Source organism: Dermacentor silvarum, chromosome 5, assembly GCF_013339745.2.
Source record: "Dermacentor silvarum isolate Dsil-2018 chromosome 5, BIME_Dsil_1.4, whole genome shotgun sequence".
In the NCBI taxonomy this organism is placed as follows: domain Eukaryota; kingdom Metazoa; phylum Arthropoda; class Arachnida; order Ixodida; family Ixodidae; genus Dermacentor; species Dermacentor silvarum.
Genome location: NC_051158.1, coordinates 185,733,929 through 185,878,107, shown reverse-complemented (window position 1 = coordinate 185,878,107; position 144,179 = coordinate 185,733,929). Strand labels below are relative to the sequence as shown.

The window sequence follows — 144,179 nt, the reverse complement described above, 5'->3', positions numbered from 1 at the left end:
CGTCGTCCTGGAGAGGCGTTAGAGCATCTGGTCGCATTTTGCATCAACTTGTATCAGGAGTCCCAGGATTCTGAGGGTTTTGCAGGGCTTTATAGCCTGTCTCTCTAGGATGACCTGTCTGCTATCTTCATTCTTGGTGCAATGCCTCCTAACCACAAGAAGCTGTCACTTCCGAGGCCAGCAGACAAGTACGCTCGCATTTGTATATTTGTTTACCGTGCCCGCTGCCAATTGCAGGGTGTCTTGCAGGCCCCCGAGTGAGTTCGTACTCAACCATAGGGTCACATAATCTGCGTATAGTGCATGCCGTAGGAGCGCGATGTTAAAGAGAAGCGGGGACAGAACTGAACCTTGGGGACTGTCTCTGTTTCCGAATGTTTTGGGGTCAAATGCTACATGCCTGATCTTGAGTATGGCTGTGCGGTGAGATAGAAAATCAATGACGTAATTGCAAGTTCTCTCGCGCAGTCTGTGTTGTTGAGATTCCGAAGGATCGCCTCGGGTGCCACGTTGTCAAATGCCCCCTTCAGGTCTAGCGCGAAAATAGCCCGTGGTGTGTAGCGTGTGGCAGGGGCGATAATCTCCTTCTTCAATTGAATTAGCACGTCCTGGGTCACAAGATGTCGTATAAAGCCAAACATGGTGTCTGTCATTTGCTCGGTTTCATCCAGGTGTTGTTGGAGGCGTTTGAGTACTATCCTTTCCATGACCATGCCTATGCATGATGTGAGGGATATCGGCCGCAGGTTGTCAATGTTCAGGGACTTGCCCGGTTTGGCGATAAAGCGCACTTCGGCTGTTTTTCAATCTTGTGATAGCTTGCGTGGTGTCCAAAGTCATTGAAGTGGTCTAGAAGCATCTCTAGGGCCTGATCTTCGAGGTTAGCTAAGGGTTTGTAAGTAACCTGGTCGGGCCCGGGGGCACTGCTTCGCCGGCTTTTTTCATCAATGGAACAACGACGTAACACAGAATAAAAAAAAACAAGTGCTGTGTGACACTGTCATATTCCATCATGCAATCAATTGTACGCTCACTTTTAACTTGGCAGCTGCTAAAAAAAACGTAAGCGAGTAAATCAACAAGCCGTAGTTGAATATTTACTCGCGTGCTCGGTGATTAAAAGAAGTGACTTGTTGATCTACACAGCTGTATTCCGCGATAATAGAAATATCTCTATAAGAGTATGTAATATACAGGGACTATGGACTACAGGGACTACAGGGACTATAGTGGACTATGAGCACGTCCACAGGCAGTCACATTTTTAAGTTTTGCGGAATTTAAAAAAATCGCCTGTGGCAGGTAGCATAATTCTCATCGTTAAGCTGGTTTATTCGATGGGGTGTACTTCAGTAGCACAAAAAATCGAAACACATATTTAACTAACAAAAATTGACTAATGAATTTCTTACTTAATTACTTTACGACAGATATTGCAAATCACGAGTTATAGCCAATGAGTTTGCAAGACGCATCCACTCGAAATGAATTTCCAGGATGACGCCAGTTTTGAGATCATCATCATCATCAACATCAGCCTATTTTATGTCCACTGCAGGACGAAGGCCTCTCCCTGCGATCTCCGATTACCCCTGTCTTGCGCTAGCGTATTCCAACTTGCGCCTGCAAATTTCCTAACTTCATCATCCCATCTGGTTTTCTGCCGACCTCGACTGCGCTTCCCTTCTCTTGGTATCCATTCTGTAACCCTAATAGTCCACCGGTTATCCATCCTACGCATTACATGGCCTGCCCAGCTCCATTTCTTCCGCTTAATGTCAACTAGAATATCGGCTATCCCCGTTTGTTCTCTGATCCACACCGCTCTCTTCCTGTCTCTTAACGTTAGTCCTAAGATTTTTCGTTCAATCGCTCTTTGGGCGGTCCTTAACTTGTTCTCGAGCTTCTTTGTTAACCTCCAAGTTTCTGCCCCATATGTTAGCACCGGTAGAATGCAATGATTGCACACTTTTCTTTTCAACGACAGTGGTAAGCTCCCAGTCAGGATTTGACAATGCCTGCCGTATGCACTCCAACCCAATTTTATTCTTCTGTAAATTTCTTTCTCGTGATCAGGGTCCCCTGTGAGTAATTGACCTAGATAAACGTACTCCTTTACAGACTCTAGAGGCTGACTGGCGATCCTGAATTGTTGTTGCCTTGCCAGGCTATTGACAATTATCTTTGTCTTCTGCATATTAATCTTCAACCCCACGTACTTTCTCGGTTAAGGTCCTCAATCATTTGCTGTAATTCGTCTCCATTGTTGCTGAATAGGACAATGTCATCAGCAAATCGGAGGTTGCTGGGATATTCACCGTTGATCCTCACTCCTAAGCTTTCCCAGTCTAAGAGCTTGAATACTTCTTCTAGGCATGCAGTGAATAGCATTGGAGATATTGTGTCTCCTTGTCTGACCCCTTTCTTGATAGGTAACTTTCCACTTTTCTTGTGGAGAACCAGGGTAGCTGTGGAATCCTTGTAGATGTTTGCTAAGATATTCCCGTATGCCTCTTGTACTCCTTGATTACGCAATGCCTCTATGACTGCTGGTATCTCTACTGAATCAAATGCCTTTTCATAATCTATGAAAGCCATGTAGAGAGGTTGATTGTACTCCGCAGATTTCTCGATTACCTGATTGATGACATGGATATGATCCATCGTAGAATATCTTTTCCTGAAGCCAGCCTGTTCTCTTGATTGGCTGAAGTCAAGTGTTGCCCTGATTCTATTAGAAATTATCTTGGTGAATATTTTATACAGTACTGAAAGCAAGCTAATGGGTCTATAATTCTTCAATTCTTTACCGTCTCCCTTCTTATGGATTAGTATAATGTTGGCGTTCTTCCAGCTCTCTGGTACACTTGAAGTAGTGAGACATTGCGTATAAAGGGTCGCAAACATTTCAGTTATGATATCTCCTCCATCCTTGATTAAATCGACTGTTATTCCCTCTTCTCCAGCAGCTTTTCTCTTGGACATGTCTTTCACGGCCCTTCTAACTTCATCGCTAGTTATAGAAGGAGCCTCTGTATCCGGTTCATCACTATTTCGAATGAAAGTAGTTTGGCTGTTTTGGGTACTGTATAGGTCAGTATAGAATTCTTCCGCTGCTTTTACTATGTCATCGAAATTGCTGATGATATTACCATGCTTATCTTTCAGTGCATACATCTTGCCTTGTCCTATGCCAAGCAGTTTTGAGATATTATTTCCCAAAGTGTGGGACGAAATACATGGGCGTTCCCGTTACTTTCGTGCTTCAATGTATAAAACAACATTTTGGTAAACAAGTAAGTGGAACAACAGTGCATTTTTACGGTGAGTTTGATGGCGCATGTCTCCAAACTGGCGTCATTCTGGAAATTCATCCCAAGTGCATACGCCTGACAAGCTCACCGGCTCCAATTCGTAAATCGCAATATGTGTCGCAAAGTAATTAACTAAGAAGTTCATTAGTCAATTTTTGTTAATTAGTTCAATATGGGTTTCGATATCTCGTGTTACTAATGTCCGCGTCATTGAATAACCCAGCTCAATGATAAGAATTATGCTACCTGCCACAGACGATTTCTAAAAAATCTCTAAAACTTAAAAATGAACACCGCAGCGTAGCACGCTGCGGCGCTTCCGCGTGCTACGCTGCTGCTGCGACAAATCATCGGCTTTCATCGGGAAATTATCGACAAATCATCGGCTGCGAGAAATCATTGGCTTGAAAACGCGTGTGCGTTCGCGTGCAAGCGCGGTCTTGCAAGCTTTCGCTAGCATATCTAGAAATAATGTGCGATCGCGCCCCACACAACCCACATAGCGATGTATGTTGTTACAATAGTATGCGGTAGCAATGATTTAAAAAAAAGAAAGGAAAACGAAAAAAAAAAGGCGCAGGTAAGATCACTGCATAGTGTTCGAAAGGTGGGTCACCGCGCCAACGCAACACATGTAGTCGTAGAACAGAGTGTGACAGCGCAAGAGTCGCGTTTTCGCCGTGACGCGGAAGCTTGAACCCACGTCGACAAAAATATGCGAGTGTCGTCTGCTGTTGACGAGAGTTGCCGACTTGGAACATCTTTGCCCCGCCTCTCGGTTGCCAGCTCTCAACAGACGTCGTGTCCCCAAATCGGAGTGCGGATGCCGGCACATGCGAACCACTCGAACTAACTAATCAGAAAATTACCTAATAAGAAAACAAACGTAATAACAAAATCCTGGCTCGTACCAAAATTTTGCTGGTCGCCAGCACAAAAACGCTGCGACCGCCATGGAGGAAGGAAACCCCAGGAGAGGCCCTGGCCAGCACGAACGTATTGGAGAAGGTGTGGTGGAAGTCACGTGCTGTTTTTCGCAAAGGAGCACTGGGACGGGTATCCCAAATGTCAACGTTGCCATGGCAACCGCGCTCCTGAAGCTTTCGCTGCTGCTCTCGGTCTCTTAAAAGTGAGATGAGATTTTTCCGTCGGTGTCTTTCTCTCAGCACCGTTTGTTCGCGAGAAAAGCTGACTTTGGAGTGTGGTGTGTAAGCTTGAAAGTTGTGTTTTGGGTCTGTGAGTGTGAGTGTCGGCCAGCAACAGATACACGCAAGTAATCACGGCGCGGGTCTTTGACGTCTTCTTCGACGTGCTACGGAAAAACACAGGAGCCCGTCTGCTTCACTAAAACTGCTACAGAAGTTTTGTAGGCTCTGTTTTGACGCGCGTCAGGAGCACACACTTCCGGCCGCTCGTAACAATGCAAGTTCAAAGTTCGCGTCCATATGCTCCGACGAGCTGCAGAACCCCTGATTGGAGGCTCAAAGAGAGGTGGCACACCAACATGGCTGCACTTCCGGCTTCAAAAAAGTGACGTCAGGGCCTCTCCTGTTTTCATGGAGGAAGGAAACAAAACAGGAGAGGCCCTGACGTCACTTTTTTGAAGCCGGAAGTGCAGCCATGTTGGTGTGCCACCTCTCTTTGAGCCTCCAATCAGGGGTTCTGCAGCTCGTCGGAGCATATGGACGCGAACTTTGAACTTGCATTGTTACGAGCGGCCGGAAGTGTGTGCTCCTGACGCGCGTCAAAACAGAGCCTACAAAACTTCTGTAGCAGTTTTAGTGAAGCAGACGGGCTCCTGTGTTTTTCCGTAGCACGTCGAAGAAGACGTCAAAGACCCGCGCCGTGATTACTTGCGTGTATCTGTTGCTGGCCGACACTCACACTCACAGACCCAAAACACAACTTTCAAGCTTACACACCACACTCCAAAGTCAGCTTTTCTCGCGAACAAACGGTGCTGCGAGAATGACACCGACGGAAAAATCTCATCTCACTTTTAAGAGACCGAGAGCAGCAGCGAAAGCTTCAGGAGCGCGGTTGCCATGGCAACGTTGACATTTGGGATACCCGTCCCAGTGCTCCTTTGCGAAAAACAGCACGTGACTTCCACCACACCTTCTCCAATACGTTCGTGCTGGCCAGGGCCTCTCCTGGGGTTTCCTTCCTCCATGCCTGTTTTGTTTCCTTCCTCCATGGCGACCGCGCTGTTGCATGTTGCCAGTCGCTGGTTATCTGTTTTTCCAGCCAGAGGGCGCATGCGTACGGCAGCGTTCGCGCGGTCCCAGAGTGAATCGAATTTTGTGCCCGGTTGCTCCAACCGCCACTGAACCGTCCGCGTGAGGTGCGGCGATGGGCGGCTGGAGCGTGTACACGCCATTGGTCAGGTGCTCCGCAGCCGCTGGGGATTGAGGGCCATTGACGGAGTCATTATGGAGGTAGCGGCCGAATACTGCACCAGGGAGCCCTGTTCTGGTGAGGTTAGTGGGCCTTCCTAATTTGGTGGCACCTTGACTAGTATAGCCCCACTAGCTCTCGGCGATATATGTATATATTTTTTGCCGGCGTCAGGCGCTAGTCCATGCCTGAAAATGTAGTGGACTGGAGGAGGATTCGGACTTACAACTGCAGCTTACTATACAAAAAAAAAAAAAAAAAAAAGCCGAGCAGAACATTACATGTCTAGGTATACAGCACCATCATCCTCCTACTTAACTGAAGGATGACCCCCTAAATAAATGGTCATGGAAATATCATGCGGCACAAACGTCATGAACTGTCCGTACTCTACATCCGTTATTACCGCACAAATTAATGCGCAAATTACGCGTTCAAGACTACAAGAAGATTCGCGCTTATTTATAAGTACTTCCACGCACTAAATGCAACTCCAATGCTGCCGTCTTCTAGATACACGTGCGAGACACGCACAGCCTCATACATACCCTTACATAATACGTCGAAGAGAAAAGATATCTGTAGAGTACACCATTACTAAAAGCGATCGGCGCAGCCCGTTTCTAGGGCGCGGTACCCTTTACGTGTGTGCGTGCAGGAACAACCATCCGGCGATTTCTAAAATCAGCTGAAGTAGACTCCAGAATAACCAGTATCTAACCTGATACAGCGTTACTTTCAGAACTCGCGAAATCTCAAAAAAAAAGTCCTAGTTTAACGGAAGCTCACGTGAACTACCTCCATATCTCTGGGGAAAAAAACACTGACGTTATCTTTTCTCGAGCGTTCAGCTGTCACGTTTTCCTGAAAACAAACATCAAGATAACTCGAAAATTTATCTGCCTCTACCACGATCAGACCAACACTGTCCTCTGCCTAACAGAACGTTCCTAAAACTCAAAGTTCTTCCAAAGTATCCTGAGAGAAATGAATAATGACAAAGGCAACGGTTGTCATACCATTTACTGTCTTCTGCATTACTTCTGATTTCGTTCAAGACGCTGATGACGTGACATTCATTTTTGGTACCAATCGTTGCGGACGACGCCCGGCTTCCTGCCTCATGGCGTACGTAATGCTTTCGCATTAAAAATATCACAGTTTCGCCCTAAGGGCGAAGCAATGAATGCGATAGCAACACGTACAGCAATGTCATACGAAGTAAGGTCAGCGGCTTTTATTTATTTATTTATTTCAGTACTCTCAGGGCCAGAGGCATTACAGAGAGGAGGGGCATATAAAATCGGCGGCAGTTTCCTTAAATTTGTTGACGTCGGTGATGGCAGCGATGAAGGCAGGGAGATGGTTCCAGTCATTTCCAGTTCGAGGAATAAATGAATTTATGCAAAGCCTAGTTCGGCATTGCGGTATTCCTACCTTGAAGTTGTGGTCAAGGCGTGAAGATATATAAGATGGAGGGAGGAGTAGCTTATCTTTGAGAATAGGGTTGGTATAATAAATTCTGTGGAAAAGACATAAGCGAAAATATTTACGGCGCAGAGAAAGAATGGGAAGACCAAGTGCAGATTTCATTGCAGATACGCTTGCTGTTCGGGAATAATTTGAAACAATAAAGCGGGCGGCGCGATTTTAAACAGACTCTAAAGTGTTAATTAAAGTTATCTGATTAGGATCCCAAATGGAGCAATCATATTCTAGTTTAGGTCTTATTAATGTCCTATACAGATGAAGCTTAACGGTGCTATTAGAGGCTGTGAAATGGCACCGTAAGAATCCGAGCGTGCGGTTAGCCTGGTTGCATATGTAGTTCACGTGCATTTTCCAGGACAGATTGTGTGTTAAGTGAATACCAAGATATTTGTACGATGAGATAGGTGATAGGAGAGAGTTATTGAGAAGATAGCGAGGGCTGTATTCAGGAGGACGGCTGGAAATACGCAGATGTTTGCACTTAGTGGTGTTAAGCGTCAGGAGCCATTCGCTGCACCATGAAGAAATTGCGTCCAAGTCTGATTGCAAACATGCTTCATCAGAGGGATTAGTAATTGAACGTAAAGCACACAGTCATCTGCGAAAAGATTTATATGGGAGATAACGTTGTTAGGAAGATCATTAATATAAATTAAAAACAGGAGAGGACCTAACACAGAACCTTGAGGTACTCCAGAGGTTACGGAAACAAGAGGTGAGTCATAATCATTAACTGAAACATATTGACTACGGTTGGAAAGAAAACATTTAATCCAGCCTAATACTTGATCGTTAATATTAAGAGCACCGAGTTTAATTAGCAATAGATCGTGAGAAACAGTGTCAAAGGCCTTAGCAAAGTCTAGAAAAATGCAATCCACAATAACGTTAGCATCCATAGCACGAAATAAATCATTAGTGAAAGAATGTGTCTCACACGAAAAATATTTTCGGAAGCCATGTTGACATGAATTGAAAAACTTGTTAGATTCAATGAAGGTAATAAGATGAGAATAAATAATGTGCTCAAGAAGTTTACAGGGAACGCTCGTTAATGAAGTGGGCCGATAGTTAAGTATTGAAGCGTTACTACCTGATTTATGCAATGGAACCACCTTCCCCACCTTCCAATCAAGAGGGATGGAACAACTCTCCAATGAATGTTCAAAGATTTCACGAAGAATCAATGATGAGCAGGTAGATGTACTTTTCAGGAACTTCGTTGTAATGCCGTCGATACCTGAACAAGATGAAATCTTCTGTCTTTCAATTAAACATGTTACGCCAACAGAATCAATGGTTATTGGATCGATGGGTAAAAAATCAGATGTACAAGGCTGAGAGAAAACATTCGGCAGGGTACACGAAAAACACGAGGCAAAAAAATCATTTAACACTTTGCAGCAGTCACTCTCGTGTATCGGAGTGTTGTGATCATCGCAAAGATCTACTGTATTCGGCTTATTCTCGCTGACCACATTCCAAAATTTTCTTGGATTATCTCCAAGAAGGAACGGGAGCGTGTGCTGGTAGAATTTTTTTTTTTTTACTTCAGATGAAATTTGTTTGTAATCCGTCTTAGCGGTGGCGTAAGCGTGCCAGCGTTCGGCCGTTTGGGTTGCCTTGGCCCGCCGGAATAGTCTTTTTTTTCTTGTTCAGCAGGCGCCGCAGGCGTGTGTTAAACCAGGGAGCATGAGAGTTAGATATAATACGTTTCTGAGGGATGAACTGATCAATTAAAAAATTGACTTTTTCTTTGAATAAGGTCCAATTTTCATCAACGCTGCGCGTGTGGACACTTGGAATAAACTGGGTGACAAAATCCATTAGTTCGCGGTTTATAGACTCAAAGTCAGCATTTTTATAGTCTCGGATAACTTTTGGTGTTTTGGTAGCGGCAACAGACGTGCGTAGTTCAAAATAAATGAGGAAATGATCACTCAAACCAGGTAAATATCTTAAGCAGGAAACAAGCTGGGGTGTAGTAGTGAGAAGGAGGTCAAGAATGTTAGCAGAATGCTGAGTAGACAAGTTGCTTAAAATTAAAATCCAGACAGAGGTTGATGAAGAGAGAGCACTCAGATGAGCAGTCAGATGAGGGAGGAGAGTCATGCCAGTTAATTGTTGGAAAATTAAAATCACCAAGAAGGAAGAGTGGGCATGAAGGGAACCGGACAATTAACTCATTTATTACGTCATGTAAATCTGAATTAAATGTGAAGGGTGAACTGGGCGGCCGATAGCACACACAAAAAATAAAATCACGATATCCCAGAGTGACACGCGTACACATGATTTCCAAATGAGTAGCAATATTTATAACACAACAACTCAAGCCGTCACGTACGGCGATCAACACTCCGCCACCCGAGCGCGAGATACGGTCACAGCGAAAAGATTTCAAAACTCTTTCACATTCAAGGATTTCATAATCTGCAATATCACTCGAGAGCCAAGTTTCGGTCAAGATAACAATGTCAGCTGAACACGAATCAATGGCTGAAGACAGGTCATCACATTTATTACGCACGCTGCGCACATTGGAGAAAAGGAAGGAAATTGGTTTAGCGACAGGACGAGCAGGTAGCTATAGCGATGAACTACTAGTGGCAAATGAAGCCTTCGGGATAATATTCGTCGAAGCCGAAACAAGAGATGTGCCTCTGATCTCGCTGGAACGCCTTTCGGCAATATCTACTTCACAAACACGATCGGTGGTGGAACAATAGACGTAGCACTTTTTCTTGATGTACAATCGGTTCAACCGCAAGAGATACTTCTCTCCCGAAGCCTTACCAAATTCAGCCAACTTTTTGCGGGACTGGCGTGTGGCGCGAGAGAAGTCTTCACTAAATGATACTTTGCCATTTTGGAACTTTGTACGTTGCGATATAATCTTGTCTCTTAATTTGGGAGAACCGAATTTAACAATAATAGGTCGACATTTCTCGGATACATACGAGCCCAGTCTGTGAGCACGATGAATACCTTCGTCGGGAAAAGATAGATCTAATTTGTCTCAAAAAATTTTTCGAACGTGTTCTTCAAACTCGGCCCAAGTTTCAGAGCTAGTGTCCGGGACACCGAAGAAAATCAGGTTATCTCGACGGGAGCGATCCTCGAGATCGTCTAGCGGTGAATTTAATGCACCTGACTCCATACGAACAGCCTCGGATATGGCATCATTAAATGCAGGAACACCTTCACTGTCCAGTGACAGTACCTGGGATTCGACAGCCTCAAGCCTGCTAGTAAGGTCACATACTTTCTGCTCTAGTTCAAGTTGGTTCGCCTTTAGCTGTGTTAAAGTATCCATCAACTCACTGTGACGGGCATCCGATTTTTCAGACAAGGCAGCAATAGCAGCTAGCACATCGGCATTTGAATTAGCATCGGTTGGTCCCGGATTTGACTCAATGTCGCCTGCTAACATCAAAAACATAACAGCATGTATGCAATCATATATTGTAGAAACTAACACTAGTGGGCAGGGGAAGAGCAGCGTACAAATGTTGCTGGTACGTTTAGCATGCAAGGAAGGACAGTCACCAACCTGTACAGCAAGGAAGCAGAACGGGTTGTCAAGCGTGCGCATGGTGGCCACTCTTCCTTGCCCACTGAAGAAGTCATTGGAAACGCAGGCTTTTATATGTTCGGTTGTCGCCGATGATGTGCCGGGGGCGCAAGGTGGCGTTGGTCGCAGTATTACGTTGGCGATAGCGTTGAAATCTTCGGTCCAGTTTGCTGCCACAGAGCACGGTGACGTTGCAGCGATGTCGGCATATCCCCGGACTGGTGCAGATAGCCACGTGCCAAGAAGAACGGGAATCTGTACAGCAAGGAAGCAGAACGGGTTGTCAAGCGTGCGCATGGTGGCCACTCTTCCTTGCCCACTCTATATGAATTGTAGTAAACATGAGCTGATTAAGTAAGCAGGTGTGCTGCGGCGTAAGTAGACCGACATGAAGAGAGACTCGATGACCACGAGAAGGCGCGTGTGAAAGGGTGGTGTTGAGAAGCGCTTCCCGTGGGCAGCGCGTGCGAAGGGACACACCTGGAGCGCTGCACTGCCGATCCGGGCAGCATTGCATGTGTAGCGTGCGTTGGAAAATGTGACCCGACTACTACCTGAATGAACAAGCGTGGTGTGATCGCGCACAACCAAACATGAATAGATCACACTGAATGACTGCAGACAACGACTGTCAAAACGCTGGCAGCAAGCACATACACCGCAGCGGGAGAAGGTACGCGCGGTCTATCGCTTCAACGGAAACTGAGCGGCGAATGCACAGCGCATAAAGGTCAGAGCCGTGTGGAGATAAGAGACGGTGCGGGCGAGCGACGAGCGCGGTTGTTGGCAGAGTAGAAGTGCCCTCCCCCCGCTCCCCCTGGCGCTGGCTTCCCGCTTCCTTGCTTGCGCGTGGGAGATTGAGTGCGTGCGCTCTCCGTGATAGCGCGCGTCCCCGCACGCTTCCGCTCGGGCATACGGCGCGAGGCGAAGATTTTATCTATACGGAACATCAGGGCGACGGCGACGGCAGAAATCCGGTTGAAGTGTCCATATAATTGCTATCGCAATAATAGAGTGTTTTAGCTGAGCGCTTGCTGTCCGCTCCGCCCAGACCGGCATATGCTAGCAAGTGCCACACAACCGCTTAGCGGGAACGCTATTGCGCTTGCGCACAACGCTCATACCGGCAGCGGAACGACGACCGCATCCCTCGCTCCGCTACAAAGCCGTCTGAGCGGAGCGTGACAGCGTGTCTACTTCAGCCGCTATTCTGGACATTCCGCCATTTTCTTCGAAGCGTGACGTACGCGCGACGCTTACAAAATGGCGCCAATAGCCCCGATTTGCTTTCGTAACGTGACGCAAATTTGACGTTTCGCCTAAGAAACTGTAATGTAGGCATTGAACATAGCGTGGTTGATAAAGCAAAACAGTTTTCCCCCCAGTAAAAATAAAGCAGCTAGCTCAACGCGTACGATTATTCCATCAAAATCGTTTCTCGTTTCCGTCGTCTGCATGCGCGCAGGCTGTCGTCTGCTTGATTATCTAGGATGCGTGTCCTCGGGAAACGGAATGAGTCATCGTATATTGGCGCCCACGCGCTTGCTTTCTACCTTGAGACAACATACGCGACCTGCCAGTGATGATCAGCGCACGCTCTAGGCCGCGTTATCGCTATCTCGGGATCCGCAAGTGACTCAGCCCGACTCGTCTGGCTGAGAAGCCGCCGAATATCATCGATAGCGTTGCGCGTGTCACAGGTATCCGCTTGAGCGACGCAAACGCCGGCACTGCCATCTCTTGTGCACTTCGCTGCTTACTCGCACCGCGAGAGGAAACTTCAAGGCGCCGTCTTGCGTACATTTCTTTTTGCAAATTAAGAAGTCACCGTTGTGATAGCCTTTGATGACGCGAAAAGTCATTAATATTTATTACAATACAAACGCAATAGTGAAAAGTGCGAAATGTCGCAGAAAGTTTGCTAGTTTCAACCAATATTATTTCAAATAAACGTGTTTTCAATAAAAATGATGGTGCAAAGCACAAATGCCAACACCACCCGAGAGCGATGCAAATGCTATAAACACGCGTTGTGAACAAAAGATTTTTATGGCCCGAAATGACAGGGAAAATGCGGCGATACGCTTGCCTCTCCACTGCCATTGCATATGGCCGCTCATTACCATAATTCGCGCGGCTCGTCGCACCACAAATTATGGCGGAAAATCTCTGCAATGGCGGCCCAGCGCAACGTCACGCAACGTGAAATTGACGTTTACGAAACGGCCCTTCCTGTGACGCTCCTCATGGGATATTCCTTCAGCCAATGAACAAGCTGACATGCCGTCTATCTTCGAACGCCACCACATATTCGCGAAATTGCAGATGCATTGCACGAGCTTCTGCATGCTACCATCCACTTTCTTTTTAAAGCACTAAAGTCGAAATATAGGCGCCAAGGACCACAAAAAGTATTAGTCGATAAAACTTGCAGCTCCACGTCACGCTTCGTCATTCTGACGAAAACGCAAAATTGCATTTTGCAAACTTCCGTTTCCCGGCACAAATTTCGAAACATGTGACCTCTGGACAGCCAATGAGACAGCCAAGATGGCGGATAATGGCGGCCGTGCAGCCGCCATGCGTGTCCAGAATAGAGCCCTTGGCCTCTTCATCGTTTTGTAGCTGAGATGATAGCGCGTCGCTCGCGTCTCGGCAAGACACGCTTATCAAATGCGCAATCTACGCAGTTCCCTGCAGTATCTCAGAGCGTGAAATCTGAGCGGAGCGGAACGTAAGCGGCGTTCTGCTAAAACTGTCTAATAACTACTGCAGACGACAACAGTCCGTCTGCACGGCACAGAGTAAACAGCTTTCCCGTTTTCACTGCGATTTGTGCAGCGCCGGTGCGCGGCTTCCGGTCATGCTCAGAGATGCTGCAGATAATTCTTACGCCGCGAAGAGGGTCAGCGTGTTTAGTGCTCCAGTGCACACGATACAGTGAGACCGCTGCTCCGGTCTAATCAGCGAGAATCACTTGCTTAAGCCGTGGTGGGAACACGCCTTTACCGATACGGATGGCACAAGAGATGAAGCAAGTGGTATACCGGCGTTGTTTCTGCCAGGTTGGCTTCTCTGTGCTGAGTAGAATGACATATCACTTGTCACGCCGTGACGATTCTCGGCCAACGGCGGTGCGGGTGGCGCGAGGAAAAGGGAGGCTCTGCGTATACAGGACATTATACACGGAAGCCCATGCCCAGAGTCCACTCAAGTTCGCCTAAGAGATTTCATATTTTAGGTGTGATTTATGGTAACTGAAAAAAATACTAATCACGATAAGTACGCCAGAGATTGTTGATTCCCCTGTCAATCTGCATGAAATCGACAGATTTAACACATGAAATCTTTTCTATAATCGCAAAGGGACATTCGCATCACTTATGCTAAAACACTGCGTTGGATCTCATGTAAAGCTTTCATTGCTGTTGTACTTCCTCTATAATAATTAATTAATAATGTAGTAGTAGGGCTAGTAGTAGCAGTAGTAGTAGTTTGTAATTATCGTGGTCATCTTCGTTTTTACACGCTCGTGGAAATGGTCAGTGGTTGTTGCTCAGCGAAAACGAGACAAGAGTTGACATGGATGAAGTAAATGAAACTAAACGGACGCAAGTTTGAAATGGAGACACTGGAACACCTAAATCAATAAATAGCTATGACTACTTTTCTTTTTGTTGATCGGCTCCTATGGTGTCGCGGCTTCTTTTACAGATGATTGGCAGAAAAGCAATCCAGTTGAGGGAGTGCAACGCTTTAGCGCTACAAATGTTTATGCAACTTCAATTCTCAGCAGATGGAACACGAAATTAGAGGGTGGCAGCACAGGTTGTAGAAGTTACATTAATATGACGCTCCAACGACCGCTCACTCTTACCGTTAATAGTATCAAATGTGTTTTATAAACGCGAGAAGTGAATTCGCCGTCACATTTGGCTCGCAGATCAGGGAATTTATTCCTTTGCATCAGGTTTCCGAGAACGCAAGCACCTCTTGTCTCGGTTGTAGGACTTGCACATATATTTAAGCAAACATGAAAAATGCCACAAATACGTGCATCTACTGCAAATCACCGCAAAATGCTTGCAGATGTGTGGCGCTGTTTTGTGCCTTCAGAAATGATTTCATATTGCGGATGGGTAGCTCGCAGCAAACGGAACGATTGTGTCCGATAATGTTACATAAACAAAACGTTGTTTACAAAACAAACAGACTGTTTTGCATCCTTACTGTTTCTGGCGTTAATATAGGTGTCTCTTCTACTACTGGAAGCAGGGCTAAGTACAGATTGATGAACAGTGTGTGGTAGCTGATTGAATATGAATTTATTTGGATTTGACATAGCTTTGACTCTTAGGCCATAAGCTAAGGTGAAATTAGCCATACCACTTCAACACTTTGTGCTGTATTGTAATGGTTTAGTATGCATTTTGTTAAAAAAAAAGAAAACTCGGAAAGCGGCAGTGCAACATGGTCACCAATATTAGCCAAACCCATATTAAGTACCTAATCATGCTGTGAATTTCCCTGGCTGTGAGACGGCTAAGAAAACACAGAAACCACGAGAAACAATTGCTTGACTTGTTTGCTCAGCGTAAAAGATCGGTAGTTTTCGCTGACTGATACTCACGACCCGAATCTGAACAGGGGAGAATGGGGGATGCTGTAGCCAAAGGTACGGAATAATCTTGATCAAGGGTTTGTGAATGTTCATTAGAACGTAAACATACACGTGCCTGTAGTTTGTTGTTAAAAAAAAAGCGACCATAATAGCTGGGTTTCAACCCACGAGCTCATGCAAAGCAGCGGACCATTATAGCCACTGAGCCAACGCGATGAGTTTCCCGAGCTTAAACTCGGCTTCATAACGGTTTCACCAATTATTAGTTAAGATACAGGGGCGCCGCATAAAGTGCCGCGTGCATAATCAAGGAAATGACTTCGGACGTCTTCTTTTTAATGCGAGCTTGCGAAAAGAACGGAACTATTCCGGGTTGTTTAAACTAATGCGCCTTACTTGAAGCCCTGCCGTGAAGCAGGTGTTTGAACGTTACATATGATTTTCTGCATTTACTCCCGTCGCTTACCAAGCGCTCAGAAAAGTTGTTCGGCTGAAATGTACCAAATTTGCTCTTCAGAGCCGCTAATTTACTTTGTTCACAGGAACCTCCTTGAGAAAACTGACGTCAATCCGATCATTTGTTGACGTGATTTTACTCTTTGCGGCGTCGTTTCGCCAAGGTCACCGCCAAGGGCACAGCCAAGGGCACAGCCAAAATAGCCACCTAAGGCTTTCACCTTAAAAAGCGCAAGACAAAGCACGTAACTGAATCGTCACCGAGTCAAATCAGCGCGTACAGCGCGTCGTAATTGCAGCCTCCGCGATCAACTTCAGAAACATTTTCAGAGCTAATTGCGGAGGCCATGCTCCGCTGTGCTGAGTACGGTGAACGCCACCTAGGTGGCGTTGGTAGTGCTTCTTGATGCCAGCGTCCCTTCGAATGCTGGCATCGAGGCGTCGTAGTGCTGAGAACACCGAAGCGTTCACTGTCGGTGCGCGTTAGTGTCATAATGCAGTACTTCTCTTTTCTGCTCGTAGGCGGCGGCACCGCCCCGAGCAAGAGCGCGGGTACACGGAGGAGTGTTAGATATATAATGCGCGTCTGTGTAGCTCTCTGCAAATGCGTTTGTGGCGCAATGGGTTAAACGCTCGGCGATATATCGTCGCGGACCGAGAGGTCGTGGGTTCGATTCCCAAATTTCGCATGTTTGTGGAACTTTTTCTTCTGGTTTCTTTCTTTGTATTATGCAAATTTCTGTGGCAGTGAACATAACGCGACCAGGCACCTGCACGCGAATGGGCAAATGGACTCGTAAACTGAAGCCAACCGAGATTAAGGAAGTCAATCATGCGACTGCATATCCTGAAACATGCGCCCATCCCCACCATTTAGGAAGGTCACGTTATTCTTCGAGAATCAGCTTTCGAGAAGTGAAGGGACAAAAGAGCATTTTTGCTTTCACAAGACGCCCGGTGAAGCCCGATCGAGTTGGCCGAGATAGACGGAAGGGGGCCCCTCTTTCGAGATTGCAGAGAGACCCGCTTTCTCGAAGTGGGACTATCTAAACGCCTATGATTAGCAGAAAAGATTCTGATGCACAGTCGACTAGCTGGCCGCTCGTCTTATAAGCGCGGCGTTTATCATAACAGCCATTCCCGATTCGCGCTACGGCCATGCTCGACGGTGAAAGCTGTTGGCGTGGTCCTGTTTTCTTTTTTTTCCCTTTCATTGCTATTACGTGTGTTCTGTTTTCATCCAATACACCTCGTGCGTCATTGCACGCATTTCGAATCGTAAAGGTCCGTACGCCACGTTGTGTAAAAGCTGTGAACTAAAGGCGATGTCCAGCGTTCAGACCGCGAGCTTCCGTGGTCACCGGGTGAGATGTGTTCATATTTACCTGTGCGCGCGTGATACTGTGCTTGTTAATGTAGTTATTAAGGGAATGTTTAGAAGGTTACATGGCCGATAAAACTACCAGTCTTACTTCGTATAGCTGTGTACTACTTTGCTATTGTAATCGATGCGTCGTCTTTCAGGCGAACTTGAGACTTCTTTTTTTAGTGCATGCTGTTAATGTAGTGTCTGTCACGTTTATTGCCGCTTGTATTTTCCCTTTCCTCGTGTATTTCTATTTCCTAATCAATGTAAGGCCCCACGTGGTGGGCTTCGATGAATGCATCCCGGAGGAATGCATCCCGGCCACCTGTCGGCTTTAGAGAAACCTTTTCCGGTTGTGGGTATTTTGTTCATAAACTTGTGTCGTGTAAGCTGCTGCAATTAAACTCTTGAGCGTATTTCCTTTCGTCAACTCATGTGTCTAGTCCATCGTTAATTAGACATGGACCTATGGCAGGTCAGCAATCGAACCTTCCTTTAAACGCATGCGGGGTTTGTCGCCCCTGCCGGAAACTCAACAACCATATCTTCCCATATAAAAACCCCGCATGCTCCCATATGGAAGTATGGCAGATATTTATGTGGAGAAGTCCCTGTGTCCTTCGCACTCAGCACACGCTTCTACCCCATTTGATTTCTTCTGCGGTCGGGGGGCTCGTCGACCTACCGGGAAGCACAGAAGCCACGAAAGGGAGGGGGGGGGGGGGGGGCAAGTTCAAGGAAATCTTGGCTTTGAAATAGAAACAAGAGAACTCCGAAAACTTGAGTCGCAAATACAAATACGGAGGTGTTTGTTCTGTACGCGAAAGTGAAAGCGGTGGTTCACATATAGGCTTTTAGAGACATGCAAGAAAGTTCAACCACTTCAACGATCTGTTGCACGTGCTGAAAGAAAATGATTATCATTCGAAGGGACGCTGGCATCAAGAAGCACTACCAACGCCACCTAGGTGGCGTTCACCGTACTCAGCACAGCGGAGCATGGCCTCCGCAATTAGCTCTGAAAATGTTTCTGAAGTTGATCGCGGAGGCTGCAATTACGACGCGCTGTACGCGCTGATTTGACTCGGTGACGATTCAGTTACGTGCTTGGTCTTGCGCGTTGTATTAGTGTGTCAGTTACGTGCTTCGTCTTTCGCGTTGTGCTAGCGTGTGCAGCGTAGTGCAGCTTCCATATGCACGACGGTTGCTCATGGTCATCGACGTTGGTAGTCGTGATGGAGGAGACGTGCCACCAGGCGTCAGCGTGGGTGCATCAACGCCTAAGGGCGCTTTAGCCACAAAACACCAATAGACATTATATATCAATGTGCAATAAACATTACACTACTTCTGTGAAGACACGTTTCACTTTCGTGTTCTATACCGATTCCTATATAAGAGGGATCAACCACATTTTTTTTGTCAATTTCTGGCTTACGACCATATGGCCCGCAAAGTCAGAGCGAGTGAAATACAAAATACTTTAACTCTTGCGTAAACGTTAAAGGACACCTATAAAGCTGCTACGTGCGCATAATTTCCTTCTGGTGACATTGCTATCTTATCGGTATCTAGATAGGCATTTAATTTAATTGCCACATAATCTTGCAGGCGCTAAGCGCACTGGAATTATTGCCCCTTTTTTTCTGAGGTTAAGATTGATCTGGATATCATCTATATAACTGTCGTTAGATGAGATTAATATCAGAGTTGACACGTGCAGATGATTTATTTAGCTTTTTTTTCTTGCCCTGCGTTGTTCTTGCCCATATTGCCTTTCGCGTTTCGAAGAGTACTAATATAACATTTCTGACTTTTCTGCCCTAACTGAAGACCGTGGACCTCGAAACTCTAGAAGAAATACTGGCAAGCCTTAAAGCTTCATCGATGTTTTACTAAAATGTTTCTACGAACCAGCTTCGGTTTCATTTCCCATGAAGTCTCGGTCTCGAGACATCATTTCGCAGAGGTGGTCACGTGTGGCAGAACACAGATAAGAACGAACAGGTGGTCCTGGTCACCATTCCAGATTTTATTAAAATTTACTTTAGGCACAGGGTCTGGGCCCAAAACAATGATTCTGAACTTAGCTTTGTGAAAAAAAATTGTTCGCCTGAAAAGAAAAGCACAAATTTCGGCCGTCGAAAACACTTTTCCGCCAGTTTTGCGATTTCTCAATTTTGAGCGCGCATAGATAAACAATGGTACACTTCTCGATGACAATATGTTTTTACGCCACAAAGAACAAGTTAAATGCTACCCTATTAGTATTTTATTGCACTTGGCTACAGAAGGAACTTTGAGAAAATAATCACAAACATGGTAAACAGACCAAAATAACTGTTTTCAGGAATTTATGGCCCCAGCCTAATTAATGTGAGGATAATAAAACTCGGTGCACATGAATTTTTTAGTTTCCACATTCCTTAGAAATAATGTTTGTTGCTTTGTCAAGCACCGTTATATCTAAAAATAGCACTGAAACATAAGCGGTTTGCCAAAAACATCGAAATTTGAAAATAGTTCTCGAAAAAACAATATTTTTTTATTTTTTTGAAAATCACTCTGGTTGAAGTCAAGGACGTTGTCTACCACTGTGCGTAAAAAAAACGTTGCAGTAATTGAGTAGCGAACAAGTTACAATGTGTCAAATGTGACAACACTCAGCCTAGCGGCTGCAACACGGATTTCGTGCGTTCTGATTTGTTGAGCTACGCAAGAACTCATTCAACGTAATATTCATTGTTCACATATAACGCTGCCAACAAGCGATGTTGTCCTGTGTGGGTTACAACCTTCCTTAACCGCACAATTGCGCATGTTGTATGCCAATGTGGCCGAGCAAGAAGGCTGACGGTGCTGTTGCCATGGGGTTTTATTTTATTGCAATAGCAATTATATGGACACTTCAACCGAATTTCTGCCGTCGGTGTCGCCGTCGTCGTCGCCGTCGTCGTCGCCGTCGCCGTCGCCGTGAGGTTCTCTATAGATAAAATCTTCGCCGCGCGTCGTATGCCCGAGCGGAAGCGTGCGGGTACGCGCGCTATCACGGAGAGCGAACGCACTCAATCTCCACGCGCAAGCAAGGAAGCCAGCGCCGGAAAGAGCGGGGGGGGGGGGGGGGGCGCACTTCTACTCCTCCAACAACCGCGCTCGTCGCTCGTCCGCACCGTCTCTTATCTCCACACGGCTCTGACCTTTATGCGTTGTGCATTCGCCGCTCAGTTTCCGTTGCAGCGATAGACCGCACGTACCTTGGCCCGCAGCGGCGTATGCTTGCTGCCAGCGTTTTGACAGTCGTTGTCTGCAGTCATTCAGTGTGATCTATTCGTGTTTGTTTGTGCGCGCTCACACCACGCTTGTTCATTCAGTTGGTTATAGTCGGGTCACATTTTCCAACGCACGCTACACATGCAATGCTTCCCGGATCGGCAGTGCAGCGCTACAGGTGTGTCCCTTCGCACGCGCTACCCACGGGAAGCGCTTCTCATCAACACCACCGTTTCAAACGCGCCTTCTCGTGGTCGTCGAGCCTCTCTTCATGTCGGTCTACTTACGCCGCAGCACACCTGCTTACTTAATCAGCGCATGTTTACTACAATTCATATTGCTAACAAAGCCGCTCACCTTACTTCGTATGACATTGCTGTGTTGCTATCGCATTCATTGCTTCGCCCTTAGGGCGGAACTGTGACATTTTTTATTAATCCGGTCTTGCACCTGTTTAAGAACACGTGACATTCGATTGCACTGCCGAAGACTGTTCTTGCCACGAACAACTGCAGTTCGCAGTTATGGGTCTGGTTGCACTCCCACATATGCTACGACTGAATACCAGGCCTTGCAGGAAGCGCAACCCATTCTCTTGCGTCATCGATTGAAAGATTCAATGACAGCTTTTGGAGTGTAAATTAATGTAACCTTTGCTAGCGTAGGAGTTAAAATTTGCGCCATATCGGAAGCACAGTTGACGCAGATGAGGCGGGATTTCAAAGGTTTTGGAGCGTCGCCTGGTGCTTCACATATCCTCCGATTCCATCGCAGGCATTTTTCCCGTCTCCAGTCGCACAAAATAACCACTTGGCCGATGCATACCCTTTGTTTTTCAATTTATGAATTTTAAATTTGTTCTTGAATTGAGAATCAGTACCGTCACTGATAAGTAATATGAGCATACACTGCGATGTCTCTTCAAGCCATTCGCGCACCTTAGATAAGGCGTAACATGCATGGGCCAAGTCATCGCTTACGACAACAAAACTGTGCGCCCCTTTCTGGGTCGTGGCCACACATGTGAATATGGTGACTTGACTCCAGTGATGAGACTGAATTTCCTCTGGTAGTGTGACTGTCCAGTTCTCTGCAAAATCGAAATGCAGAAGACTTGCATTCAACATAGACTTTCCTTTACTGATTGCTTCTGGTTGAATGCGTCTGACGTAGTTGCGGTTTCTTCATTTCTTTAGGCAGGTCTGAAGGTGCTCCAAAAATGCACTCGGGGTAGGCTTTCTCCCAAGTTGCATGTAATATTTCTTCATCTTCAAGAATTCCAAGTTCGTTCAGTGTGAGAGCTCTGACCGTCGGACACGCTGAACACTCTCCAAGTTCGCACTTAAAGGAAAAGGTCGCGAAAGTCTTCCGTACTTTTCTTAATACAGGAGCTCTTTTCCCGCGCACATACGGCCAAGTTTATATTGGCATAATACACACAAACGCATACTTCCTGTGTCGGCGTGGGCGTGACACATTTCGGCCGTAAAGAGTAGAACTTAGTCCGACCGATTGCAGTTTCAGGGTGAGCTTCCTTAAATATGCGGTAAGTTTCACGTATAGAACGTGTCATTACACGTTTCGCAATAAATTCTTTCTTGCCATCCAGTATACCGTGAACCACGTCCTTCTTACTTGAACTTGGTTGGCTACAATTAAACTCATCTTCAGTGTAATAATAGTGCAATGCTGCTTAGAAATCTTTCTGGTTTACCCATAGGCGGAAAGTTTTCATTTTCCCGGGGGGGGGGGGGGGGGGGGCGACCAGCTTGCCTAAGCGGTCATATATATATATATATATATATATATATATATATATATATATATATAAGTACTATATAAATAAAATAAGTACTATATATATATATATATATATATATATATATATATATATATATATATATAGTACTTATTTTTTCTCTCTCTCTCCTGTCGAATCCCTTGACGCCTTCCCCGGGACAGGGTAGCCAACTGGAGATAATGTCTGGATAACCTCCCTGTCTTTCCTTTAACTTTCTCTCTCTCTCTCTCTCTCTCTCCATATATATATATATATATATATATATATATATATACTTCAATTTCATAACCTGAGTCCCCTCGTACCACAAAGAGACTCGCGTCTCTCGGATGAGCCATGCGAAAAGCCGATTAAGTTATTCACGTTAGGGAGATATGTGTGTTTTGTTCCTATAAGTCGCACAACTACACATAAGTGAAAACAGCCATGTAACGATTCGTGAAATTTTTAATATACAAAGACACAGTCAAGAAATATTTTACTGACTAAAGGTCAGTTGAAAAGATAAGACATAACATATATAAAACATACACAATATATAACAATTTCTGTACACAACTTATGACTACAATTATTACCATAAAACAACGTGACTCCATGACGCAATACTTTATTTACTTGTCAAAGCATGCCTTATGCCACTGGTTTCATTTATTTCCCGCGGCGGAATAAATAATTATAGAGTAATAAATTATCAGGCGCAGAAATACACAGTCATATTAACAAATAAATAAATAAGGCACAACGATATCTCAAAAGTGGGAAAGGGCACGAGAGGAAGTAGTAAGAGCGTGGATTGCGTTCTTGAGCAGCTAATACAGCATATGACAAATAAATATTAATAAGGAAAAAGCACAGCATAGACTGGGCAGCTTTAGAAATAGCGCAACGAAGCGTGTTTGCGTACCCAAAAGGCCTCACCCTACTTGCCCTCTCATGCACCCCGTTTTCGTTCCTGGAAATAACGTTTTGCTTTGTTTTCTTAGCCAAATGGTTAGCTTTAGCTTGTGAGTTGGCAACTTTACCTTTCCTATTAAAGACATCATTTCGTTGTCTGATGGGATGGTTTCACCTTGAGGGGAAAATGTGTTCATTCGGGCACTTGTTCTAGCAATGAAGTCGTCGGCAATTTTATTTAAATTGATTTTGCGGGAGAGTTCTTTGTGAGTGTGCAAAATGGCCAGATGGTTCAAACGGGCTTGTCCAGTCGTCGACCGCAGGTACGTTTTCAGGCGCAGAAGACAAGAAAAGGACCTCTCGGAAGTGCTTGGCGAGACCGGTATGGTCAACGCAATTTTTGTTAGGTTGGCCATTTCTGGCAAAAGGTTTCGCAGGTGTTCGCCCTTCTCCCCCGAACACATCTGCACGACGTCCTCGAATGTGTGCAATGGTGCCGACTTTTGTTGGCTTACGATGTCAATGAGCATGTCTCTGCAAAATCAGCCGTCCTCGTTCAAGGTCGTCACCGTAGAACTTTGTTATGTATGCTTCGTCTTGCTTTCCTGTGGCAAACTGCTCAATGTGTGACATATGCTGCCACATCTCAGGTGGATATCTGTCGCTTAACGAGGGCAGTACAGTGTCAAGTACTTCGTAGTACCTCTGGCGGTACATGTCCTCCGCAGATGTGAACACATGAGCTAAGGAACCTTCTTGATAGCGGTGTGGAGTTTTCTTTCGCCTAGCAGCTGGAACACACGGGTCTTCAACTCCTACTTTTCCTGCCTCTGCCAACACCTCCTCCCAAAACAAGGGAAAACTTTGCCTCAGTTCTGCGACGCTTGCAGTGACGGATTTCACTATTTTCTCCGCTTGGTGAAACCTGAGCGTTCTTTTTTGTAAGACGGTATTCAGTGCTTACATTCGTGAAAACACTTTTGTCAGAAGCGTCAATATGAAAAACGATTCAAACTTGAACAGCATCCTTAAAAATCCGATGGCTTTCGCACCGGCCTCAGTTCGCTCTTCGGATGCTGTTTCAGAGAAAAACGTTATGAGACTGCTATAATTTGAAAGAACTGATCGCAGTGATGAAGCCTTTAGCGTCCACCTTGTCGGGCAGAATTTTCGCACGTTCACATCCTCTTCTACCTGAATCTCTTGAAAAGAAGCAATGCGCTTTGGAGAGCCGGTCACGAAGTTTATCAGTTCAGTGACGGCGTAAAGAAAATCACGGCACATGTCTGCTTTCTGGCCGACATCATGCAAAACCAAATTCAGGATGTGCGCTAGGCAGTGTACATATAGCGCGCGAGGTTCCTGTTCTTGCATGAGAGCTTGTACTCCTCGGTGCTTTCCTCTCATGTTTGCCGCACCATCATAGCACTGCCCGCGGCGCTTTTCAATGGGCAGATTAAATCTACAAAGAATGTCTTTCAATATAGCAAAGAGGCTCGTCGCTGTGGTGTCCGTCGTGTTGAAAAACACACAGAACAGCTCCTCTACTTCCAGGCTTTCTGTGACCACCCGAAAACAAACTGAAATTTGTTCTTTGACAGAAACGTCTGCTGTCTCGTCCATAATGACAGCGTAGTGCTCTGCCGCACGAACTTCGTCTGTGAGTGAACGAAGGATGTCATGTGCCATGAGTTCCACCATCTCTGGTGAGAAATCCATTTGTATTTTGATCTTAAAAGACACGATCACAATGAAGGAATATCATTAGCCCGGAGTTCCAGCAGCTGCCTCAAATTACTCTCTGTGTCTTCATGGCCACGTATTGCTAAGCCTTGGGTCGACAGGTACAGTAGTGACGACATTGTTGCTAGGAGAGCCTGTCGGGCGTCGTCCATTTCTTTCGCCTTTCCCTTGGCGCAAGCATATGCCACATTCGCGCTGCATTTTGCAGCTATGACGGCATTACATGCCTCCTTATGAAAATTAGACCTCTCATTGGATTTTAATCTGTCAATTGCCTTTTTCCAGTTTGAGAAACCATTTTTCACAAATGCCAGGTAAGAATTCTTGTCTTGGGAAGTGTTAGGGAGCGGCAGTTTCATCTCTGATGCTGTGCAACAGGTCTCGCAAAACGCCTTGTCACTGTGGACATTGTAAGATAACCACTTGTAGGTACTTTTCCCGGTAGGCTGGAAGCGCCGCCCTTGTTTTTCTGTAGATGGTGCATCAGAAACCTCGCCGATGGATCGAATTTTGGAAGGACCGGCTTCTGCAGTGCACGCAGAGCTTGGTGTGCTAGTGTCATCAGAACTCGGTGGAGCTTCAGCGACTGAACTGGAAATGCTGGATGAGGGCCGGCATCCTCGCAGTCTTCACCTGGGGCTTTCCGTTTCCTGATCAGATATTTTTCCATTGCTTTTGAACAGTCTGCAAGGGAAATGAATAACATTCTGAATAGACGCTCGCATAAACATACAACGTTTGGTATAATATTCATATTCAGAGTTGGTCAAGCGCGTAGGAACCCTGCTCAATGTTTAAAAAGACAAAAGAATCTTTACCATTTCTGGAAGCATGAAGAATTATCCCGCGGTAAAAAACCCCAATTTTCACACACACAGAAAATAGGATTTGCCAAGTCTGAATGACGGCGCCGCCTATGGCAATGAGCTGTAAAAATTTTCGGCTACCCATAATATCATTTAGTGCGCGCTGCCATAAAGGTATGCGTCTTCTTGAAGTTAGAAATACATTTCTTCAGAATATGGGCCGACCAGCATGCGAATAATTTTATACCCTCACGTGGCAACGAATATGGGACGATCAACCTACATTTGTCTACAAGCTATACGCGAATATACATGGCATACGTACTATCACAATGAAAAGAAATGCGAACAGCGGAGCGCGTGGCCGAAGCATAACAAGCCTGAAGGTATAGGGCGCGCCGTCCAGTTATCACCATTGACAGGCGCGCACGTCCAGTTTGATCGTGCTGTGCGATGATGCACCCCCTATACTGCGATATTTTTGTTTGCGCTGTCCAATTGGCGGTGTCATCATTACTGCGCCGTCAAATTTTCTGTTTTTGAAATAAAAGAGAAGCAGAACACAAACAAAAATATCACAGTATAATCATCAGTCGCGAATAACCAGACGCTTGTGATCTCTGCAGCTACATTATTATTGCCATCAAACAAAAATATAAAGCAGATAAGACGTTTCATGTTTTTACATGAAACGTCTTATCTGCTTTATGCATAAGATGCAGGCGCTACATTTGTGAACTACATCCACACGTCATGTTATTTTAATTCTTTGAGCGCACTGCCGCACGACGGTGGCATAAGATAACACGCTCTATCTCCTGTTCCTAGTCCCCCAAAGTGCCACCGGGCCATGATTGCCCCGTTAGATCTCTCACAGGCGTGCAGACGGTGCAGTTACTTTGTTTACAGGGGCCGTGACACCGCGGTACATTAAACCGCAGTCGGCGCGTTTCTTTTACCGAGAGCCGCGAAAACGAATTGTTTCGATGAGCGATGCGCCAAGCGAATATGCAGCTTGCTTTTTCTTACGCCTGAGTGTCTACCCACTTTCGTTGCTGGCGCTCGCATGCGCGTTTTAACTTTCGTCATGACAATGTGTGCTGGCTTCACTGCGAAGGAGCTCGGGCTCTTAATTTGACACAGGAATGACTTTTCGGGCGCGGGAGCAGCATGAGGACGCATGAGGAAGTGTCACACGTTAAAGAACTACCACAAAGGTGCAGATCACGGCTGTTGTGAAAATAGAAATAAGTTGTGTGGCTGTTAGCATGTTTGTGAATACGTTGTGCAGCATGACCATACATATTGGAATACATTATTCAAACTAAAAAAAAAAAAAATTATGGGGTTTTACGTGCCAAAACCAGTTCTGATTATGAGGCACGCCGTAGTGGGGGACTCCGGAAATTTGGACCACCTGGGGTTCTTTAACGTGCACCTAAATCTAAGTACACGGGTGTTTTCGCATTTCGCCCCCATCGAAATGCGGCCGCCGTGGCCGGGATTCGATCCCGCGACCTCGTGCTCAGCAGCCCAACACCATAGCCACTGAGCAACCACGGCGGGTTATTCAAACTACATACAAAGCCATTTTGTCAATCTATTGCCACTTGAGCAAACTGTTGCTATTTTTAAAGGTTATTCTCTCAATTTCTTAAACTGGAATAATAGATCTGCCACTGGGAACCAATTTTGCGAGAACGAATAATCCTCAAAGGCCGATTCTCTACGCGATCAAGCATTCCGCGCCTACATGATCCTTACATAAACACAGTAGTTGTCTTACACAGTAATTGCCTTACACAATCAAAACCACGCACGTTCACTTTTCACTTGTTCCTGAAGGTTCCCTCACTGCCTCCTCGGCTCGTATTAGCGCCTGATAAGTTTTGCCAACAGAATACCTCGTACATGCCTTATTGTAGGAGCACTCTCTCTGTAAGACTGCCGTCCTGGTACAGAACGGCTCAGAACTATGCGATAGCTCCCACTTTTTCCTTTTATTAAAACTTCATCATCATCATCATCATCATCATCATCATCAGCCTATATTTATGTCCACTGCAAGACGAAGGCCTCTCCCTGCGATCTCCAATTACCCCTGTCTTGCGCTAGCGTATTCCAACTTGCGCCTGCGAATTTCCTAACCTCATCAACCCACCTGACTTTCTGCCGTCCTCGACTGCGCTTACCGCCACGCAATGTTCATAAATACGCACACCTCCATTAGAACGAGATCGAACAATTTGCCGAATCGGTCAGCGCCGACCACTTTTGGTCACTCTGGGTGGCTTAAGCGCGGGCACTTGCGCTCCTGCTGACGTGGTAGCCGACTTTGACGCCGCCAGATGCGCAAGGCTGCCATAAAGAACCATGTACGATCGCGCGCGTATAGTATTATAGTTAACGCAAGTCAAAGTATCATGACGATGTACTTCACATTGCTTTCGTGCTGACGACGCTTACTGCGACAGTGAACCTCTACTAAAGACGTCGAGTATTCGAAGGGGTATGCGGTAATAATGGAAGATTTCAATCACCTGTTCGGACCGATCAGGTCGCAGACGTCTGTTGTCAACTTGTCTGCATGGGCAGGCACTCGCTTAATTTCACAAGTGAGACGAGCGAGGCGCATCCAAAGGGCCTGGACACGATGGTACTACCTCGTTGAAAAACCAGCGAGCTTTTTAAAGTCCTCTACATTTCCAAAGTTGTGCGCATGAAAACCACAACGGACACAATGGCGCTTCGCTTGGTTCTCCTTTCTCGGATTCTCCACCTGCTCAAACGCGAAAGTGCCTCCTGCTAATGCTCACAAGACATCACTATAGACGGCGCAGTGGCAGCGCGCTAAGCTTAGGGTTCTTGCAAGGCTCAGAGGAGAAGGCAGCGGCGCATGCGCAGAGTACAAGTCTTGAACGTGCGGTCACTTTATCGATAAAGCGCGCGCTTTGAAAAAAATGTCACAGTTTCGCCCTAAGGGCGAAGCAATGAATGCGATAGCAACACAGCAATGTCATACGAAGTAAGGTGAGCGGCTTTGGTAGCAATATGAATTGTAGTAAACATAAGCTGATTAAGTAAGCAGGTGTGCTGCGGCGTAAGTAGACCGACATGAAGAGAGACTCGATGACCACGAGAAGGCGCGTGTGAAACGGTGGTGTTGATGAGAAGCGCTTCCCGTGGGCAGCGCGTGCGAAGGGACACACCTGTAGCGCTGCACTGCCGATCCGGGCAGCATTGCATGTGTAGCGTCCGTTGGAAAATGTGACCCGACTATTACTAACTGAATGAACAAGCGTGGTGTGAGCGCGCACAAACAAACGCGGATAGATCACACTGAATGACTGCAGACAACGACTGTCAAAACGCTGGCAGCAAGCATACACCGCAGCGGGCGAAGGTACGTGCGGTCTATCGCTTCAACGGAAACTGAGCGGCGAATGCACAGTGCATAAAGGTCAGAGCCGTGTGGAGATAAGAGACGGTGCGAGCGAGAGACGAGCGCGGTTGCTGGCAGAGTAAAAGTGCGCCCCCCCCCCCCCCCCCCCCGCTCCCTCCGGCGCTGGCTTCCTGCTCCCTTGCTTGCGAGTGCGTTCGCTCTCCGTGATAGCGCGCGTCCCCGCACGCTTGCGCCCGGGCATACGGCGCGCGGCGAAGATTTTATCTATAGGGAACCTCACGGCGACGGCGACGGCGCCGCCGACGGCAGACATCCGGTTGAAGTGTCCATATAATTGCTATCGCAATAAAAAAAAGGGGGGGGGGGGACAAGCGCGGCGCCTATCTGCTAGTTTGTAGTGACTGCGGCTGTCCGTGCGCCTGGGGAGTACTACATACGCGGGTCGCGCGCTTTATTTTGGCGGTAATCTGCGCGCGGTATCTTGAAAGCGATCCGCAGGCGGCTAATACCTTTGTACGCGTTGTGTTTTTGCCGCTCAGTTTCCGTTCAAGCGACAGACAGTACGAAGATCACTGCTTGCTGCTGCTGGTGCCGCACTTTCATACGCCAGCGTTTTGACGGTTAGTGTCAGAGGTCATCGAGTGTGCTGTGTTCATGTTTGCTTGGGCGCGCTGACAACATGCTTGATAATTCAGTTAGTAAGCAAACGTTTGCAAGCTTATACGGCCGATAAAACTACCATCCTTACTTCATATAGCTGTCTACTAATTTTCTATTGCAATCGATGCTTCGCCGTTTGGGCGACACTGCGCCTCTTTCTTTTTTTTCTTCTTTTTACGTTTAGTGCGAGCATAAGCGCGCTGCTGCGCATGGCGGCTATTGATTCTGATTGCGAGTGAATCCGGCTTAGCCTCACTTCGGTTACTGAGTAAATTATTTTTATTTATGACCGCTGCAGGCATGTGGGGATGTTTCCATCCCTAATAAATGTTGTAAATTATTAGGACAGTTTTTGGTTGGTTTTTTTCGTGAGTCGTTAGCATTGCCTACCGGAAACAGTAGCAATACTCAGACACACAACATTCATGTGCATTTCACACGCCGCTGATAAAAGACTCTGCTGAAGGGGCCACTGAAGACTGCAGGCTTTTCTTTATCATGGTCAAAAAAAAAAGCACGCAAAGCAATTTGAAGAGAGGTGAACATTCTTCTTCTTTTGGGGGTATTACGTGCCAAAACCAGTTCTGATTATGAGACACGCCGTAGTGGAGGGCTCCGGATTAATTTTGATCACCTGGGGTTGTTTAACGTGCAGTAAAACGCAAGCACACAGGCGTTTTTGCATTTTGCCTCCATCGAAATACGGCCGCCGCGGCCGGGATTCGATCCCGCGATCTCGTGTTCAGCAGCGCAACGCCTTAGCTGACTGAGCCACCGTGGCGGGTGAGAAGTGAACATCATCAGATCATATTTTACGTCCACTGCAGGACGAAGGCCTCTCCCTGCGATCTCCAACTATCCCTGTATTCCAAGCGTATTCCAACTTGCAGGCGCAAGTAGGAATACGCTAGCGCAAGGCAGGGGTAATTGGAGGTGAACATAGAGCAACGTATTCATTCTCCAGGCATAACCTATCCTTACAATTAGAAATAATTGTTACTTGGCTAAATCCTTCTCTTTAAAAAATGTAACAAACTTATTTCTGTGTATATACTTAAATATATTGTATGTGTGTGTATAGTTTTCACAGTCGAAATTAAAAAAAAAAAAACGTTGAAGTGAGAAAAAATGCTTATGAGGTAGCCGCCGCTGGCGCTTCTAATGCGCTTGTCGCCCTATGGTCAGGATTTGCAGAAATAAAGCGAAAGTGTGAATGTAAAGCCGTGCACGTCCGCGCTGATACAGTAAGCTTTCAGCCACAATAAACTTTTTAGTGAAACGTTGAGGCAACTCTAAAGAAACCGCAAATGATGTGGGCAACAGAACTCTGGTGATGACACTTTGGCGAGAAATGGGGGGCTCCGGATTTCCGGGGGAGGCTCGAGCCCCAGAACCCCCCACCCCCCCCCCCCCCCCTCCCCCGTAGTCGGCGCCTATGGGTTTACCCTTTTTCTTGTGTAAGGGTCAGACCACACACCATGATTTTCTTTTGTACTTTCTGGATTGACGGGCGTGTCGCTGCTGGAATAACATGCTGTATCTCTTTGATGTCAAGCGCCTTTGGCAGCAAAGTTAAAAGACGACAACGCTCACTGAACGACTCTGATGCTTCGAAGGTTTGCTTTAAGTTGTTCAGCCAGTCTGAACAGGTATTGCAGCTTTCTGTCGATGTCACAGGCTGGCTTTCTGTGCCATATGCTGCTGATAAACTGGACCTTTGGAACTCTTGAGACCATGCTCTTGAGACCAAACTGGAACTCTTGAGACCATGCTCAATTTCTCTTTGCTTTCACTTGGCACATGAGCTTCGATGTTTTCTTTTAATCAAATGTGGAGGTTTCAGTGGCGAAACTTCTGGACACCGCACATACCTGTCGAGTTCTTCAACGGCCGCTTGTTTTGGAACGAACACTTCCTGTGACTTAGATGCCTACTCAGACTCAGATGAAACGTCATTTCCAGATGTTTCAACCAGTGTCAATGGATCCTCATGTGTCAGCTTGTGCTCAGGAGCCGGGGAAGTTGAAGAATCCGCGGTAAGTGCCTTGAAGGGATTGACACAGTTCCCGCAGAGAAAATTCGTTTCTCGAACAGGAACACTGGTGTCAGCCAGGTGTTGCCTTATTTGAACAATGTCCAAGTCCTTTACGCTACTCCGCTGATACAAAATTTTCTTTTCGTGTCTCTGCAGATAGTCAGCATAAACTACGCGTTTCAGGCTATACTTTGCGGCTTCAGCCACCCCAGCGAAGGAAGAAACATTCGCCGTGCACTGGAGGCGTCCTCAGAAAAACTACCGGCAGACCTGATGTAATATACTGACAGCTTTCGCCTGCTGCGTTTCTTATACCATTCACTCTCCGAACTTCGGTGAATCACGCAATCGAAGCGGCACTGATGAAACGTGAGCTCCCGCCGCCGCAAGCGCCCACCGCTACGGATCGCCTGCTAAAGATTGCCAAGCGCCGGATCGGAAGACAAAGCTTGAGGCTGATTTCTTTTGTTTTCTTATTTTTATTTTTAAGGGCTTATTTATGAGTATGTTGCGTACAATTATTTTTTGCACGACCTGCATCCGACTTGCAGCACAATATCAGTGGCGCAGCCGCTAGGCTGAGTGTGGTCCACGCATTCTAACTTGTCCCGTGCTCAAATAATGCAACGTTTTTTTACGCACAATGGTAGACAACGTCCTTGACTTCAACCAGAGTGATTTTCAAAAAAATTTAAAATGTCGTTTTTCAAAAAATTATTTTCAAGTTTTCGATATCTTAAACACTTATGTTTAAGTACAATTTTTCAATGTAACGGTGCTTGACAAAGTAAGGAAAATTATTTCGAAAGAATTTGAAGACTTAAATGTTAACGTACATCGAGTTTCATTATCCTCACTGTTACAATTATAGAGCAATAAATTCCTGAATACAGGTATTTTGGTCCGTTTACCATGTTTTTGATTTTTTTCTCAATGTTCCTTCCGTAGCCAAGTGCAATAAAATACTCATAACGTAGCATTTTACTTGTTGTTTGTGGAGAAAAAATATTGTGATCGAGAAATGCACCATTGTTTCTCTATGCGCGCTCAAATTTCCGGCATCACAAAAGTTGCGGAAAAGCGTTTTCGACGGCAGAAATTTGTGCATTTTTTTCAGGCAAACAATTTTTTCACAAAATTAAGTTCATAATAATTGTTCTGGGCCCGAAACCTGCGCTAAGGGTAAGTTTCATCAAAAGCCTGTTCGTTCACCTGTTCACCATCACCTGTTCGTTCTTATCAACCCTGACGTTGATGCGCTCGCTGTGACGCTGCTGCAGCGGGCTGCAGTTTCATACGCCAAAAACACGATTTAATTATGAGGCTATGATTATTTCAGAAATAGCGTCATTCGGTGTAGCCGACTCCAAATTAATTTTGACCATTTGGGGTCTTTAACCGAGCACTTTTTCATTTCGCGCCCACCGCTATGTGCTGGAATTAAAACCACGGGTTCAGCAGCGCAACGTCACATCGACTGAGATACCGGGCGTCACGGCACCTGTGGGAAACAAAAGCGAAGCTTGTTTGCAGAATATGTATTATTAAGAGCCCAGTGATGGACGCCACTACTTTTTGAGAGTTTAGAGGTTTTTATCTAGCACAAAACGTTAGATGCAGAAAATGTCATCTCAATACTTGGAAACGAGCCATTTTGAAAAAAGAAAAAAAAAAAGCGGATGCCTTGTGTATGTCCGCGAAACATGTTCTACAAACGTTACTAAGACGTTTTCTATTGAGAAATGTTCCATAGGCATCCCGCGTCCGAACACAGTCCCGACACGTCTATACGGTCCGCTCAAAAAATATTGTTCATTTTTAAACGAACGACATCCCTCGGATCGCCAGTTTGTGAGCACAGGACGGTTCCGCGTACATCCGAAGGTGATCTGAGGGATCTGCACCACGGATGTCTTGGTGACGTACGTGTTGGACACAATCACAAGAGTGGCAATTGAAGCACCTTGGTACAGCGCCCTTTGCTCCTCCGAGCGGGAGCCTTTCAGGTTGCTGAGAAGTGATCGCACAAATTTGTATTTGACTCCATAAGTGAATGAGAAGTATGAGTACACTCATTTTTGGACAGAATACGGCTTCGGAAATCTTTTATTGCATTCAAAATAAATAAAGTTGTAGTGAAATGTGCGTGACGTCAACATTAACAAGCTGTCATCGTGGGCCCTCCGAGCTGGCCCTCTTTCACAAGTCGATTGGCAAAGGCCGAAATTTGCAACTCGGTGGCGCTAGGCGAAACACGGCATAGGAAGTAGATAACAACGGTGAGCAGCTAAGAATGGCGTAAATAAACTGTATTACCGACACCCATCGCAGCGTCACATTTTACAACACTATAAGCAAGAATGTAGGGCGTGAGACATTCGTGGTTTCAGAGCGAGATGGGACCAACAAATCTTGCCTTGAACCGAAGAACCCGTTCCGTCAATTCTTATTGTTGGTCTCGCCCAACAAACTCCAGGCCGAATGTGAACACAAGAAATATATACAACATACAGGAACAGACAAGAACAGTGCAGTGGTAGATAAGATGAACCTGAGCTGATCACTGAAGAACAGAATAGGAACTATGGCGTGGACAAGGCGCCACGTTGCAGTTTTTGTTTTCACGTCTATCCACGTTAGTTATCTGAAATTTTAATAGCGTCAGTCCGGATGGCAAAAAGGTTTTCAATCGCGCTGGTACATGCTCACATGAAAAATAGCTTCTACTCATACGGAAAACGAACGAACAGCATGCTATGTGCCAATTCCTTTGCTGTCGCAGCAGCGGTAAGATTTAACCACAGCGATGCATTCTCTTGTAATTGCGCTGTACACATGTAGCTTAATTGAGAGTGAAATCCACGGCAGTGTGATTTACAACATTCCTCAATTAACCGTCAGGGTTAAGCGACCTCCTTCTACTGTGCTGATATCGCTAAATGTACTTGTTAGACTCTGCAAATAACAAGCCGCTAATCTTGGCATCCGACCATGAAAAGACACCTAAGAGAAACATCAAGTCAGTTTGCACTTTCTTAAACGGCTTTGCCGGGAAGTTCCCCAAGTTATCTTTTTCGACTGAGCAGCGCACCGCAGGTACTCATGCTGGGATTTCGAATATGACGCTGTTTCCGCCTTCTCGCCGAACCGAAAAAGTGAGTAATGGAGAAAAAAAGTATCTTCGGTAAATAATTAGCGCAGGGCTTATCTAGAATTCGTTGTCGCCTCCCTGTGTGGCTTACCAAGCATGCACTTCACAAAGCCTTTGGCCCACTGGCTTTTCTCAACAAATGCGAGTTGGGCCGAACGGTCTCATTGTGAGAAAGACGCTATTACCTCACGTTAGCCAAATATTTAAAGCGGGGACTCTAAGTGCAAGTGCATATTTGGGGACGCACAACCGATGCTGCTGCCATATTGACGTCGTTATGATTAAAATCTGAAGGTTTGCTGCTGGGCTTGTTTCTTCATGGCATACAATAAAATTAAAAGAGCGGCAAAAAGAACCCAGACAAAACAAGCACTTGTGTTGTCATTTTTTCCCACGGCATAAAAAACAGAGATAATAAATAGGACACATGGAATATATGCTGAGAGGATATGGCTTACGCGGCTTCATTAACGCAATTGAAACATGGGCTCTAAAGTTAATTAAACTTCCGAAAATGCACCTCAGAAAGGCGGGAGAGTGCTTGCATGGGTGATTATATTTACATATAAAAAATCCATATCAACTGAAAAACGGTAGGTCCAGCTATTGATTTGATGCCTATTTTTTTCTACAGCACGTACCAAGGAACGATCATGTTGCCTTCATTTTCAGACATTTATAGTTTTACGAAAAGTGATACTGGCGAGTCCGGCGCCATGACACCATTGGTATGAGAGAAATGACTACGATGGTGGTTACCGAACAGCATATTGGTACTAAGTAACATACAATGAGGCGTTATGTTAGTCCATATAGTGATATTTTGGCCAATAAGCACTCAAATTTCACATGCATGCAAGAACAGTGGCCGTGCACTCATCACGCACGAAACACAAGAACATATGACGGTGGCAGACGCAGACAAATATTGCCGTATTTACAAAGAATAGACGCAAATGAACAACAAATAGTATTGTACGAAAAGCTATGCCGTGCCTTTCAGGCAGACCGGTAAGCATGCACACATAAACGAATGTGAGAGCACGTCACGCCGTCCAGAAAGTTCTGCCATTTTTAACAACAGAACGGCATTTGTATTCGCCGGTTCAGCAACTGCCGTGCATGGCTGATGTTCTAACAGATGGAATGCTTACCACTAAAGAATAATTGTATATATATATATATATATATATATATATATATATATATATATATATAGCAAGATCATGCTAGGGCAAGATCGAGTTCCCAAATAGTCAATACAGCTGCCCTTTTCACTTCACTCAACCGTGTATCCGAAGTATAAAAATTTAAGGGACATGAAACGTCTGCAAGCCCCAGGAAACCAAAAAAGTTCCAGGTTATGATTCCGGGAACTAGTGTTGTGAACATAATTCCGTCGAGCCACTTCGAGCCATCTTGCGGCTTTAGGAATAGAATAAGCTGTATCAAAAGCTCCCGAACCAAGTTGACAATGTTTACATTCTTATACAGCGGGGTTATTGCTGCTGGAATAGAATTTTATTTTATGGATTTGACTGAGGTGGCCGAACCTCGCACACTCGATTTGGCATACACGCGGAGCACGCTCACTCTTGTCTTTAGGCATTACGATATACGCCGGTCAAGTATGCAGCTGAAATCACGAACGACAGAAACGTCAACAAGACAAGAACGATGCCCTCGGTGCCTCCAACAGCTCTCGCTCGCGCGCTGCCTTTCCTGTGCACTGATGCCAGCCACGGCCACTCATTCTAATGCGCAAGCTTATCGAGAGGGTGTGCGACTTGCTTCTCTTGATGAGACGTTTTGTTGACACTTACCCGCGTCGATTCAACTGGTGTCACACTTGCATTCTGAGATTAAATTGAGCGGCTGCACATTTTAAATGGGTAAGCATTTCCATGCTTACCCAGCAAGAGAACTGTCCGTCCGTCCGTCCGCCCCGTAAGTCGACCACAACAGCGAGCGACTTGATCTTCGTACTGCCTGTCGCTTCAACGCGAACAAAGCGGCGGGAACACAACGCTCACCAAGGCACACGCCGCGCCTTTCGCAGATCGCTTTCAAGATATGGGCCCGCGCGTCTCTCTTCAACTCGAAGCGGCGAAAACACAGCGCGTGGAGCTATCAGCAGTCGACACTCTCTGTCCGCTTCGCAGATCACTTTCAAGATACGGTGGATCCGCCAAGTGGATCCGCCTTGCGAACTCCACGGCTACAATTTGTAAATTGCAATATGGGCCCTCAGGTAACTATTTTAAAACTGAATTAGTGATTTTTTGTTAATTATTCGATTGTGCATTTCAATTTCTTGTGCAAGTAATGTCCGCCTCTTCGAGTAGACCAGCTCATGAACTAGAATTGTGCTATCTGCCACAGGCAACCTTTAGGAATTTTTGAAAGTGATCGCTGAAACACCCTGTATATAAGACGAAAGGATCGGTGTCGCTTGTTTTGCCTCGCGCTGGCGTTTGGCTGGAACGGCTCGGGTGCTCTTTGCACTGGACCTAACGGGATCAAACGCCAATAAACCCCATATCAATATACATATAAAGAAACACTCATTGTGTCATCGGCATATCTGCCTGCGTGTTAAACTAAAGGCACTAGTCTATAAATTCTTCTTAAATCGACTGTTCCCCTGAGGGCCACATACGCCGCCTGGTATCCTTCGGTTCTAACGTTAAAGGCACAATCGAACAATAAGCAGAAATAACAAAACAAAAGGGGACTATGGTTGGATGATGCCGACCCCAGCGAGAATATTGCTTTGGGCGCTGTCTGAATTTATAGACGCAGGTGTGCTGCAAGCTTTGAGTCCTGGTTAACCTCCCCGCGTTTCATTAAATCATTTTCTCTCTCTTGATTTTGGTAATCTGCAAATGAAAGAACAGCTCTTTCTGTAGCCCCGTGTCTGCATCTATAAGAAAATATTGAAATAAAACGATTTTATTTCATTATCAACTACGCACTAATTTCACGGTGGTCCCAGCCTGAAGCGCTTTCTGTGATGGTTGCCTTGGAAGTTGGGACCACAGGAATTTAGAAGGTGCATCATTTATTTTCTCAGTCAGTCGACATCTTTCCTTAATGGGTGCGCTACCTTAAAGTCGTCAAATGGCAGGTGATTTCTAAAGGTTTCCATGTACTAGGATGCTTGGGTCACTTGCCGCGACGTGACGTGTTCTGGACAACAACATCTGAGCTAGTTGGTCACTGTCGCGCACAGCCGAAATTCGCAGATGGCAACATCTTGTTGCCCTATCGATTAAGCTGCACGCAGACACTAATGCATGCTTTTCCCGACCGCGTCATAGAGAGGTCGCCCTTTGTAGGCTTCTTCGCTTGATGTCGGAAAACATCGGCCGCCCTTTTGTAAAAGAAGACTGGAGTGGTTTGTACACTGTCGGAAGAGTGCATCGAGCGAAGCGCCCTCATCCGAGGCCGGTGATGACGGCGTCTATCCATTGGCGATACTGCGCCAGGTTCACGTAGACACCTGGCACTCCGGCCTGTCCGCAGCCGATGCCCCACGAGACGAGTCCGATGGCCTTCCACAGACCGTTGTACTCGCACACCAGTGGGCTGCCCCCGTCGCCCTGCAACGAAATCGCATGAGGTTTATTGCACTTGAAAGAAAGCGTTCACATTATCCATTGTAGCGAGCTATATTAGCTCGCTACAATCGTTGAAGCACGCAAAGATTACAAAAAACTTAGGCATCCAGTTAACGCGTCCACACTCGGTAGCCGAGTTTTAAGAAACTGCGTGTAGCTCGCCTAATTTTCTGTGAGCTACACGTATTGAGACATATAAGGAGAGTGAAATCGATGTCATAAGCACTGCTCTGAAATACACTGCTGATTCGTGAGTAGGAGATTCCCTCCGCAGATCACGACCGCTATGAGATGTGGGGAGGGTTTGTTGTCGATAACCTCGCTTAGCGGAACGAGCACAACCTGAACTTCTAAAGGTGCACTTGCACTACGCGTGTACATAATAATAATAATAATAATAATAATAATAATAATAATAATAATAATAATAATAATAATAATAATAATAATAATAATAATAATAATAATAATAATAATAATAATAATAATAATAATAATAATAATAATAATAATAATAATAATAATAATAATACTAATATTTATTTATGCACACCAAGAACAAATACATAGTAGGCGGGCCTGTCGAAGCCTGAATGGCTTGTGTTATTATAATAATAATAATAATAATAATCACTCAATCAATCAATTTATTTATCGTACCCAGGAACAACCATCAGGGTTAAGTGCTGGCACATGCATATATATATATATATATATATATATATATATGTATATAATGGCTGCATTAGTAAAGAAAAGAATGAATAAAAAACAATCTTGAAAAGAAGAGTGCACGTACAAGGCACAAGGTGATAACAAAAAAAAATGTCACAGTTTCGCCCTAAGGGCGAAGCAATGAATGCGATAGCAACACAGCAATGTCGTACGAAGTAAGGTGAGCGACTTTGGTAGCAATATGAATTGTAGTAAACATGAGCTGATTAAGTAAGCAGGTGTGGTGCGGCGTAAGTAGACCGACATGAAGAGAGACTCGATGACTACGAGAAGGCGCGTGTGAAATGGTGGTGTTGATGAGAAGCGCTTCCCGTGGGCAGCGCGTGCGAAGGGACACACCTGTAGCGCTGCACTGCCGATCCGGGCAGCATTGCATGTGTAGCGTGCGTTGGAAAATGTGGCCCGACTATTACTAACTGAATGAACAAGCGTGGTGTGAGCGCGCACAAACAAACACGAATAGATCACACTGAATGACTACAGACAACGACTGTCAAAACGCTGGCAGCAAGCATACGCCGCAGCGGGCGAAGGTACGTGCGGTCCATCGCTTCAACGGAAACTGAGCGGCGATTGCACGGCGCATAAAGGTCAGAGCCGTGTGGAGATAAGAGACGGTGCGGACGAGCGACGAGCGCGGTTGTTGGCAGAGTAGAAGTGCGCCCCCCCCCCCTCTCCCTCCGGCGCTGGCTTCCTGCTTCCTTGCTTGCGCGTGGGAGATGAGTGCGTTCGCTCTCCGTGATAGCGCGCGTCCCCACACGCTTCCGCTCGGGCATACGGCGCGCGGCGAAGATTTTATCTATAGGGAACCTCACGACGACGGCGACGGCGACGGTAGAAATCTGGTTGAAGTGTCCATATAATTGCTATCGCAATAAAAAAACACCGTATATCCACGGGGTGAATGATGAGTGGGCGAAGCTCCGGAGGGAATCATCGGTAAACCGTGAATCTTCCGTGTAATTCGCCCAGTCTCGCCGCACTAAATCGAGCGATTGACTTCCACCAATGACACGCGCCATATGTGACGTCATTCCTATTTTATAACAGCGCCCTTCATTATAACACGGCCGGGCTCGACTGGCGCGCTCGCTCGCTTCTTACGGCCTTCGCATCGGGGCTAGTTCATGCCTATCGCCGCTGCTTGGAGGGGGGCGCTGCGACCCCACCCTCTTGCTCAGCTGCTCCCAGCCGATCTGTGCAGCGCGCGCAACGCTGGAAGATTGGGTCCGGCGCGCTTCTTACCTCACCGTGCATTCAAGAACAAGTCGCCTAATTGTAGAGTACTCGTAAATGGTTCATCTAGGCTTCTTATAATTGGATGCAGTGTAACTGTATTAATACATCGAGCTTCTTTAAATTCACTGGGGCTGCATGCGCCGGGAGAATAGCTCTGCGCCATCAAATGCATTTTTAGGAATGAAAATAAATATTTATTGCTCGTATGCACTTACAATGGTTGCCATACTTTCAGGCGAAAACTTGCGGGCACAATAGCTCACAAATGTGTCTTAATTCACAATTACAATCTAAAGTGTTTCCTTGGTGACTTGTGTACATAGGGATTGTCGTTTTCTTCAGTCAGTTGGTTTGACTGATTTACAAGGAGTATTCTCAGAAAGTTCTCGATTTGCGGATCGTATCGCATGACTGTCGTCAACACCTTCAGGGCAGCTCAAGATGGGAGCGCGTTGTAAATAGGGCTGCACTGCTCTTTCAAGAACTTCTAGTACATTCCTGCGTGGCAGGTGTGCGGAGGCTTTATCGAAATAAAAAACACTATTATTTATTTATATTTATTTTATAAATACTGCAATCACCATGCGGTGATTTTAGCAGGGTGGTACAAGCATAACGAATACATTGGTTTGGTATGTACAGAAAATGCACACGTTAATAAAGAAAACTGTTATTTGAATAAATACAAAGCGTACAGGTTGGGCACACGCAACGTTACTCTAAAGAAGTAAAACATTGTCACTGCAAACATGGCACAAACAAAAAAAATGTCACTTTAAACATGATAAAGAAGAAGTTAATGTTGGCGCAGAGACGACGTCTTTTTTAGCTGGTTCCAGTCCACTACTGTGCGCGGAAAAAAAGAATACTTAAAAGAGTTGCTGCGTGAGGAAAAAGGAGTTATAGTGAAATTATGTATTTGCCGAGTAGCGCATCCGGAGGAGAAGGCTACGATCTTTGTTATGTCCATCTTATAATTCCCCTTTATTGGTTGATGCTATTTTGTCCAAATATCTTGTCCAAAAGCGCTAGAAACTCGGGCTAGAAACTCATTGCTTGGGAACTGGTGCAAAGAAACACCGGGTGTTTTTCCGGAAAGGGACTTGCAATACGGAAGACAGCAGTACATCATCACACAGCAGTTATATACGGATGTGCAATGAACGGCGCCAAGTCTTGGCTGTGGCCGCGCGTACTAAAGGCTGTACGACCGTCTTCAGGATGGATGGATGAAGAACTTTATTAGTGTCCTTTTGGGCGCGGAGCCCACAAATTACTTCATATTGAATGAAACTGACAGAGCACCGAATAAAATGCGCGGGAAAACGATCGTGCGAGCGCGAAGGCAAGCGCATGTACGCGGAGCAGGGTCAGGGTCGCAGCGCCCCTACCGCCGACGGGTGGCGAAACGTGCTGAGAAACTCTCCCATTGTTTCCCCGACGGGTGAGAAGGCCGTAAGAAACGAGCGCGCGCGCCAGTCGAGCCCGGCCGTGATTATAATTGCACTATCTCCCGCTTAAGGGGACGCTAGCACAAACGCGTTAGAAACGTGCAGTACTCTCTAGTAAGGGGGAGAGGCCACAGCGTCTTACGCAGCCGTTTACACATGCCGGAACGTGCACCGCGTTTGCCGACGCCATCACATGACTGCTGAGAGAGTATAACCCCCGTATTCATAAACGCTCCTCGACTTGAACTTGACTTGCCACCGCCTTCAACGCGTTTCGAACGCGCTGCCCAAGGCGGTGGCAAGTCAAGTTCAAGGCGAGGAGCGTTTATGAATACGGGGGTAAGGCGGAGAGGCCACCGCGTCTTACACCAGCTTCTTACACGGGCCGTAACGCGCTAGCACAAACGCGTTAGAAACGCGCAATCATTCGTTAATGTTGGGTATTTATTGTCATCGTGGTGAGTGTGTCCATGTGCGCTTCGTGGCGTAGTGGTTAGCGCCGCGCGTTCGGAGGCGAGGGGTCCCTGGTTCGATTCCGCGCTACGGACACAACCTTTTGATTTTTTTTTCTCATAAAAGTAGACGTGGCTACCTACTACGACTACTACTACTACATACTAGAGAGGAGGGAAAGACCCACACCCTAAGGAGCTTCGCCCCTAAAAAGTCACAGTTTCGCCCAAAAGGCGAAGCATTGATTGCGAAGCAAATTAATCGAAAGCTATACACAGTAAGAATAGTAGTCTTATCGGCCGTAATAACTAGCAAAAATTCGCTTACTCAGTAAATTAACAAGCATGATGTGAGCGCGCACAGGCTAAGATAACACCCTGGAAGAACACCCTGCATAACACCCTGGAAGAACTACGGGAGGCACACTTGGTGATGCAGCTCGCTAGGCTTTCGAAAACAAAATTGGGCAGGGACATATTGGGGTGGATGGGTATTGGGGTTGAGGCTCCTGCCGGGGACAGCAAAACTTAGGTGCGGCGGGAACTCCACAAAACCTTATACATAAAGCCTTTGCCCAAGAATATGCATCCGATACATCATGAGGAACGCAGGAAGGCAAGAGCTAGAGCTTTACATGCTAAGCACGGGAAGTACAACGGGGCAGTCTATGTAGACGTCGCGCAGTACAAGGACAAGGACGCATTTGTGATTGCGGTGGTGGACGGACGGGGACGCTCGGTCACCTCTGGATCGGTCAAAAACCGCTCCTCAGAAACTGCAGAGGAAGCGGCGATAGCGCTAGCTATAGCTAACATCGAATCTGACCTGATTCTCCACGATTCAAAAACAGCCATCCGAAATTTGACAAGGGGCAGAATATCTGTCACGGCGGCACGATTGCTGAATCGGGCCACGAGACGAGGGACTAGGGAGGTGGAAATTGTCTGGGTACCAGCACACTCTGGAAATCCTGGGAAGGAGGCGGCTCACATAGATGCTCGAGGTTTCGTCATCCGAGCAGGTGGGCTGGTCTTTCCAGGGAGGTCCACGAGAGATAGGCTGGTGTCCTTTCACGACATTACAAACCATTATAAACGGTAGCGAAGGATTTACCCGCCCCCAGACAAGAAGATGACTAAGGCGCGCGAATGCATATGGAAAAGGTTGCAGACTAGATCTTCTCCGAATCCATACGTGTTGAGCAAAATATACCCGGAGGAGATTAAGCCGAAATGCAGATGGTGCCAGGAACTGGCTACCTATGACCACATTATATGGGAATGTAGCATATTGACACGTATACATGTTTATCTTGCACCGGTGGCCGCTTTCCACCGGCTAACAAATGTTCAACGTTATCGCTCGGCGCAGGACGCGCCTGTATCGGAAGTTTCTAGAACGTTATCGATGCTTCTTTTCGTTGCCTGTTTTCACCGACGCTTATGTTATCTGATTGTGTGACCGACGCGAATTGTCTAGAACATTCTGGAAGACACGCGGGCATCAGGGAATAATCTGGAACCTTCGATGACCCAGGTATAAAAGCCGACGCGTCTCGCCGCTGATCAGATTTCGACGATCGCCGACTGTGTTCGCCGCTTTCGTTGTGCTTCGAGTGTAGCTTGCTTTTGTGGGCACAGGTTCGCCCAATAAACAACCAGTTTCGTCATACACAGTTTTACGACTGTTTCCTTCAGCGTCACTACTACGTGACATCTGGTGGAGGTGCTTTTGTGTCCATGCAGCGGACGCCCCCGAAAAGCCGTGATCCAAGCCCGAACCCCGAAGGAGTACCAACGTTGTCCCGGAGCATCGAGCTAGCCTCAGGCTACAAAACCAACCCCCGGAGTATGGACTCCTTCCCGAGAAGACGAAGAGGACAAAAGTCACGACCTCGGCAGCAGCTACCATGACAGCCCCTGCGCCAACATCTGCAATCGTGATGCAACAACCCAGGGAGCCGCCGACTTTCCGCGGTTCGCCATGTGAAGACGCCGAAAGCTGGCTGAAGGCATACGACCGGGTCGCTACTTTCAACAAGTGGGACTGCGACGACAAGCTGCGCCATGTTTACTTCTCGCTTGAAGACGGCGCCAGAACCTGGTTCGAGTATAGGGAGCGTGCACTAACAACCTGGGACCTCTTCCGAGCCGCATTCCTGGACACCTTCACTAGCGTCGTCCGAAAAGAAAGAGCTGCAGCCTTGCTGGAAAACCGTGTACAGCTTCCGAATGAGAACATCGGTATGTACACTGAACAAATGACTCGGTTATTCCGGCACGCCGACCCCGCTATGCCAGAAGACAAGAAAGTTCGCATGCTCATGCGGGGAGTTAAGCAGGAGCTATTCGCCGGACTTGTGCGGAATCCACCAACGACAGTCCAAGACTTTCTCTCGGAGGCTACGACGATCGAGAAAGCACTGGACATGCGCAACCGGCAATACAATCGCCGTTCGACGACACAGTATGTCGAAGTCCAAGGACTCTCCCACGACCTACGAAAGACCATCAGGGCGATAGTACGCGAAGAGCTGCAGAAGTTGCTACCGTCGTCGCAGCCTCAAGTTGCTTCCATCGCCGATATCGTGCGGGAGGAAATCCAGCAATCGCTAGGACTTCCCGAATCACCGCAAAATCAGCCGGAAGCGATGACCTACGCCGCCGTCGCCCGTCGTCAAGGCCCCCCTCCGCGCTCGCGCCAGGGCCAAATAACGCCGCAGTTCCGTCGTCCACCACCGCCGCCGCCAGCACGCCCGTCCGTCGCCCAGCGCAGCTCCCAAAGGAAGACAGACATTTGGCGCGCCCCTGACCACCGCCCGCTCTGCTATCACTGCGGGGAAGCCGGCCATGTCTACCGCCGATGCCCATACCGAGAGATGGGCCTACGAGGGTTCGCCGTCAACGCGCCACGTCCACAGCTTGGCGAGCGACCACGCGACATCGCTGACTACCTCGCTGGAGCCCAGTGGCAACCACGAAGACCCTCACGCTCGCCGTCACCAGGACGTTACCTGTCGCCGCAGCACCGACCATACATTGGCCCAGCCCGGGGCCGGTCCGTGAGCCCCTATCTGGGAAACTAAAGGCAGCAACCGATGGAGGTGCGGTTGCTGTACGACGCAATTCCGAAGATCCTCCGCCGCCGACGAAGAAGATTCGCGAATCTTCACGACGAGATATCAGCACGCCGCCTGGAAAGAGCCTTCACGACAACACTTCGCCGCCGAAAGAAGACCTGCCGACGCGACGGTGCAGCAGCGGAGCAAGCCGATGCAGCCGTGATCAGACGCCACGACTTAACCGCAACGCCAGACGACGGTCTACCGACTTAGACGTGCTAATCGATGTCACCGTAAACGTCACCGCTCTCGTCGACACTGGAGCCGACTATTCCGTCGTCATTGGCCCGTTTGCTGCCAAGTTGAAGAAGGTGAAAACAGCCTGGCAAGGACCCGACATCCGGACAGCGGGAGGCCACCTAATAACGCCGACTGGAATCTGCACAGCGCGAGTCACGGTAAACAACCGCACTTACCCATCGAGCTTCGTAATCCTGCAGCACTGCTCCAGGGATGTCATCCTAGGCATGGACTTTCTAAATCAACACGGTGCAGTCATCGACTTAAGGTCCAAGTCGATAACGCTTTCAACGCACAACGCGATACCACCGGATACAAGCATAAGTTACCATGCCTTGAATGTGCTTGAAGAACAAATCACCGTTCCGCCTCGCTCAAGCGTAATGATATCCGTCGGTACCGATGTGCCTGCAGACATGGAGGGCGTCATCGAGGGCGATCATCATTTACTGCTCGACAATGAAATTTGCGTCGCTAGAGGCATAGCTGACCTACGTGCAGGGAAAGCAAGGGTGATGCTCACGAACTTCAGCCCCGAATACAAGCACATTAACAAAGGCACCACGGTCGCCTACATCGACGAAATAGTACAAGCCAGCAGTGCTTTCGCCTTCACGGATTCCAGTGCACCTGCAACGACGACTATAGTACCTGAACCAACTTTCGACGTCAATCAGAACCTTCCCAGGCATAAGAAAGAACAACTAAAAGCTCTGCTCCTGCAATACAAGGACTGCTTCTCGTCGTCGTCAAAAGTTCGACAAACCACTGTCGCCAAGCACCGCATCATAACCGACGAAAATGTCCGTTCACTCCGTCAGAGCCCGTACCGAGTTTCGGCGCGCGAACGCGAGGCCATAAGGCAACAAGTCGACGAAATGCTACGCGACGACATCATCCAGCCGTCCAAGAGTCCTTGGGCGTCCCCCGTGGTGTTAGTGAAGAAGGATGGAACCCTACGTTTCTGCGTCGATTATCGTTGCCTCAACAAGATCACGAAGAAGCACGTATACCCCCTCCCACGGATTGACGACGCCTTGGATCGACTCTACAACGCAAAGTATTTTTCGTCGATGGACCTCAAAACCGGCTACTGGCAAATCGAAGTCGACGAGAGGGACCGGGAGAAGACTGCCTTTATAACACCAGACGGACTGTTCGAGTTCAAGGTCATGCCGTTTGGTCTTTGCTCGGGACCTGCCACTTTCCAACGGTTCATGGATACAGTACTGGCAGGCTTGAAGTGGCAGACTTGCCTCGTCTATTTGGACGACGTCGTTGTGTTTGCCTCAAGCTTCGAAGAACACCTGCGGCGCCTTGAAACAGTTCTTCAAGCAATCCAAACCTCCGGACTCACGTTAAAGCCAGAAAAGTGCCGCTTCGCATATGAGGAGCTCTTGTTCTTGGGCCACGTCATCAACAAGTCTGGAGTGCGCCCCGACCCTCAGAAAACTGCAGCCATCTCCAACTTTCCTCCGCCGGCCGACAAGAAAGCAGTGCGTAGATTTCTTGGACTGTGCGCCTATTACAGGCGCTTCGTCAAAGACTTTTCACGGATCGCCTAGCCACTGACGTACCTCACGAAGGCCGACGTCGAGTTCAAGTGGGAGATGCCGCAAGTCGAAGCATTTGAAGAACTGAAGCGACGCCTGCAATCGCCGCCAATACTTGCGCATTTCGACGAAAACGCCGATACCGAAGTCCACACCGACGCAAGCAGTGTAGGGCTCGGCGCCGTTCTTGTGCAGAAGACTGACGGACTAGAAAGGGTTGTAAGTTACGCTAGCCGGTCCCTATCGAAGGCGGAAGCAAATTATTCCACAACAGAAAAGGAGTGCCTCGCCATCATCTGGGCTACATCAAAGTTTCGTCCCTACCTGTATGGCAGGCCCTTTAAAGTTGTGAGCGACTACCACGCCTTGTGTTGGCTGGCTAACTTGAAGGATCCTTCAGGTCGCCTCGCACGATGGAGTCTTAGACTTCAAGCATTCGACATCACCGTCGTTTACAAGTCCGGGCGAAAGCACTCTGACGCCGATTGTTTGTCTCGTGCCCCCGTCGAACCGCCGCCACAAGACGACCAGGATGACGACACTTTCTTGGGACCCATCAGTGCCGACGTATTCGCCGAACAACAACGAGCCGACCCGGAACTAAGGAGCCTTGTAGACTACCTGGAAGGCAAGACCGTCATTGTGCCGAAGGTGTTCAGGCGAGGATTGGCGTCGTTTTTCTTGCAAAACGACATTCTCCTAAAGAAGAACTTCTCGCCTCTCCGAGCCAACTACCTCCTCGTGGTACCCTCAGCATTGCGTCCAGAGGTTCTGCAAGCTCTCCATGACGACCCAACGGCTGGACATCTCCGTTTTTCACGCACTCTCGCGAGGATACAAGAAAAATACTACTGGCCTCGCCTCTCTGCCGACGTCGCCCATTACGTAAGGACATGCCGAGACTGTCAGCGACGCAAAACACCGCCTATAAGGCCAGCCGGACTTCTACAGCCAATCGAGCCACCTCGCCGACCGTTCCAGCAGATCGGGATGGACTTACTTGGGCCTTTTCCGACGTCGACGTCCGGGAATAAATGGATCGTCGTCGCTACGGACTACCTCACCCACTACGCCGAAACAAAAGCCTTGCCCAAAGGCAGTGCCGCCGAGGTAGCCCGATTCTTCGTTGAGAACATCCTCCTGCGTCACGGTGCCCCAGAAGTCCTCATCACCGACAGAGGCACGGCCTTCACGGCTGAACTAACTCAAGCCATCCTGCGCTACAGCCAGACAAGCCATCGCCGCACCACCGCCTACCACCCGCAGACGAATGGCCTCACGGAGCGCCTAAATAAGACCATCGCCGACATGCTGGCAATGTACGTCGACTTCGAACACAAGACGTGGGATGCCATTCTTCCGTACGTGACCTTCGCATACAACACGGCCGTGCAAGAAACGACGCACATGGCGCCGTTCAACCTGGTCTACGGAAGGAACCCGGCAACGACGCTTGACGCCATGCTACCGGATGTCTCCGACGAAGAAAATCTCGACGTTGCCACCTATTTGCAGCGTGCCGAAGAAGGTCGACAGCTTGACCGCCTGCGCATCAAGAACCAGCAGAGAACCGACAGCCGACACTACAATCTACGACGACGCTACGTCGAGTACCGGCCCGGAGACGGTTCTAGCGTTTCGGCCCAGATCGCCCCTCTATGGGCTATCACGGCGACGGCGCCGGGGTCATGTGTAGTCCTCGGCCTCTTAGTTTTTTTTTTTTCGATACCAATTACGTGGACACTCCAGGCGCATTTCTGTCATCGCCGTCGCCGTGATGTTCCCTATAATGTCCAAGGGCGATAACATCGTCGCCGTGCGCCGTATGCTGTATGTGCGAGTGAAAGCGTGCGGGGATGGGCCGACGGTAGCGGGTGAATCTTGCGCGTGAGAAGGAGGAAAGCGGGGAGGAAGTGCGCTGTTTACCGTCGTGCGCAATACACCGCGGGGAGGGGAGGGAGGTTGGGGCGTTCTGCTCATAGGGCTGCTGCGTATGGCGCGGCGGCTATCTTGAAAGATATCTGCGACGGGGACAAAGTTCGCCGTTCGCTGTGTTTTCGTAGTTCCCTTTAAAGCGAGAGGTAGCACGAAGGTCAGTTCACTCGCTGCTTCCGCCACGCTTCCTCACACCAGCGTATTGACAGCGAGATTCCGCGGTCATCGAGTGAGATGTGTTCATGTTTGCTTGCGCGTGCGTGACACCATGCTTGTTCTTTTTGTTAGTAAGCGAATGTTTACGAACTAATGCGGCCGATAAAATTACTATCATTACTTCATATAGCTGTCTACTAATTTGCTATCGCAATCGATGCTTCGCCTTTGGGCTATAACTGTGACTTTTTTTTGCCTCTCTCCGTATTGACGCCGAGGGACTAAACGCTAGCCGGGAGAAACGCTGGATCATTCTTAACAGTATTTTGAGGCGCACAGCAAGCCATAAAAAATGAAAGTTACTTTCTGAAACGCATACAAAGCAACAAGACGCAGCGCTCGCCCACTACCGGGGCCGTCACCGCTTATCGCCGCTAGCAAGCTAACGGCAATATGATGCCACTGAGAGAAATCTTCGAACGTATGGCATAATATTTCAGTGGCTGCCAGGCCATTGTGGCATCGTTGGTAACCACCTCGCCGGTGACGCTGCTCGATATGCCTATGTTGGAGCCCCGACACTGCACATCGCAAGATAGCTTCGCTGCAAGAGACGCTGTAAGAGAGCTTCGCCATCTCGCTTGTATCATAACGTTGAGAGATTGGAATACTTCGGGGAACTCCTACCGTCACTTAACAGCCTGGGTCCATTAGTCTCGGACTTACGGCCGTCACTCCGCGTTGCATAGCGCAGCTTGCAAAATCTACACCGCATTCCCATGCCGACACCGCGGTCCACCGCGTTGCAATGCCGGCAACGAGTTCCAGCAGACCCGCTCCGTGAATGCGTCTCTCTCTCTCTCTCTCTCGCTCTCATTTTCTTTCTCTCTCCCGGACATAGTGCGCAAAAACTTTTCACCTCGCAGAGCATTGGCACGAGCTCGTGCCGACGCACCAGCTATGGAGAAGACGACGACGCTCAAACGCAATCAATGGTTCGCATACATGCACGTTCTGCAAGCGTGGCTGTATAGCCTGGTGGTTACGACGCTCGCAATGGGACATTTGGTACGGGAGTTCGAATCCCACCTCGGCAAGGAAATTTTTATTTCTTTCTTCATTGCTCATGATGATAGTTTTTTGATACGAACCACAAATTACGGTTGTCATAAACAGCTTCGCTGTTAAGAACTGCAGTTACCACTAAGTATTTCATGAAGTGACGCAACACTACTAAGTCGGCGTTGGGTCGGACGACCTCATGGACGGTTCGCATTGAAATGAGTGACTCGGCCATGTGCTAACTTCAGATGTGAAGATACCATTGATCATCTCCTGTGTAGGTATTTATTCTTCGACAACAAAGGCAAGACTCTCCAGTGGGCCTTGAGTAGACTCGGCCATCAGCCTTTTACCGAAACAAAGGTTTTGGGAGCCTGAACTCACAGCTCATCAGCCCAGAACGCTACAAACGCTGCAGTACATGAAGACGACTGACTTGAGTGCCCGACAACAGATACGCGGCAGCTTGTTATTGCGTGTGAATGAGATAGACTCATGTGTTTTCTTTCACTCTCGCTATTTATTTCATCGCGTAGGATAGCAAACTGGGCGAAGTCTAGTTAACCTCCCTGCTTTCTTTATCTCTTGGAACATATTAGCAGCTACAACATTGTGAAACAAATTCACAACTTATTTTATACGTTTACCTATGAAGCCACGTCTACCACGACGGAAAAAGTCACAGGCCTGCGCGGCACACGCAGCACAGTCACAGCGTAAGCTGGTGGAGCAGCTCAAGAGTAGCTCCAATTTTGGCACCATGCACAACAGGGTCTTCGCGGCAAAGACTCTCCGCCTCGTTTTGACAAGAACGATCTCAACTGTCGGCCCGGCGTCGACGGCGAGCTGCGGCGTGTAATGCTCTCTGCGCAGTAGTCTTCACAGAACCAGAACGAATCGCTGGAAGAAGTGGTTAGAAAAATTGGAGACAAAGTAGGGGTCAGTCTTGTGTCGTCAGACATCGACGTCTTTCATCGTGTGCCAACAAAAGAAAAAAACAAAAGCAACGTCATCGTGAGGTTCATATCACGAACAAAGCGTGACACCCTGTTATTCGCCGCAAAAAAAAGAAGAAGCGTTTCATGGCTAACGAAATCGGATTCTCTGAAAGTGATGCAGTGTTCATCAACGAGCACCTTTGTCCCAAAAACAAAGCTCTGCTAGGTATGGCCATTGCAAAAAAGAAAGAGAAGAACTGGAAATTCGTGTGGGTCGCTCAGTCCAAAATTCTTGCAAGGAAGACAGACAATTTGAGAGCCACTCACATTGCAACAAGGGAACACCTTGCAAGAATTGTGTGACTGAATTAAACGCGCGGCATCGGACGTTACAATCACTATGTGTATTTCGCCCCACAAACAAGCCAGTTTGAGTTCACACCAGCTTCATATCCTGCATTGTAACATCAGAAGCTTGCACAAAAAACATGATTCATTATTGTCCTTACTGGCGCGGCTTAAATGTCGCTACAACATTGTAGCTCTATCAGAAACTTGGTTAAAAGAATACGAATTTATAAACATTCCTAATTACAACTTTCTGTCCCTCCCAAGAGTGGCCGAATCTAGAGGTGGTGGTGTGGCACTGTACTGTCATCGGAAATAAAATATAAGATACTGGATGTCACGGATACGAAAACTGGTGAATACGAGATACTTTTTGTAGAACTCGAACACAAACTTGTAATTGGCGTGATATACAGGCCACCAGACTCAAAACTTCGGTCATTCTTGGATAAACTTGAAAGAACCATAGCAAAGTTCGCAAACACAAGTAACAAGGTGATCTTATGCGGCGATTTCAATATAAACGTTGCCGATCAGAGCAATATTGAATATCAAAATCTCATATCGTGCTATGGCTTTCATAACCACATTACTAACCCTACAAGAGTCACAGCAACCACGTCATCTATAATTGATCATATACTTTCTAACTATGATAGGAATAGCATGAATTCGGGAGTCATTCCTGAAAACATAACAGACCATTTACCAATATATATCCATGCACCCTTATATGACTCTAAAATCAAAATTCAAACAACTCGCTTAGCAGAAAGGTCGGACTACCTGAAAACTAGGAAACGTTTAGAAGAACTGAACTTTGCTGAAATTATTCACGCCAATATCAACCAAACATATGAAAAATTTTCTCACCTATTTACTATCCAGCTGTGTTAAACAAAATGCAAGCTCACGCAGAGCCAGGTACTTCTCGATTCCTATCTGCCCCGGGATGACGGACGCAATACTCATAGCAAACAAACAAAAAGAACATTAGCATAATAAACTGAAACAAAAGAGACAGTGATTATTACCGTGCTCGATATAAGACAGCGCGCAATCTCTCTCTTTCACTAATGCGTAAGCGTAATAATAAAGAATATTACAATACATTAATAATAAAAGCAAAAGGAAATTCCAAATAAATTTGGCGAATAGTGAATTCTGTCATAAAGCCAACAGAACAGTGCAGTATACTTCCTGATAGCAACGCGTTAGGCACTACTGAAGCAGATTTTGCCGAATAATTTAATGACTACTTTGTAAATATGGGCACCACTACACAATACAACCAGGGTGCGCATGACACAGATTTCGTTTCATTTTTACCTCCTCCTCAAATAAACACATTTGTTTTCTCTGAAATAACAACAGCGGAAATCATAGATACTGTCAAGATTATGCCATCAAATAAGGCCACGGGTCACGATAATCTGCCTGTAAGCTTACTCAAAAACAACATTGACATCTTGGGTCCAGTGCATGCAAACTTGTTCAATGAATCCGTACTATCGGGTACATATCCTGACCAGCTCAAGATCGGAAGAGTGGTAACAATATACAAAGGAGATAATCCAAATGATTTAGCGAATTATCGTCCAATAACTATTTTATCATGTAATAACACGCTCTTCGAAAAACTGATCGCGAAGCGCGTCACAACATATCTTGAGAAATACCGCATACTTTCAAACGCACAACACGGTTTTCGAACCGATTACTCTGTTATAACTGCCGTAAGCTCACTAACAGAAATAATAAACCAAGCACTTAACAACAACTACTTCGCACTTGGCGTGTTCTTGGATATTAGAAAAGCGTTTGACTCGGTAGATCACAGTATACTACTACGAAAATTAGAACATTATGGCTTTAGAGGACAAGTACTTGGCTTTTTTCGCAGCTATTTAACAAATCGTAAGCAATACGTAGATGTTAGAGGCAAATAATCTTCACTAAAGACAGCAAAAACGGGCGTTCCGCAAGGGTCGGTACTGGGTCCAATACTCTTTTCTCTCTTCATAAACGATTATCCTAGATCACTCAGATTTTCTAATTCTATCTTATACGCGGATGATACAGTTCTAATAATTCCACGACAGTCACTACAGGAAGCAGAAGAAATCGCTGAAAGTGAGCTGCAGAATACTTTAAGATAAGTTTGTTAGTTTCAAACTATGCTAAACTCCAAAAAGACCAAGTACGTAGTATTTGCTTCTAACCGAAAAACTATTCCTACTAAGTGCAACTTGTACCTCGGAAACACACAAATTCAACAAATTAGCAGTTATAAATATCTAGGAATAACTCTCAACTCGTCGCTGCACTGGGCTCCACATATTGAACAAGTAACTAAAAAAATTGTTTTTGGCTGTTATACTATAATAAAGGCGCAGAAACACTTCCACCCCCATACATTACGGCTAATTTATTTCAGCATTTTTCACTGCCATTTGACATACTGCATAGAATCTTGGGGTTTCACCTACGCCTCGTACATTGATCCTTTAATCAAAATTCAGAAACGTGCGGTGAGAATAATTGCATCGGCCACTAAGGACGCGCCCTCTGCACAACTTTTTGCACAGTTAAATATTATGCCACTCATCCAAGCTCGGGACTATAACACAGCTATACTAACACACAGAATACTAACCACGAACAAGCCAGATCTCTCATCAATAATTATCAGGCCTACAAGGGACACAGGACAAGCTGAGCATAATAAATTCAACTTGCCGAAAGCTCATAATGTATACGGTCAACGTTCCCTATCATTTGTCGGTGCAAAAATATGGAATGCAATACCCAGCTTAATAAGAAAACCTCCAAATGCTATTCCATCATTAAAACATCACTTCAAAGCGTGTATATAGGATTACCTACTTTTGCTTTTATTGCGATAGCAATTATATGGACACTTCAACCGGATTTCTGCCGTTGGCGTCGCCGACGTCGTCGCCGTCGCCGTCGCCGTCAGGTTCCCTATAGATAAAATCTTCGCCGCGCGCCGTATGCCCGAGCGGAAGCGTGCAGGGACGCGCGCTATCACGGAGAGCGAACGCACTCAATCTCCCACGCGCAAGCAAGGAAGCGGGAAGCCAGCGCCGGAGGGAGCTGGGGGGGGGGGGGAAGGGGGGGCGCACTTCTGCTCTGCCAGCAACCGCGCTCGTCGCTCGCTCGCACCGTCGCTTATCTCCACACGGCTCTGACCTTTATGCGCCGTGCATTCGCCGCTCAGTTTCCGTTGAAGCGATAGACCGCACGTACCTTCGCCCGCTGCTTGCTGCCAGCGTTTTCACAGTCGTTGTCTGCAGTCATTCAGTGTGATCTATTCATGTTTGTTTGTGCGCGCTCACACCACGCTTGTTCATTCAGTTATTAATAGTCGGGCCACATTTTCCAACGCACGCTACACATGCAATGCTGCCCGGATCGACAGTGCAGCGCTACAGGTGTGTCCCTTCGCACGCGCTGCCCACGGGAAGCGCTTCTCATGAACACCACCGTTTCACAGGCGCCTTCTCGTGGTCATCGAATCTCTCTTATGTCGGTCTACTTACGGCGAAGCACACCTGCTTACTTAATCACCTCATGTTTACTACAATTCACATTGCTACCAAAGCCGCTCACCTTACTTCGTATGGCATTGCTCTGTTGCTATCGCATTCATTGCTTCGCCCTTAGGGCGAAACTGTGACATTTTTTGCTTTGGATTGCAATTTATGCTGACGTTTATGGTATGGATCCAAAACTAGCCACATAGGCTAAGGATCCAGATGATACTGTCAACCATTTTGTAGTACATTATGCTTGTATAAAGATTTTTCTTCTTTTCTTCTTCTTCATTCGCAGACGATTCGCTTCTTCAGCAGCGGTTCGTACCTTGCGAGGAGACACCATAACGTACACCGAAGAGGTACCCAAAATACGTGGCGCACATCTCACATTGGGATCGCGTTGATTGCGCGCCTCGTCTGAATCGCATCTCGTCGTCTGCGCCTGCGCACGCTGCGTTCGCAGGCACCTTAACTAGATGGCACCACCATACTGGCGGAGGCTGGAATCGCGTTGATTGCGCGCCTCGTCTTAAGCGCATCTCGTCGTCTGCGCCTGCGCACGCGGCGTTTGCAGGCGCCTTAACTAGATGGCGCCACTATACTGGCAGAGGCTCGGGTCGTCTGCGCCTGCGCGCCTGATTAGGGCGCGTTTGTAGGGCATTTTTCTGCTGCCTGATAGCAAGCGCTTGCGTGGCTCAGAGGTAAAGTATCCGACTCCCGGCTTGGGTTCGATCCCGGTGGAGACCGGGTACTTTTTTTCGCATTTTCGGCGATAGCGGCTACGCGGCGGCGGCGGACACCGTCTCCACCTTGTATCCACAATGAGCCCATAACAGCTTACGCTGTAAAATGCACCACGCAAAGCAACCACTCGCATCACTCACCTTAGGGTTATTCATTTTGAAATCCATCTGACGCTCTCACCAGCAACGGGATTTCCTGAGAACCCCAAGAGCCCTCGCGGAAGCAAGGGATACGTAGGCGGGCAACGCCAAACTTTGCGGTTGCGTTCTATATGTGACCTGCTGCGGCAACACTAGCTTGCGGACGCGAGGACCATGGAGTAAGTTAAACTAAAACTGTCTATCATCATCGCCATCATAATTAGCCTATAATTAGGTCCACTGAAGGACGAAGGGCTCTCCCTGTGATCACCAAATCTTGCGGTAGCTGATTCCATCTTGCGCCTGCAAATTTCCCAACTTCATCATCCAACCTGGTTTTCTGTCGTCCTCGACTGCGGTTCCCTTCTCTTGCTATCCATTCTGTAGCTCTAATGGTTCACCGGTTATCCATCCTACATGGCCTGCCCAGCTCCATTTTTTCTCTTAATGTCAACTAAAATATCGGTTATCCCTGTTTGCTCTCTGATGCATACCACTCTCTTCCTGTCTCTTAACGGTAGGCCTGAAATTTTTTGCTAAAACGCTCTTTGTGCGGTCCTTAACTTGTTCTCGAACTTCTTTGTTAACCTCCAAATTTCTGCCCCATATGTTAGCACCGCTACAATGCAATGATTGTACACTTTTCTTTTCAACGACAGTGGTAAGCTCCCAGTCGGGATTTGGTATTGCCGATCGTATGCACTCCAACCCAATGTTACTCTTCTGTAAATTTCTTTCTGATGATCAGGGTCCCCTGTGAGTAATTGACGTAGATAAACGTACTCCTTTACAGACTCTAGAGGCTGATTGGCGATCCTGAATTCTTGTTCCCTGGCCAGGCTATTGAACATTATCTTTGTCTTCTGCATATTAATCTTCAACCTCACTCTTACACTTTCTCCGTTAAGGTGCTCAACCATTTGTTGTAATTTGTCCTGATTGTAGCTGAATAGGACAAAATCATCTGCAAACCAAAGGTTGCTGAGATATTCGGCGTCGATCCTCACTCCTAAGCCTTCCCAGTCTAAGATCCTAAATACTTCTTCTAAGCATGCAGTGAATAGCATTGGAGAGATTGTGTCTCCTTGCCTGACCCCTTTCTTAATAGGTAACTTTCCACTTTTCTTGTGGAGAACCAAGGTAGCTGTGGAATCCTTGTAGATGTTTGCTAAGGTATTCCCGTATGCCTCTTGTACTCCTTGATAACGCAATGCCTCTATGACGGCTGGTATCTCTACTGAATCAAATGCCTTTTCATAATCTATGAAAGCCATGTAGAGAGGTTGATTGTACTCCGCAGATTTCTCGATTACCTGATTGATGACATGGATATGATCCATCGTAGAATATCCCTTCCTGAAGCCAGCCTGTTCTCTTGGTTGGCTGAAGTGTTGCCCTGAATCTATTGGAAATTATCTTAGTGAATATTTTATACAATACCGAAAGCAAGCTAATGGGTATATAATTCTTCAATTCTTTAACTTCTCCCTTCTTATGGATTAGTATAATGTTGGCGTTCTTCCAGCTCTCTGGTACACTTGAAGTCGTGAGGCATTGCGCCCATAAAGGGCCGCAAGATTTTCAAGCATGATGTCTCCTCCATCTTTGATTAAATGGACTGTTATTCCATCTTCTCCAGGAGCTTTTCCCCTGGTCATGTCTTGTAAGGCCCTCCTAACTTCATCGCTAGTTATAGAAGGAGCCTGTCTATAGTCGGGTGCAACTTTTAAAAAATGTCACAGTTTCGCCCTACGGGCGAAGCAATGAATGCGATAGCAACACAGCAATGTCATACGAAGTAAGGTGAGCGGCTTTGGTAGCAATATGAATTGTAGTAAACATGAGCTGATTAAGTAAGCAGGTGTGCTGCGGCGTAAGTAGACCGACATGAACAGAGACTCGATGACCACGAGAAGGCGCGTGTGAAACGGTGGTGTTGATGAGAAGCGCTTACCGTGGGCAGCGCGTGCGAAGGGACACACCTGTAGTGCTGCACTGCCGATCTGGGCAGCATTGCATGTGTAGCGTGCGTTGGAAAATGTGACCCGACTATTACTAACTGAATGAACAAGCGTGGTGTGAGCACGCACAAACAAAAATGAATAGATCACACTGAATGACTGCAGCCAATGACTGCCAAAACGCTGGCAGCGAGCGCATACGCCGCGCAGCGGGCGAAGGTACGTGCGGTCTATCGCTTCAACGGAAACTGAGCGGCGAATGCACGGCGCATAAAGGTCAGAGCCGTGTGGAGATAAGAGACTGTGCGGGCGAGCGAACGACGAGCGCGGTTGTTGGCAGAGTAGAAGTGCGCCCCCCCCCCCCCCCCCCCCCTCGCGCTCCCTCCGGCGCTGGCTTCCCGCTTCCTTGCTTGCGCGTGGGTGATTGAGTGCGTTCGCTCTCCGTGATAGCGCGCGTCCCCGCGCGCTTCCGCTCGGGCATACGGCGCGCGGCGAAGATTTTATCTATAGGGAACCTCACGGCGACGGCGACGGCGACGGCGACGACGACGACGACGGCGACGGCAGAAATCCGGTTGAAGTGTCCATAATAAAAAAGTTGTACCCAGATGAGCGAAGCGCGGCAGCAAATAGGCACACTGACGCGACTCGGCCCAGTTCGAAGCGCGGGCTGCCATGATCTCCGTCGGCTGACTCACCGGCCGTCCAGCTCTTGGTGCTAGTCTAGAGTGTGTGGTCATTGGTGGAGGCTCGTATGCATCTGCCTTTGCGGGGCAAATGTCTTCTAAATTTGTACGCGACTATAGTGTAGGTGCTTGATCTGTTAAACAGTTGTAGGTGCTCTGATCTGTTAAAGTGGTCCATTCTAAAAGAAAAAGAAATACGGCGTTTCTAGTGCGAAAACCATGGTACAAGGCACGCCATAGTGAGTGACTCCGGAATAATTTTGACCACCTGGGGTGATGCACCTAACACACGAGCGGATTTGCATTTAACGCACATCACAGTGCCGAGATCGCACCCGCGACTCAGCAGTGCGACAGCAGTGCTACCACGGCGTTTGAAAAAGGCCCTATTCTGAGCAGACACGGGGACTGCCTAAAGTCAGATGCCAACGTCAGCGCTCCATCCTATCAAGGAAGGAGTTGCATTTGCTAAGCCGTGAGTATAAATACACTTCATTGATTTTGGGAAAACTACTTTGGCGCATGACTGTCCACTGGTAGCGATTATGATGTCGTGTCCTTCATGCGGATTCTTCATCCAATAAGATTGTTGGTCGTTTAGTGCTGTGTATCATCCCCGCTGCCGTATATCGCTCTACTGTATAGCGAAATATATTTTGAACAATGACTATGCTAAACAAAAAAAAGATAGCGATACAGAATTCAGGGGTCGAATTTGGAACTTATTCGGAACTTATTTGTTCATAAGTGCTGTTCCCGATTGGCCAGCCGCCTTCTCTGTCCAGCATCAGGATTGGCTAACAGTTTTCCCGTAACGAAGTTTTCCCGTAAGACCTTCTTTATAGGGAAAATGAGACATCCACCCAATCGTAGCACTTGCAACAAAAGGAACCCCTACGGGTTCCTTCTTTTCGAGCCCATTCCAGTGGTTTTTGTGTTATTCGTATTTCGCTTAGTCATTGTCATTTTGGCTGAGTCATGCTCATGACTATGACTTCTACCATCATTCTTTAGTGTTTCCTTCATTTAGTACCTGCGTCAGAACCCATTTTAGCGACTTTTGAGTGTTAATCTTTTTTCGCTGAGTCATTGTCATGACCTACATGAAACGCATGTCATGAAATTTATGTCATAACCTATCACTCAAGTTCGTCATACATTCCTGCCGTACTATGGCAATTTTGGTGCCTACCAAGTTGACTAAACGACCATGAGAGCACCAGGACGTAGGCGGCTGTTTCATTACCTACATGACACTCATGTCATGACATTCATGCCATGACATATCATTTATGTTCATCATATACTCTTGTCATAGTATGTCAATTTTGGTACATTCCAAGTTAACGAAACGACCATGAGAGCACAAAGACGTAGACGGTTTGATAGAGAGATATAGATACTGTCAAAGTAGCAAATGTTCGCCAAGAAATGCTTCGCACTTAATACAAAATTTATAAGTTGTTGGGCCATAATCTGACTCTATTATGTTATTATGCTAAAGGAGGAATATTACGTATATATAGCCTTATAACTCATGCCCAAGGCAACATTAGGAAAATTGTGAAAATCATAGAAGAGCTGTATTCTACCTTACTTGATTGATAAACAGTAACTTCACTGTGTACATTACGAGAATAGTTACAAACTCATTCCGAGTCGGTTATGTACTTTTCAGAATCACTCCAAAAAACACCAATAGCTTGGTACACTGAACTTGAGGATGCATTGTCTAGAATTGCTAAATGACGGTTCAACGGGACGTTAAGAACTTGCGCTATTACGACGTATTTGTTAACAAAAAGCATTGAAAGAGCTCTGTTACGCTGCATGGGAAGAATTCCTCTCGTTCAGAGCAGTTGACAGTACCGTGCAAGCGTCCTTTCCGGGCTCCCCTCCGGCGCACACGAAGCCCGGGTGCAACTGGTAGTAGGGCCCGAGGCGTGTACGGCGCAGCCGCTGTTGGCACTCGTCGTGGCTCACTACAGGCACGTCCACCTTCTTCAGGATGTGCTGGTACTCACCCTGCTGACCTGCAACCAGAGCGCGTTTCGTCAGAGCGCGGCTGCACATCAACTCGATATGGGAACAAGCCAGTAGAGTCTCTTTTCACGCAGGCTGTGAAACAGCACCGCGAATATTTGCAACAAACGTTAGGAATGGCTGCGACACAGGAGGAGCGAAAGTGCCGTCAATAAGGCGGAAAAAAAAAAACGCTTAACCTTGCACTCGGCCGCGCAACGCTTGGAACAGCCAAGCTGGTGATCGTACCCAGCATTTTCCGGAAGTGCGCGCGAACTTTTTATCTTATTGTCATCATGATGATAATTTCTTCTCACGCGTCTCGGACTTACAGCCGTCACTGCGCGTTGCATAGCGCAGCTTGCAACACCAACACCTCGTTCCACCGCGTTGGAATGCCGACAACGCGTTACAGCAGACCAGCTCCATGATGGCGTCTCTCTCTCTCTCTCTCGCTCTCATTGCGAGCAAAACCTCTTCACCTCGCAGAGCGCAAGCGTGCGAACGCGGCAGCTGTGGACGAAGACGACGACGCTCGAACGCAATCATACGGTTCGCATAAATGCTTGTTCTGCAAGCGTGGCTGTATAGCCCAGTGGTTACGACGATCGCCTTGGGACCGTAGGTACGCGGGCTCTAATCCCACCTGGGCAAGAAAGTTCACTTGCCTTTTTACGTGCCAAAATGACCGAGGCACATCAAGTGGGGCACCCCAGGGTCCTTTAACGTACACAGGCGTTTCTGCACTTCGCCCCCATCTAAATGGGCCGCAACGGCCGAGCATCGAGCCCGCGACCTCGTATTTAGCAGCGCTATGCTGCCCCGTATTCAGAAATACATCTTAACTGGGTGAAGTCCTGAAGTGGGCCCCATGCCAGGCACCCGTCTAGACCACGCCAGCCCATGGCGTCCTACGTAGACGTTCACGACAGCGACAACAAACGGTTCGTTACGAGTTGGAGAACTTTCGCAAAGGAACTTAAACTTGTGTACGAATGAATGTGATAACGCCGACATGTTCTGTTTTGTTATCAGAAGCGGATAAGCAACCGCCAGCGCGTATAAGAAGGTTGCACTGTTCCGAATAAAGCATTCCCAGTTCCTGAGCTGGCTGGTCTACTTGCTCGTCCCACTGCACGCCTGCGCGCGTCACCCTCCGCATAGTACGCGACAGTTAGAATGCGAATGTTTGCAAGTTTGTACGACCGATAAAATATCCCTACTTCGTATAGCTGTCTACTAATTCGCTATCGCAATCGATGCTTCTTTGCCTTCCGGGCGAAACGGTGACTTCATTAGTGCTGTTCCATGAGATGCGTTGTTTGTCGCTACAAAATGCCTTGTTTTACAGCGAAGCTGTTAAGGGCTCAGCCTTCGATCGGCACGTCCGGATGTAGAAAAAAACTCTCATTGGCCGTAAGCTGTATGTGCGAGCGCACGGGGAGCGAACGCACGGCGGAGAGCAAACGCCGCGCAAAAGGCTGTGGGGGGACGGGAGGGAGGGAGGGGAGGCAACGTATAGCTGCGGCACCAAATGCGTGTCTTGCGACAGGGCGCAAGGGGAACCGGCGACTCAATCTGCCACGCGAAAGGAGGGCAGCGGGAAGGCTGCGCGGGAGGAAGGGGTTGCGGCTTCTGCGCGGCGAGCAACTTGTACTTTGCGCGGCGCCGGGCGGTCGCGCGCACCGTTTCTTGAAAGCGATCTGCAACGCGGCTCCTACCTTTGTATACGCTGTGCTTTCGCCGCTCAGTTTCCGTCGAAACGATAGACCCATGAACCTTCGCTCGCTGCCGCTGGCGCGCTTGCTCACGCCAGCGTTTTGACAGCGGTTGTGTGCGGTCACACAAACAACGAGCAGAACTGTTGTCGACGGTGGCGGCGTTTTGCCCGCGTTCGCACCGAACGCATGCGGCGTTGGTTACGTGTTTATCAAGAACGTGCCAACCTTTGCCGTACACCCGATGGCGGTGCACCGTAGCGACCATAAGGCCATGGTCCCTGCGGTCACTAAATGGTATGGTATGATAAACTTTATTCAGGTCCTGAATATCAACCCTTAGGATGACGCAGGCGGCTCCCACGTCGGGACAGTAAGGTTTAACCTTACCGCCGTGTCGTGGGCCTTCTGGACGGCCTGTACTTGATCTAAAAGCACTCCACTGTGAAGCACTCGCCGCCACCAGTCTCTTTCCTTGTCGCAGTCTGTGAAAGCCACAGGACATTGCCAAAGCATATGATCAAGAGTAATGATGCCGTTACACTTCTCGCAATTGATTGGTACCTCTCTTTCTGGATATAGCTTGTTAGTAAAGTTTGTACAAGGATAAGTTCTTGTCTGTAACAATATCAGAGTCACCGCTTGAGCTCTATTGAGCTTAGCATGTGGCACTAGGAATTCCCTTCTGTTCATGTAGTAATGCTTCGCGACTTCATTATATGTAAGTAATTGGTCCCTTTTCTCCTCCAGCATATTATTGGGGTCCTGGTCGCGTAGTGCACGCATAGTAAGTCCTCGTGCAGCTGCGTTAGCCATCTCGTTGAAATTCCTCCGAGATGGATCGACAGACCCCATGTGTGCAGGAAACCAGCGGATTTCGATCCCTTGGCTGTCCATCTCACCGATCAGCTGGGCAGCCATTTTGGTTACAAAGCCTTTGGTAAAATGTCTAATAGCCATCTTAGAGTCACTGTAAATTCGGTTCACTTATTATTCCTTAAAGCCAATGCTATCGCGACTTGTTCTGCCACTGTCGCTTCTTTAGTCATGATTGTAATAGCATCCCGAATGAGTCCATCTGCATCTACTACTACTGCTGTAAAGGCTTTCGTTCCTCTGACCCATGCAGCATCTACAAAAGCCGCGTGTTCTCTGTCCTGTTTTATCTCCTGCAGGAGAGCTTTGGCCCTTGCCTTTCTTCTTTCCAGGTTGTGCACCGGGTGCATATTTCTGGGAGAAGGAGTCGTCTTGATGATCTCTCTTATGCTATATTTTAGTTCTACTGTGTCTTCCGAATTTTTGGATTCGCTTGGGTACAACCTTACCACTTCGAGTATTGCTCTACCTGACCTTGTTTCGGAAAGCCTCTCTCTGTGAGCAATTTGCTGAGCTTCAATTATTTCCGATATTGTGTTGTGGAGCCCTAGTTTCATTAATTTATCATCCGGTGTGCTAACCGGCAATCCCACGGTTGTTTTGACAAGCCTTTTAATTAATCTGTTCAACTTCTTTAGTTCTGTCTGTGTCCATCTAAGCATCCCTGCTACATATGAGAAGTGACACAAGGCGAAAGCGTGGACCAGTCTCATGGCGCTCTCCTCTCCCAACCCTCTGTGTCTGTTAGTGATTCTCCTTAGCAGTCTTATTACAGTCTGGCTTGTGATGTGTTGTATTGTTTTTCCGTTTGCCCCGTTTGCCTCCAGGAATAACCCTAAGACTCTAATGGATTCGACTTGCTTAATAGTTTTGCCTGCCTTCGTGGTTAGTATTAACCTGGGTTCTTCCTCAGGAACATATCCCCTCGGTTTTCTACCCCTTTTCCTGTTACTGAGTACTAGGAGTTCAAGTCTTCTCAGCAGAGCATTTCAGTACATTGTCTTCTAAAATGGACTCTACCTCATAAATGCTCTCCTGAAGTCTGCTTTCCGCCTGTCCCATACTTCCTTCAGCGTTCAATATTGTCACATCGTCTGCATAAATGGTAAAGTTAATGCCCTCCATCCCTTTTAATCCCTTTGCCACTTTTGACATCGCCAGGTTGAAAGGCATAGGTGACAAGACCGACCCTTGTGGCGTTCCTCTGTCACCGAGATCCATCTTGATTTAATGTCCCTGAATCTAAGGTGTGCTGAGCGATGGCCAAGATAGGCTTTAACCACTTCATATAGTTTTCTGCCCAATGCCAGTTCAGAAATGACCTCAAGTATTGCTCTAGGCTTAATTTTGTCAAAAGCTTTTTCGACATCCAACCCCAAGAGAGCTCTAGTGTGCTTCGGACTGGCTAAAAGCAATTTATGTTTGATTAACAACATGGCATCTTGTGTGGACAAGCCTGGTCTGAAACCACTCAGATTGTACGGTAAGATGTCATTGTCCTCCACATATTTCGTTTACCTGTTCAATATGACATGCTCCATTGTCTTTCCTAGACATGATGTTAACGAAATTGGCCTGAGGTTATCCAAGTTGAGTTGTTTGCCCGGCTTTGGTATTAAGATAGTACAGGCCGTCCTCCATTCTTCTGGATAGACCCCATTCTCCCATAATTCATTAATGTATGTGGTCAGATATTTTATGGCGTCGTCGTCCAAATTCTTAAGCAATATGTTAGAGATGCCATCCGGGCCCGATGCTGACCTAGTATTTAAATCATACAATGCCGTGCGTACCTCACTTTCCTTGAATTCCTGATCCATAAAGTTGCATTCTGCCCCTAAGTAATCGGGGTAACTTAATTTCTGATCCGCTGTCCTGAGAGGCAAGTATTTAGCTGCCAATCGGTGCATTATGCTCTGTGCGATTGTAGTCTGACTTTCCTGGTGTACCAGCTTCGCCACTGTCGTACGTCTATTCGATTTAGTGCCTTTTTCACTGAGCAGATGCCTGAGCAGATTCCATTTGCCTCCACGTTTTATCCTGCCATCTATAGAGTTACACAACTCATTCCACTGTTGTTTCTGCAAATATAGGGCGTGCTCCTCGATATCCCGATTGAGCTGAGCAATTCGCTTCCTAAGTCTTCTGTCCAAGCGGTGTGATTTCCATCTTTGTAAAATCGATTGTTTAGCTTCGATCAAATGCGCCAATCTACTGTGCATTTGTGTGACCTCTTCCTCAGTTTCTATAGCCTTAGTTGCTGCATTCAAGTTGTCCCTAAGCTGATCTACCCACTCTGGTGGTGTGATTTGCCCCTTTCCTTCTTTTTCCGCTCTGTCCTCTCTGATTTTTCTAAATTGATCCCAGTCTATATAAATGAAATGCTTTACCTCCACAACCGTCGTTTCCACCATTATGTGTAGTATGTAATGGTCGCTCCCCAGATCCGCCCCAGAGTTGATCCAGTCTGCCCTGGGTAAGTTAGAAGTGAAGGTTAAGTCCGGGGTAGTGTCCCTACACGTGGAAGTGCCGCACCTAGTAGGAAAGGCTGGGTCTGTAAAAGAGAGAGGCCTAAATCCCTGTCAAGACGCCAGATTCCTTGCCCTTTCTTTGTACTCCAGTGGTAACCCCAAGATTGGTGTGGGGCGTTGAAGTCCCCGCCTATTATGAGGGGCGCATTTTTGGCTACCCCCATGGCCTTATTAAAAATTGCTTTGAAGCACTGTCTCATCTCTCTGGGACTGCTATATATGTTGAGGCAGAACAAGCTTTGCGCTTTACCTTTGTGTCTTTTTAGGATCTTTTCTATAAATATATATTCAATTTTGTTCGCCCCTAATTTTAAATCATGCTCGATGTAAGGAATTTTCTTGTCAATTACGGTGGCGATTCCCCTGCCCGGGTCTTTGCCTTTGCAGATCGAGTTAAAGCCGGACAGCCCGATCTCCTCCGCTAGAGTTTCCTGCAGCATTGTTAATTTTGGCCTATTTTCAACTGTTTTGATTAGCTGTGCTAATCACGCTCTTTTTTGGTGAAATCCTCTGCAATTCCACTGCCACACACTAAGTCTCTTTCTGCTATCCATTATTATTGCCGTTACCCCCCGACTTGTTACCCCCTGTCACTGTTCTCTTCACTGTACTACCCACCGCTCCTGGAAGTGTTCTAACGCTTCCTGCTTCCGAGGGCATATATTCCTCATCATCTCCTTGGGCCTCTAATTTTTTCAGCCGTTTCTCGGCTGTTAACTTCCACTTCCATATTTTGTCCACCTTAAGGTTAACGCTGTCTATCGTGTCCTTTTGGTCCTTAATGGCATTCAAAATCTCCTCCAGAACCGAGCACATCGATTCCACCTCTGGGACTACAGCTATCTTTTTTGGCGCCGGATTGCCTTCTTCCTCCTGGCTGTTACTTCTACTCACCGGCTTAGCTACGGCCACATTACCGCTTTCTGCCCTTAACCCTTTGTTCATTTCCTGAATATGCTTCTTAAGTTCTTCATTTGCTTTATTTAGTGATATAACCTCTCCGATGAGCTGTTCTACTCTGGTGTCATTGTTTTGTATCTGCGAGGCAATTGCCACTTTACCTGTGGCTTTCACAGTTCCTTTGACTTTATCTGCCCAGGTAGCTCCTGGCTCCTTTTTCTTGTTGATCTTCAGCTCCTGCCCCTCGAAGCGCACCTGCGCCTCCCGAGACCTCGAACGGTTTCTTCCCCTCGATGTTGAACGCTGCCTTGATCTTGAACTACTTCTTGAGCGGGAGCGCTGTCTTGATCTTGAACCGCTGCTTGAGCGTGAGCGCCTCCCGGCGCCCTGAGGGGTCTCCTTTGTCGGTTGAGCCGATTCCATCTCGGTGTCCCCTTTGAAGCGTTCTCTTCTCCTTACTCTCACTACATACGGTATTTGATACCACTGCTTGCAAGCTCTGTCACCTGTGGGGTGATCTTCACCGCAGAACTTGCATTTGGGAGAGCATATATGATCCTCCCCTGGGTCTTGCACACCGCATCCCCTGCACTGCACCACATCAGGTGTGGCACAAACGTCTGATCTGTGTCCAATTCTTCCACATGCGTAACATACGTCAAATTGTTTCCTGTACAGAAAGCACCTCACTAGGGTTGACCCATATTTGATGAAATTGGGCACCTTGAATCCGTCGAAGAGCACAATAACCGAGCCCGTAGCTTTGATACGCTGCGCTGCCAACGCCGTTGGGTTGTATTCATGCACGATCTTTTTCGTGATAGCACTCTGACTGTAGTTGACGTTCACTCTTCTAATAACCCCCTTGCACGTAGAGTGGGGGGCCGTTTCATAAGCCCCGACTGCATATTCCGCCTTCGTGACAGTAATAGACCTGAGTCGCACATACCTTTCGGCATGATCGAAGTCCGGTGTACTAACCACCACGATGTTCTGTGTGAAGGTGGGGCAGACGATGTCTCCCTTCGCTTGGTCTTCTGTAACTCCGGCCGCCTCGACGATCGCTTCTCCAATAGCTGTAGTGCTGACCTTGTTCAGGTTGAGGCCTCCCCGAGGCCTAACAATGATATTCCTGTGCTCCCCTGGCAGTTGCGGCATCCTTGACGCCTTCACAATCCGGCGCTTGAGCTTGTCGGCCCCGTCAGCACCTTTGTTGGCGATCTCCTTTCCTTAAAACTCTTGGGTCAAATGGGCGGCTCCACCAGCTCCCCAGGTCTTTCCCGCAGATCGCGATCTTCGGTTGGTGACCACCTGCCAACCCATTCCTTCCTCGCCGTCTTCCGTCTCCGAGGAGACGTCGTCGTCCATACGTGTATCAGCCATGTTGACTTGGCGGGCTCGCTAGGCCTACGTGGCGTTAGGCCTTGCGGAGCTCCTACGTTCGATGCACACAAGAAGGCGATAAAAGTCCGAAAAAAGCAGGCCCACCTTGTACAAAGGTATCCACCGATTCGCGTTAACTTCACGAATCCAATGATGTGCTTGAAACCGTGGTCCTGCCAAAATTGCCTGCAGAATCATTCAAAAACGAGACGGAGCTGATGTGGGGCACATCTTCTCTCGTCTTCTTCTTCGTCGCTTTCTTCACTAAAGAAATGAAAACTACCGTATCATATATATTTCCCATTCTTTAATAGTTCAAATAACTAATTACACCACCACATCTTAATAGTCATAATTGTAAATACGTAATTCCCACCATAGTACAGCTTCGCTCGTCTTCCATCTCCACTCCAGTGGAATGGGTTAACATTTTTTTGCCTGTTTTTGCCTTCTGCAGGCACCAGAAGTACATTAGTTTTAATCAACATAATTTCCACATTTAAAAAGTCCATAAAGTAGAAAAAAAGGGATCTCTAACCAAACATAAAGCACCGAAGAGAAATAATTTCCTGAAGCGCCTATTTGTCAATATGCCGAGACGTCACAGCACAAAATTTCTTATTTATATTTAGTTTTGACGCCCAAGACACTGAGATAATTTATTCAAAAATACAGGAACATAGTTGTCTCTAATTGTTATGCCATACCTTGAACCACGCCTGAGTACGGGGTACCGATCTTTAAACCGCTTTGGATTGAACTTCTTCAGCGCCAACTTGGGTCGCTGGTCATGTTTCACTGGGTATGTGCCACTCTTCAACAAACCTCCTTGGCCAGAAGCTGGGTCACAGGACCGCTCTGTTTCAACGGAAAGCGGTGGTTCATCCGAAGCTTTATTTTAGGAAAACAAGCTAGCGCGACAACGACGCGCAGGCATGACAATGGTTATGCAGAGATGAGAAAAATGAGGTCCATATAAAAATACTCGAGCATATCTTTTATTCGGTCTCAAATAGAGATGCAGTTGTGATTCGTAGGCTCGAATCCTGCTCCAGTACACTATATTTTCAGGCTAGGAGTGGCGCCCGACACAGGCAAAAAAAAAAATCGCCGAATGCCAGTGGGGCTCTACCAGTCCAGGTGCAACCAAATTAGGAAGGCCCACTAAGCTTCAACAAAGACACTCCCTTATTAGAACAGGAATTGGCCTGCCTGGTGCAGTATTCGGCCACTACCACCCTCATGACCCCTGCAATTAACCCATGTCGCTCAGTCCGCAGTGGCTACGGAGCACCTGACTAAGGTGGCGGTCATACCCGCGTCGCGGCAGAGGGTGCTAAGAATCCCTGGGTCCGGACAGGCCGCCAATGGAAACTGAACCTGGCAACGTTCAACACGCGAATGAGGCTAGCTTAGCAGGGCTATTTGAATAATTATCAGGTATTGCCTGGGATATTATTGGATATCATGGGATGTAGAAGAACTGGTGTGGCTTATACAGTGCTGACTAACAGCCACGTCCTCTGCTACAGAGATCTTCCAGATGTGAGAGAATTCGGAGTAGGATTTCTAATCCATTCGGGCGTAGCGGGCAACATTGATGAATTCTACAGCATTAATAAGTCGTCGTAATAAAGCTGAATAGGAGGTACAAAATGAAGGTAGTACAAGCCTACGCCCCAACCTCTAGTCACGATGATGAAGAAGTAGAACAGTTTTATGAAGATGTTGAATTAGCAATGAGAAAGGTGCAAACTCAGTATACTGTAGTCATGGGCGACTTCAATGCAAAAGCGCGGAAAAAGCCGGCTGTTGAGCAAGCAATTGGCAACTACGGCATCGATTCTAGAAACACTAAATGAGAGAGGTTGGCAGAATTCGCGGAAAGGCATCGCCTCCGAATAATGAAGGTCCACCTCCTGTTGTGTCGCAGCGGGAAGTGGACCTGGAAAAGCCCTAATGGAGGAACAAGAAATGAAATAGATTTCATACACTCTGCCGATCCCAGCATACTGCAGGATGTAGAAGTGTTAGGTCGGGTAAAGTGCAGTGACCATAGGATAGTCAGGTCTGGGATTTATCTCAATTTGAAGATAAAAAGGGTAAAATTAGTCAAGAAGAAACAGGCCAACCTAAACACAGTAAAGGTAAAAGCAAACCAATTCAGTCTGGTGCTCGCAAACAAATATGCAGCTTTAGAACAGAAATATGAAGAAAACATATAGGTAGTGAATGAAACCGTAACTAGGTTGATCTCAGAAGCAGCAATTAAAGTGGGGGGTAAGGCATCAAGACAACCAGTAGGTAAGCTCTCCCAAGTAACAAAGGACCTAATAAAGAAACGACAAAGCATGAAAGTGTCAAACTCAAGAGATCAGATAGAATTCGCTGAATTGTCAAAACTGGCCAACAAGACGGAAGTAAGCGATATTCGAAATTATAATGTGGGAAAGATTGAACAAGCCGTAAAATATGGACGCAGCATGAAATCAGTGAGTAGAAAACTTGGCATAGGACAAGGCAAGATGTATTTCCTAAAAGATAAGCAGGATAGTATCATAAGCAATTTCGATATCATAGTAAAAGCAGCCGAAGAATTCAATACTGACATGAGCAGCCAAGCTACTTTCATTCGAAGTAGTGATGACCAGGACACAGAGGCTCCTTCTATAACTAGTGATGAAGACATGACCCGGAGAAAAGCTGCTGCAGATGATGGAATAACAGTCGATTTAATTAAACATGGAGGAGGTATCATGCTTGAAAAGCTTGCGGTACTTTATACGCAATGCCTCGCGACTTCAAGTGTACCAGAAAACTGGAGGAATGTCAACATTATCATAATCCATAAGAAGGGAGACATTAGAGAACTAAAAAATTATAGGCCCATTAGTTTGCTTTTGGCACAGTATAAAATATTCACCAAGATAATTTTCAATAGAAGCAGGGCAACACTTGACATCAACCAAGAGAACAGGCTAGCTTCAGGAAGGGATATTCTACAACGGATCACATCCACGTCATCAATCAGGTAATCGAGAAATTTGCGGAGTACAATGGACCTCTCTATATAGGTTTCATAGATTATGCAAAAGCATTTGATTCAGTAGAGATACCAGCAGTCATAGAGGCATTGCGTAATCAAGGAGTACAGGAGGCATACGGGAATATCTTGGGAAGTATCCACAAAGATTCCACAGCTACATTGGTTCTCTACAAGAAAAAAAAGTAGAAAATTGCCTATCAAGAAATGGGTCAGGTTAGGAGACAATCTCTCCAATGCTGTTCACTGCTTGCTTAGAAGAAGTATTCAAGCTCTTAGACTGGGAAGGCTTAGGAGTGAGGATCAACGGCGAATATCTCAGCCACCTTCGGTTTGCAGATGATTTTGTCCTATTCAGCTACAATGAGAACAAATTACTACAAATGGTTGAGGACCTTAACGGAGAAAGTGTAAGAGTGAAGTTGAAGATTAATATGCAGAAGGCAAAGATAATGTTCAATAGCCTGGCCAGGGAACAAGAATTCAGGATCGCCAATCAGCCTCTAGAGTCTGTAAAGGAGTACGTTTATCTACGTCAGTTACTCACAGGGGATCCAGATCATGAGAAAGAAATTTACAGAAAAGTAAAATTGGGTTGGAGTGCATACGGCAGGCATTGCCAAATCCTAACTGGGAGCTTACCACTGTCGTTGAAAAGAAAAGTGTACAATCATTGCATTCTAGCGGTGCTAACATATGGGGCAGAAATTTGGAGGTTAATAAAGAAGCTCGAGAACAAGTTAAGGACCGCACAAAGAGCGCTTTAGCAAAAAATGTCAGGCCTAACGTTAAGAGACAGGAAGAGAGTGGTATGGATCAGAGAGCAAACAGGCATAACCGATATTTTAGTTGACATTAAGAGAAAAAATGGAGCTGGGCAGGCCATGTAATGCGTAGGAAGGATAACCGGTGGACCATTAGAGCTACAGATTGGATAGCAAGAGAAGGGAACCACAGTCGAGGACGATAGAAAACCAGGTGGGATGATGAAGTTGGGAAATTTGCAGGCGCAAGATGAAATCAGCTACCGCAAGATTTGGTGATCACAGGGAGAGCCCTTCGTCCTTCAGTGGACCTAATTATAGGTTAATTATGATGTGATGTGAGCCGGCGCTGGTCTGTGCCTTTTCATTCTGCGTACTGGTGATATTGCGCTGTCTCCGCAATGAATATGAAAGCTGACGTCCAAACATAAGCTCTCATGAAGACATAGAAGGCCGAAGGCTCTTAGGCCTTCGGCAGGCTCACCAGAAAATCTCTTTTGAGGCACGACTGTATAATGTGCACTAAGATTGGCAGCTAGGTTTTTAGGTTCTGAAAAAATGCGAACAGGCAGAAGAAGAAGCCAGGAAACTAATCAATAAGGATAATACCAGTTAGTGGACAGCGGCAGATGCAAGGCCCCTAGCAGTGAGTGAGAGGTAATCAGTGTATTCAATGGGCAAAATCGAAGCCAGCCATATTGCAGCTATAAAAAGCAAACGACATCATCAGCGAAATGTTTTATGATGATCAAAGGGCCCTACTGTAACAAGGTATCAGAAAACGCGGAGGAATAGAGCAGGATTCGCTTACAGCATGTAGAAATGGTGTAGCAACAATTGAGCATGGTAAATCTATATGTGGAAGCAGTTGCTTTTGCTGTTGTTTCGAGGACAGTCAGTTACCAAGACGAAAAGAAGCAATCGTGGAGCCTAGCACCATCACAAAAAAAGTGTACTGAACCGCTAGGCCGGCCGTGCATTCACTGATGCGACATAAAAACCGTAAAACTAGCGCTGAGCCCAATGCTCTGAAATTAAAGGGGCATGCAGGGTGGTGTCGACCCAGGTGAGGCACGTTTACCTGAAACTAGAGCGGCGCCTTACCTGTTTGATGTGGTTCAACTAATTCTAAAAGAAGTCGGCAGTCCTGTGGGAATTGATGTTATGAGAAGCCTACCAAGTTAACGAAACGAGCATGGGAGCACCGAGGCGTAGGCGGCTGTTTCATGACCTACATGACACGCATGTAATGACATTCATGTCATGACCTATCATTAATGCCCGAACCCATTTCAGTGGTTCTTGAATGTTTATCTTTTTTCGCTGAGTCATTGTCATTTTTGCTGACTCATGCTTATGATTATGACTTATACCAGCATCCTTTAGTGTTTTCTTCACTTAGTGCCCACGTCTGAACCCACTCCAGAGGTTTTTGATTGTTAAATATTTTCCGTTGAGTCATTGTCCTTTTTTCTGAGTCATGCTCATGACTATGACTTCCACCATCATCCTTTAGTATTTCCTTTACTTAGAGTCCACGACCGAACCCATTCCAGCGGTTTTTCAGTGTTAATCTTTTTTCGCTGAGTCATTGTCATTTTTGCTCAGTCATGAATATGACTATGACTTCTACCATCATACTTCAGTGTTTGCTTCACCTTACTACCCTTGTCCGAATTCATTCTAGTCAGATACCAAGTTAACGAAACGACCATGAGAGCACCAAGACGTAGCCGGGTGTTCCTTTACCTACATCACGCATATGTCATGACATTCATGTCATGACCTATCATTTATGTTTGTCATACACTCTTGTCATACCATGCCAATTTTGGTACCTACCAAGTTAACGAAACGGCCATGAGAGCACCAAGACGTAGGCGGCTAGATAGATAGATAGATACTGACAAAGTGGCAAATGTTCACCAAAAAATGCTTCGCATTTAATATGAAATGCAGCATATGCAGTGCACGCAGTGTGTACGTGTACACACAGTACACGCACGCACGCACACACAGATTATACCGAACCATTTGTTAAGCAGAGTTGCTGACTACAAGCGAGTGCGACGGACGCCTTGAACGCATCGTGGTTTTAGGGGCAGCATGCGCATACGTACGTCGCGCAATTGGAATAAACTCGACCCGGAAATAGCGTTTACTTCCTCTTTACCCTGCAGCCGCGGATTCTCGAAAGTGAGCTTTCTGGTTCTTTTTTAAGGCGATAGCCTTATATGCTCTATCAAGCGGAAAGACCGGTGAGCGTCTGGCGTGAAGATCCGATGGCAAGAAAATTCAAGTGATCAAGTGATGGCGTCACCTTCCCGGTGCTTGACCTGCTGCGGCTCACAACAGGTTCAGCGCGAAATCCCGCGGTCAACAGCCACGGCGTCGGACGGACGCCGTGACCCACAGCCAAAAAATTTGACTTTGGCCAATTCGAAAATTGAGTTCAGCTACGTTCCAAACCGACCTGGCCCACTCCCAATATTGACTTGGCCCACCCCCAAAATTGGGTGGCTCACCTTTAAGACTGGCTTTGCCCAAATCGAGCACATGACCAAATGAAAAGTATCGCTTGGATCAGAGTGCTTCAGCATTCAATGCACGTAAACAGACTTAAGTGCCTCTGTTACTCTCTTCCTTGCTTCGGGGGCAGCGCAATGTATTTATTTCTTTATCCCGCACGGACGGTGCCGCCGCTGCCGCAGATGGATGCTATGAGCGTCCCCAGGGGGCGCTAGGTTACACCTGCAAGCTCTTGTTATTATTTTGCCTAATATCCTACCCATCTTAAAAAAAGACACGAAAAAAAAAAACACATACACAAAGGTTCTCACCATCAATCTTTCTGAGCTACTATTGGGAATTTAGTTACTGTACACCTTCGTTGTTGGTTGTCTCCCTACTTTTCTGCCACCAAACTTCCAAACGCCTCTTAATAATCTCTACTGCGGTTATGTTCACTTTCCCGTGCTATTCCTGAAGCAAAGGATTTAAGGAGGCCTCAGGAGTCTAGACCGACAGCTGGGCCAGATATCTTCATATTTTAATTTAAAAAAGTCGCAGCTTCGCCCGAAAGGCGAATCATCGATTGCGATAGCAAATTAGTAGACATCTGTACGAAGTAGGGATAGTAGTTTTATCGGCAGCATAAGGTTGTAAACATTGGCTTACTAACCAAATTAACAAGCACGGTGTCACGCGTGCACAGGTGAACACACGTGCCTCGCTCGATGACCGTAAACATCGAAAGCACAGCGCTTGCGAAGCACATATCGCTTTCAAGATACGGCGCCCCCCTCCCGCCGTTCCTCGCGAGACGACGGCGCGCTGCCTCGCACCTTCCTCCCTCGCGCGCGCGAGATACAGCGGCGATCGTCGGCTTACCCTCGCAAGCTTTCACTCGCACATACAGCGTACGGCGCGCAGGGACGACGTTATCGTGTTTGGACTTTATACGGAACTTCAGGGCGACGAAATACGCTTGGAGTGCCCATATAATTGCTATCGCAATAACATGTTCCTAATAACATGTTAATAAAACATGCGCGGACGCGAGCGCCATCCGGTTGTGGTGCAAGGAACACGATTGGTTGGCCTTTTGGGCAAGAGACCAAAGTTTGGCAAACCAAAGCCTTAAGAAGAGACGCCGCCGTTTCTCACCGAAGGCGTCCTTGCCCCATCCGGTGACCCAGCAGCGGTGTCCCTCGAATGTCTCGCGCAGCTCGGGCAGGCAGGCGGCTCCGATGTGTGGCAGATTGAGGTCGACGGGGGAGTCGAGCCGGATGAGCGCCAGGTCGTTGTTCAGGTTTCCCGGAAAGAACTCGGGGTGCACCACCACCTGCGCTGCCTGCTTCTCGACGTGCGCGTAGAACTCGTCCTCGCGGTTCACGTCCCACTCGCCCAGCCGGATCTTGATGTCCTGCGGCCGAAGGCTGCCAAAGGCGATTATGCTCACTCACCGCCACGCGTTAACGTCTGCGAATTGAGAAAGTTAACGTGCAAGCTATTGCAAGGAGTCTTTAGGGCGAGATTAGAAAAGTGAGTTCATCTCTATTGTCACGTAGTGAAGCGCGGAAGTGCACCTCCGAAAAAAAAATGCTTATAAAATTTGCGGAATGTATCGCCGTCGGGCAAAACTTTCTCAGATGCTTTCTAGCTGGTAGACTAAAACGAGAAGACCCGCAAGCAGCAGAAGCTTCTACTCTCCTGTAAGAAGCTCATTATTCCACAAACAAAATAAGAATAAAGCTAATGAACAAAATAGCGACCATAGTAGCAGTTAACAAAATATACATAAAACGGCACAATTTTTTTAGCGCCCATTTTTATTCTGTAATGAAGCAATCGTCCTCATAGCTTTTCTTGTGTGCGCCGATTTATTCGCATTCAAATCTTGCTTTATATATATCCTCGACAAGAAGTACAGAGTCGGTCGAGCTGGTTAAGTATCCATATTGAGAACCAAATAGCACAGGGTACATGATCACAAAAAGACCGGCAATAACACAGGCGCTCGCTATGAATGGATTAATGACGGGAAGGAAATATCACAAAAGCTGAAAAATATAAATGATGGTCAACGTCAAATAAGCTGCGTGTCGTCCGCAACAAAGTCAAAAGAATGGCCGGCCGCCAGAAGTGTTAATGTGACAACGGAAATAAATATAAGAAGTGTAAGAACAAATATATACGCATCTAACTTACCAAAACAATATTGGGCTTTCCGAGACGGTTAAAATAAACAAATGAAGAAAAAAACCATGCAGCACTCTACCGGAATTCAAAATGCGGACATACTGATTGCCAGTCGATTACAGATTGATGTAGATGGACCAGTATGCGACGAAAAATATACGAACCGCTAAATGTTTCCTTTCAGATCTCTTTGACGTGTGGAAGAACTTATATTGGACGCACCAGAATGTGCTTAAAACGGTTATACAAATACTGCGAAGAAACTACAGCCATCAGCCTTGCGTATTATTGAAAGAAAAGAGCGACTGTTAACCTATTTATTTCCGATGACGCAATGCAGAAATACCGGGAGCAGCGCTCATTCGGTATAGGCGTGTTGCGCAATCGTGAGCACGCCATCGGTTTTACTTGAACGCATAGAGATTACATATTTCAATAAGCATTCAGATTTTCGCAGACGTTTTCACCTATATTCTTTCAGGCACATGTTTCAACAGAACTTCTGGTTCGCCTGGTTGGCATTTGATGAAGGACATACTTTTTAAAACACACACAAAACACGACGCACGGGCGGCCCTTACAACCGGTTCATTTCGGATGCAGACTCAGGAATAAATGGAGATACACGCGTGCGCCGGCTAATCACAAACTTAGCCGTCCAACAATTTCGTCTCCAACCGATAAAGCATGACTGACGATGCAGCTTCCGTTTTCTTTTCTTTCTTATATGGTAAGCTTCCGTCAGCTCACGTGCTGTGCGACCCTTGCTTCTAGGGAACATCTTTTGGAAATCGATGGGTTCGAGGCGAGGATCGTCTGAGAGTGCGTGGGTTAATCTCGCGGAAGCGAGGCGTTGCAATGCGAGGGAAACGCAATCTTCCGATCGCGTTTCCCGGCTCGTTCGTTTATACAGTGCCCGGTCTGTCCGATGCCGCACGTAAGGCGAACACCGCTCCCGTGGTCACCCCGTGCGCCCTTTGTGTGCGTCTCAATTGACGGCAAAGTGTGTCCTTCTTTAAGACACCTTTGTTTTCGTGGTTGTTTTAACAGCGAAGCTTTTTAAGGCCGAGGGTGAACCATGCCGAGATTTGGTCAGTGGAGAGCGTGTGAAATGAGGAGAGGAGGTGCAGAGAGAGAAAGAAAAGAGACAGACAGATAGCGAGAGAAATAAAGAAATTAATAAAACAAAATGAACTTTCTTGTCGAGGAGAGATTCGAGCCCGGGTACCCGCAGTCAGAAGGCGAGCGCCATACCCACTACGCCCAGGCTTTCAGAGCTTCGCTGTTGCGTCAGTTTTCACAAGCGTGGAATTGGCTTAATTTTACGTAGTGGTTAGCTGTTCATTGTAGCCGGCGGGCCGTTGTCTTAATGCATTAGGAGTGTGAAAGTGGAAAAGGGTGCATGCATGCATGATGTGTGTGTGTGTGTGTGTGTGTGTGCGTGCGTGCGTGTGTGCGTGTGTGTGTGTGTGTGTGCGTGCGTGCGTGCGTGCGTGCGTGTGTGTGTGTGTGTGTGTGTGTGTGTGTGTGTGTGTGTGTGTGTGTGTGTGTGTGTGTGTGTGTGTGTGTGTGTGTGTGTGTTTGTGTGTGTGTGTGTACACATACGAAAAATGTCACAGTTTCGCCTTAAGGGCGAAGCAATGAATGCGATAGCAACACAGCAATGTCATACGAAGTAAGGTGAGCGGCTTTGGTAGCAATATGCATTGTAGTAAACATGAGCTGGTTAAGTAAGCAGGTGTGCTGCGGCGTAAGTAGACCGACATGAAGAGAGACTCGATGACCACGAGTAGGCACGTGTGAAACGGTGGTGTTGATGAGAAGCGCTTCCCGTGGGCAGCGCGTGCGAAGGGACACACCTGTAGCGCTGCACTGCCGATCCGGGCAGCATTGCATGTGTAGCGTGCGTTGGAAAATGTGGCCCGACTATTACTAACTGTGGTGTGAGCGCGCACAAACATGAATAGATCACACTGAATGACTGCAGACAACGACTGACAAAACGATGGCAGCAAGCGCATATACGCCGCAGCGGGCGAAGGTACGTGCGGTCTATCGCTTCAACGGAAACTGAGCGGCGAATGCACAGCGCATAAAGGTCAGAGCCGTGTGGAGATAAGAGACGGTGCGAGCGAGCAACGAGTGCGGTTGTAGGCAGAGTAGAAGTGCGCCCCCCCCTCCCGCTCCCTCCGGCGCTCGCTTCCCGCTTCCTTGCTTGCGCGTGGAAGATGAGTGCGTTCGCTCTCCGTGACAGCGTGCGTCCCCGCACGCTTCCGCTCTGGCATACGGCGCGCGGCGAAGATTTTATCTATACGGAACCTCACGGCGACGGCGACGACGATGGCGACGGTGACGGCGACGCCGACGGCAGAAATCCGGTGGAAGGGACCATATAATTGCTATCGCAATAAAAGGCATGTTTACTTGCTTACGCTTCGGCCGTGACACAGCCCTACTCAAAGTAAACATGCCCTGATGGCCGAAGTAAGTAAACGTGCCTTTTTCGTATGTGTGCTACTTCTTTCTAAGCTTTATTTATTTATTTATTTATTTATTTATTTATTTATTTATTTATTTATTTATTTATTTATTTCAAGATACTATCAGTCCAACATTGGACCTATACAGGAGTGCTGAACATAACAAATCAATAAAACGCCACACTCATACAGTAACACTTTGGGACAACAATAAAATAAGAGGCACATATCATAACGTATTAATACAGTAACGCTGTAAAAAATACAAAATGCATTGCAATAGAAGAATGACACTGGAGTACATCAAAAGGAAACAAAAGTAATACATTAGCACTTCACTGCCTTAAAACAAACCAAATACCATCCTCACAAGTAATGTGAATCAAGGGTTGGCATTTTTAGCATTTACAACATGGGCAGAAAGAAGGTTCCATTCTTGCGCGGTCGACGAGAAAATAAGTGTTTGGAACATTTCTTTGTCAACTGTTGTTCCTTCACGTGTTTGTTGTGCTTATTAGGGGGGTAATTTGCGCTATTTCTTCATCAATGTAGAGACCCTTGTCTACCAATATTAAGTCGCTTATTATGCAGTAAAACAGGATAGGTCTTTTTTATTTCCTTCTGAGACTGAGAAGAGGCAGCTTTGCTTCTTTAGAAAGTGGGGTCATGGAGTCACTCGGAATAAACAATAGACAGATTTAGAATGGCGTTTGTCGCCTTAGGTACCTTAAATGCAAGCGCCTTTTCGGGACGTTACGGTGCGCGTCCCTTAAAGCCATTTAGTTTAACATATGCGAATGCAAACGTAAGGAAGACGTTGTAAGACAGGACGCCGTTTGGTGGCTCGTGCCAAACGTATCCAAATCAAGGCAATACATTAGCAACCAACCTGTTGCTATGCGGATGCCTCTCGTTAGGCCTATGGACGCCAGAATCGCCGAACGATCTCAGAAACTCGACGTACTATGGGCCAATAACTCACGTTTCAGGTGAGCTTAGAGGAAGGGAAAGCTGATTTCAATAGTTACTGGCGATCAACAAGAGTGAGAGCGCAACCGTCACGAATATCCACGCTGAAGCCGGAGCCATGGGTGCCGCCATGTTCCACAACGCTATTTCTTGGCGTGCGTGAACATTACAAACCTTAAAATCGACAAATAACGTACATTATCATAGCGCACGCAAACCACCGAATCCCAATATGGTTTGAAACGCTAAACTACAGTTGTCTAATACAAAGTGCACCTGGCGGTGGTCAGTTGCACTTCCGTCCTTCAATAGGCACAACGTGGGTCGAATGAGATCCTGCACAACACAATGTGGCCATCGCGGCTTAAATCCGGGAGAGGTGCGACGTATTTCTCTCGCCTTGTCACAGATTTTTTCATTGCGTTGACCGACAGCTCGTAGAAACAGCTGTCGAACGAGGGATGCCTCAGGTCATTGAGAATTGCCCGCCTCTTCGTTTGTATAATAAAACACCTGCCAGCCTTTTTGCGGCCCTGCATAGGCAGCGATGCGTTTCTGTAATATTTATCCCATTGTTCCGTACCAGCCAAAACTCGCACTTACTTCTTGAGGCAGTGGGCCGCCGTGGCGACCCACTGGCTGGCGACGAGCGTCCCACCGCACACGTACAGGCTCTCCTGGGGCGCCAGTTTCTTCATGATGCCCACCTGCGAGGCAGACGGCAGTCATTCCATTGACACGGGAAGCGCCACAATCCGCCGCTTAAACGTGGCCTCTATGAGCAAAGTGGGCAATGAAAATGGGGCTGCCGTATACGACACAAAGCCAGGTTGCAGGTGCAACACAGATTGATTGCAATGGCGTTGATATAATAAAGTTTATTAAAGATAATACGGCATCTACGACGTTTCCGAAATGCGAGCCGGAAGGCGCCTGGCTCCAAGCGCACCAGTTAACAAGAGAGTCAAATTATGGGCCTCAATGGCCCATAATTCATTTAGTGGAGATGAAGAATGCTTGACGAAGAGTACAAGGGTAAAAGGCAGAGGTGAGCGATGCACCGACGCAGCTGAGGTACTGTTTTCAAAGTTTTCTGTTATCAAGATGAGCAACAATTGTCTGCCGCTGATCTACGCATTCTGGGAAGTAAAAGCCAGTCAAGCGACTTGAAAGCTTTTTCCCTCACTCCAAACGGGTCATTGATACACTGCCTTAATAATAATAAAAAATACGGCAGAACTCGTCTCACGATGACTGACGATGGAAGTACGATTAGCATTCTAGGATTGCCGTGACACACCTTATTTCTCAAGTCACGCTTATTTAACAACTCATTGTGAGACTTGCATTGCTTCAGCTATATGTGACTTAGTCCGGTATCGAACAATGCATTTGGACAATCGTATGAGGATAGCCTGAATGACGACGACCACGTGACCACGAATACATGATAGTGACTGGCTGACGACGATGGCACAACAACGGGGTGACAACAGCAGAATGACGACAGAAGGGTCGACGGATTCGCTTTGATGTCGCCAGCATGAAAACAATGCGATGGCGTTACTGAAGCCATGGCGATGATAAAACGGCAGTGTGGCATGACGACAATGGGGTGACGGCGCAACCAGAATCGGGTGACGAAGTTAGATTGACCACAAAGGCATCAATCACGACGATGCTGCGGTAAGGAATGCATGGCGTCGAAGTGTGGATGACGACGACTGTATCACGAACCCTGTGACCGGATGAAGAAGCTGGAGAGGCGTCGTGAAAGCGAATGCACGATGGCATGACGAGAGCCGGATGAACTTTGGGTGCAACGACCATCACGACCCAAGCTATTAGACTTGTTGGGCCCGGCGTAGAAGGCCTGACGAGGACAGCATGGTCACAGACCTGGAATGAGGATGATTGAACGGTGGCATGGCGACCTAGGGCTCAAGCTGGTAGGGGTCACTAGGTCGACGTAAGAGGATAGATAGATAGATAGGCAGGCTCAAGTATTCAAATAAGGCTAATCGCATTAAAAAAAATGTACCCACATGCCAGGGGAACTCGGCGAAGTCTGCACCGCTCTCCGGGTAGTGGAGATTCTTGACGCGGCCGTGGATGCCGAACGCATTTCGGGCTCCGCATATCGGGAACGACGCCTCCGGTTGCTGCGGCGGGAGCACTGGTCCGAGCACGCCCACCGAGGGCGCAGGAAAGGGCAAAGTGGCATCGATGGGCACCGGGGGACGGCGCACTGGCTTCCGCTGGGAATAGCGACGCACCAGATCGCTTTATGATCATCTAAGGCCAGTAAAAGAGATGCTCCGTATGCCATATACGAAATTGATACAGCGAGCGCTCATTGGTGTACAATGCTGATACATCAAGGCGGTTCTCACGTAGCGCCCCAATCTAGGAAATAGAGCACACTAAGAGCGCTGTAATACATCCTGATGTATCGGCGAGTTTTTTGTATACTGAGGGTCCTTATTCCTTATATGCGAGAATTCGGCTTAACCGCGTTCGTATTAATGGTAGTTTATTGTATTATTCTTACTATTATTATTAACCAAAAATTTAACATAATTAAATGATTGGGTTTTACGTGCCAAAACGACGATCTGATTAGGAGGCACGCCGTAGGGCGGGACTCCGGAATAATTTGGACCATGCGGACTCATTTAACGTGCACCTCAATCTAAGTGCACGCGTGTCTTTGCATTTCGCCCCCATCGAAATGCGGCTGCCGTGGCCGGGATTTGATCCCGCGACCTTGTGATTAGCAGCACAACACCATAGTTACTAAACAACCACGTTCTCACTCGCATGCACAGCATATGGCGCCCGTCCACAATGTTACCGTACTTGGAGTTTACGCAGATCATGATGGCGACGACAGCGGAGATGACGACGACGAAGGCCGATAATTGCAATAATAAGCCTTGAATGTCCACACTGAAGGCATGACATGGTCCTGGACTGTGATGCCTCATGCTATACTGAACTTGCGAGGTGGCTAATAAGGTCTCATGGCAATTACAGTGAGTTAGTCGAAGGTTAAACACTTTTGTTCTTTTAATTTGGGTTCCACCTTTGTTCATCTAGATTCCTAGAATTTCCTGCCGTTTCCATAGAGTGCGAAGAAAGCAAAAAGCTTTCATCTTGGTTTTTTTTTACAGCTAAGATCCCTGAGGGTGACATACATTCTAGGGCCATAATCACAGAAAAAGGCTCCTGGCAGCTCGCACTATCTGGTTACTTGGAGAAGCAATTTGCCTCTTTGCGCATGAAGGATCCTTTTCTTATTGATAATTCAGAGGGGTTTAGTTGTACACTATAAAGAAAACGAGCCAGGACAATTTCACGCCTTTACTCTTGACGGGCAAAACATTTCATTCGCTAGCACATGAGTGACTGCTCTGCATGCAATCAGTATTACAGAGGATAATGATGAAATTTCGTTTACTAGCCACAGTGGCCTTTCCGCAGAATCCTTTCTACAACTTTTTTTTATTTGGGTTCCACCTTTGTTGAATGGTTAGGTAACACCTATGTTCAAAAGTCGCGCATCTGTATTGGATCAACAGCATAGCTTCATCCATCAGCGATATCTTCCTGGCTAAAGGGTATCGCGATTTTGAAAACAATTTTGGTTTACCTAGCAATAAAAATGCTCAAGTATGATGATTTTTGATAATCTTGAAACCTACGACAATTGCCATGTCGCAGATATATTGAAAGTTTTCAACGAACACAGGAAAGGACTTGGCTGTATTTGCGAGTTGCCTTCTAAAGCTGAGTTGCAGTATCTTAAGACTTGCGCAGGACTATATCTGTTGGCATTATTTACACCGAGCGACTAAACCAATGGTGAATTTTTCCTCCAGTTATTACAAGGTGGTAAAACGGCCTCGCTGTGTCAGGGCTCCTTGTCAAAATCGCGTGTGCATATCATAATGTGTGGCTCCACTTTTAGAGCGCACATCTTAGGTGCCCGTTCCTGCGTGCCTCGTAACCGAGCGAACGAGGAAAGAGCGTCTGGCGCCGGAAACAAAGGGCTCCACTGTGAATGCCTCTCGCAACCTCCTCATTCGCCAGGCAGTCACGGCAAATGTCACCAAACACAGCGCCTGCCTTTTATCTTCTCAGGATGAAATGGGCCGAACAATAACGGAAATCTGAAAATGCGTTTCTACCAGAAAGCTCCCCTTCGTGCACAGCGTTCGCCGCCAGCGTTTCCTAGTAAACATTACGGCTACATAACCTACAGTTGCTGGGAAGCGTGAGAAACAGTCAGGGATATTTGAATGCTATCGCGTTCCACTATTAAAGGCGAAGCTTAAGCGTCCTCTAATTTTCCGGCGCATTTTCAGCGTTACTGTTAGCCGTTGAGTACACATCCCAAAGATTTTTCAAGTGTTATTCGCTAATTTCAAACGAGTTTTGCGTATCTTGGATCTGGATATGTATGTAACTTCCCAAGAAAAGGCGCAATCTCGTGACTTTGGAATGTCGCAACGAATCGCCACAGATATCAAGATGTAGGTCTCAAATAGAGAGAAAAAAAGCATGAATTACTTTCAGAGCAGAAAAATTTCACTGTACGGGTGTAATTAGCAGCACTATAGTCGAAAATTAACCCCATTGCACCATAGACTGTCTTATCTTTGGGATCGGCCCACCTAGCTTGCTGGTAAAAAAAAAGAAGAAAAAAGATGCGCGTACACAAACGCCGACGTGAAAAAAAAAATTTCGACGCACATGCGCGAAAACACAAGGAAAGGAAAACCCTCGACATGAATGAAATAAATAGATGGTGTAAAGAAAAGATTGTCAGGTCTGACAGTAAAACGAAGGAAATAATTAAAATGATGTGAAAATATACATTTATGCAACATAGCATTATGTTTCATGTCCTCCGATTTTAGAACATCTAAGTACCCATACCCTGTACGTTGTCCTTGCCTTCATTCGCGCTGACTTTGGTTGCCCTTTTTTTTCGAAAAGCAGCCGCGTCCCTGTTTTATTGACTATTGACTAACGACGCGACGGCAGTCATCGTGGCGTGCCGTTGTCCACGCATTTATTAGGGATCGAAGGAAACGCGAAGGCGAAGTGACAAACGGAACGGCGGCTGGTGCCCGACCGCGAATGAGAGCGCGTGTGTCTCGTGGCTCGAGCCAGATGCACAGCGCTGATGATTTGAGTCGCGCTGATGAAGATGACACTACGGTATCATTTAGGTCGCGAAACGGTTTGTAGAGAGGACTACAGTTTGACGAAAAAACAGGCTAGTATGTCTAATCTGTGACGCTAACCTGCGAGCTAGGCTTTGCTTAGCTGCTAAGCCTACTGAGATATGGAATTGAATATCCTTAATTCCAACAGATTGAAGGAGGCAGGGAAGAAAAGCTGCGAATGCAGCTTGCAAAACATCCTGCCCTGGGCGTACTGGTCAATTTGCCCGGAATGCTGCTCTCATTAAAAGTACACAATTCTAAAAGATTGCATGAGAAGCACTAAGTTAAACGTGAGTGGTTGCGCGTAGAGCAGTTACACAACGTTATGTATGTATATATATATATATATATATATATATATATATATATATATAATGTAAACGTAAACAAGAAGCCGCACAATGAACTAATCTGCACTCCTCAAATAGCTGACCGTCTTAACATGAATGTGAGTCCTGATGATTTAGTCGAGAAAATTCTGATGGGGTTAGGGCACATATATCAATTCCAGATTTGTTGTAAGCATGTAAAAGCCTTGGTAAGCATGTAAAAGCCTTGGTAAGCTCTTTAGCATTTGTGAGCTGTAATTAGTTCTAAAACGGTGCACTGTCCAGGGTTCTGTGTTTCTTGTGAAACGTGAGGGGACGTGTTCTTCTAAACATAATAAATAACATGACCGACATCTGTCAATGACCCTCTGCGCATGCACCTACTTTAAACAGTCCTGAAAGAAGAAATAGAAAGCCAGCACACATAAGGCACAACGTGCACATTCTTCAGCACAGTGAAAGTTTTGGCCGGCGAAAAGAGTGCCATACCGTGGACGCGATTCACAGCTGCCACCGCGCGTTGGTGAATAGACGAAGCGCATTGTGGCGCCACTTCGTAGGCATCGTCTTGCGCAGCACTACGCTTTTCTTCTCACGCTTTCGCCATACCTTCTCTTCGCTGTTGCCGTTTTTCATCTCCTGCTGCACTCGGCGTTCACCCTCGCTGTGTGCTCGGTTACGAGGTGCGACGCCGACGCTCGTTGCAGGAACGGGTGCCTAAGAGCTGCGCTCTAAAAGCTTTTTTGGTTAGTTGATGAAGAAGGTTGCTTATTAACGCGCATACACTGATGAAGCCTATATGAGATGTGCTCATCATGTCTATGATTTATCTGTTATTCTGCGCCCGTCTTGTAATAAAAGCAGAAGCGTTGCCAAAGGGAAAAAAAATGCCAGGCCTGCGCGGCACAAGCAGCACAGTCACAGCATAAGCTAGACGAGCGTTTCGACAGTATTACCTAGTAAATTAAGTGAATGCATCAGGAACGCGCTTGGGACGCCGTCGCGCGTGCAAGACGATGCGTTCCATCGCCGATGGCTAGCGCCTTTCCCGCCCTCGGATAGCAAGCGCTTGCGTGGCTCAGTGGTAGAGTATCCGCCTCCCTCGTAGCGGGCCTGGGTTCGATCCCGGCGAAGAGCGGGTACTCTTTTCGCATGCGATGGGGGTCTTGCGCTGGAGTTTGAGGTATAGTAGCGGTGCCTGGTGGCAGCGAGAGAAGAAGGGTAGTACCAGCTTGAGTGGCTGTGGCGAAGCACGTTTCTATGTGCGAGGTTTACGTCGATTCGCACTTTTTTCGGCCCTGTTGCGAGTGCGAAAAGGCTCGTCACTTCTCAGAGACCACGCTGCGAAGCGGGCCGCAGCCTAGTTTAACGAAAACGGACTCTCCGTGTGCCGTGAGACGTAATGCTGGAAGCAGAAGGAATCGGCGACGCCGATCCGCAGAGACCTAGCTCAGCCTCGAAAAAGCGTCACCGTCGTTATACTGCTGCGTCGTGAGCTGCCACGAGCAAGAAGGCCTGAATCCCAACATCAGATTCTACCGTTTTCTTTCAAGGCCTCACGAAGCGGAGCGTCGGGCGCGCTGGATAACTGCATTACCCCACTACGAGCAGCACAGGTTTGAGAGTTAAATGTGCTCATCCTTGGCCTCAAGCCAGCACGTTGAGGCAGCGCAGCAAGACAGTATTGATTACAGCACATCGATGTTCGAACGTTGTCATTAAGAGCTACATCAGGCGAGCCGCACACGAGCCCGCGCTGGAGCGCGACTCGCACGTACGTTACTGGGAGCTCATATGCAATGCATCAATTATTTATCAGTTGCTAAAGGGACAAATGGCCGCTACTTCTGGGCAGGCATAACTACTTGTCTAGCGGCATGCAGTCAACAAAGATTGCAGGATGCCCGCCATTTCGCGGCATGCTGAAAGACCGCTGCTGTTGCGGCGCGTATACGATCGCGCGCTCGAATAGTTACGTACACATGAAGTCTGCTTATCGCTGCTGTGAATTCATTTATAGCAAGCATTTCCTCGCGTTTGTGCGCCTGAATCTAGCAGCGTGCAAACCTTACCTGAAGTTCAACTTCGTACGCGACTCGCTTCAGTTGCGAGTGACACCGCGCTAACACTTGGCCGTTTACTTCTTGAAAGGCTGACACGTATTCGGCGTTGCATCATTTCTTGCCTTTCCGCAGCGTGCCACCCATGAAAAAAAATCTTCGGCGCCCGATATTCGCTGCAGTCCGCGGTACAACACAACCGAAAGTGGCGGGTCCAAATTGTAAACGCGCTTTCCGAAGCAGACGACCGAGCTTGGTACTACCCAGTTTCGGATTGAGTACGCCTTTTAGGACCATTTTTGCAGCGCCCTCTGGGCAGCCCCATGGCGGCTACGGGGCGGCGGCATCATCGCGACCCGAAACGGCTATGAGCCCATAACAGCTTACGCTGTAAAAAACTGGCCGCCATCCCGCCCTGCGAACGTGAATGTCCAACGAAGCTGTATCAAACACCACACATGGTCGAGCATTTTATGCACGGTGTTCTTCTGGTGTCTTTAATTTCCGCGGTCTACCCACGGAAATCGTCTGTCTTAGAATGAACTGAATGAGTTGCTAGACGGATCTCGCTTTCATATAAGAAAGCGTGGTGACGTCACTAAGTATATATATATATATATATATATATATATATATACATACATACATAGGAACTTGTAGGTTGGTGACGCACATAGGAATAAAGCGATACTGTATTTTCTATATATTCGGTACGCCTGATTGCGCAAGAAGTTATGCCTTCAACTGTTAACCTGGCGTTTTGTGTTTACGCCACGAAATGTTCCGAACAACGAGAGGTATACAGCTTCGCTGTAAGAAGAATGAGCTTCCTTTGAACTACTCTGTAGCGAAGGACGCTGGTTTGCGGCAGCTTATAGTACGCGATGGGTTTAGTGAAATGCTTCAACTAGCACGAATGTGAACGTTTGTGTCGGTATTTTTTGGAAGTCGAATGTTGTACATCGTGCTGCGCGGTGCTGTTTCTAGCGTTCCGGTGCCGCATGATTTCTCTCGCGGCACTAGCTTCCTCGCTCCACAATTGGGCATCTCACCTTGCTATTCAAAATTCCTGGGATCGCTTAAGTAGTGCAGTTGCACCGCGCGTTTCTTTAATGAGATAACGTGTTCGCTCCCGGATTTGCCACGTGAACAGTTCTATCTTCGCCCGGCCTATTGTTTTTTTTTTCCTCTACAACAATATTTAGCGCCATCCAAAAGTCCTGTTTCATCTTGCCACAAACGGAGCCATGAAGTGCGCGAAAAAGCACTTACAAATGGCAGTGGGAAGTTGGGAACGGGCCTCCTGTGCGGTGATCCAAAGGCCGCTTTCTTGGGGAACAGCTGGGCCATGATCTCGGGCTGAATTCCTGGCTGAAACACGGGCCCACCGCGGTGCGCTGAACTTGGCAGCTTGCAGCACGTACGCAGGACGCCGCACTGGCCGAAGCTGGATCTGCCCAGCATACGTTGCATAATGTCCGTCGCGTAGGCAGGTGCTGCCTCCAAAGCCGCTTCGCTCTGCGCAAAGTCCAGCAAAATAAAGACAAAACAGCAAAATAAAACAAATGATAACAATAAAACGAATCAAGAGACACAGAGCAAGCTCTAAAGAAAAAAAGGAAAGAAACCTATGCTTAAAGGGACACTAAAGGCAAACATTATTTCAACGTGGACTGTTAAACTATCATACCAGAAACGTCGAAGCGCTTGTTTCGTGCCCAGAAAATACTTATTTTAAGAAAAAGGGGTGTCTGAAGCGTCCGCGTACCTCTAACGTAATTCAAATCGCCCGCCCGAGCAAGGAGTGGTGACGTCATGGCCCTATAGCGACGTTGTGCCGCCGGTGAGTAAAACGGCGTCCGCAGACGGTACTACGGCTTTTTTTTTGCGGAAAGCGCAAACACGCGGCCATAAACAGCCATGACAGAGCCGAATGCAGTGCGAAAGAAGAAGTATGGTGGCTAGCTAGTAGCCACCATAGCGGAAGGTTAAGCGCGCGCCGAGTTGTAAACACGGTGATCGTCGACGCTTGTCGCAATGGGCCAACTAGTTGATGACCCTGACAACGACACATTGGCTCGCGATGCTGGGCTCCATTTTAGCGATTGAAGCTCCGATGATCGTGACATGCTGCTGAAGACTCGCGCTGCCGGCGTCGTTGCGTACTACGACGGCGGCCTCGACACCCGCTCTTCCGAGCGCGAAAGCAGCGAGGACTCCAGCAATGCGACGTCGGGCGACGAAGCTGGTCACCGTCTGGACGTGCCATCGCGACTCTCAAGCTGCTATCAATATCAAGTGCGAGTTTAGCGAGCCAGCAACACCAGCGCAGCACTACGCGATAACGAAACTTCGGAAACTCGAAAGCGCGCGAGGTGCAGAGTCGAGCGAAAACGTTTTGACCGCCCGTATTGCTATCAAGTGTAACGCCAAAAAAGTATTTTTCTAAGAATCTAATAGAAGCAGACAAGTAGCATTTTCTTCCGCCTTATAATCCAACGAAACAATCTTTTCAATACGAGTGGTTGAGTACAAGTGACATATATTTTTTTAGGAATACCTTCGTCATCGGGTAAGTACTAGAATCTCCCTGAGGAATCTCTTATCATGTCCTGCATTTACCTCAATTTCTCGATTACTAAAGCTCTGCTCGTGATTATATTGACACCTTAGACGTTCTAGAGCATTGCTCTATCACTTTAGCTTGACTTTTTATTTGACTTTAGTGTCCCTTTAACGCTAAAAACAGAGAGAAATGTCACGGGCGTGAAACTTGCAATATTAAAGCAGGAAGCTAAAGAAAACAAGCAAAGTACAGTACAGTAGCACAACGAGGGCGAATCATCGACCAGCACTGGCGCTAACTTAAGCTTGAATATTGTACACACAGTAACCGCAGTTTGCCGTTTGTGAACACTTGTGCCACTTTCGGAATGAAGGGTGGCCTGAAATACCTTAAGGTCACATCAAGCGACAGCGCCCCGCAGTGTCGCAGTCGACGACCATTGCGTATAGTGGAATGTCTCCGTTTGTCCAAGCAAACGAAATGATCTGAACTAACATTAGCTGTAAAAACCGAGCAACTGCATTAAGTTGAGAGCGTCAAATGTGAGGGGGCGGGGGGGGGGGGGGCGTAAAAAAGATTGATGGCGCGAAGGCCGGTGTACTTTGGAGAGCTCACACAATATTCAAGCTTAAGTTAGCGCCAGTCGATGATTCGCCATCGTTGTGCTACTGTACTGTACTTTGCTCGTGTTCTTTAGCTGCCTGCTTTAATATTGCAAGTTTCACGCCCGTGACATGGTCGCCCAGCACGCAGCGTAAGCAAGCGTTGATGCGAGCGCTCTCACCTCGTTGGCGTCCCTCCTCATTCGGGACTCAACGACGCTCCCGTTGCGCACATCAACCTTGTCGTTGCTTCGCTCGTCGATGGGAATGAGCAGGCCGGGGTCACTGAAACCTGGTCTGCTCGGCTGGTCCAGTCGGGGGTTCGCCAAGTAGCCCTCCTTGCACAGGTAGAAGGGTACACATACGCACTCTGGGATTGCCAAGTCGGGAGCCACGGGGTACTCCGGGGGCACGTCCGAGCCAGACACATACGACGCCCCCAGCGCGTTGCCGAAAGGTCTGCGTCCTTCGTCCAGCTGCTTGCCGGGGCGGGGCTGAAAGTTAACTGCGGCAGTCTTTTGGTCTTGTTTATTGGCCCAGTCTGGTCGCACAATCGGTGGGAGGCCGTTGGAAGACTGCTGCTGCTTCCGCGGGTAGTAAGCGGCTGGAGGCATCGTGGGCTCGGCCGAAACCGGACCGTTCCTTTTTGGACCAACGGATGCGAAGAAGTCGCTGGGCACAAAATGTTGGGAACCACGGTGAAGGTGGTCGGGCTTCTTTTCGGGGACTCCTATGATTGGGATGAAACCCTTAATGGGGAAATAGCTTTCAGGATCGTTGACTATCCGAGATTCGGGTGCTGGGTCGGAGTAGCCGCGGTTCCGGCCACTCGTCGCCGGGTCGCCACTAGCCTGGATGATTTTCGCCTTGCGAAAACCGGAGGTCCTCGACTCGGCGTTGGTGAAAGTCGGATCCCGCTCGAAAAACTTGGATCGTTGTCTGGCATTACGCCCCACGATAATGACGCTTCCGGAGGTCGTGTTGTAGAGCTCGGTGTCATTCTGCAAACTGTCTAGTACCGTCATTCGGTACGTTATGGTTTCAGGTTTCGCGGTGCTGCTGGTCACGTTGGTTCCTTCCATTAGGATGTGTGAGTCTAAAAAAAGAAAAAGAAAAGCTTTGGTTTCAAAGACCATAGCATAAACACAGATATTTGGAAGGTACAGGATATAACAATGGACGTCCGAGGTTTCCGCTAGGTTACCACAATTGGACGAACCTGATCGCAGCGTGAGGGCAAATGAATCGAGAACTTCAAGTACAGTGGTACTGAACATGGCAGCTGAGTGCTGCAATCAGAAATGTTTCGCTACCTTGCAAGCTACCACGGAACTGATGACCAAGACACATTTTAATAAAGTTTCTCCATCCATTCATTCGTCTGCGAAGCTTTTTTTTCTGAGAAACCTGTATTGATTTATTTTGTATCTTCGTGGCTACAATCGGCTGGACGACAATTTCCCAATTTTCCAATAATAATAGACTCTCACTGCCATTCGATAACGGGTCATCACCCTGGTCTATCTTTGAATGGCCTGCTCTGTACTGATTAGCACGTGCATTGCCTTGACTTTATGTTCGGCGGCCGCACTTCGATGGGGGCGAAATGCAAGAACGCCCGTGTCCCGTGCATTGCGGACACGTTAAAGAACACCAGGTGGCCAAAATTAATTCGGAGTCCCCCGCTACGGCGTGCCTCAGAATGAAAACATGGTTTTTGCACGTAATACCCCAAAATTTATTTAGCTTTCATGTAACAATCTGTAACATAATTAGTACGGCAAGCATTTCGATGCCGTTACACGTTACAGATCTGGAGGGAACATGTAAACTCAATGCACTCATCCTCTAAAAGAACACTGGAACTCCCTGGAAACGCGAGCACGGCGTAGCGGACACCGCGATGGTCAGTTCGAAATAATTAGCCTATGCCGACAGAGGCATGAAGCATGACAACGATTGACCCAGACAGCTAGGATTCTTTAACCACGTGACTGACCCTGATTCGCGTTGAGTAGAACATCGGTGTGAGCATAACCCCACTAAAATGTGGTGTTTTGCTCAGGCATAGGAAAAGTATTAAACAGTGGAGAAAGCTATCCAAAAGCAGTTCGCAGTGGTAAGTTTTCCTTCGGTAATATTGATTTGCCAGATATGCTGACCAGTAACCCACGCAAACTGTTGTAAGAAATTAATTAAAAACCTGCAAACCATGCCATATTTACAAACAAGTTGGGCGAATTGCTTTCCGACGTATAATGTGTTGAAATGTTAAATGTCCTCCGTCTTTTCAAATGAGTGTTAAACACGCCTTCTAAACTTCTCTCTAGTGTAGGGACGATGCAGTGGGGCATCCTTACCAGCGCTGTGCGCATCGCTCGGACAACGCCGCTCGTGCTCGCGGCTCCTCGAACTGACCCAACGGTTGCAATAAACGCCTTTACACTAGTAATATTTACTTCATTCATGACTGCTATTGGTTTTTCCATAGATGGCATCTGTCATTCACATAACTAAGCTATCATCAGGGGGCACACTCGATGAAATCAATTCTAAAGCGTAAAAAAAGTACATCAGACATAACTCGTCAGCCTTATTCCATCTATGTTTCACGCATCTGGTATGGTACCTGTAAATGACTGGAAAGTGGGAAAGGCCGTTCCCGTCTTCAAATCTGGTAACAAGAGCTCCCGACATTAACTAATATAGCGCACCGAAAACGTGTGGATTTCGAAAGGCGTTCGTCCACAGAAAACGAATCACATTTCGTCACTCGTGCGCCGTGGACGTGTGAAGCGCCATCTTCAACAACTGACGTGCTGGGGAGCTACCGGCAGATAAGACATGGCCGGTCCAAGAATGGTCCGCTGCAGGGAATGGATATGGTACTTCGCATTTACAGCCGTAATATAGCAACAAAAAAAATAGGGGCTTTTTGATTCGCCCTCATACTATCCCTTACTTTGCATAGCTGTCAATTGCTTTTGACAATGTACGCCCCCTAATGTTAAAATTATTCTGTTTAAACTTACACCCTAACGTACCAGCTTGGATAAACGAGGTCTTGTGTAATCATTTCCAATTAGTATTTTAATGCGAAACCATTATATGCCCCATTATGAGAAAATCCGGCGTAGTCGGCGGCGTGAACGCATTATGGTACCAAATATGGTCGACGGCTCAAGGAGTAAAATCGCGTCAAAATGCTTGATTTGACGAGAAATTTCTCAGGGAGATTCCTGTAAACCAAGTTAATGAATGGATTCGAAAAGAAAGTTTAGTAAATTTTGGTCTCGGTGGGAATAGAGCCTCAGGGGTGCGTGACCCTAAAGCCCCAGGTTCTGGTTGACTAAAGGTCGGCACGCGACGGTGCCAATTGAAGGCCGCCTTTCAGAGTCCTCGGGGGCAGACGCTCGGCGCTTTTTTATTTCTCCTTGCCGAGTCGCAGTTAGAACGCAGGCGAGAATGAACGAAACATTTTACGAAAGGAACTGTAATGCACGTAAGCAGTCTCAGGTCTCTCAGCCGAATTTTTATCTAACCATTTGGCTACATGTATTTAAGTAACTTTTGGTTTACCTCTAGGTTCTATTCTCGGCCCCCTCTTATTCTTAATATGTATTAATGACCGGCCCCTGCATGTATCTTCTAATATGCGTATGTTCGTTGACGATTCCGTTCTTTACAAGACCATTACTCACTCATCAGACCCGATTGTCATTTACCAAGATCTGGTCCGCATCCAAATTTAGAGTGTTGGCTGGCCTTGAACCCTACTAAGCGTAAAATTATGTCCTTCAGTAGCCGCTGCAACCAATTATGCTTGACTTTCAACATCGCTAACACACAACTTGAATCATTATCTGTTTACAAACACATTGGGGAATTATCCTATGTAATGATCTGTTGTGGAACGCACACAGCACTAACGTCATCTCAGCAGCTAGCTAATAAAACATTGCGTTTTCTTAAACGTTGTCTGCGCCATGCACCACAACATGTGGAATTTTTGCTTATAAATAATTAGTACGATAAAAACTTGAATACTTGTGCTCCATCTGGAGTCCCTCTGAAGTAGGTCTCACTATCTTGAATGAATTCTAAAGCATGCCGGAAGGTTCCTTAATTCTTCATATTCCTATAACGTCAGTTTTACCGCATGAAAAGCACAATGTAATTTATCTACTTGGTCTTTCTGCCACCCACTCCCTTTTCCATTCTACACTAATCGCGAGCGTTACACGACACCTGCCGCTTACCTATCTCGTCACAGTTGCATTACACGTTCATCGTCCACGGGTCCGCACTAAAACATTCGCTAAACCACAGCAAACGCAGCTATTCATTTGCGCGATAAAGCCATGCGACGATATTTTTTTTACGTATTTCTGTAACCCAACCCTATATGCCCCCCCTTCGGGGTCTTTAAGGAAACAAGCTGAAAGGACAAGACGGCGCTGAGGACACCGCAATATTCAGTTGGGAATAATTAGCCTGCACCGACAGAGGCACGATGCGTGACAGTTATGATTCCTCAACAAGTGGTTCGGATCGAGTCGATTCCCTGAGAAGACAGTCGAACATTTCTCACAAGAGCCCGGTATATCATCGTCCCCGTCTTCTTTTCTCTGGCGCCATTTTCCGCTGCCCTAGTACAGACAGCCCCTGAACAAAGCTCGGAAACGTTTCCTACACAAACTTGATATAACGATGTACCCACGCATATACAAAGGGTCATACAGAGCTTCTGTGACAGACCACAAGGGCCCTTCTGGGCAACAGCACACCGGCTGGTCCCTTCTCAGATCTCGAACCACGGTCGTACGCATCGCTGGCGGAGAAAGCATCCTCGTTGTTGCAGCAACGACCGCTTGTAGATTCGGTGTTAAAGTGTGCGCACCAATGGTGCTCATATCTTTAATGCGAGAGCATTACTTGGATCACTGTGCAGCCCCGCTGTCTTCAGAAAGACGTAGCAGAAAAAAACGGCACACAAAATACGTCATACCTTCTTATTTACCCTCTCTATCACGACAGCATTCATATAAGCAAACACCAGTACCTAAAACTATCTTACTGGCACTCAAACCACGACAAGAGCGCCAGGCCATTTACGCATTTCCCGCTGTAACACATTCAAGTATTCCTTGTTTCCGTCGGTCATAGAACTATAGAATAAACTGCCACGCGACATTGTGTCCTCAGAATCTGTCAATGCATTTTCCGGCAAGACTGAAATATTATTTTTATCAACAAGTTGCCCCTTTGCAGAAAAAAAACTTCCTTCTAATGGCACAAAAGCGCTACTGACGAAGTGTATGTTATTCATGCGTATGCTGCTCGCAGTTCTTTATAATGCATGTTTTTGATGTGTATGCCGCATGCAGTTCTTATTCCGAACTGAGTGTCTAATGTGTAGCCTTTCCTGTTAGTCTGTAGGTTTCGATTATTTTATATATTTTTTATTTACGGACCATTTTTTCCTTTTTAATGATTTTTTGTTAGCAATCTGTACTTTAGTATTTTTATTTCCACTCCTGTAAGAGCCTGTGAAGGCTTACACTATCAATAAAATAAATAAATAAAGTATGTTCACCTAACTGAAAATTTAGTTGCAGTTTCACCCGATAGGCGAAGCATCGATTGCGATAGCAAATTAGTAGACAGCTGTATGAAGTAAGGATATTAGTTTTATCGGCCGTATAAACTTGTAAACATTCGCTCACTAAATTATCAAGCATGCTGTCACGCGCGCACCACCAAACATGAACACATCCCACTCGATGACCACGGAAACTCGCTGTCAGAACGCTGGAGTGAGGAAGCGCGGCCGCAGCAGCCAGAAAATTGACCTTAGTGCTGCCACTCGCTTCAACGCGAGCTAAGCGGCGAAAACACACGGAGTTATGCGCACTCCATCGCAGATCGCTTTCAAGATAGGACCGACGCTTGAGCGCGCGGCCCCGCCGTACGCAGCAACGCCTCAAACCTAAGTATAAGAATTGCTGAGGTGCCCCCATAGTTTTCTCTCTTTTCGCCACTTCACCCCCAGTGCAGAGTAGCAGCCTGGACGTGCGCCTGGTCAGCCTGCCTGCCTCTTTCTTGCATCTCTCTGCTTCGCACTGGACCATGACAGCGTAGTTATAGAGTATGCCGCAACATCCTTACATATTACAGGAAACGGGTGATTAACATACAAGCGCTCTATATGCCCGCATTATTATCACGGTCCGTGTTTGCTTTCACTTTACCTGCCTTAAAATGTCACCATACCACCTAGCTCGGGTACAGATGCTTGTTCAATATATTACAGATCCCAAGGAAGCTCCAGACTCTTGGAAGTAATAGCCGCCACCATCTCCCCTCATATTCAGGCACTTCATTGTAGGTCTCAGCCGAAATTACATGCCAAAAAGCAGGTGACCTGAGAAGAGTTGCTCTGGCCATTTTGTGTCTCGCTGTCAAAAGTTTCTCGTTTTCAAAAGAGATGCTTCAACACTAACAAGTGCAATCAGCCACGTTGCCTTGGACATCCCACATTCCCGTATAACTCACGCAAGTTTCGTACTGTGGCATCAGACAATGAATACCACATTATAAAGCAGGTGTGGCGAGGACTCTAAATGACAAAGATGCTCTAAAGAATGCTCTAAATGACAAAGGAGATTCGAGTGTGCTCCATAGCTTCGGAGTTGTCCTCTTGCTGTCGATTAAACGATCCAGGGTATGTCCAAACTTGGAGGGGCGACATCTTTGTTCCCCGCCTCGATAGCTCCGGCTCGCATTGTGCCTCGCTCTGGAACACGTACTTTTAAAGCTATTGTTGTCCCTACGCAGTTGAATTTCCTATGGCAAGAAATGCAATTAAAGCCGTGATAAAGTTTATACTGGATAGAACGATCAAGAAACCGTCATTGTCAGTTTCATGCAGGCTTCATCGTACCACAGACAATTGTTAACATTGTTCGAACTCAGTCTAAGAGGGCAATCCAATAATATAGAACAGTAAAGAGTACCAAGCTTAATAAAAGGTACTCACATGAAATCAGATTACAATTTTCAGAATAAGTTCAGTGAGATTTAACTGTAACCGCTACGGGCCTACCTTGTCGATATATCTAAAGTGTACGAAATGAAAGTACGCACAGTACAAAGTACTTCATGCTATTGTACAGAGAGATGTAGAAAAGGTAGAAGACACGAGAGTGAAGGCAGCTGAAATATATTGTAATAATAAAATACGTAAATCATACGCTAGTGTATTTTAAATATAAACACCTAAAATACTGCTCATCCTGACTGCGTTTTTTTTTTTTTTTTTGCCGTACGCAGTTTACCACTTGATCTTCGCCAGCCGTGCACAACGAGTGACCTTGAAAAGCGAGAGCCTACTCGTGGAAGTGGGGCAGTGCGGCGGCCCCGTTCGCATGCAGTGACCGAAGAGCAGCGGGCCGAGACGCGCTGACCGCGATCGGCCGCCCGCGACTGCTGCTGGCCATTGTGCGTATCACACGGTCGCCGTGTTTCAGACAGGCGTGAGGGAGGCACAGTATCCAACAACTTCAGCTGATATTAATGGCATAATACAATAAACGTATCAAGAATGGATAACATTCAAAGATGTAATTAAAAATTGAGAGGTAGCAATACTCCTCTCTGTAATTGCCTGAGGAAAGAAAGAAGGCTTATAAATAGGTTAGCTCTTGCGTCGTGTGGGATTGACAGTCTGCGTGGCAATGACTCGTGATTCATGATTGCAGCGCTCACGGGTAACATCATCATCATCAGCCTATATTTATGTCCACTGCAGGACGAAGGCCTCTCCCTGCGATATCCAATTGCCCTTGTTTGCGCTAGCTGATTCCAATTTGCGCCTGCAAATTTGCTAACTTCCTCACCACACCTAGTTTTCGGCCATCCTCGACTGCGCTGCCTTCCTCACGGAAAACATAATTTTGTGCAATTCGACAACCTCGGGTTTCTCAACGGTTCCCAGTCTTTGTAATTCTTGTCTTTAACGTATTTTCATAATAGCTGCTAATGAATAGGTGCTTCTGGGTTGAAAAAATATTAAATGAAACAAACAGCTTTACGCCGAATGATTTCCAACGCATATATCTTTGTCTTTCTGTAGTAGTCACACAGTGTGCAGCCTTACTCGAGCGTGGGTCAATCAATCGTTCTCAAATCAAGTAGGTTTGTTTGGTGAGAGGCGTTGTTACATTTGTTCCCTAGGAAGCAATGCGTACAAAAGAATAAAGCACATGCTATTGTAATCTACCCAATTGTATTTCCAGCAACAAATGCAAAGCTACGATCAAAGCTAGAATAACGTTTACCTACCACAGCCCAAATATACTAAAATCCCAGTTAAGCAATTTGTTATTGTCACTCGGATGCATTTACACTCAGTTAGTCTTGTAAGTAGCTGAGACGAGAGAGAGAGAGAGAGAGAGTAGATTTTAATGAAGAGAAGGGAGGAGAGGTCGGCCTGGAGAGCGTGTCTCTAGCCTGCTACTCCTCACTGGGGTAAGGGGAAGTGGGTGATACAGAGAGAGGTAGGTGACAGGTGATTATGATATCGTACAAGGAGCTACTATTTACACACGTTGTCCAATACGCGGTTGTGCACTTTTCACACACTACACGCAGGAGTAGTGTTGTCCGCACAGAACGTCATCGCACAAACACATTTCGCGCACTGCACACTGCACAGGTCCTAGAGACGACCGTCTAAGCCCGTCTCACACATAAAGTTCAGAAGTGATCTTATGGTGCGCTGGGCATGATCAACGCTTCTCCATGCGCCTAAAATCTTGGCTTCCGAAAAGGGGCGGGAGTCCAAAGAGTCAACACTACGTTTTAGTGTCCTTCGCTCGGTCGCATATTGAGGGCACACGCAAAGTATGTGTTCTATTGTCTCGGGAGTGTGACAGACGCTACAATCAGGGAGCTGAGACGAAAGATTAGATGAGAAAGGATGGCTGTTTCTTTCATTTGTTATTCTTGAATGAAAGTCCGACGGACTCCTGCTTTCCTCATTCACGGCAAGGTAAACGAGCAAAAACGCTTTTACAGCGAAGTGGTCTATGGCTAGGATCTTGTGGCATCCGCGTGGGAAAACTCTCCCCTAAAGAGTGACACCGCCAACAACAAGCGCATATCGTCACTCGCGTCCGAGCTCGATTTAACGGCCACCTGTGTCTAAAATGATGCGAATATATAATGTAGTGCGTAACGTTGTGCGCGCCTAATAAGGCGACAAATGGGTTGGCGCTCTCGGCGCAACCGCGTTCGTGCCAGAGTCGTCTTCGTCCACAGCTGGCTCCGTTGCCGCTCATCATCCCAGCGTTTCACTTCGGTCGTCGTAATGGAGGCTGCGTTTACGGAGGTATGAGGCATTCCATCTTACGTGACTGACAGATTTAATAACGGAGGTGATGCGCGAATGTGTGTGCGTACTTATCGTCACGATGACCACCGACCGGGACAATAAAAATATGTTGGTACCTTTGTTAAAAATTCTGTGTCACCTCTGTGTCGTTCGCTAAACACCTTCGCTGGTCCTCCACCTTCACAGAGTGGAATGGCTCATGAATGTTTTTTTTTCTGTTTTATGGTGACAAAGAGCGTTTATTTTACACGCTTAGTTTCGCAAGCATCAATACTAAGACCACTCGTTCTTGTGATTTATGATAAGGACTTCCCGAACAATATTCCCTCACATACGAGCGATATCGAACGCCCTTCAATGTGAACTCGACATGATTTCCAAATTGGTGTGATGCATGGTTCATGACTAGCAATGTCATGGTGAAGAGGATTGCACGTAATGGTGATTAGCCTCACTCCCTACATCCATGGCTTCACTGTCGTTAAGAAGCACAAACTACGTGGCAGAATTACTAATGATATGTCGTACAATACGCGTAGCAAGTACGTTTGCAACAGTGCTAACCACCCACTAGGACATCTTAGTGAAAGTTTTTGATCGCCCTTAGATACTGAGTATGCTTCATCCATCTGATACCCTTCCAATCAATAACTGCTTAAAGGTATCGAAACCATTTGTAACCCGACTTTATCGGTTCGATGTTTTCCATCACGTAGTGTTAGAAGCAGGAGAAAACTATATGCAGATCCCACGCAGTGTGGGAATCGGTGTAAGCGAAGTTTTCTGTGCTCATTGATTGCAGACGACAGTCGTGATGCGATGTTACCTTGCCGGCACACTTGTGTTTGTCCACGTAGTACACAGAACACACATATACGTGTCATTGATTCAATCATTCCCTTACTGAAGAGAGCCCAAATAAGCAATGCTTTCTGACCTTTCTTTCTCTCGTGTCACGTGCGCGTAGGGCTAAGATTAGTCACCAGTTTCTTGAGTGCGTCGTACTCATTCCCTGCCTCCTCCCTCTCTAACATTCTCCCTACTCTGCAGGGGAGAATGGTGGCACAAGCAATTACAACATCAAACTCCTAAAGTGAACAACACTGATGTACGCAGAGGAGAATCTGTGATTTTAATGGGTTTTGAGCAGCTTGGTAAAGTTTTCTTTTGAATGCACAGTCAAAAGGGAGAGGGTGTTTTGTCCGGTTCACGGTGACTCCTTTGTTTGTGGATAACCTGAACGTAGAGGGCTTCTCTGCTTTTACCGTCGCTGCGCAACTTTATTGGAGAGGATCGTTCTGTTCTTCCACCCACTTAAATTTTTCTTCGTGTTCTTTTTTAACAGGCCATAGAAGGACAAGATGTTTCTTGAGTGGAGACCACATTAAAACGCTGATGAAGGCATCTTTTTCACTCCGATGTCGAGACCCACTGACAGCAATGCCCACGTATTTGCTCCATGAAGAACTGGTAAGGCTTATATTGCTTTGAGCACGCGATGAAGCCGTTGTTTGATAGTGTTCATAGCTGGTGGTAGCAAAGCAATGATCCGGGCGTTTTTGACAATGCCCGCTTGGTAGTGAAAAATGATTGCAAAGAACTCATGTTCGGAAGTCAAATACATATTTTTATGATTCAACAACCCGCAGCAATTGTTTTTCAGGCGCATAGTTCATTTCGTAAGAAAGTGCATTACTTGAAGTGGAGGCAATCGTTTTTTCGTGTTGGAGTCCGCAATGGCAAGTTCACGTAGAATATCTTCTTGTCAAAATTTTCAGTTACATTGTGTTGAAAATTTAGCATAACAATGCATCTTTAGCTCATTTCCACCTCGATATTAAACGGTTGCATCGAATACGTTGCAACTTGAGTTGGAATTTTTTATCGTTATGTTTATGGAGAGCATGATCGACTAAAACCAGTTTAAGCTACGCGTCTCCCTAAATGCATTTTGCACACTGTTCATTTGATTTTTCAGGTCGCCTTTGAAAGCGAACTAAGGCTTGAAAGTAGAATTGAACAAAATGAACAAAAACTGAAGAAGTTCCTTTTGATCACAGAAAAAAATCCTGAAATTTCCTGAGCCATCATACATCGCTTTAGAAGCATACTTGGGAGCCAGGCTGCATGCGCTCATTACTGCGGTGAGTTGACGCTCTTTCTCACGTCACCAACTTCTAAAAACTTCCAAACTGCAACATTTTAAGAGCGGCCGATATCAGTCATTTCAGAAGAAGTGCTATCAATGTTAAAGCAGTGAACAAGCAAGCAGTCATTAGTTACCGTTCTTACTCTAAAAAACATGTTTTCGCCTATTATAGTCTGGTTAGCACGACGTGCTTTTTTTTTTCAGACACCGCCAAGTGATCACATAGGACTTTGCATTGTCTGGGGGGAAAGGAAGCACCTCATCTGCGTCTGTGGGCATGAAATCAGACATCAGTTCTGACACATCCATAGAGAAGGCACTATTGATGTGCCTATGCCTCCATTATATCAAAGATATATCACATCCGGCTGCATATGACCAACTTCTTGGCTTCGTACCGTCAATTATAAAGCCAGGAAATAGCACCGAAATTTCATGGGCGCAAAGAAGATTGAAGAACTTCTTCACGGCGTTGCGCACTTACGGCAAGCTAATATAAAGACCTAAGGTTTTACAACTATCTGAAGATATTCTACTTCTGTTATATGTTTCTAAATATCAATGTTTCGATGTATCCGATTTTCCGTGAATGATTACTATAAGTAAAACCGAGGAAGAAATATGTGCTCGTTTGACTGCTTAGAACACTCACCTTTATTACTAAAATAGGCCAGTGATAATTGATTTGATAAGGCAGTTTGGGCCAACAATCGAGTGCATAACACGAGGATTCTAAATGCTCTGCTGACGTCCCTATCCTGCATACACCGCAGGATATGTTCGGCGCAGCACGGTTGAGAGGGCATTGGTCCTTGGGGGCGCCGTCTCTAAGCGTGGGAACAGAGGTCACCTACTCAGCGTCGATAAATATCACGGTTAGAACTAAGTGTGTAAAAATAACCGAAACGCACGCTTAGATAAGCGTGGATTTTTTCTTAGTCTGGACTGTGGTCGCTGTTGAGCGTCAGCGCAGAGGCAAACGTGACAGCTCCTGCCCTGCTTTGCTGGGAGTCAAGCCTAATTACCACGTCCAGCCTGCATCCCCCAGGGAGCTTTAGAAGGCATTTCGGCGGGCCCCGGGGCACGTCAGAGGGCATTGTGGCCCCGCTCTACCGAAACGTCGTTGACATCGCCTGTCTCAGAATAACTTATTCTTGGGCGAGGACAACAGTGAGAGGCGAGAGGAAAGCATTCCTTTCGCCTGTCACTGTTGTCTTTTATTTCGAGTTTTGCGCTACTAAGTATCATGTTCAGTAATCGCCTATCTCGTCTACCGCTTCTATCTACGTCGCCTCTGGTGCGTTAGTCGAAAGGCAAGCAGTTTCTGCTTCCGAAGGGGGTTACGAATAATTACAGCTGTCAAGAGGCTACTGTGGCTACACCCAGGGAGCTCCAGAGCGAATTGTGCACATACCACGCGATGGAAAGGTCCAAACGAGTTTCTCGCGTCCACAACCTCTCTGTCACGCTCCTGCCATTCGTCTCAGTCTTCCACACAGAATTGGAAGCAAAGGAATGGGTTCGTATTTCTGCTATGTGGGCTTGAAGCACGTCTGCCAATGGGCCTTGCTTTAACGCGATAGTGTTAAGGGCTCAGTGTCGCAGAAAATCCGGCTTCGGGGTGCGATGTCGGCGTCCGTGGCGGAGAAAATCATCCCCAACCACGCAGGCCCTTCACAAGGTGCAAGGTTTGGTTAACAAAATTGAATTTCTCGCAGTGAAATCCGTCAGAAAAACAATAAAGTACGACTTAACCACCACCTACTGACATGGTGGCGTCGGATTGTAATTTGAATGTACGAGAAAACATAATTCTCTTACGAGGAAACTCAAACACAAACCCCTTTTCCAGCATTTCTACCAAACCTACAGCTGCGCGCTCGGGTAGTTTACGTGCGAAAATAATAGCCACATGGCGCTCGCATCCTCGCACCCAAGTGCAAGCCCCAAAGGCAGGCGCCAAATGGGGCCTGCCTAATGCGTTTTGGACCCAAAGGCAGGCCAATATGACCCAAAGGCAGGCCCCAAATGGGGCCTGCCTAATGCGTTTTGGACACGCGCGCGCGTCGCGGCAATAGCAAACAATTAATAAAATATTAAAAAAGGCCTCACATTTTAATATACCACGACTTATATTGCCCCTAGAAAAACGCCTTCCCAGCAATGCATTGCTGTTTAAAAGTGAAGCCGACTTTAAGGGGAACGGTGTAAGCTTGGTCTTTGTAAGCTGGCTTTCCCACGTTCTGCGTTGCAGTGGGAAAGCCAGCTTACAACGGGGCCCCATAACGGGGCTCGAACGGGGCCCGATAACGCTATCGCGTTCCACTCTTATATGCGAAGCTTAAGCGTCCTTCCACTTTTCGAATGCCGCAAGGAGTCCGGGTGCCGTCCGGACTACCGGGACGCAAGAGGTCTATGTACGGCTTTCAAAGAAGCTCGCGTCCCTTTTTGTCTCTAGGCATTCGAAGTGGCGACTATTGTAGAGCTCGGGGTACCTGTCCTATCAAGTGAACAACACACAAGACCAAACAAAACTACGAACACGCTAGTTCGGAGTTGTAGAAAAAAAGATCAGCAGCCCTGTCGAGAAAATGGGGGTAAGCGAAGCTTGTCGTGTGTGTATCTGACCTTCGTGGTGATTTTCTATGTTTCTCTCTCTTTCTTTCTCTCCATCTCTCTTTCTGTCTTTTTCGTTGTCTTTCTATCTTTATTTCTCTCTTTCTTCCATTCTCTCTCTTTCTCTTTCTTTATTTTTGTGACCTTCGCGGGGACTTTCTCTCTCTCTCCATTTTTCTCTTTCTCTATCTATCTTTACTTCTCTCTCTCTATTTCTTCATTTCCCTCCGTCTCTCTTTCTCTGACCTTCGTGGTGACTTCCTTTCTCTCCCTCTCTCTTTATTGCTCTCTCTCTCTCTTTCGTTCTCTTTCTCTCTTTTTTTCTCTTTTTTGTCCCTGGTATGTGCCATTGAGCTTGGACCTTTTCTGTACTATCACCAGGAGCGGCCCACTTTTCAGCCTGACACCGCCGCTGCCACCACCACCGACACTTGTGAGTCTATAAAGCGTAGGTTTAAAAAATAAAAACTGTCAGGCCTTCCATTGGGGTGGAGATGGAAGGCCAGCGAAGCTGTATTATGGTGGAAATTATGTATTTCTAATTATGACTATTAAGATGTGATGGTGTAATTGGTTATTTGAACTATTAAAGAATGAGAAATATATATGATCCGGCGATTTTCATTTATTTCGTGACCACAGGGACCATGGCCTTATGGTCGCTACGGTACACCGCCATAGCGTGTACGGCAAAGGTTGGCACGTTCTTCATAAACCTGTCAACAACGCCGCGCGCGTTCGGTGCGAACGCGGGCAAAACGCCGCAGCCATCGACAACAGTTGTGCACGTTGTTTGTGTGACCGCACACAACCGCTGTCCAAACAGTGGCTACGTGACGGAACGCCTAAACGCCGTTGTCGACACTGTTAGGGGAGAGGCGGGCGAGAGCCCAGAGAGAGGCGGCGGCACAGGCGGCGCGGAATGCAACGATGAGTGAGCCTCCTGACCGACAGAAGGTGATCGAAAAGTACCTCCAAGGGTTACATAATCATGAAGATGGCTACTCCCATGGCTACCTCAAGTCAGACGATGAGCTTAAGCTTTTTGAGAGGTCCTTGGCTGCCGTCAACGAGAGGTATGCTGTGCGGACATCAAGAGGAACAAGCCGTCTAAATGTAAGTATCTATCGACTGCTTCCTAATGTTTCGCTCTGCGCGTAGATTTATCATTGAAAAACGCAGTAGTAACTTTAACCAGGGAGTCAACCCGGCAGAACGACTTGTTTTCAGTTGCGGTTAGTGCGCAACACTAGACAATTGATTGATCTTGATTCGCCTTTTTGAAGATAGGGTTATCATTGTTCTGGTTACCGGTTCAGAGTTCCCCTGGCACCGATTTATTTCGGTTTGAGCGGAGTATCGTTCTGGTTACCGCGACATGACCCGATCCTCAGAAATTTGGATAAACGTAAAAATACTGGTGTTATTTTTCGGTTTCAGTCATGATGAGAACCGCGCATGCAAGCTAATTGTGAATTAAAAAAACGAGAAAGTCTGCGCCCCTGTGCTCTTTACATAAATGCTTCAGAGCTGCTCTTGGGCGATTGTTTTGTGAGCATCTGCGCATGTTTTTTTTTCTTTTGAACATTGAATTCACTACATTCATTTAATACATTCATTGAACATTCATTTCAATTCAATTCATTGAAAATTGAATTTTTTGAACATTGAACAGTTCGATATCGGGCCTATGCCTTGTAGCAGGACTACGGATGGCACACACGGCCGTGTCACGACATGAAGTACAGCTATGGTGGCCCTTCTAGCCACCACAGTAAAGCCCCACCGCAATTCGTGTCTCGTGTTGCGCGTGTTGCGCACGATTGATTTTTCGATGCTAATTTCAATGCATTGAAAATGCATTGAGAATGCATAGCCTTTAACAATTCCAAAGAAGTTGGTTTTACAAAGACTTCGCATGTGCGTTTGATTTGCCCATTTTTCTTGAAGAAATAATTTCAACCAAGAGGAACTAAAACAGCCTATTTATGTTCCTTTCTACTCGTGTCGATCATCACAGTGTGCGCGGCAGTGTGCATCCATTTCCCTTCCTTCCTTCTACCCGGTCCCGATTTCTGGAACAAGCATGGTGGCAATAAACGCAGCTATTTTGGTGGTCGACGTCTTACTTGCAGTGCAGCCTGGGTACTAGTTTTTGTAAGAGTGGTGAAGAGAAGGTCACTCGATAACGAATGGATGACGTATTTGCCACGAACAACATTCTGCTCGAGTTCGACAAAGACAAGTGGCCGTCCTACGTTATCAAAGTTGAAGCCTATTACGAAGGCCATGAAATCACTAATGATGTTAACATGCGGGCATTGCTGGTAGCCCCACGGGGATCGAAGATGGTTGCTATTCTTTCGGAATACCGACTTTCGCCAAAGCCTCAATGACTATTATGATCCAGCAACGCATGAGATTGCAGTAAGCTGAGATTGCATGAGAAAGCATGAGATTGAGGTTTTCAGAAGGCATCAGTAAGAAGGAGAATATGTTCGTGCGTTGATTGCAGAAGTCTCGATGCTATCACAAAGTGTAATTTCTCTACTATGATGGATATGTTGTTATGGGACCGGATGGTGTGCGGAGTGCGCTGAAATAATTTGCAAATGCAGCTCCTCGAGAAGAAAGAATTTAGGTTAGTAACAAAAACGGCGCTAGAAAACTGGACAAGAAAGAAAGAGAAACTGCGACTTTCTTTGTCTGTTCCTTCGATTTTTCCACTGTTGCTGCTGCTGTCTTGCGCGCCGCGTCGGGGGCAGAGCGTGTAGTACATACACACTACGGCAGAGAAGAGAGGCGAGACGCTCGTCCATCACGTCGCATGTGCACAATGCATGCCCTCTACCCGGGCGTCGCCACATTAGCCACTTGACAGCTGTAATTAACCGCCACGGCCGCAAGAGCATCTCAGAAGCGCTTGCCTTTCAATTAACGTGCCTCATAATCCAGAGAGGAGGCAGAGAATGGGTAGAACCGACGCAGTCGCGGAATTCTCGCAGTTCCCATACAGGGGGGAGGAGAGGCGCACTGGGAAAAGATGATGGCAGAAGGCGAGGAAACACTACTACTGCACACATGACAGCAGTTGCGGGGGCACTGAATGTACGGTACGTTTCTTCTGTGTCTAAATTTATCAAGCGGACAACTGACGCAGGGCGTGCCGACGCAAAGCTGCATTAACGCACCACACTGTCTATAGGCGACATACGAAATCGGCCACACGTCGTCAGAACAGCATTTCTGTGCATGGCTTCGTGGCTACTAGGCATTTCTCGAGGTAGCGGTTTCGATTCCTAGCACAAATTGTTCTGCTGGAAACCATTCGTGCTATGTGCAACCAACTAGCTCAGGCAAACACTATTCTGAAGTTCGATTCCTACAACGGCAGCCACATGTCGGCGGGGTCGGCGTAGCTTACTTTAGTGACGCAAGGCTAAAGAAACAGCGGAGCTGATCGGCACCTAGCTGGTCCTGGCCTTACGGGTTATGCTTTTCCGGAATATATTGAATATTGATCGATTATTGATTACTTATTGATTGGCTATCGCAAGGTATTGGCCACGTATTGGGCACTACCAAGTCATCCCCAGCATTTTCCGGAATTTCTTGATTATTGATCGATTATCGATTAGCTGTTGATTGCTATCGATTGACAATCACAAGGTGAGGCGAGGCACAACTGTGCGCAGTGACGTCATCGCTAGTGCGGCGGAGGAGGAGCTAGGCGAAGCGAGGCGCAGCTGTGCGCAGTGACGTCATCGCTAGGCGAGTTTTTGCGAACGCTACGCGAGGAAGCGAAAAGCTTAAACAGCTTCGCTGTTAAAAGCTCGTGTACATAGATGCACGGTAAAGAACCCGAGGGGGTCACATTTATACCGTAGTCCACCACTACGGCGTGCCTCGTAATCCGATTGCGGTTTTCGCACGCACAGCCCCCCGATTCAATTCAAGCTTATTACTTCTGCGATGTGCTGTGTGAGGCCATGACATTTTGGCACGCACAGCCGCCCGATTCAATTCAAGCTTATTACTTGTCGTGCTCTAGGTGCGCCTGGGCCGTCGGCATTGTCCCGCTATATACGACGAATGTACGAACCGCTAGCGCCGGATTGGAAAGCTTTCAGAAATGCGTTGTTTGTTTGCCTCCAAAATTGACGAAGCCAAGTGGATACGGTAGATAACGTTAGTGTCCCGTTTACTCTACGTTGTGCTAAATCTAGTCATTCCCACAGGAGCTCAGCAGGAGCGTTATTGAGCTTATTGTACGCGTCTGCACAACGCTTATGCCAGCATCACCACAGAGCGGATTGAGCGGAGTGGGACGACGTATCCACTTGGCTTTTTGCAGCCGCGTCGACCTTTCAACCCTTGTCGTGCGGCCAGCACATGCACCGTCGACTCAGCACGATGGCGGCGCCGACGTCGTGAATGCACCTCGAGCGTTCGCATAATTGCCAAATAAGTCAGTGAAACTTTCGTCGTGCTAGGTCCCGCTATACGCAACGGTTACAGCCAGCCCAGGATCTTGCAGGAGCAAGATCGGCCTTGCATTGCGGCAGAAATGAGACGCCATTACAAAGAGCCACAGACGCGCCCATTTCACGACTTGCTGCAACTAATATAAGCGAGCTTGCTTATCCCGGCGCCGATCCATGGCAGCGTTCAAAATAATACGGCATGCACAGTTGTACTATGCATGCAGGCTGTCCCAGCTATCACGCAGCACGATTTAAAAAAAGAGGAAAGGCGTTACGCGAAGCAAACTTAGTGCGTATTGTTTCCAGTACAGTGGAGTAGCCACCAGTAATTTTGTCCTTACTGAGATTTAATTAGGTAATTTTTAATAATTATCTAACTCGAGAAGTGTTATAATTATCAAAGTGTCAATGAGAAGATTGTAGAGCAACATGAAAAACTCCCGATACAGCTTTCTGCTGCTCAATATCTACTACATAAATGTGTTTTCCGAGCGTGAAAGAAGCCCGCGAATACACGCAGAATTGCCGCGCGACAGGCAGCTCGAGGCATTTTGCGTGTATTCGCAGGCTTCTTTCACGCTCGGAAAAATACATTTATGTAGCACGTATTGAGCAACAGAAAGCTGTATCGGGAGCTTTTCATGTTGCTCTACAATCTTCTCATTGACACTTTGATAATTAGGACAGTACTTCTCGAGTTAGGTAATTAATTACAATTACCTAATTAAATCTCAGTAACCAAACAATTATTGGCGGCTACTCCACTGTATTGGAAAAAAAATGTGGTTGATCCCTCTTATATAGGAATCGGTATAGAACACGAAAGTGAAACGTGTCTTCACAGAAGTAGTGTAATGTTTATTGCACATTGATATATAATGTCTATTGGTGTTTTGTGGCTAAAGCGCCCTTAGGCGTTGATGCACCCACGCTGACGCCTGGTGGCACGTCTCCTCCATCACGACTACCAACGTCGATGACCATGAGCAACCGTCGTGCATATGGAAGCTGCACTACGCTGCACACGCTAGCACAACGCGAAAGACGAAGCACGTAACTGACACACTAATACAACGCGCAAGACAAAGCACGTAACTGAATCGTCACCGAGTCAAATCAGCGCGTACAGCGCGTCGTAATTGCAGCCTCCGCGATCAACTTCAGAAACATTTTCAGAGCTAATTGCGGAGGCCACGCTCCGCTGTGCTGAGTACGGTGAACGCCACCTGGCGTTGGTAGTGCTTCTTGATGCCAGCGTCCCTTCGAATGCTGGCATCGAGGCGTCGTAGTGCTGAGACCACCGAAGCGTTCACTGTCGGTGCGCGTTAGTGTCATAATGCAGTACTTCTCTTTTCTGCTCGTAGGCGGCGGCACCGCCCCGAGCAAGAGCGCGGGTACACGGAGGAGTGTTAGATATATAAGGCGCGTCTGTGTAGCTCTCTGCAAATGCGTTTGTGGCGCAATGGGTTAAACGCTCGGCGATCTATCGTCGCGGACCGAGAGGTCGTGGGTTCTATTTCCAGATTTTGCATGTTTGTGGAACTTTTTCTTCTGGTTTCTTTCTTTGTATTATGTTCGTGTACATTGTAAGCTGACGTATTTCCGTGACGGAAATACGTCAGTGAAGTCTTGGTGGACCCCGGCATAAAACACTTTCGTGTTAAAAAATGTGGTTGATCCCTCTTATATAGGAATCGGTATAGAACACGAAAGTGAAAAAGTTAATTGTCCGTTCCTGCGGCCAACGTCGGCGGCAATGTAACCGAGCGAACGAGCACAACAGCGAAAAATGAAAGAAAGACGCGAGCCGCGAACGGTTGAGACCAATGAGAGCGGCCCCTGCACAGACGTGCGCGCGGGACACTGGTTTCATGCGGGCCCGCTTAACAGCTCGATGCGTACTCATATCTGGTCTCAGCCGGACCGCTAGTTTCGTGCACTATATATAGTCTGCTCCCGTCAGCTCTCACTCGCACTTGTTTGGTTTGCTTGGTTTTGTCTCGTTCGCGTTTGTTTGGGTTGTGATGGTTTGCGATTGTTTTATAATCTGATTCTATCCGCGACGCGAATTGTGTAGTGCTTTCTGGAAGCCATGCGGCACCAGCACTGGAACCTTCGACGCGTCATGTATAAAAGCAGACGCGCTTGACCCACAGATTAGATATACGGCGGTTGCCGACTCTGCGACATGTCTCTCTCAACTTTGCCTCATATCGCGAAATAAAAACACATATAGAGCTGCGCTGAAATTTCCCACTGGGGAGTATCCCAATTCTCTGAATTTTTTTCACTAGTATTCTTTCGAGCGCAAGAGCGTAGGGCTTTCAAAATGTTTATGGTCCAAACATCTTGCTTAGCAATCTGTACGCAGGCATTAAAATCTACACAAGGAAAGTCTGCAAAACTAATGGAACACTTTAAGTTACTTGCTTAATGGCTGAATAATTCTGGACCATCTCGGCAAATATTACTAAACTAAACGCACCATGAAGAACATATCATCATCATCATCATCATCATCATCATCATCATCATCATGAGCCTATATTTATGTCCACTGCAGGACGAATGCCTCTCCCTGCGATCTCCAATTACCCCTGTCTTGTGCTAGCTGATTCCAACTTGGGCCTGCAAATTTCCTAACTTCATCACCCCAACTAGTTTTATGCTGTCCTCGAGTGCGCTTCCCTCCTTTTGGTATCCATTCTGTAAATCTAATGGTCCGCCGGTTATCAATCCTACATATTACATGGCCTGCCCAGCTCCATTTCTTTCCCTTAATGTCAATTAGAATATCGGCTATCCCCGCTTGTTCTCTGATCCACACCGCTCACTTCCTGTCTCTTAACGTTAGGCCTAACATTTTTCGTTCCATCGCTTTTGTGCGGTCCATAACTTGTTCTCGACCTCCTTTGTTAACCTCCAAATTTCTGTCCCATCTATAAGCACCGGTAGAATTCAATAATTGTATACTTCTGAACGATAGTGGTAAGCTTCCAGTCAGGATTTGCCAATGCTTGCCCTGTGCACTCCAACCCAATTTTGTTCTTCTGTAAACTTCCTTCTCATTGTCAGGGTCCCCTGTGAGTAATTCACCTAGATAAACACACTCTTTTGCAGACTCTAGAGGCTGACTGGCGATCCTGAATTATTGTTCCCTTGCCAGGCTATTGAACTATACCTTTGTCTGCTGCATATTAATCTTCAGCCCCACTCCTACACTTCCTCGGTTAAGGTCCTCAATCGTTTGTTGTAATTCGTCCCCATTGTTGCTGAATGTCATCTGCAAACCGAACGTTGCTGAGATATTTGCCATTGATCCTCACTCCTAAGCCTTCCCAGTCTAAGAGCTTGAATACTTCTAAGAATGCAGTGAATAGCATTGGAGAGATTGTGTCTGTTTACCTGACCACTTTCGCGATAGGTAGCTTTCTACTTTCTTGTGGAGAACCAAAGTAGCTGTGCAAACTTTGTAGATATTTACCAAGATATTCACGTATGCCTCCTTTACTCCTTGATTACGCAATGCCTCTATGACTGCTGGTATCTCTACTGAATCAAATGTCTTTTCATAATCTATGAACGCCATATACAGAGGTTGATTGTACTCCGCAGATTTCTCGATTACCTGATTGATGACATGGACATGATCCATCGTAGAATTTCCCTTCCTGAAGCCAGCCTGTTCTCTTGGTTGGCTAATGGGCCTATAATTCTTCAAATATTTGACGTCTGCCTTTTTAAAGATTAGTATAATGTTGGCATTCTTCCAGCTCTCTGGTATACATTAAGCCGTGAGGCATTGCGTATAAAGAGCCGTAAGCTTCTCATGCACGATATTTCCCCCATCTTTGATTAAATCGACTGTTGTTCAATGTTCTCCAGCAGCTTTTATCCTGGTCATGTCTTGCAAGTTAGTTATAGAAGGAACCTCTGTATCCTTTTCATCACTACTTTGAATAAAAGTAGCTTGGCTGCTCTGGGTCAGTACAGGTAGAATTCTTCCGCTACTTTTACTATGCCATCAAAATTGCGGATGATATTACCCTGCTTATCTCTCAGTCCATACATCTTGCTTTGTCTTATGCCAAGTTTCTTTTTCACTGAGTTCATGCTGCGCCCACATTCTACGGCTTCCTGAATCTTTCCCACGTTATAATTCGAATATATCTTACTTTCTTCTTGTTGATCAGTTTCGATAGTTCAGCGAATTCTATCTGATTTCTTGAATTTGACATTTTCATGCTTTGTCGTTTCTTTATTTGGTCGTTTGTTACTAGGGAGAGCTTACCTACTGGTTGCCTTGGTGCTTTACCTCCCGCTTAATAACAAATAATATATAATAACACATAATATGATTCTGCAAATCCCTCATCCTTGCCCCCATTATTCTACTGCTAAATACCTTAAGCATTGTTGTAGGTGTCGCAATGAATCATGCCACAAGTGCTTGCGAATACAATAGATAGTATCTGCCTGAGGCGGACTTTCAAGAACGTTTTCCTTTTTTGCGTATGATCGCTTTAAACATCAGAGAAGCACGCCATTACAAAAACGCTAGCTCTAATAACATGCAGAATTTGAGTGCTTTTCTGACGTATGCAATTCAGTGCATGCACACTTTTCGATAGAAATTTGTAGCGGTCACTAGTTCTGTATCGTACCTCCGTCAGGCTTGGCAGCAGTGACAAGCATTGATGCGGCGACTGTCAGCGCGGCGAAGGTAGTGAACGCCATGGCAGCAACCTGCAAGTAAGGGGTGCAAATATTAGGGACAAATTGACAAACCTTGGTCGTTCAACCCTGTATTTTGGGTGGGAAAGCAAACTAAATTTCCTCAAAATTTCATATTGCCACGTTTATAGCGATGGTAACGAGCCCGTTAGCGCCAAAACTTTGAGTCACGAATCTAAACCTTTGGTGGCCAAAATTGTGCCCAGTAACAACGGTAGAACATTAATACCGGTGCGCATGAGTCGGCCGCATGAAATGCGGCATGCCTGTTTTCCAAATGAGTGGAATCATGTGAAAGGGTCACAACTAGCTGGCACCAGTTATCGCATGGAATGACGATATAAATCGAATTTTTGTGAGGAGTTTGTTGAAGCACATCTCAAAATAAAATAGCATCTCTGCAGTCTATAAAACAATGTAATTTGTTATATAAGGAACATCACACAAGCGATAACTGATGAAGGTCACAAAAATGTCTCTTCAATATAGCGAAATCCTGGCAGGCAACGTAATTCAAAGAATGCCGTTTTTGTAGATTGAGGCAGAGGCGTTTTACGCATACGAGCTAGTACATTATATCCTGGCATGTCGAAGTATTTTGCATGGTAAAGCTGTTGATTGAATAACATGTAATTAGCCTCTCTAAATGTTTTAGGGGCGAAGCTCCTTAAGGCGTGGGTCTGTCCTTCCTCCGATGTAGTATGTAGCCACCTGTAGTTTTATGAAGTGTTCACTAGATGGCGTATGTGTCGATCTTTCTATATATAAGTGTATATAATGTCACTAGATGACGCTAGTTTTTCGTATAGTTGATGAGAAAACCTGCAATGTAGTGCGACGGGTTACCGCTAGGGGTGTTATAATAAAAGGTGCTCGCTCTTGGCGCGCTTTCTCTTTCGCTCGGAGTCGCCGGATGGAAGACAAGGCTGCGGAGCGGAGAGCGCGGAAGGCGGCGGCGGCGTGCTACAAGGCAGTACGACGGGTTACCGCTAGGGGGTGTTATAATAAAAGGTGCTCGCTCTTGGCGCGCTTTCTCTTTCGCTCGGAGTCGCCGGATGGAAGACAAGGCTGCGGAGCGGAGAGCGCGGAAGGCGGCGGCGGCGTGCTACAAGGCAGTACGACGGGTTACCGCTAGGGGTGTTATAATAAAAGGTGCTCGCTCTTGGCGCGCTTTCTCTTTCGCTCGGAGTCGCCGGATGGAAGACAAGGCTGCGGAGCGGAGAGCACGGGCGGCGGCGCGCGCTCGCAGGCACAATCCCGCGGTGAGAGCCCGCGAGGCCGCGGCTTCACGACAGGCAGCGCGGCGGCGGCGCGAAGACCCCGTAGTGCGAGAACGAGAGGAAGAAGCGGCACGGCTGCGGCGCGAAGACTCAGGCGTTCGCTAACGCGAAGCAGCGGCGTTATCCAACCGTTATCCCTTCATTTCACGGACCACAAAGCCGTGGTAATGAAGGGACTCCGCAAACCAAGCATCTAAGAAGAAGCGTCTAAGAAAATAAAATGTATTGTATATATACACACACTGTTTCTCACGTGTTTACTTGATCATATACTGGGCGAATTACTCGGAGTATTCACGGTTTACCCATGATCCCTCCGGAGCTTCGCCCCATCATCATCATTCACCTCGTGGATATGCTGTGATTTTTTTTTCTTTTTTTGTGAATACGCAGTACAAATATTAATTTGAAAACCTCACTGTTAGATAACCAACCGTGAAATGCACTTCATGCATAAACCCCTAAGTCATGGTCGCAAAGAAAAATTGACGAAACCGCTAGGTTCGGTGAAACATGCCCCAGGTTGACCTGCAAGAGAGCTCCAACCATAGGGTGAAAACTGTCACGAAAAAAACCAATTGCCAGACATACAGATGCACCTAGCGCAGCTCATTTTCACTACACGGCCTGAAAAAATTAAATCCTCTCTTAGCTTCATAACTTGAAGACCGTATGAAAGTAACAAATACGCGGTGGAAACTTTGAATGTACAATCTTCCACAGTGGCGCACTAGTAGTACATAGAAAAGTTTGGTGGCCGAGAATAAGTTGCATGCGTCAGCGCACAAAAAAAGAAGAACAAGAAAAACAGGAAGTAATGCTGCAGCGTTACTGAAAATTGAAAGGCTGTCCAGTACAAAGGATTTAACGGAACGTTGAAGAACTGGAACTTTTTTCCGATAGCGTGTACCCTTTTGCATGTAATGAAACACCGAGGTATTCCTTCAAACGGAGTGGGTGTAGACCACCATGACACAAAACACAGACCTGAACTTTTTGAATAGTTCATCTTTGTGGCAGAAACTATGCTAGGTGCCTACAATTTGTTCATTGTTTGGCTTGTCTTTGCAGAAAAAAAAGACGGGCAACTATTTACAGGTTGTATTTACAACAGCGGTTGCAGCGCTGACCGGTTAGGTTCACAGCGCAAGCCCAGCTCCTTCTTCCTCTTCTTTTCTCGAGTGATGGCGCCCGCGCGCCTCGTTCAAACAACCAAATACCACACGCGTGTAGCAATATCGTTTGCATACGCTTTACTTCCGGTCCTAGCCATGAATGCTATCAGATTGAAGAATGCTCATGTAGATTGGCTTAAAGTGAAAATAATACAGGATAGACGACATAGGACCACATAGTTTCAAAAAGGATATGATAGATATAGGCCCTGAGAGATGACCATTCCCAATGAAATGGGTAGGACAATGTCTGTAACAAAGTTGCCCTCGTGTTATCAAAGTAGAACCAACATTAGCTTGTTCTAGCAGAGAAAATAGAAATGCATGGAGAACACGATCAAATACTTTTGTCAGCTCAATTTGAAGTAATTCCAATTGCTCATAAGAGCTTGAGCGATAATCAAGAATAGTACGAGTGATACGGAGACTAGTTAGTATAGAGCGGCCCTTTAGTCCCCACGTTCGGCCAGGTCCAATGAGGACTGGCGTTACGAATTGTATAATATTAAACAAAACCTTGACAAAACCTTTGTAGTCAACATTGCATATACGTTATGGGCCTGCAGCGGTCAGCGTGACGAAATTTTCCTCGATCGGCACTCTTTGGTATCATAATCGGGTAGAGAAGAACATAGGTTTTATTGATAGGAAACGTCGAGATCTCGACCTGAGCTAGTGCGCTCTAGTCTGCTACCCTGCATTGGAGAACAGGGAAGGGGAGTGAAAGTGCTAGAATGAATGATGAGAGAAGTGTCGAGTGCTTATGTACAGTGGCACTACTAAAGCCGCTCGTCTGGTGTCGTTTACTGCAGAAACTTGAAAGCTTTAGTTGCCCGCATTGAAGTGTCAGGCCATGGGCCGAGAATTGCGTCCTCCGACAGTGGTTGCCTGCCAACGCTGACTAGGGAATTTTCCAACGTCCTGCACTCCAACATATATGCTGGGCGCAACATATTTTCTTTCAGGCGTCCGGCAGTGTTCGCCATCAGGGCTGGAGGTGTGCGCAGCGACGGGTGAAGGCAACGCCGAATCCTGCGTAGCAATGACGCTGTGCTCGGCGTAACCTTCGGGGCAGCGTGACTTTTGGTGAAAGTCTCGGGCTCAAAACTCTCAGCAATTTATAAAATTCACCTTAAATTCCATCAGGACCTGGACAAGAGCAGTATGGCAAGTTCTACCACATGCAGAATAAAAGAACCACCTTCAGCGGAACCCGACTGATCTGGAAATGGACTAATGCGACAGACCAAATGGTTCCAAGTTCAGCAGGCTCGGTACATGGATTATCGCTAAACAATCTCTGTAGTAATTTTCAAAATGTATCATAATATCATCTGTGCTTGTAACCAAGTTGCCATCAGAGCATATTTCCAATATGTTTGTCGACTTTGCGTGATGCTCATTATCAAAGCCTGGCTCACTGATTTCTCTGAATTTAATCCACGACTGTTGCGCAAGTGAATATGGGCACATTCGTAGCGTTCTGCTTCGTGTTTTTGGAGCTGACATTTAACGTTGGCAATTGCTTCAATAGAAAACTGGGCACCTACAACTACTAGCTAATAAAGGCTTTTGAGCCTTTATCCTTTCTTCGTTATTTCTATAAAATTACCCCACAGAGCTTAGTTCTGTTGCGACTGTGCACACCTCGCGCTTAAACAACTCCCATGCAGTAAATAAAGCAAATAAGTAGTAAAAGAAATTGTCAAAGCACTGCACACACGAATGCCAAATTCCTTATCACTGATGAGTATGGGGTTAAGTTTCCAAAGCGCCCAATGCACCCGGAATCTAGCATGAGAATTTTCACTTAGCCGGGCTAAACTTATACAGTGGTCTGAAAATAATACTGGTTTGGCAGACCAAAACAGCCCAAGAGACAGTAGCGTTGAAGGAACATAATTTCTATCGAGACGTGCATGAAAGCTTATTTGGAAGAGCGTGTGCGAACAATTTGTCTTCTCTGAGACGCCAATGTCAACGAATTCAGCCATTTCAGTAATCCAAGATAACACATCACCACTCCTCTCCATTTACGTTCTGGGCCTTGCATGGTCATTACCTTGGCTGACGCAATAAAGTCGCCCATAAGCCAAGGTAGTTCTATCATTTTCAACAAGGGCGCAATACGTTCAACGAAAGCAACTGTCTTAGTTACGTCATTAAAGGCATAAAAATTTATTAAGCTCCATGGATCACAATATAACCCCAAAAACACCATATAAATCGCCCTTCGCTGTCACCTTAGTACGTTAAGATGCTTAAGCTCGGGTGCTCCGATCTAAATACATGTAAAAGGATCATTCATTTTTCTCGGCAACTACTGCACCAAGTTTGACGCGGTTTGTTGCATTTAGAAGAAAAACGTAAAATCTATGACAGTTGGTTTCTACTTTTTGATTTAGGTTATCAATTTTTTTATTAAAACATGGCAGAAATCGCATATTTTTAGAAAACAAGCTATCAAGTTTACAACTGTAACTGACCAATGAAAAATGATATGGCAATTTCGTGAATTGCACCTAATAGCACATCTCAAGCGGACAAAATCTTTAAAAATCCAATAATATGAAAGTGCATATTTTGCAGAACCCTCACACACCACGTCTCGAATTCACGTAAGATAGAAATTGATATGTCTAGGTTGTCCGCTTTGAATGATTTAATGGATTTCGTGCGTCTATTTTTCCCGAACTTTCGAATTTTTGAATATTCTGTTTAAACAATTCAGGCCGTAAATCGAAATGCCGCTTCCCACAGTCACGAGAGTTTAACTTTCTGTCTCAAATGCAACAAACTTCATTAAAATTGGTCCAGGTGTTATTTCAGAAAAGCGTTTCTGCGTTTTACATGTATTTGAATAGGACGCGTCGGAGTTGGGCCCTAGCTAACGCTTCCTCTTAAGGCGGAATAGGGAAGGTCGCTCTTAAGAAGCACGTAAATCCCAGGATACCTAAACACTTCTTATGAGTTGTGAATGCAAAAGCCATAATGTCCAAATGAACGCCACTGTGCGGCCCTTTCAGTTACGCACTCCTCACAGGCAAGCGAGTGCGTTTTATTGCGATAGCCATTATATGGACACTCCAAAGCGGATTTCTGCCGTTGGCGTCGCCGTCGTCGTCGCCGTCGCCGTGAGGTTCCGTATGACGTCAACGGCGATGAAATCGTCGCCGCGCTCCGGGCGCTGTATGTGCGAGTGAAAGCGCGCCTCCCTCGCGCGCTTTCATGGGGAGCGAACGCACGTCGGAGAGCAACCACGCGTTCAGCGCCGTGCTCCCTGAAGGGCTGCAGAATTAAGCGTTTCTTTCCTCCCTTACAATCACCATATAAAGAGAGCAAACGCGACTTCTTCCATCGCGCGAAAGGCCATGGGGGGACGTGAGGGAAGGAGGAGAGGCGATGTTTAGCTGCGGCACCAAATGTGTATTTATATAAAATTATATTTCCGGCGCTGCTCGACGAGTGTACATGCATTCTGATCTCATCGAAAACCTCCGAGCCGCCCCCAGAGGCACCGGCAACAGTCACCAACGCCACGCGCGTTCGGTGCGAACGCGGGCCAAACACCGACGGCGTCGACAACAGTTGTGCTCATTGCTAGTGCTGCTGAATGTCCAAGTTTATACAGCTGATAAAACTACTATCCTTACTCCGTATAGCTCTCTACTAGGTTGCTATCGAAATTGATGGTTCACCTTTCGGGTGAAACTGCGACATTTTTATTTAGAACGCAGGCGAGAGCTTGCGCGGACAAGGAACGCGTGGATAACAAAGGCTTCCGAGAGCTAGCGTGAGGGCGACGTGTCTTCGCGTTGATGCCCTCCCCCCCCCCCTACCCTCACGCGACAACTGGCATGCCAACGAAGAAGCAGGTGTACCCTTTCCCCCGCTCTGCTCTGTCAAGGCGCTTTCGTGACGTGGCGTCGCAGGCAATGACAATGCAAGATTAGGTGCTGTTTCGCTGCTACAGACGACAGATGCCGGCTTTTCCGCTCAATGGGCCAGTTGACGCTTTCGCATCAAAAGCAACCCGCCGAGAGATCAACATATTGTTACACACAGAGTTTAATTTCCTCTGAACACACCTCCACGACTATCTTCATGAGGGACGACAAGTCCGCGCTCGCTTCTACCACCCTTTTCCACCGGAGACTGCTACGTTGATGCAACTCATGGCTCCCCTGCTTGTGTCACCATGCCCAGCCCCTTGACATTTGCATCACTTCCACTGCTGGCTCCTTCTATCCTCCTATCTCCCCTCTACCCCTTGAATCAATCGTGGTCCTTCAGGTGACACAAGAACTAACCATTCTCCCACCGTTTACCCGGTACCTCATTTGCTCGGACACCATGGCGGTAATCCGGGCCCGTCGTGACAGCAGATTCCAAAAAAATCTTCATCACGGCATTTCCGACGCTTCCTTGCTTACTTCCATGCACTAAATAAAGGCGAATAAGTAGTAAAACAAGTCGTCAAAGCAAGTTTCCAATGCGCCTAATGCCGCCGGAATTTAATATCCTAATTTTCACTTAGTCGGGCTATAATTATCCAGTGTTCCCCTGCTTTGGTCATTCGTGTGGGTGCCAGATCATGCAGAGATTACCGACAATCATGAGATTGCGCGCGAGATTAATAGGTGGGCGCCGGCGATGACCCGCCCATAGCGGTCGAGGCACACTTGTATCAGAAGAATCTAAAGAAGCCCTACAAACAACACCGGCATTTATTAGGCTCTTCCGCCATCACACCCTTTGTTCTCCATTGGCCAAGTACACACCCCCAAGGCCATCCAGCTCAACAGACTGATAGCGCAATCATGCCAATACCTTTTTCGTTACCGCTCCGACCTCTCGTTTCCCAACTGTTCGTCCACGTGCGCAAATGGAGAACATGTTGAATTAGGGAACAGCTCGGAAGACGAGGACGCTGAAGAAGCACAAAATAACCACACGTAGCGCTGCACGTACCCCACGTAGCTGTAATCGTAGCTCAGCGCTACGTGTGGTTGTTTTGTACCTCTTCGTCTTTCGAGTTGTTCCTTAATTCAACATGTTCAACAAACTTGCCGACACGTTCACTTTAGCAGAACACATTCGTTTCTTTTGTTTCGTAGCCCAACAATCCCGTCACTACTCTAAACCTCCCCCTCCCCTCTGGCGGGTGTACTTGGCGTCGGCGGCCTTTGCCGCCCAGAAGGCCACGGTCCTCTTGGTGAAGGATTATATATATATATGCATACAAGATGAAGGGTTTCGCGCCAGACCCGGAGGTATATTCAAAAAAGGAAAAAAAGACGATCGTTTATGGCCTATTTACTGACTGACGTTTCGGCCGGAGGACCGACGACGAAGGCCGGTCCTCCGGCCGAAACGTCAGTCACTAAATATGCCATAAACGTTCGTCTTTTTTCCTTTTTTGAATATATATATATATATATATATATATATATAAAGTCTTAGTCTGACAGGGAATAAAGGCTTTCGTTTTTTAACACGAAACTATTTCGTGGCGGGGTCCACGATCAATTTCCTGTAACGGATGTAACGAATGTGACGTTCTGCGCCAACGAGTGAAATATGTTTGGTTGACAAGGATGGCGCCACCATCTAGGAGTGGTCAAGCGAAGTACTGCATCGTGACACTAACGAGCGCCGACAGGGAACGCTTCGGTAGTCACAGCGCAGCGTAGTGTCCAACGCAATACAGCCTGGTGTTGGCACTTTCCGCACACGGTTTGTCTTTCTCGTTGGATTATCCTGTGCCGCCTCGTCACCATACCGAGTGCAGCTTCAACATGCATCAGCAGGGCTTACACACCGCCTACTACTTCGTTTGCGATGGCCCCAATTATGAAAACTGCTGCGTGAAGCGGCGCAGAAAGGCAACGGTGTCGACGGGCGAATTTCGCTTTGGTCCGGCGAGAGACACGCCATCGTGAAGCAGAACGCCTTCGCGCGTTTGCGGCACTCTGGTCTGGCGGAACTCTGCCAATTGCATTCCTGAAGCTGAGCGCGTCGCCATTCAGCTGGCTGCCCACTACACTACAGAGTCGGACAATTATGCTCGTACCGTCGCCGCAGCAGGACGTGGCTCGCCAATGGGACTGCGCGCGTCCAGCAATTCTGCAACACGGTCGCCGGCCCGCAAATAGTGCGTCTTTCGCTGCATCGGACCGTGAGAAACATGCAACGGTCTCTACGAAGACACGTTTCACACTCGTGTTCTGCCTATGATAGAGTGATCAACCATATTTGTTTTATCGTTCTCCATTTCTTTCGGCGCACGTGCATGTTCTAATGGTTAGATCATCGTTATTAAGGCGAATGCCTTGGATGGCTCGTCGGTCGAAAAATCCCATTTCTGGCGTTATGGTACCAAAATTAATGGTACCACCATTGCCACATGGTGCCACCAACAAAGGTCGTGTGTTCGAGCGCCTGAATGAACGCTATCGTAATTTGGATAGTGTGAATTAAGGTCTTCGAACCCACGACTTTTGGTGGGAGTCGGACATAGAACGTCCGACATTTAGCTTACCTGTAAGTAAATACGTCGGGGGCGTCTTGGATCGAGGTTGTTTATGCGCTATCTGATCTCGAGAGAACGTTCTCACGTGACCCTGATAAGAAAGCTGCACAGCGAAATCGAATGATCGACATTGAATTGAGCTTACGTGGCGATGCTACTTTTACTGCACGCCGAAGAAAAGGCTCTTTGGCGTTGGAACGTGGTTTGTAAATACAAACCAGGCCTATATTAAATTAAATTGCGGAGTTGACGACGTCACGAGGCTGTATATTGAGGGACGCGAGGGATAAAGTTGGACCACAGTACGAGATCCGGCATGCCGTTAGGCCAGTGACCTCGACAACGCAACGTCATGAGCACGGAGACGCGTTGTTGCCAGTGCTACATCATATACGATTTACTTGTGAACTAGCTTGTCCGCTAATGTTGGGGGAGAGTTTTGACTCTTACTGAACAGCGTCCGATTCTTTCTTCTCGAACTTCGTCGATTCACCGTGCGCTGCACATGGGAACTTCCCGACCATGCAGCGTCTCTTGCGTCACGCATAACGCACAGCTTCACCGCACACCCGTAGCTTCACGCCTGGTTTGGCTAGATGTCGTGCGGCCATAGCAAAAGAAGGCTTACTTTGACAGTGATGCTTTGCATGCAGCTTCAACATCAGCAAGCCGCGCTCCACTGTGCGCGTTTTCTATTCTTATCACCACGCGGAAGTACTTTTGCACGCCAGGCAGCCCGAAAAATATTCCCACCCAAGGCTTGTGTAACGAGAATGAAAAGCAAGGTGGTCGTTGAAGTTGTACTCCGATAACATATAGCATTGCCTGCATTTAAGCGTATTACTTAGCACTGTCCGGTACTTGGTGCCGCAGAAAGTTGTTTCCACGAGAAAGCGCTTTTCGCCGCAGTTAATTTCAGCTCATTCAGCGCTGTTCTTTGAACACAGCTTGGCTAAGCCGTGAGGGTGTGTAATGTGCGCCCACCCCTTTGAACAAGTGCGGCTGCTTGAAAGACATTGACTATGGGGATCTTATTTTGACATTCACCAGCATGGTTTCACTAATTGAAAGCCTGTAAAGCTCGCCACCATGGCGTCAACCTGTGAAGGGTGTCGCTTCTATACTGTAGCCAGGAAACTGCGAACACAGAAGCATCAACCAGGCGAACACAGTTCCTATCGTTGTTTCAAACTGTAGTTACCTTCTGGTCAGGCCGCGAGTAATCGTTTTCACTTGTCGGATGGATGGATGAATGGATGCTATGAGCGTTCCCTTTGAAACGGGTTTGTGGGTTGCGCCACGAAGCTCTCGCACGTACGCATCGAGCGCCCTCCTTCGACACCGTCATGCAGCTTGCGCGCAAGATTTGCGTGCATCTGGTACGAGGCCATATGCGGTCGCCATGGCCTCCGCGTCGCATTTTGTTGCACTAACTTCACTCGAAATGGTCCGCCTTCATTTGCGATAGTCTGTGCACCATGCGGTAAGCACCAGTTTCGTGTCAGAGACATAAACCATGGTCACCCAAGTTTACAAAGCAAGCGCTCACGCAAACGCCACAAGCACGTGGATGCTGGTGCTCCAAGGTGAAAAGAAGACAGCTCCGGCACTGCCAGCGACCTCTTATACTGACAGTAGCACCGTAGTGATGCATTCGAAGAGTGCCCGGGTTTTCATACAGCGCCTGCGAGCACTGGCAAAGGCCACAACCCTGCAAGAAGGAGCAATTTCCCCATAGCTTAGACTATATCATTCATACATTTTATTGCAGCGAAGCTGTTAGCCTCTCGGTGGTCGGCATTTCTCGTGTGCGCGTCCATTAGCGAAAATGTGGGCCGACATCGGCCGCAGTGCAGGGCAGGAGCTCGCAAGGCTTCAAGCAAAGTGAAGCGAGAAGCATTTCTCGGAACCACGCATACAACATGCAGAACATGATTAGTTTCAATAAAGAACATAATTGATCACAAGGCGCTCCTGATGACAATGCGAAGCACATAGCGCTTCCCGCACACGTTTCCCGGTAAAGATTACTGTTTGCCGCGGCGACGGCAAATTGCGACGCCTTTCCTATATAAAAAAACCAGCTATAGCAAGTAATTTAATTATTAGAGTTTAGTCCACGCACCGGCCTTGCGTACGTAAAACGCTAGCCGGAGCGAGACTGCGCATGCGCTGAGCGTAAAGGAGGTGCGTGCGGTAGTGCCGCGAGCGATGCGCAGGCAAGATCCCCGGCTCTTGCGTTGCGCGCGCTACAGCCGTTGTGTGCCTTACCGGGGCGGCTCTCTCACGAGATCTACACCTGCCGAGAGCACAACAGACAAGACGGCCGCGAGTGACAGCAGCATGGTCGCTATGGCAGCTAATACGAAAAGTCGTGTGAATTTTGGCGTTGCACTTGATTTAGAGCTGCTTGCGTACGTGGGACATTTGAAGCCGTTCGCGGACCCGGTGCAGTAGCTCCGCTTCGCGATCCCGTCTCCTGCAATATTCAATATCGTCGAGGATGCAGTCGCCCTTGAAAAGCAACCGCTCGCGTCTCGTTAGGATCAAATCGTCGATGTCTTGCCACGAAAGTGAGTCCAATAGACGGGGATTGTAAAGAATGCTTGGCGGCATTGTTTCGTCCGTCGTTACACATTGCTGGGCTACTCGTCTGTTGGCAAACTTTGGCTTGTCTCGCGTCTTGTATTGTGTCGACCAATATCAGATTTTGCAGTTTATTGCTTTGAAAACAGATGGCACGGAGCAAAACTTGAAGGCAAGGCAGCGCTAAAGGCCCAACCACAGGCACGCTTCGCCACGCGTCGGCACACGCCAATGCGTCAAATGCGTCAAAAGCGTCAGTCGCGAACGGGGTGACGCGTGCCGACGCGCGGAAATTTTGCAACCTGCCGATGCTAGAAGATCAGCGACGCGAGCCGATGCGACGCCGGCGTCCACCAATCAGAGGCTGCAAACCGTCGCCGGCATCCACCAATCAGAGGCCGCGAAGCCTCTGGCTGCTACGCCTGATGATGGCCGCCGATGCGAAGGCGCCGACACCAACGATCGTCCGAGTACTTCGGACGACGCGCGCGACACTGTTTCTTAAAGACAGTGTTGTGATGCTAGGGCGACAACGACACGACCGACGACACTGGGTGGTGGAAGTGCCACGAGAATTCGTGCCGCGTTCGAACGACGCCGCCGAACCCAACCTGCCGGCCCGCTGGGTTCCGCCGATCTCAGTGCGATCGTCTGCTAAAACATCCAACCGAATCACGATTGCGGCTTGTTGTATGTATATTCTCTTGTGCTCGAAACGAATGGAAACATGCTTTCGAAGTGCGAACTCTGGATAATCAGCACTCGTCTACCGCCGATGTTGTTTACATTACGCGTAGGCCTAGCGCGTCCGTCGATTTCGACCGGTGGTGAACGAGCCCAGCTGAGAAACTCTGCCGAAGGAAATGAAATTTCAGTTACGTTTTGCGCTGCTGTGATTTGAAATATGGCACTCCAGACTTAGTGTGGTGTGTGGTGTGGTGTAAATGAGCCGTGTGGAACTTCAGGTGGTGAACCGCGGCGTGTTTCGTGTGTGAAATATGTGGTCTCGGGTGACTCGGTTTTAGCAGGCGATCCCTGCGCTGTTTCCAGCAGCAAAGATAACTTGCGAAAGCGAAAGACACTAGTAACCGAACAATGGGAAGTACGCGTACATCTTCAGCCATGCCGTCCGTTTAGCTGAGAATGCACTCTTCGATTCGGCATGTGAAATATAGTTGTACAGTACAAGTTCAGAGTACTCCACTCATTTCTTTCAAGTGCACGTGTGTCATGGGCTAGTTGGGGATAAATCGCTCGTGCAGCGCTCAAGAACGCCGACACACTGAAGGAAACGTGACACAGCACTGTCATGTTTGAGTCTGTGTTGTTGTACTTGAGCACTTGAAAAAAAAATCTGTTTGCGCAATATGTGCACCATGTGCAATGCATAGGAGGACCTGCATCATACAAGACTTATGCATGCTGCTGCGTATACCAGGATTGCTTCGATGGCTGCCTGACAAGCAGCACGTACTGAATCAGTGAAACTGTAATTGGCTTTTGATATTTTTTTGTTTATGGAAAGAGCAGAGGATGTGAGTGCATTGCAGGGAAGGGGTAAATGTGTCATCAGTGCTTTGCGCAGTCGGTATGCTTAAGCTGCCCAATTCTCTTCCGCTTGCACTAAAATGCATCTCGCTGTGATACTATAAACTGTAGTTAGGAAAAAGAATAACTCAAAGACCAAGTTCCTAATGCATCTTCGCAGAATGTGTTTAATTAACTAGTTAGCACTTGCACTGCAACATTATGCCAATACGCAGCGCAGCATATGCGCTTGAAATAAATACATTTTGTAAAGGTGGACGACTGGGCCTACAATAACAAACTTTGTTTTAGCACTGAAAAAAGTGCTGCCATGCATATCAGCCACAGCAAAACCGCTGTGCACCCAGCCTACTTCCTCGGTGGCACCCCCATGAAGACAGTTCGGGCTCTTCCTACCCTGGGTGTAATATTCAGCCCTTCTCTCGACTTTTCCGTACAAATCACTAGGCTTGCCGCAATCTGGGATTTGTGACCTGTCTCTCCCTTCCCTGGGGACCTGTGGTTTTCAGACCACTCCCCTTCTCTCATACCGCCACAGCTTGAGTACTGCTCCTCAGTATAGTCCCTGTGCCAAACTCACCTCGCTGACAAACTTGAGCTTGTTCAGCGCCGGGCAACGCGCACCCTCTACTCCAATCTTTTCGATCGTCGCAAGCTCATGCCAGCCTACAAGGATCACCTCAAAGCCCTTAAGTGGCGCACCCTGCAATACCAGCGCAACGTTGCACTTGTCCGTCTATTCTGAAGGGTGCTGTGTGGTGCTGCAAACACTTATATTTCTTCTGTCCGTCTGAACAAGCCATCAAGACAGCCTGAGCCCCATCATATCCTGTACGGTCCAACACCGCAACTCCCTGCTTATACAGAGCTTTCTCTCCATTAGGACTCCCCTTCCTTGCGACCGTAGTGAACCGTCACTCCTGTGCATTGTGCACCGTCGACTTCCTCAGTTGTTGCCCTGTATGTGCGTGTAACGGGCCTGCAAGTGAGCAAGCTTGTTTGTGTGTGTGTGTGTGTGTGTGCGTGCGTGCGTGTGTGTGTGTGTGCGTGCGTGCGTGTGTGTGTGTGTGTGTGTGTGTGTGCGTGTGTGTGTGTGTGTGTGTGTGTGTGTGTGTGTGTGTGTGTGTGTGTGTGTGTGTGTGTGTGTGTGTGTGTGTGTGTGTGTGTGTGTGTGTGTGTGTGTGTGTGTGTGTGTGTGTGTGTGTGTGTGTGTGTGTGTGTGTGTGTGAGCGAGCGAGCGAGCGAGCGAGCGCGTCATCTATATATATATAGAGCAAATTCCTGCTCTAGATGGCTGACTATCAGACGCTCTAGCGTAGAGGCATGAGCCTTATTTTTTTAGCTATTTAGAGTGCCATGTTACTGCTAAGATTGTTATTGTTGTTATTATCATTATTATAATTATAATGATCCCTACAACAGGTGTTGAATGGTGTTCAAGTCAGCATGACACATAATTCAAAATATTTCTCAAGCTTCGTGCGCTGTCATTCTTCTAAAGAGAGCGCCAAAGATGTGTCTTCTTGATGAAAACGGTGATGATGTCTTGAACACTGTTGATGCCTTTGCAAAACATTTCTGTTGTGTCTACGGTGCAAACGATGCTTCAAGTAACCTTCCTTCGCAGCCTGGCACAGTGTTTATGCTATCAGTCAATGAAGACCTTGTTTTCAAGTGTATGAAGTGCCTCAAACCTTCCCTTTCTTGTGGTGTTGATGGTAGTCCTCCCACACTGCTTAAGACTTATGGAAGCGTCCCTGTTGTCCCAAGCATCTTGCATAGTTCCCTAAAGTCTAGCATATTTTCTAGCATTTGGAAGGTAGCATGGATATTGCCCGTGCACAAATCGGGTGCTAAGAGTGCAGTTACTAACTACCGGCCTATATCTATCTGCTGCGTTGAGTCAAAAGTGTTTGAATCGGTATTGCATTCCCTGCTTTCCGTTAGTGCTAAGAACATTTTAATAGATGGACAGCATGGCTTTGTATGCAGACGACCTAAGGATATTTAAGACTGTCAACAATGTTCACGACTGCATTGACCTCCAAAAAGACATTTTCTCACTCTCAAGCTGGTGCAGAAACAATAATGGTACTCTTAAATGCTTCCAAAACTATGCTATTCGTATGCTGCTGTGTGCCTTCCACTACTAGAGTATGTCTCTGTAGATTGAGATGAAACATGCAAATCTAATTTTGACCTCACTGAATGCGTCCAGAATAAATTGATATCTGTCTTCAAGCACCACTTTTGCCATTCTGGCGACCATAGTCCAGCACTCTCAAATGTACCTCAACTCACACCTCTAGACTTCCTTAAACCTCACCCCTTCGATTAATAAAGTTGTTAGTCACTCATTCAAGACTTATTAAATCAGACCTTTTTGTTCCTGTATAAGGTGGTCCGTGGCATTATACTTTCCCAAAGCTGCGCAATTTTTCGTGCTGCAACAGTATACCAGGTAACATTCCACATTCTCTGCCTGGCCTTGTTTATAAAGACGGTCCTATGTATGGCTCGATTCCAAAAAAAAACATAATAATTGTGCCTGCATTTACATATTTCAGAGTTCATTTGCTATGTATTGTATATATATAGATAATCATGTTGTATGATGAAGTGCAGTTTACGCTTCCTTGTTTTCTTTTTCCTTATTTGTTTCTCTATCTCGCATTGTTTTGTCTTCCACATTTGTGTTCTCTGTACATTTTGTCTCGCATATTGTTTTTTAAGTGCACCAGCACGAAGGCCCTCTAGCTGTTCCTGAGCCCTATAATAAACGTTTGATTGAGTGGTTATTCTTATTGTAGTATGAAATTGATCTTTAAATATGTACTAGTATATTACTTTAGTTCAGTAGCTTTTGTGCAATATTCTTATAGTGTGACAGTTATTTAAAGCATCAATTAAGTGTAATAAAATGTTGTTTGCTTGATCATATGCATTGTGCCATTAATTTCTTCTGAGGTTTAACAGTTGGCTACCATGTCCAGTGTTGTGCAATAAAATAATCTGGCACAGAAATTGTTACATGCCTCACAGAACAAATTGAATGTCTTTCTCAATCAAAACATCATTGTAGGCTGGAAACAATAAATAAACTGGTATTTCTCTTTTTTTGTGATGACTTGAGGTGTATAAATTTTAAAAATAACCTATTTACATATATTTTTTCATATTATGCATATAAGCTGCCCCATACATTTGAATAAGTGCTTCAAGTATACAAGGGCAACAAAAGACACCTATTAGAACCCTGCGATTCTCTGTTCTCTGTAGTATTTGACGGTATGTTATTTCGTTAATGTCGAGAAAGACAGACTTCACATGTTGAAACCAGTTACAATAGAACATGGCGTTAACACAGTGAAAACATTTACAGTAATACACTCAATGCAGCTCAATGTAAAGGCCTCCCGATGCACTGTTGATGCTTCAAAACAACGTAGACAAATTCAATGTTCAATGGGAAAGATTAGACAGAAACAAGAATCAGGAGACAAGCTATGAAATTGGTAAATTTTGGCGGTTCTAAATGTCTCTTTGTGAACGCCACAAGTGTTTCAATTTTTTTTGCTGATTTCCCCAGAACCCACTTACGCGTTTCTTTCATGCACCAACAAGCATAATGACATTTATAATACAGATTTTTCAATGGTATTTTGCGTAGTTCTTACGTAATTCTTACGTAGTTGGCTGTGCAATGAACTATAAAAAAAATATATCGTACGAGAGCTATTGATGTGACATGACATGCTCGTACAGGTGTTTGCAAAGCGATCTTGCAGACGACAACGCGAACGCAATCGCTTATGTCGATAGCTTGTGCAGCTGTTACTTCAAGGAAACCGTTGCGGCAGGCGTACATTCAATAATCAAACGTGCTTTTTATATCTCAAATAGCATACACATCACTAACGTATTGTTTCAATGTCAGTTTACAGAAGGCTGTATTAGGCCGCACTTGGACGGTTGAAGACAAAATGGTCAAGCAACAGTGCACCGCAGCCGAGGAGCGAGCGTCGGCACGCGTCAGAGCTTGTATCCTGTGGTTGCGCTACCTTTTCCTCCAGCTGACGCGAAGCGACGCGTTCGCTTAACGGCGCGCGCTGAAGCGTGCCGACGCATGCCTGTGGTTGAGGCTTTAGGCGCAGTCTATTTTTCAGTTGGGCACGGTAAACTAATGCTGCAGCGTCAACCGTAACGTACGCGGCGCGCGCCACGTTGCGCACGCACAGCCTTGGGCACGCTATACTAAAACTATTGTTGTAGCATCGCTATGGGCTAAGGGAATGGCAATCCGACCAGCGGCGGCGTGCTGCCAAAATTACTAGCCTCACTCTAAAGGAATAAAGCATTGCATAAGTGGTGGTTTTCAACGGCTTCGCTGGGTATCCACTTTCGCAGGGCCCAGATGGCTAGTCAATTTGTCAAGTATCGCCGTCTCGCGGATTTGCGTGATATTCGTACAGCGAACAGATTTTCGGTGTGGCCCGACTTATCATGCTTCATAAGTAAGCACTGAGCTCTGAATGGCAGCTGCAATAACCGGCAACTGCTGCGTCACGAGAACCGGTGGTGAACCTTTCTAATTGTGGCCGCTGCAGCGCCGGTCACATTGTTTCCGTGAGCGGCCTTTCTACAGCCGCCATCCGAACTAGGCTGTAAACGCCTCACCTGAGTACTGGGCGTGATCCAGCATGGCAAACCGACGCTTTAAATTAGGAAATACATCGGTTACGAGTGTAAAAATAAACAATTCTGAACCATGATTTCGAGAAATTGTCAATAAGTCTCGGGCATTCCCTAATACAATTTATCGGTGCTACGCTGACTGAAATCAGAACAAGTATAAATTATTGTACCGCATTTTTTCTGTGGTTTTGCGTGCCAAAACCAGCTCTGATTATGAGGCACGCCGTAGTGGAGGGCTCCGGATTAATTTTGACCGCTTGAGGTTTTTTCATGTGCACTACAACGCAAGCACACGGGCGTAATGATGCACGAATAACAAACAACTGCGAGATGCGAACAAGGTCGTAGAAAACAGAAACACCAGCGTCGAGAAGACTGCGGTAACATTGTCTATTGTGTTGTTTCTGTACAAGCAACCACTGGCTGCGCCCAGATGATTTATTTGTTCGTATACAAAGCTGGCAAGAACAAATGTAGGGCTTAAACTCGTTCTGAACTAGTTCGTCCGCCAATTATTAAAGCGATAGCGTTTAGGGCCCCGTGTCGCAGAAAATCCGGCGTCGTCAACTGGCGTGTGATCGCGGGTGGCGGAGAAAATCATCCAACCACATCGACCGTGCGGGCTTTCCACGTGGTGCAAGGTTTTGGGGAACAAAAATTGAATTTCTCACAGTGAAATCCGTCAGAAAAATGGTAAAGTACGACTTCACCATTCGGCGTCGGATTCGCCGCCAGATTGTTTACCAATCGGCGTCGGGTTGTAATTTGAATGTACGAGAAAACCTAATTCTGCTACGAGGAAACTCAAACATTTCTACCAGACCTGCGCGCATCGGGGCAAAAACAAACAATTAATAAAATAATAAAGAAAGGTGCTAGGGCCTTCACATTTTAATATAAGACCACTTATATTGCCTCTGGAAAAACGTCTTTCCAGCAATGCATTTCAGTTTAAAAGTGAAGCCGATTTTAAGGTGATCGGTGTAAGCTTGGTCTTTGTAAGCTGGCTTTCCCACGTTCAGTTTTGCAGTGAATGAAGCCTACTGGCCGTATGCGAACGATGCGATGCGAACGGGTCCCGGTAACGCTATCGCGTTCTACTCTTAAAGGCGCAGCTTAAGCGTCCTCCAAGTTTTTGGTGATGGTGAAGCTTTTCTTAATCTGTCAGATGAGTTTCAATGCGCCTGTCATCATTACTAGCTACGGTCTACTATTACTGCTCCGTCAACCTGAAACAACATTTTGAGCAATTCTCAACTTTCTCTAATGCTATGCGGGTTTTGCGCAAAGAGAATTTGCAGGATTCTCTTGGTCTCAGCCAGCCTAGTCGCTCTTGGTTCAACTTTAAAGACATTACAATATAGAGGTTAATACTTGCCTCACGCAGTGTCCGAATGAATTGGCAGTTATCCAAGTAGTTTGGCTTGTGTCTTGCTTGGAAACAGCGTCACTGAGGCCACTTCAGGGCAGGCGAACGATGTCCGGTTTCTTCTGACGCTCTGGGCCACAGATGATTGCTGTCACGCACAGTACTAAAGCCAGCGCAGGGGGTACTCAGGTTGCCTGATATTTTACACTTTCGCCATTTTCCGGATCGTTCGCGGACGGCAGACGCACAATAAGAGCTCGGGCAGTCCAGAATGGCACAAAGCACGAGCAGTGGACCCAACCGACAACTCCTTCATTCGAACTTCGCTGTCGGGTTACAAAGCAGTGGTCGGTCGTGGAGCACAGAGACGTGCGGCGGCGCTTCGCGATGGGCCAGCTGCTGCGCGAGACGGTGACACGCGCGCTCTTTCTCCGCGGTCGGCTGTGCGCACCACTTTATAGACGCCCGCCGAGCGGGAGGAGAGGCCCGAAATGTGGGTCACCGCCGAGAAAGGGAGGCTGCTGCTCCTTTCCCCGGGTGGGCCCCGAAAAGTGGGGGAGGCCCCGTGAATTTGGTTCGCCAAGCAACGCGGCAGGGCTGACGACGTTGACTCACGATGGCTCAGAGGAGGGAAACCTTTGTGCGGGCGAAGCCACGAAAAGAAATGCAGACGTTACTGAATGACACAAGTGGCGTGTGTAGGACAAGCGCGCTTGGACGGCAAGCTTTTTATTTACATGCTTCTGGTAAGCACAACAAGCTTGAGAGTTACCCCTCAGGAGCTGCAGAAATAGTTTACCGTAGCGAACCGCGTTGCTTGATCCTGTCGCGAGAAAGGCGCCGTTTGCTTTCCCTTCGCCTACAGCCGAGGCGAAATGTATGCCTTTCTGCTTCCTCTTGTTTTGCCCATTTAAATGGCAGTAGGTGATGAAATTGTTGGCCTCCGAGCGTATGCTTTCCTTTCGCAGCTAACTACACTTGTGATGGCTGCAAGAAATGCGGTTCCCGTAGGTCAACATATAGCTCGCGGTAAACCTGGCTTCCCATGTCATTCACCGAATGAGCTTGGTCGACTTTGCCCTTACCTCGTGTTCTTACAACAGTGTGGACTTCGAGGCCTAAGCAAGCATTGTGACTCTTATTTATAAGGGATACAAAAAGATAAGTATTTTTCTTCGGGCTGCCATGGCACTGCACCCGAGTTCCGCGCCCAGTGTGTTCAGTGCTGAAGATCTTGAACTAGCACAACGCCACGTCGTTTCCGGTTCAGCTATCTGAACCCACATTCATCCCGCGTACACAGCACTGCATGCTGCACAAGTGGGTTTAGCAGGTTAGCTGCAACTTCAACGCAATTTTTTGCATTCTGTGACCAAAGCACGCAACACTTTGTTGCAAACATGTGCTATGCTGCCACTCACACAAGGGACATTTCAGTGCATAGTGATTGGCTACTTATGCCACTTGCTTGGTTACTTCTCTTATTTAGCCGCACAAAAGATATTGTGCAGAGACTATTTCTGAGTGCAGACAGATTAATCGTGCGGCCTTTTATGGCCCCACTGCGTATGCGATTATAACGATCGAAAACATTTAATTCCTGTTTTCACAGTGTCGGGGAAGAATGAGACTACTTACCAAGTTTATTTTAGACTCTCAATGAAAATTTCTAGACCCTCGTTTACTGCCTGTTTAGAAGATTTATATGAAATGCTAGCAGTTTGCGCACTGCATTAGGAGAACAAAAGGTGATAGTAATGTTGTATTTAGTGCGTATCTGATGCATCGTAATAATAAAGTGTGTGGGGTAATTTGGAGACATATTTCTAGTCTATAGCGTGAAGGGACACAGGCGAAGACTAGAAGCAGACAGGACGAGTGCTAACTCTCATCTAAACCTTTGGTAATGAAGAAGAAAAGCACATGGACAAGGTCAGCCAGATCGTTTATTTGATGCCTGCAGTGGAACTACTGAACCAGCCGGATTGCCAGTGCTTGGAACCAGTGTGAGCCGCTCGGACAACCAGCTGTTCTTGCTCTGCGTCGCCTGACTTATCGGTTATGCTGGACGCTACCAGCTGAACTGTTCAGTACACCCCTTTACAAGTGCTGGAGGTGCTGTTTCTTTAAGAACATCTACACCCTGGAACTCCGGTCTCGGACTCTACAACCAGTCGTGCCTGGCTCTCTCCAGCAGACATCGCCGCCACCGTCCGTGGCCTGCTCTGGCGCTCTTCGGCACAGGGATCCAGCGGTGTTCAGCGGTAGGGATGAGCATGACGTCAATGACTGGCTGTCTTCATACGAGCGGTTGAGCTTGCACAATCGTTGGGACGATACTTCCGAGTTAAATACCGTCATCTTCTACCTTGCGGAAGTGGCTCACCTGTGATATAAAAAAACACGAAGCCGACTTTCAGTCCTGGTCAGCGTTCAAGACCAGTTTCGCTGAGGTTTTCGGTCGTCCCGCCGTCCACAAGTTGCGCGCCGAACAGCAGTTAAGAGAGATAGCGCAACAACCGGGTGAAACATTCACCTATTTACTGAAGAGGTTCTAGACCTGTGCAAACGTGTGGATGCTTCTATGCCCGAAAATGACATTGAAACACATATTGAAAGATAATCCCCAATGACATTTTTCAAATGTTGATCGCAAAGAGTCCGCGCACCGGAGCAGAGCTCATCAACTTGCGCCAAAGCTATGACGAGTTGAGGAGGCAGCGAGATTTGACCAGACGACCCTCAGTAACTGAAAAGGCCCTCTCTGCCATGGCCGTCTTCCCTGATCGCTCCCCCCTGCTCACTCAAATCCAAGCTTTCGCGCGGGAGGAAGTTGCACGTCAGCTTTCTCTACTACCCTTGATGATGATGATTAGTGGGGTTTAATGGCGCAAGGGCCAGATACGGCCAAAGAGCGCCATACACAGGGTAATGAGTTTCCGATGAGTTGTTTATTAAATAGAGGAATGTGCTGTGAATGGTGTATGTTAAGTGGCTGTAGATAGGCCTAAAAACAGTCGCTGTAACTTGCGTAAAATATATAACTATTAAAATGATGACAGTGACTAGAGATGTGGGGAATGACCATGGATGGTTTGTTCTGAGGTAAAAACGTGTACGTGAAAGTAGCACTGGTGCCTCAACAGGACCCTTGAACGCAAGGCCTGAGAAGCACGTGCTCTATAATATTGCTGTCGCAGCAGCAGCCTCTGGAGAGAGGATGTGCTACGAATGTAGGGGGCTGATGACTCGCAATGTACCGGCATCTTCAAGGAACTTTAAAACTAACCTGTAGTCAAAGAACGGTTCTGTGCCCAGAAACATTGCTGGGTGTAGAGGTATTTATTGTTTGTATGCTAAGGGAAAATATTTCTTTCTTTGAGTCTCTAATTCCTTGCACTCTATTAAGACATGGATTACAGTTAGCGTGTCGCCACATTTGCTACAGGAAGGGGGTTCATTACCAGTCAACAGGTGCGAGTGCGTGCCATACGTATGACCAATTCGGAGGCGGCAAAGGATGACTTCGGTTTGTCGTGTTTTCGTAGTGGGTGGCCAATTCCCTAGTTGTGGTTTAATGGCGTGAAGTTTATTTATTGTTTCCTCGTCCCATAAGTGCTGCCAATATCTCCTAAGGCTTTTGCGCAGGAAGTGCTTCATATCTATTGCAGGAACAGCTATAGAGGAAGTGTTCCCCTTCCTTACAAGGGAAACGGCAGTTTCATCTGCAAGCATGTTGCCCTCAATGCCTCTGTGGCCGGGTACCCAGCATATAGCGACACGTTGGTTAGACGTATATGCTGTGCACATCACTGAATAGAGCTCACTGAGCACAGGGTTTTTGTGTTTACGAGGAGACATTAATGCCTTTACTACGCGTAATGAGTCGGTGAATATAACTGATTTTTGAAGCTTTGTTTTCATTATATACTTCCCTGCACACAATAGGGCATGAGCCTCAGCCGTAAATATGCTTGTTTCTGGATGCATTTCACCGGATTCAGAAAAGCATGGACCGATTGCCGCATAGGACACGCCAGCATGTGACTTTGATGCGTCAGTAAAGAATTCCGGGCAAGAGTATTTCGATTGAAGTTCACGAAAGTGCATCCGGATATGTACTTCCGGAGCATGCTTCGAGACATCAACAAACGATGTGTCAATTTCTATAAGTTGCCATCGCCACGGCGGTAACGGCTTTGCCGGAGCCATTACATGGTGTTGAAACAGTGGGACACCGCTTTCTTCGCTGAGTTTCCTCACCCGCAGTGAGAAGTGTTGCATTGCGGTAGGTCGGTTGTGGAAAAGTGTGGCACACGTAGTGTCATTTATAATGGAGTAACAAGGATGTCGGCAGTCCGAGTTTACTTTCAGGAAGTACATAAAGCTTGAGTAGGACCTTTGAAGGTTTAAGGGCCACTCATTTGATTCCACATAAAGACTTTGCACAGGGCTTGTTCTGAAGGCTCCGGTTGCCAAGCGGATGCCTAAATGATGAACAGGATCGATCATCTTCAAGGCACTGGGGGCGGCGGACTGATAGACTATCGCACCGTAGTCTATGCGTGAACGAATGAGGCTTTTGTATAAGTTCAACAAACACTTTCTGTCACTGCCCCATGTGGTGTGCGACAATATTTTAAGAATGTTTATTGCTTTTAAGCATTTGGCTTTAAGGTACTTTATGTGGGGAATGAAAGTCAGTTTAGAGTCTAGAATTGTGCCTAAAAATTTGTATTCTGTGTTTACTGGTATGAGCTGTCCGTGTAGTTGCAGTTCAGGGTCTGCTACGAGCCCTCTCTTTCGTGTGAATAGAACACACGAACTTTTATTTGGGTTTACTTTAAAGCCATTTTCTGTGGCCCATTTAGAGACTTTGTTCAGGGCAACTTGAACCTGTCGTTGGCACACTGTAAGGTTACAGGATTTATAGCCTATCTGTACGTCGTCGACGTACACGGAATAAGATATGGCTGAAGGCAATGATGTGCGAAGTGAGTTCATCTTGACTATGAAGAGCGTACAGCTGAGAACGCCTCCCTGAGGTACCCCAGTTTCCTGTATGAATGAACGGGACAACGCATTACCTATTTTCACCCGGAAAGTGCGATTCTGCAAGTAGCTCTCTATAACGTTTAGCATGTTCCCGCGGATGCCCATTGCCGACAGGTCTCGCAGGATTCCGTAACGCCACGTTGTGTCATGCGCCTTCTCCATATCTAGAAAAACAGATAAGAAGAACTGTTTATGTATGAAAGCATCCCGAATGTTTGTTTCGATGCGCACGAGATGGTCGGTTGTAGACCGGCCTTCTCTGAAACCGCATTGGTAAGAGTCAAGTAGTCTGTTAGATTCCAGGAAATGTAGAAGACGCCGATTAATCATTTTTTCAAATAACTTGCATAGACAACTAGTGAGCGCAATTGGGCGATAACTTGTCACAGAGGATGGGTCCTTGCCCTGTTTTAAGACCGGGATTACAATGGCTTCTTTCCATGTAGATGGGAGATGTCCTGCAGCCCATATAGCATTGTACAGTGCAAGCAGTGTCATTTGAGTGTCTTCGTGAAAGTGTTTAATCATGTCGTACATGATTCTGTCAGGTCCGGGTGCAGAGCAGGGGCAAGCAGTCAGGGAGGCTTTCAGCTCGGCGATACAGAAGGGGAGGTTATAAGGTTCGTCATGTCTACATCTGCGGTTTATTACGTTGAGTTCTGCTATATCTTTATATTTTAAGAATGCCTCGGAATAGTGAACTGAACTGGATACACGCTCGAAGTGCTTGCCAAGAGCGTCAGCTTGGTCTTTTAATGTATTCCCTTGGTCATTGACCAGGGGTAATGGCTGGGTTTGCTGGCCATTAAGTCTTTTCAACCCATTCCAGACTTTCGCTTCCTGCGTGTAAGAGTTTATGTTTGAGAGAAACCTCTCCCAGCTTGCCCTCTTTGCCTGTCTGCGCATCCGCCTTCCCTGTGACTTGACGTGCTTGAACGCAACGAGATTTTCAGCAGTTGGAAATCGGCGCAATATGCTCCATGCTTTGTTTTGTTTCTTTCGCGCTTCCTTGCAGTCGTCGTTCCACCAGGGAACCCGTCTTTTAGATGAGCTGCCCTTTGTCTGAGGAATGCATTTCTCTGCTGCGTCTACAATAAAAGCAGTAAAATACGCTACGGCGTCGTCTATGTTAAAATCACTGATAAAATCCGATGATATGCAGGTTGACTCTTTAAAACACAACCAATCTGCTGCTGATAGTTTCCATCTAGGAGGATGCGGAGGACCATTTTCTTGTTTTACCAAGTTTAATGTCGCAGGGAAGTGGTCACTTCCAAAAAGATTGTTTATGACACTCCACTGCAGGTGGAGGAAGAGAGTCGGAGAGCCAATAGCTAAATCTATTGAGGAATATGAATTGTAATGTATGTTGTAGTATGTTGGCTCTTATTGAATAGGCAAGCACCGGACGTCACTAGAAAGTTTTCTATTAGTCGATCTCTCGAGTCACACCGGGAGTCTCCCCACAGAGTGTTGTGCGCATTGAAATCGCCAACGACCACGTAAGGTTCAGAGAGCTGATTCATTAGGCTGTGAAGTTCTGTCTTGCTAAGGTGGTAATCCGGTGGTATGTAAATGGAACAGACAGTAACCAATTTGTTGCAAATAATTGCTCGTACTGATACTGCCTCGAGGGGCGTCTGAAGGACTAAGTGCCGACAAGCTACTGACTTATCAACAATTATTGCTACGCCGCCAGATGGGGCGTTAGCATTATCACGATCTTTGCGGAAGATGGCATATTGCCGCAGGAAATTTGTTTGCGTTGGCTTTAAATATGTCTCCTGTACACACAGCACCTTTGGATTGTATTTGTGTAGAAGCTCTTTAACGTCATCGAGGTTGTGCATAAGACCTCTCACGTTCCAGTGTAATATTTGTGTATCCATATTGTTTGTGTTCTTGTGCTGTGTGTCAAGAGGAGTCAAGTGGCTTACAGAGCCTTTCCAGGCCCCGTAATCCGTGGTTTGTCTTTCTTGGAGCGGTCGCGAGATTCGCGCCGCTCACAAGGCGCTGAGTGCGCCGGCTGGCTTGCAGTTGTGTCCATCGACTCCTGGGAGCCGCTGGACTTCCGCTCATTCGAGCGGAGAGTTTTCGGGGTAGGCCTTGCCTCAAAAAGCAGGGCCTTGGAGGCCACCAACCCAGAGGTCGACGGGCCTTCCTTAAGAGATGGCGCAGCAGCGCTGGCTGCTGTCACCTGGGGGGCCGATGCCGAAGTCTGCTGCAGCGTTGCCCCCTTTCGCGCTGCACCAGCATACCCTGCGGTATGCAGAAAGGAAACACGTTTCCGCGCTTCTTGAAATGAGATGTTTTCCTTCACTTTCATTGTAATAATATCTTTCTCTTTCTTCCACGTAGGGCATGATCGTGAATATGCCGCATGATCACCGTCGCAGTTTGGACAGTGGAGCGCACTACCACAGTTATCAGAAGTGTGTTCATTGTTGCCGCATTTTGCACATGTCAGTCGGCCACGGCAGCTTTGAGAGCCATGGCCGAATCTTTGGCACTTAAAACATCTGCGGGGATTCGGGATGTACGGTCTCACTCTTGTCTTTGTGTATCCTGTTTCAAGAGAATCTGGCAGCTCGCTTGTCCCAAAGGTGAGGATCAAATGCTTAGTAGGTATTTCTTTATTATCGCGCTTAATCTTTATCCTTCGCACTTCAATCACATTCTGTTCCTTCCAGCCCTCTAGGAGCTCTTCTTCGCTCAGGTTCAGTAGATCATCATCAGATATCACTCCTTTACTTGTGTTCATTGACCGGTGCTGTGTCACAGTGATTTGAAGATTGCCGAATGCCACTAGATTTGAAAGTTTATCATGTTGGTCCTTGTCGCGAACCTCAAGGAGAAGGTCGCCGCTGGCCATTTTGGTCACTTTGTAGCCAGGGCCCAGTTTGTCAGTGAGATATTTGGAAACACAGAAAGGTGAAATTGTCCTAGCGGTCGTTTCAGAGTTAAGACTATGAATGACGTGGAAACGTGGGAAGCATTGTTTGCGTTTGACAAAAAATTGAAAGTTTTCTTTGGTGCGCCCTCTTTTTGTAAGAGGACGATCATTGAGTCGGGGGAATGATGAAGCCATCAAGTGTTGATTGATTTCGGCAGCGATGCCAGCCGCCCACCACGGAGCCCAACAAGGGGGCGTGACAAGACTTGTGCATTGATAAAGCTTGCCATCGCCAGCTGTACACAGCCACTATAACCCAATATGTATAACCAAGGTTGGTTATCGCACACAAGGTTAACCCTCGCTGCCCAGAAAATCAGAAGTAAATAGAAGAGAGGAGAAGACAGGAAAGATTGAAAGTGAGAGGAAAAGACGAAGATTGAAGAGGAGAATAGGAAAAGGCAACTACCGATTTCCCCCGGGTGGGTCAGTCCGGGGGTGCCGTCTACGTGAAGCGGAGGCCAAAGAGGTGTGTTGCCTCCGCCGAGGGGCCATGAAGGTCCAAGCACCCGGCTTCGGCTCAACCCCCAGGATCCTCTTTTCCCCGGACACGGCTAGGCCGCGCACGGTTAGACGCGGGAGGGTCCAACCCTCGAGTGCTCGGGTACGTGGTGGCCTCTACTACCCTTCGCTGAGCTACCTCAATAGCATCCGCTGCCGCAACAGCCTCCTACACAGCTCGCCCCTACGCTCCGGCGGGTTATTAAATAGCAAGTGGCTGAGGAGTTACAAATGCAGCATAAGCAGTACCCTGTCGCCGCTCCACTAACTTATGCATCCGTCGCCGCGCAGCCGCCTCGTCAACCACTCGTTGCGATACATCCACGGCAGCTGCCACCCGTTCATCATCCCGCTAATCGACCTGATCTCCCCTTTGCAAATCCTTGGCGCACGCAAGACAAGCCTGCGGTATACCCGGACACGTACGTTGCACGACTCAGCCACCGCCGCATGCTGCACTCTGATGGCTTTGTGCAGACGCCTCCCCACGCCGACGTGCAACCGTTACACGACGCTAATTTAAGTGGGCAGTCGAGCAGGCCACCAGCCGAGAGCCCGTTCCTTGCACGTCGTTCACCTTCCCCGCATCGCCGCTCATTCTCTTCCAGGCATCGGCGCCCTTCACCGACGCAAGAGGAAAACTGAGCGCCGCAGTTCAGGAGGCAGGAACTGCGTCGCCATCGATCTGTACAAGTCCTTCATTGTCGCCTTCGAACATTGTCAACCTTACTCTTGAGGGCATCCCTACCGTTGCGCTATTTGATACCGGAGTAGCGACGTCTGTAGTAAACCAACGCCTCTCTCGCGCTTTACGAAAAGTTACAACGCCACCTTCTGGGTTTTCTCTTCGTACAGCAAGCATCCAGCCAGTTCATACTTCAGCAGCATGCACAGCGAGACTATTCAAGGCTCTCTGCACATTCTCGAGTTTGTGGTTCTGCCGTCCTGCTCTCACGACGTCATACTTGCGTTGGACTTTCGCGAAATAACGCCGCCATCCTTCGGGAAGCATCGTAATACCGCCCTACTCGTCTGCCGCTGTTCTCGTTTTCTGTGGTGCAGTCTCCGAAGGCTCTGTCCTCTTCACTCCTTCGGAACTCTTCATAAGCCGCAAAGATATTCCCCTACCTTTCACCCGGCTTGACATTTCAGCTGGTTTCAGCTCCATGGTTGTCAGCAATCCGCTTCCTACACTACTCAAGGCTCTCTGCGGCGAATCACTTGGCCGTGTTGAGCCCGTTGATGCCATGTTTGTTATCGACGTGCTCACTGACGTTTGTGCACTTTCCACTTCTGCTCCGCCATCACGTGGCGTATTCACACCTGTCATTGCCGATGACCTTACTTCCGAGTAACGCTCCCAGCTTCTTCATCTGCTTTCCCAGTTTCGTTCTTCTTTTGACGTTGCTCAGTCTACTCTGGGCCACACATTGACGTCAGCCACCGCATCGACACTGGCTCCAATGCGCCATTGCGGCAGAGCCGGTACCGTATTTCAATCAAGGAGCGTCAGGTCATCAGTGAGCATGTCGACGACATGCTTCAGTGCGGCACCATTCGACCTTCCAATAGTCCATGGGCATCACCGGTGGTTCTAGTCACATAAAAAGGATGGTTCCATTCAGTTCTGCGTCGATTATCGCCATCTTAGTAAGATAACACGAAAAGACGTGTACCCTCTACCGTGCATTGACGACGCTCTGGACAGCTTGCGAAGCGTTTAATTATTCTCTTCATTGGATTTACGCTTGGGCTCCTGGCAGGTCCCGATGTCAGAAGTTGATGGCCCTCAAACCGCGTTCATTACTCCAGATGGTTTATACGAACTTAACGTGATGCCATTTGCCATACAATGCGCCTGCAACGTTTGAACGAATGATGGGCAATATCTTGTGCGGCCTAAAATGGAGCACGTGTTTATGCTACCTCGAGGACATCGTTGTGTTCGCCCCTGATTTCAACACGCATCTTCTCCGCATCAGACAAGTGTTGACGTCCTTGAC

The 144,179-nt window shown here is 47.1% G+C and overlaps 1 protein-coding gene across 1 annotated transcript; it reads right to left on the bottom strand.

Moving 5' to 3' along the window:
- Nucleotides 1-38,421: 38,421 nt before the first annotated feature.
- Nucleotides 38,422-98,604, bottom strand: LOC119454638 (uncharacterized). The gene is made up of 10 exons (XM_049668145.1): nucleotides 98,498-98,604; nucleotides 97,939-98,037; nucleotides 95,893-96,020; nucleotides 91,288-92,201; nucleotides 89,210-89,455; nucleotides 82,360-82,572; nucleotides 80,918-81,021; nucleotides 75,831-76,102; nucleotides 60,797-60,960; nucleotides 38,422-38,587 (listed from the first exon to the last, which is right to left on the bottom strand). The coding sequence occupies exons 1-10, from the start codon at nucleotides 98,602-98,604 to the stop codon at nucleotides 38,423-38,425; spliced, it is 2,412 nt and encodes an 803-aa protein (XP_049524102.1). The 3' UTR covers nucleotide 38,422.
- Between the last annotated feature and the right edge of the window lie 45,575 nt (nucleotides 98,605-144,179).

What these genes read in the sequence shown, in the direction of transcription:
- LOC119454638 (XM_049668145.1), bottom strand. Translation starts at nt 98,604, where the DNA reads ATGGCCAGCAGCAGTCGCGGGCGGCCGATCGCGGTCAGCGCGTCTCGG. An exon ending in TGAGGAGGGACGCCAACGAG is followed by an intron (nt 89,456 to 91,287) that starts GTGAGAGCGCTC and finishes GACTTTGCGCAG; the next exon opens with AGCGAAGCGGCTTTGGAGGC. An exon ending in ATGGGGCAAGGACGCCTTCG is followed by an intron (nt 60,961 to 75,830) that starts GTGAGAAACGGC and finishes CTCTGGTTGCAG; the next exon opens with GTCAGCAGGGTGAGTACCAG.